The sequence below is a fragment of the Staurois parvus genome, unplaced genomic scaffold, assembly GCF_062004578.1.
Source record: "Staurois parvus isolate SC_StPar_1 unplaced genomic scaffold, SC_StPar_1.0 ptg000175l, whole genome shotgun sequence".
NCBI lineage: Eukaryota > Metazoa > Chordata > Amphibia > Anura > Ranidae > Staurois > Staurois parvus.
In genome coordinates, this window is record NW_028317971.1 from 7,330,400 (window position 1) to 7,459,538 (window position 129,139).

At 40.5% G+C, this 129,139-nt stretch overlaps 1 protein-coding gene across 5 annotated transcripts; it reads left to right on the forward strand.

Annotated features, from left to right (window-relative positions):
- Positions 1–13,896: 13,896 nt before the first annotated feature.
- On the forward strand, positions 13,897–113,488 carry TASOR2 (transcription activation suppressor family member 2). Of its 5 annotated transcripts, none has more exons than XM_089676889.1 (25): positions 13,897–13,995; positions 25,375–25,435; positions 37,609–37,726; positions 38,323–38,342; positions 38,431–38,530; positions 40,442–40,542; positions 41,654–41,757; positions 58,452–58,524; positions 58,605–58,679; positions 63,192–63,926; positions 66,728–66,925; positions 67,765–68,716; positions 71,375–71,732; positions 77,566–77,835; positions 82,251–83,030; positions 87,494–87,799; positions 89,705–89,770; positions 92,081–92,368; positions 93,816–96,362; positions 100,389–100,514; positions 103,328–103,481; positions 103,857–103,962; positions 105,312–105,493; positions 110,517–110,631; positions 112,503–113,488. In XM_089676889.1, exons 3-25 carry the CDS (start codon positions 37,701–37,703, stop codon positions 112,507–112,509), a joined length of 7,689 nt encoding a protein of 2,562 aa, XP_089533015.1. In that variant the 5' UTR covers positions 13,897–13,995; positions 25,375–25,435; positions 37,609–37,700; the 3' UTR covers positions 112,510–113,488. The 5 variants fall into 5 exon arrangements, with proteins under 5 accessions (XP_089533015.1, XP_089533017.1, XP_089533018.1 ...); XM_089676891.1 differs by having other exon boundaries at positions 66,728–66,907; XM_089676892.1 differs by lacking the exon at positions 89,705–89,770.
- Positions 113,489–129,139: the final 15,651 nt, after the last annotated feature.

Here is a 129,139-nt window from a genome sequence, read left to right on the forward strand (position 1 = left end):
TATACATGGATATTACATGCTAGGGCGGAACAGGTACATCGACGACATTTTGAATTTTTTGGTCCGGTAGTAGTCAACTTCTCATTGATTTCATCAATAGGAAATAAATAAATATAATTTATCATTTTACAGTAAGTCATAGTAATACCGAGCTACCTTCCCTTGATCTTTTCATCAGTAAGGATAGGTATGGTAAAATCAGTATGACACTTTTTGGAGAAGAGACAGCAGGAAACTCTACACTACATGCTGATAAATCACGCCCAAAACACCTGATTAATAACTTTACAGTAGGCTTGTATTTGTGCATCAAACACAACTGTACTGACAAAGCTAAGTTTGGGCTAGAGGTGGGGAAGTTACAGGCCCGACTCTTTGAAAAAAGCTTAAAGAGTGCATACAATGGGCTAAAAATAGCTCCACGCTCTCTTACTATATCAAGATGAACAGGTCAGTGACAATAAAAGCACCCATGTGCATGTGCCCTGGAGTGCTTGCCACCAGCACCATCTTCCCAATGTGGAGTCAGGGACTAGGTGGCTTCACATTGTTGGAAAATCACCTGGCCCACAGTATATCCAGACCTCCTGCCCCACTGTAAAAGGGGGGACAAGTGGGCCACAGACAGAATGTCAGGCAGGCAACATTAAATCCCACAGTGCTCAGCACATCACCGGAACCCCATATGGGATGCAAAAAAGAAAGAAGTGAAAAGGGAAAAAAAAACTTCCCCAATGTCCCAACTCCTCTACACCCATAAATGGGCCCTGGAGTTGGGGACAAGATGTCCATCTCCCATGAGCCCTAGAAAACACCAAAGCAACCTTCAGAAGACCTGTGTATTTACAATTAAAAAAAACAAAAAAACAATAATAACATACAAGATAACAAAAATTCACAAAATTAAAATATAACATCAGCAATAAACAGCTTACAAAATTTCATAGGAATATAAAATATATCTACATATATATTATATGCTAGGGTTGCACAGGTACATCGACGACAATTTTATTTTTTTGGTCCAGTAATAGTCAACTTTTCATGGAGTTCTATGATTTCATCAATAGGAATAAATATAATTTGTCCTTTACAGTAAATCATAGTAATACCGAGCTACCTTTCCTTGATGTTTTAATCAGGAAGGATAGGGATGGTAAAATCAGTATGACGCTTTTTAGAAAAGAAACAGCTGGAAACTCTATACTACATGCTAATAACTCACACCCAAAACTCCTAATTAATAACATTGCAGTACGCCAGTGTCTGTGCATCAAACAGAACTGTACAGACAAGGTTGCATTTGAGCTAGAGGGGAGGAAGTTACAGGCCTGGCTCTTCGAAAGAGGATATAGTAAAAAAAATAAGCTTAAAGAGCATACAATGGGCTAAAAATAGCTCAGCACTCTCTTACTATATTAAAATGAACAGGTCAATGACAAGAAAAAAAAACCCATTGCATGTGCTCTAAATTGGGGAGAGGGGGTAAGTGCGCTAGCTACTTGGCTCCAGTTTTGCTGATTCAGATGCAGGTGCCTACATGCAGTGAGCTCCACCCTGGAGCACATCAAGGCACCATCTTGCCTAGCCCCCAGCATATCCAGATCTCATTCCTCGCTGAAATAGACCCAGACAAAATGTCAGGTAGGCAACAATAGATTTGATGGTGCTCAACACATCTCTAGGTCCCATGTGGAAACAAAAGAGGAAGAATTGAAGGGGGGACCTCCCCCAATGCCCCACATGCAATCTTCCCACTTCTCTCCACCCAAAAATGGGTTCTGGGGAGGGGGATCAGAGGACCATCCACCATGTGCCCCAAAAAACACCAAATCAACCTTCAAAGGACCTGTGAATGTACAATTAAAAAAAATAAAGAATAATAACATAAGAAAACATAATTCACAAAAGTAAAACTTAGCATTAGCAATAAACAGCTTACAAAATTGCATAGGAATTTAATACATATATATATTATGTGCTAGGGTGGTACAGGTACATTGACGACATTTTGATTTTTTTGGACAAGTAGTAGTAACAGTCAACTTCTCATGGAGTTCAATGATTACATCAGTAGGAATAAATATAATTTGAAAAGAGACAACAGGAAACTCTATACTACATGCTGATAGCTCGCACCCAATACACCTAATTAATAATATTGCAATAGGCCAGTATTTGATCATGAAATGGAATTGTACTGATGAGGCTGAGTTTGATCTAGAGACAACAAAGTTACAGGCCCTGCTCTTAAAAAGAAGATATAGTAAATGAAACTTGAAGGAGAGCATGCCAAAGGGCAAAAAATACCCCCCAACCTATCTTACTATATCAAAATCAACAGGCCAATGACAAGTAAAAACCCTAAGTAATAACAACATATAAAAATCAGGTGGGCCAGTTACAGGCAGTTTTGAAAAAACACTGGCACTTACTAAGTAATGACTTAGTGGTCTCCAAATGTGTAAACATTAAACCTAACTTAAATTTCAGAAAATGTCCTTTGTTAAAAACTAGATTAGTTCAAAGTCAAAAAAGATCAAAATATCTAATGCACTTAGTGGTTTACTACACACCAGTCCAATAGGGGCTTTGGGAGACTTACATGCCCATCAGACCATTACATCCACAGACAATAAGCCTGCTATATGTCCTGTAAGATCGCAGACAGCCACATTGGAAGACAATGCATCTATTGCAGGCCCGGAGTCTTTTTTAGTGACAACCCCCTGTCCAACCAAATAATCAAAAAAAGAAAGTTTGTAGAAGAGGCAGGAGGGGGGAGATAGAGGATGCAAGAGGAAAAGACAAGGTTCGCAAACTGTGAAGATTTTTAATCTATCCACCCATTCCCTCTCCAGCCAGGTAATTTCTCTCCTGAGTCAGGGCTTGAACTTTGCCCCTTCAGCACAACCAAACCCCTTTATGGTATTTAAAGACTTACATAGATTCATAAGGAACCTCGCTATAACACATTATTATAATATTCATTCTCTAAAAGCCAGCCCTACTACAAATCTTACTCTTGATCCCACGGTTGACTCTTGGGCATCATATAGGGAACTAGACAAAACTTGTCTAGCCCACCTTTAAGATCTTTATATAAAGGATGATGAGGATTATCTGCCTCTACTTACACAACACCATCCCACCTCCCCTCCTATACAGCACGCAGCCTTCTGGCAAAAACCTACAGTATATTAAACCCCACCCATGTCAAGGGTCCTTACTTAGAGTTTTTATCAAGTGGTTTATTCAGATATTTTACATGTAAAGTGTAAGAAGACTCCTAATACCTTATACCCACAATCTAACTTTACCACCTTGGAGATATAGGCCCTCAACAGTTTATCTCACAATCATGACTTGATAATCAAATCAGCTAAAAAGGGTGGTGGTACCAATAATGGACCAGAAAAAAACACCCCAGGGTGCCCCATTGTGGCTGCAATGGACAGTGGAGAATGTCACCAGTAATTTAATCTATATAGACCAATCTATTGATCTATATAGACCAATTGCTTCAGCATGTGTCTTAAAGTCTTCCATCTTACATCCATAATGGGACTCATCTTCTAGAGATGCTGAAAATGTATTTATGGGAATCCACATTATTGTGGTAATCGCAGGATGTGACTTCTCTCTACACATCTATACCCCATGATGTTGGGCTTTGTGCTGTTCAGTATCTTCTTGCTGATGATCCATTGCTTAATCCAAAACAAGTTAAGTTCATATTGGAGGCCACCCAATTTTGTTTAAAAAATAATAATTTTGAATTCAAGTTGGGGAGTATTACCTACAGGTAAAAGGCACAGCGATGGGAGCAAATTTTGCCCTCAGTTACGCCAACCTTACTATGGGTTTCTGGGAATCTAAATCCATATGGCAAGGCAATCACATCATCTTTTACTGCATAACATTGATGATATTGTGGTCATCTGGGATGTCTCGGAGTCATTGGTAGAGTCCTTTGTTGCATATTGCAATGCCATGGATTTAGGGTTGTCTTTTATGTCCGTATGCAATGCTGAGGTGCTGGTCTTCCTGGACCTTGAACTGTGCCATGAGGGCAATATTATATATGTTAAGACCTACACCAAGCCTACCTCAGGAAATTCATTCCTGCATTTCCAGAGTTGCCACCATCTGAGATGGGTGAAGAATATACCGAAAAGCCAATTCTGTTGACTAAGAAACAATTGCTCCCATGATGATGATTATGTAGTTCGCAGTGGTCTATTTAAAAAAAATTTGAAAAGGGATATTCTAGGGCTCTTATTGAAGAAGCTTTCTCATTCTATTTGACAGATAGGGAATCAAGGGGGAAAGGGAGTCTTCCGGTCATACTTTGCAACCATTGAGATTCGCTACCCAATTTCACACACAGTCCCCATCTTAGATCCTCGCTCACCATTAAACCCAAAATCTCTTATAGAAGGACCCATTTTATAAAAAGCTGAATAAGTCCTAGTGGAGTTAAGCCCATTTCCCCCAACATGAACCCATCTTTAACTTTTTTGCCATCAAAGGCATGTATCAATGAGATTCTACTGAATGTTTAACCTCTAGTAAGGTGCCAGATACAATGCTGCTAGACCATCTCTAATTAATTTAATCTTTAATTTTTAATTATCTAATTTTTGTCTTATATATTTTGTGACATACACGGATAGCATATATATAAAATTGTATATAATTACCTAATTTTTGTATTCCATTTGTGATTAATTTTATGATCAGGTCCTTATTTCATATTATACAGTATATGTTTTATTTTATTTACAGGGGACCCTTATGGTCTTCTTCTTTAAATTAATTAATTTTAATGAAACTTCATCCTGTAAGTACACATTTATATATTTTATTATTCATCTACATTGTTGTATAGTAAGCAGGAAGCCCTTGTTACATTTGTAATGTTTTAGTACGGCTGCAAGCATAGCTGGGCATTGTAGTCCGCACTAGTTGCCCATCAATACCAACAGTAACATGGCCTCTGACATGGCCTGAGGAAGAAGCACGTTGGTACCGAATGTGTAGCCACGCCCACTGCTCCAGCCTCCGGGAAGTGACATTGCATCCTCTTGCTCTTTGTGCCCATACCGACGAGGACATTCTGGGATCCTCCAGTACAGCCAAGACAGTGGATCTCGGGATATCTGAACAGCGGGACCAGGACTGGATGGTAACAGTGGAGCATTCCATACTTGATGAGCATTTTTTAACAGTCTTATGTGAGTTTCCAATCATGTGTGCATAAACCGTGTGTGTTCAATACTAAACTCAGATGGTGCTGTTTTCATTTCACAATTTGTTTACACAATTTGTGTGTGTACAATTTTTAAATAAACAATAACATTTTAAAAAAAGCACAAAAGTAAAACATCAGCATTAAATAGCTTACAAAATTGCATAGGCATATAATATTCACAACAGAAACAATAGAGCTCCTCATATATGCCATATAAGCGTTAATGTACATGTGTGACGTGCTGGGGTGACACAGGTACATCGATGACATTTTGATATTTGTGACAGTCAGCTTCTCATGGAGTTCTGTGATTGTGATGGGAACAATTATAATTTCTCCTTTACGACAAATTATAGTAATTATGAGCTACCCTTCCTTGAACTTTTATTCAATTACGATAGGGATGGTAAAATCAGTATGACACTTTTTAGAAAAGAGACAGCAGGAAACTTTACTACATGCTGATAATTACACCCAAAACACCTGATTAATAACATTCCAGTAGGTCACTATTTGAGCATCAAAAGGAACTGCACTGATGAGGCTAATTTTGAGCTAGTGTCAACAAAGTTACACACCCTGCTTTTCGAAAGAAGATATAGTAAAATAAACTTAAAGAGAGCATACCAAAGGGCTAAAAACATCCCCCATATGCTCTTACTATATCAAAATCAACAGGTCCATGACAAGAAAAAACTCTTAGTAATAACAACATAAAATATTCAAGTGGGCCAGTTGCGTGCAGTTTTAAAAAAAACACTGGCATTTACTGAGTAATGACTCAATGGTCTCCACATATGTAAATAGTGAACCTAACTTAACTTTCAGAAAATGTCCTTTGCTAAAAAATAGATTAGTTCAAAGTCAAATCACTCAGGACTTCATGTATACGAATCACTTTGGGTACCCATAGATGTGGACATTGTGCTTAGTGTCAATACATATGTGCGTGGACAAGGACATTGTTTTACCTAAAAACCAACACTACAAACCTCAGCATTTCTTCAACTGTCAAACACCTGGTGTTTATTTACTCCGATGCCCTTGTGGGGCTTTCTACTTTGTGTGCATGCACCTACTTGCAGTGCACCTCACTCTTGAGGTCACGTTGGGGCACCATCTTTCCTCCTGGCTGTGGGAGTCCTGTGCCATCGCATAGTGCGTTCCAGTCTGGAGTGCGCGTCACAGGGTGGCGTCACATTTATGGGAAATCACCTAGCTTGTAGCATATCTAACTCTTGCCCCGCCAAAAAAGGGGGGATTGGGAGAACACAGAAAAAATGAGAGGCAGGAAATAATAGATGCCACGGTGCCTAGAACATTACAGATACCCACAGTGTGAGGCAAAATAGGAAGAAATGAAAGGGAGGTGATAAAGAAAAGAAAAAACTCCCCCAGCTCTCCACACACAATCTTCCCTCCCCTTTTTTCCTCATGAATGGGCCCTGCAGTTGGGAACCAGAAGTCCACCCCCATGAGCTCCCTGCCCCCCCCAAAAAAAAAACACATGCAGACCTATACATGTACAATTTTTTAAATAAAAAATAACAAAATATCAATTCACAAAAGTTAAACATAACACCAGCAATAAATTTCTTACAAAGCTGCATAGGGACATAATATTTACAACAGAAACAATAAAATATCTCCGCATATATGCCAAATAAGTGTTGATGCACCTGTGTGACGTGCTGGAATGGTACAGGTATATCGATGACATTTTTATATTTTTTATAGTCAACCTCTCATGGAGTTCTGTGATTTCATCAATAGGAATAAATATAATTTGTCCTTTATGGCAAATTATAGTAATTCTGAGCTACCCTTCCTTTAACTTTTAATCAATTAGGATAGGGACGGTAAAAAAAAAAAAAAAAAAAAAGGATAGGGACGGTAAAATCAGTATGACACTTTTTAGAAAAGAGACAGCAGGAAACTACACCGGAAAGACTAAATGCAATTTCTGGAGATGCATTTATGATCATGTAGTCTATATGCCATTATTAATGGCAATTTGAAATTCCCAGTGGGGAGAAACTTTGTGGTACGTTATAAATACAGTCCAAAAGGTGTCCTGTTTATGGTCTTGGACAGAGTTCATCCAAGAAGCGAAGGAGGGGACTTTATTACGGAGAGTCTTAAAAGGAAAACTGAGTGTATCTTCAGGTTTGGGGGTTATGTCCCCCAAGGCCTGAATGATCAACTCAGTTTTAAACCTTTTCTTTAATTAATTATTTGTTTAATATAGAATTATTTGGAAATGCTGACTGCCTGGCTTTTGAGTTGGCCTTGGGGTTGGCAATGTTGGCGTCTAATGGGAGTAGGTTCTATTGTTTTATTCACTGTGAATTGATGTTTTTTTTGCATGTTACTATTGTTTTTTTAAAAACTGTACATGCACAGATCTTCTGTTGGTGGGTTGCTTCATTTTGGGGGTCACATGGGTGAAGACCTCCGGTCCCCAACACCAGGGCTCATTTATGGGGGTGAGGGGAGGGAAAATTGTAAGTAGGGGGTTGTGGGAGGTTTTCTTCTTTTCCTCTCCTCCCCTTTCATTTTTTCCTCTTGTGATCTGCTGTGTCAACTCATAAATCACCAGGCTCCCGTGTGTAGAGTGTGAGAGCCACACAGGAGCTGCTGGTGTGGGCTAACGTACAGGTACATTAGCCCTCATCAGCACTGCATTCTGTCCACCGTCTATAGACTATGGGTGGACAGGAAGCAGTTAAACACTTGTTTTTTGTTTGTTTTTTTACCCCATTTTTAACATGTTATCTGTAATAAAGAGTGTAAAAGTTTATATATATTTTTCTATATGATTTCCCTATGCAAATTTATTTCAGATCATGGGATGCTGACAAGCTGAACAACCTCATGAGATTTGTTTGGTGGTAGATAGCTCAGACAATTGCCATTTTTTTAGGTAGGAAAATACTTTTTTTTTTTACTTTTTTCATCCTTTGCTGATTGCTTGCAGCATGTTTGTAACCATGTCAAATCTTCATTGATCTTTTTGATGCATTTGCAGAACTCTGGTTAAACTGAATTTCAAATTTACTTATCACTAGTTGTCACCCATATTAGAGTTAGGAGAGATCTTCCAATAGAAACTGTATGAAAGTGCAATTCTCTTCACTTTGTATTGATTTTCTCACAATACTGGTCATGTGTCTGGTAAAGGTAGCAAAGTAGAGTTCGGGGTTATGCAGCCTCTGTATCCCAACTGACAGCAATGGGACTGCCTGCATGGAACACCTGTGCACCCCTGTATGGGTAAACACGGTCCTTCATCGAGGTATTCTTATGTATGCTCCTTGTGAATGAGGCCTAACAGGACACAGACAGCAAAAATAAACTTACAGATTTAACTCTTGCCTCAGTACCCAAAACTTTTGCCTATAGATGCACTTTACATGTACAGTAATGAGGTTTTTATTAACCCAATACAATGCAACCATGTTGAAAAGAAAAAATCTGCATTTCATAACTCTTACGGATGTCCCATAGGACAAAATGTGCTGGGCGGAGATAGCTCACCTGCTGTCAGTTAGGATGTTCTGACAGCATGCCTTGTGAGTTTAGGCAGCTTTACTGTCTGTATCCTAATAGCAAAAATTTATAGCTGTACTTTGTTATTCCCTTTTGTGGATGCTAGGCACCATGGGCAGAACTCAGAGTTTTGCAACAGGGTAGTCTCACTTTCAGTGCTGCAATCTGTGTTTTTTTAACCGCTTCCACGCCACCCTATAGCAGAAATCACATATATATATATTTGTGATTTTGCCGTTCCAGCTATCAATCACTGGGCCCCGGATGCTGATTCCCCACCGACACCTGGCGATAGCTGAGTATCATCAACAGGGGAGAGACCTGTGTATAAACAACACAGGTTTCTCCCGTCATCTCCTGCACACTGCTTTGTATGGCTCTGCATAGCAGAGCCATGCAAAGCAGTGTGCTTACAGTGTAAAGCACACGCACAGCACACAGTTAACCCTTTGATCACCCCACATGTTAACCCCTTCCTGCCCAGTGCCATTAGCACAGTGTCAGTGCTTTTTATTAGCACTGATCACTGTATTGGTGTCACTGGGGATGTCAGTGACACCAAGTCAGTTCCCCCCAGTGTCAGAATGCCTGCCGCAGTCCTGCTATAAGTCACCATTACTAGTAAAAAAAAAATTCCACTATATATATACCGCCATTTGTAAATGCTATATCTTTCACGTAAACCAATTAATTTACACATTTTGGGATTTTTTTTAGCAAAGACATGTAGCAGAATACATTTTGGCCTAAATTTATGACAAAATTTTTTTTTTTTACTGGATATGTTTAATAGCAAAAAATCAAAAATATATTTTTTTTTTTCAAAATTGTCGGTATTTTTTTTTTATAGCCCAAAAAATAAAAAACACAGAAGCGATCAAATACCACCAAAAGAAAGCTCTATTTGTGGGAAAAAAGGGATGTAAATTTCATTTGGGTGCAGCATTGCATGACCACGCAATTGTCAGTTAAAGTAACGCAGCGCGTTACAAAAAATGACCTGGTCAGGAATGGGGGTAAAGCTTCTGGAGGGCAAGTGGTTATTTTTTTTTATTGGCCTCACAAAGCATTGCAACTGTGTTAAGTGGATCACGGGTGAAATGCACAGGCTCCTGCAGACTTTTCCTTTGGCCCCAATCTCTGCAAGGGTACTGACCCTCATTTATGGAGCTGGAGGAAGTATCACTTGTGTCTATTGAAAATGACGAGTCCCTCTGCCATGGTGCCAGGCAATAGGGGATCATGAGGCCCCTGTATTCTTGCCCAAACTCAAAAAAGCCTATGAAAAAGGTACCAGGGGCATCTCATGGGGCCCCCTACTGACCCCGGGCCCTCGGGCACTGCCCGAGTTTCCAAATGGTCAGTCTGCCCCTGGGCGTAACAATGCAAAGCTGCATCAAATTCAAAATCATACAAAAGCCTGTAGAGCGAAACAGCCATTGATTCAGGTAAGTGGAGTCAGTTTTTGGGTGTAACATAATACATGCTATGAAAGGATGCATTAGCCTTTAAAGCTTAACTTTAGGTTTTAGCTCTTTTTAAATAGTTTGTTCAGGCCAAGCTGATCCAAACAATTTTCTCCACTAACACATGGGTCAACTGGGAGCACTAAATAAACTGAATGTAGCAGCAACTACCTTCATTATATAGTACTATGTTCCGGCAGTGGGACGGGAACTTTCTGTCCTTCCCCAAAACAAAATCAAGTCGGAATGAGTGCTGTTCAGCCATTTACAAGAGGCTTTGTACATTATTCCTCTGATTGGCTGAGATGGAGATTGTGACATCATCCACATGACTCCCCAACTTGCCAGAGGAAGCCTTGTTTTCATTTATAAATTACAAAGCCTCCTGTACTTAATTTTGTTTTAAGAGCAGAATGGTAAGTCACCGTTCTGCTGCTGGAATACAGTGCTGTATACTGTATGTAGTATATGCTATATAGAGTTTATCAGGTTCCCTCCTGGCCTATAGCCAGATGGCGGCCTGCAAAACCTCTCGTCCCTCCGGGTGGATGCCATATGGAGTCCTTTCAGGCATGCGCAATTTGCATGCCTGCAGAGCGGCGCAGCGGCGCGATCTGTCACCGGCCATGTACCTCGAACACGTCCGATGACAGATCTGAGTACCGGCCCCTTTAAATTAAATACCAACAAAAGAAATCTCTAGTTGTGTGAAGAAAATGATAAAATTTTAGTTTGGGTACAGTGTTGTATGACCACGCAATTGTCATTCAAAGTGTGAGAGCGCTGAAACCTGAAAAATGGCCTGGGTAGGGAGGGGGTAAAAGTGCCCTGTATGGAAGCGGTTATACAGCGTTCACAGTGACTGCATCCGGTAGTGAAGGAAATAGTTTCTTAGGGCCAAGCTTGGTCCAGATAAACTATTTAAAGTTTAAGTGGAACTAATCCATCCTATCCTTTATAGCCAAGGAAACTGTCATCTTAGCCTCTGCTAAATCTGCAGTTGTCATGGAGCCGTACATGTGATCAGTTATGACACCAGCCATTCGATGACCTGACCATTTGCTTTGACTGTTTTTTTTAAATGGCTATCAGTGGGTTTAGTTCTGCTTTAACGTGTTACTAAACCCACAACAGTAAAATCAGTCTGTATACGCAGTAAAGCATGCTTGTTATACTCACTGTGGAAACCAAGGGGTTAATGCTCTGCATTGCGCAAAAAGGCTGTTTGATCCTTTCTTCTCTGATCCTCCCCTTCTTCCAGTGTCCCCCTCTTATCTCCTGATAAGACATATCCTGTGAGTCACTCTGCATATGCTCAGTTTGGTGTGTATTGCTAGAGAGTTTTGCTTAGGAGAGTGCATGTGATCAGCACAGGGCCAATCAGCACTGTCCAGAGGTCAGGGGCTCTGCATCCTCTTAGAGCAAAATGAAAACTCCTCCTACAAGCTTTAACATGTGCTCTGCTGGACACTGATAGAAGTCACAAGACTGCTCTAACTGCTGATGAGAAAAGGTATTTAGCAGTTTATATTTACTAAAATAACTGTACTTCCGTGTCCTGTGCACTGTGGGAGACCCAATATAGTGAATGTAGGGTCCTGGGTTTAGTAACACTTTAAATTCAATGCACGCCTTGAATGATAACTGTTACAGTTACTAGTGTACTTATGTTAAAGTGGAACTAAACCCACTGATTTAACATTTTCAAAAAACATTTACATTCCTGGCATGTGCTGGGAATGTAACTGTCACATTTGCTTGTGCTCTTAACCAAACTGTCAAACCATCAAATGGCTGGTGTCATAACTGGTCACATATGCAGCATCATGGCAGTTGAGGATCAGAGACCAAGGCTGCTTTCACACTGATCCGTTTTTCCTCCGCTTTTACTTTAAAAAAAATGAAGAACAACACATGACCATGTGATCCTATGGAACTCTTCACACTGATCCGTTGTGGGTTCGTTGCCTATAGTAAAATCCTGCTGGTTGCATTTTTTCTGTGGTAAAACTACCAAAAATACGCATCTCCTCATAGAAAACACTGCAAAAACGCACCCATGTTACGTTTTTGAGTCACATGTCCTGTGTAAAATGCACCGCAAATGTGTTAAAAACTAGGTAAAAACACATATGCATTTTTAGCACAATTTTACTATGGATCATTATAAAAGTAGTCTAAGATGGCAGCTTCTTTGGCTGAAAACAATAGGAGGGTTTAGTTCCGCTTTCACATAGGCACACTACTAACTGTAACAGTTATGATTCAAGGTGTGCCTGGAATATAAAGCAGAACTAAACCCATTGATTTAATGGTTTCACAAAAACCAGTTGCTTGTGTTTTCAACCAAACTGTCATACCATCAAATGGCTGGTGTCATAACTGATCACATGTGCAGCATCGTGGCAGTTGAAGATAGAACAGAGGCAAAGATGGCACCTTCCTTGGCTGAAAAGGATAGGAGGTTGTAGTTCCAATTTTAACACTGATCCATTTTTGTTACGCTTCTGCGTTTAACCCCTTCACGCCGGCACCTCCCGGCCCTTTAAGGGTTTTAGAATCCGGGAGGCAGGGCGGGGTTCAGGGTCATGTGATTGCTGTTACACGCCATCACGGCGGTCACATGATCAGGAAAGGTCCTGATCGAAAGAGATCGGGACCTTTCCGTGAGTACCGGACATGTGTGCTGGGAGTGTTCTTTTTTAATATTATTATTATACAGAATTTAGAATTCAAATGTGCGGCTGCTAGGCATCTAGGCCCAGACGCCGGGAGGCCGTACATTTGCGTTTCAGCTGGCGTGAAGAGGTTAAAAAAAGTGGAAGATAAACGTGTGTCTATGTATTTCTATGTAACTCTATACACTGATCCATTGTGGGCGTTTTTTTAAAAATCCTGCTTATTGCAGATTTGGTGTGGTAAATAAAATGCACAAAAAAACATACCTCCCCATTGAAATCAATAGAAAATGCAGCATCAATAATGTTTCTGGTGCGTTTTTTGAGTCAGATGTCCCGTGCACTGCAATTGCGCTAGCATGTTTTGGTCAGCTGTTAATTTGTTGGGATTAATTCCATTTTAACCAAAACCCAGAGTTATGCTTTAACGTATTGCCAATATTTTGGTATCATCCTGTTTGTGTAATTGAAAACTGTAGACATTCTACACATTGCACACACCAAACATTTGTATTTTCATGGAAAATCTGGCTTTGATCAATATTGGGGCAAGATTTCATGCAAAATCCTCTTCTAGTAATGCCATAGTCCCTATGCTTTAGTTTTCAGGTCCCTAACACCTGTTATTGAACGTATTATAAATACTCCAGCAACAGAAGACCTAAAGACAGCTGTAGGAACAGAAAGCCCCCAGGAATCTAAGAGAGAATCTAAGATTTAGAAGAACTTCAATTTTATTGTTACAACATTTCTAACAGCAAATCAGTGTGTAGAGACAACAGCCGCGCACCGCCACGCTGCAGTCATCCCGCTACTCTACAGGAAGTGACTCCACACCAGTGTGGGCAGAGTCCTTCCAGCACTAGAGCCTCAGTCTCACTCCGTTTCCGGGTCAGCTTTCGCTTTCTCTTTTTGGGTTCCTGTGCAGGAATCACTTCCGGAGCAGATGGCGCCCCTCCCCTTCCCTAGGACTGTGTGGCTGTAGATCGTCAGACATTTTCTGAGTGCTGTGTCTTGTTGTATACGAATCCTGAGGAGAGTCGGGAAGGTGAGCGCGGCCGTGTAGAGGCGCTTCTCTACGGGTTTATCACACCTTTTTATAACAGTCGGGATTGTTCTAGAAGTTTTCACCTCACATTTGTCTGGAAAGGTTATCGGGAGAGGCTGACGTTTCGGGCCCCGGCAGAGGAGAGAAGTGTGTATATGCTGGGGGGGGGGGGGGGGGGCAGGAGGCCGGGGGCCAGTCTGGGAGTAGCCATCTGTGTACAGTGATATCCGCCCCGTGTGTGAGGGGAGGAGGGAGGGATTGTGTAATAGGCAGCGCTGCGCTCAGTCTGCTACGTACGTGTATGCGCGGCTTCCCGTATTCCTGGCAGTAGGAAGTGGTGGGGCGGCCCTTGTTTATATCCGTCCTCTGCATTCACACAGGATGTGCTGCAGGCTCACACAGGCCGTACACAGACAGACACCCCATAGCCCGCCGTTTAGGATCAACACCTCGTCATTGAGATTTCGGTTTCATCAGAATTCTAGTTATTGTTGGTATAATAATCTGTTGTTGTGCTCTGATCTCATTCTATCGATGTTGACGAACACACAAAAAACAAAGATGTTAATCGTGAAAACTGCCCTTTCCCTTCTTAGTCTAGGTTCACACCTAGAAACGCACAGCAGACCATTTCACTTCATTTCCTATGGGACAAGTTCACATCTCCACATTTTCACCCAGTGCGTTTTTTGTTAAGGGGACGGGGACTTTTTTTAAATGCAAAATGTTGCGTTTTTGGTTCTATAGATTTCAATGGAGACACTGCAGAAAAGCATTTAGTGCGTTTTTGGTGTGTTTTTTTTTTATTCTGCCCAGCAACTTGTTGAAAAAAGGGGAAAACACAAAATGTGGCAAAAACGCATCAAAAGCTCATGTGCAAAACCGCAAAAAGGTGTGAGCCTAGCCTGTAGAAACAGATCAAATCAAACTGTATAGGTGTGAGCCTAGCCCGCAGAAATGGATCAAATCAAACTGCATAGGTGTGAGCCTAGCCCGCAGAAATGGATCAAATCAAACTGTATAGGTGTGAGCCTAGCCCGCAGAAATGGATCAACGCAAACTGCATAGGTGTGAGCCTAGCCCGCAGAAACGGATCAAATCAAACTGTATAGGTGTGAGCCTAGCCAGTAGAAACGGATCAAATCAAACTGTATAGGTGTGAGCCTAGCCAGTAGAAACGGATCAAATCAAACTGTATAGGTGTGAGCCTAGCCCGTAGAAACGTATCAAACGCAAACTGTATAGGTGTGAGCCTAGCCTGCAGAAACGGATCAACACAAACTGCATAGGTATGAGCCTAGCCTGCAGAAACGGATGAAATCAAACTGCATAGGTATGAGCCTAGCCTGCAGAAACGGATGAAATCAAACTGTATAGGTGTGAGCCTAGCCCGCAGAAACGGATGAAATCAAACTGTATAGGTGTGAGCCTAGCCCGTAGAAACGGATGAAATCAAACTGTATAGGTGTGAGCCTAGCCCGCAGAAACGGATGAAATCAAACTGTATAGGTGTGAGCCTAGCCCGTAGAAATGGATGAAAGCAAACTGTATAGGTGTGAGCCTAGCCCGTAGAAACGGATCAAATCAAACTGTATAGGTGTGAGCCTAGCCCGTAGAAACGTATCAAACGCAAACTGTATAGGTGTGAGCCTAGCCTGCAGAAACGGATCAACACAAACTGCATAGGTGTGAGCCTAGCCTGCAGAAACGGATGAAATCAAACTGCATAGGTATGAGCCTAGCCCGCAGAAACGGATGAAATCAAACTGTATAGGTGTGAGCCTAGCCCGCAGAAACGGATGAAATCAAACTGCATAGGTTTGAGCCTAGCCCGCAGAAACGGATAAAGGGAAACTACATAGGTTTGAACCTAGCCCGCAGAAACGGATCAAAGGGAAACTACATAGGTGTGAGCCTAGCCCGCAGAAACGGATCAACGCAAACTGCATAGGTGTGAGCCTAGCCCGCAGAAACGGATCAAAGGGAAACTACATAGGTTTGCACCTAGCCCGCAGAAACGGATCAACGCAAACTGCATAGGTGTGGACCTAGCCCGCAGAAACGGATCAAAAGCAAACTGCATAGGTATGAACGTAGCCTGCAGAAACGCGTCACAGGGAAACTGCATAGTTGTAAACCTAGCCTGCAGAAATGCAGCTTTTTGCGTTAAAAAAAAAGTCCCTAACGCTTTCCAAAAAATGCACCGGGTGAAAACGTGGAGATGTGTATCTGTCCCATAGGAAAGTCATGTTGTACGTCTCTACGAACCGCAGCGGAAAATGCATAGGTGTGAACCTAACCAGGGGTGGGCAAACTGCGGCTCTCCAGCTGTTGCAAGACTACAAGTTCCATCATGCCTCTGCAAGTCATAGCTGTAACTGTCAGTTTTGTAATGTTGCAATGCCTCATGGGAAATGTAGTTCCACAACAGCTGGAGAGCCGCAGTTTGCCTACCCCTGACCTAAACTAAGGACTTGTTCACACTACAATTTCGGCATTCCGGATGCGTTTTTGCATACACAATTTTAATGCATTTTTGATGCATTTTCCATGCTTTTTTTTTTTTTTTTTGACAATTGGAAATTATTTTTATTTGGACAATGTGCATTCTTGTGCGTTTATACACGTTTTTATGCGTTCCAGATGAACAGAAAAATTTAGTAGGGTTTTTTTTTTATTGTATTTTTTATTGGAACTGACTGCACTGTTGTGAGCTAGAGCCATTGGATTACATGGCAAACATTGTGCATGCATTATGGATGCAGTTTAAAAATGTACGGGAAAGCATCTGGTGTGAGCCAAGCCCTGAAAAGAAAACAAAATGCATGCAGCTCTTCATTCTTCTTTTTTTTTGAAAATCTTTATTTTTGTATACACAATTTTGATGCATTTTTGATGTGTTCTGACTGTTTTGGTTTGATTTTATTTATTTTTTAACCTTTTGTTTTAAACTGCAATCTTAGCTTCTGTTTGATCTTCAACTGCCATGATGCTGCACATGTGATCAGTTATGACACCAGTCATTTGATGGTATGACAGTTTGGTTTAAAACACAAGCAACTATTTTTTCTGAAAGCATTAATGTAGCAAGCAGGATTAATGCAGCAAGCAGGATTAATGCAGCAAGCAGGATTAATGTAGCAAGCAGGATTAATGTAGCAAGCAGTGGGTTTTATTCTGCTTTAAATTTAAGGCACACCTTGAATGATAACTGTTACAGTTACTAGTGTGCTTATGTTAAAGGGAAACTAAACCCACTGATTTAACATTTTTAAAAAAAAAACAGTTACATGTGGCATGTGCTGGGATTGCTAACTGTCACATTTGCTTGTGCTCTTAACCAAACTATCAAACCATGAAATGGCTGGTGTCATAACTGGTCACATGTGCAGGATTGTGACAGTTGAGGATCAAACAGAGGCTAAGGTTGTTTAACACTGATACATTTTTCTTTTGCATTTAAAACAGGAAGAAAAATACATGACCATGTGATCTTATGGCCTCTTCACACTGATTTGTTGCAGATCCCCTGCCTTTAGTAAAATCCTGCTTTGCTGCATTTTTGGTGTGGTAAAAACACATAAAAAAACCCACCTCCCCATTGAAATGCATTGAAATCGCTGCAAAAACTCACCCATGTTGCATTTTTGATGCTGTTTTTGAGTTACATGTCCTGTATAAAATGCACAATTTTTGCTATGGATCAGTATGAAAGTAGTCTAAGATGGCAGCTTCTTTGGCTGAAAACAATAGGAGGGTTTAGTTCCGCTTTCACCTAAGCACACTAGTAACTGTAACAGTTATGATTCAAGGTGTGCCTTAAATATAAAGGAGAACTAAACCCATTGATTTAATGGTTTCACAAATACCAGTTGCTTGTGTTTTCAACCAAACTGTCATACCATCAAATGGCTGGTGTCTTAACTGATCACATGTGCAGCATTATGGCAGTTGAAGATCAAACAGAGGTGTTTTCATTGCATTTCATTTTTTTTTTCTTTGGATAATTGGAAAATATCTTCATTTGGACAAAGTGCATTTCGGTGCATTTACATGCATTTTGATGAGTCCCAGATAGGAAAAAAAATGCAGCAGGTTGTTCTTTTGTTACTGACTGTACTGGTGTGAGCTAGTGCTATTGGATTACATGGCAAACACTGTGCATGCAGTCTGGGTGTGGTTTAAAATGTACAGGAAAGCATCTGGTGTGAACCAACCCTTATAAGAAAAGAAAAATACATGCAACTCCTCATTCGTCTTTTTTTTTTTTTTTTTTTTTTTTGACACTTGGAAAATCTTTATTTTTGTTTTTGTATACACAATTGATGCATTTTTTTATGTGTTTTTGCATTTTTTTTGGACAGAATGCATTCCAGTGCATTTGCACACAATTTGATGCATCCTAGATAGCAAAAAAAATGCAGCAGTTTGTATTTTTGTTGAAAGCACTGGAACTTACCACACTACTGTGAGCTAGGACTATTGGATTACATGGCAAACGTGTACACAGTCTAGATGAGGTTTAAAAATGCACTGAAAATCATCTGGTGTGAACCAGTTCTAACTTAAAACAAACAAACATCTTTTTTATTTTTATTTTTTTTTATTTCTTTTGATACTCGGAAAATCTTTTCATATGGACAGTGTACTTTCTGGTGCATTTACACATTTTAATGCGTTTCAGATGGCAAAACCTTTTTTTTTTTAGCAGGTTGTACTTTTGTTAAAAGCACTGAAACTGATGAGTATATTTTTGTTTTTGTATACACAATTTGCGATGCATTTTTTGACGTGTTTTCATTGCATTTCCTTTTTTTTTTTTTTGGATAATTGGAAAATATCTTCATTTGGATAATGTGCATTCCGGTGCTTTTATATGCATTTTGATGCATCCCAAATAGAGAACAAAAATGCAGGTTTTACTTTTGTTGAAAGCACTGTAATCGACCACGCTGCTGTGAACTAGGGCCATTGGATTACATGGCAAACGCTGTGCACACAGTTTACAAACACACTGGAAAGCATCTGGTGTGAACCAGGCCTAAGAGAAACAAAAATGCATGCAGTTCTTAATGATGAATTTTAAGCACACAATACAGTTTTATAAAGATAAAAGATTTTGTGGGCAAAATAAAGTCCAGGAAATTGGAAGTGGGTTTTTTTTTTTAAGTTTTTGAACTTTTACACTAGTACGTTAAAAAAAAAAAAAAGCACTCTTTCCCCCAAAAAGGTCTACTGAGACAATCTTGCAGCTTATTTTTGCTGGGGGGGGGGGGGGGGTTTGTGGTCTTAGGAAGGGCTTTTTCTCAACATGTGAGTGTAATGTTGTCCTGCACATGAAATTTGTTTGAGAAAAAAATGTCCATCCTGCTCCTTCAACAATGTTGATAGCTATGGTCAATATAAGGAAATATTAAAAAGCTGTGTTTTTTTTTTTTTTTTTTTAAAGATAAGAACCATACTTAGCTAAATGTCTGGGTTTTTACTAACGTGACCCTTACTATTCTGTTTTTATTCATTATTTACCTATAGGCTCAGTTCACCTTAAAGTTGGTTGCAGGTGAAGCCAGATGGACTGATTCAGCCCCTGACTTGTATGTCTTGGTTACTCCAACACTGGTATCTGCCTGCAATTTTTCCTGGCTTTGGGAGCTTTGGGTGTTTTGGCTTTTCCTGCTGAATTCTGTATAGTAAATAAATAATCCAACATCAAGAGTCGGCATTCCTCATAATGGCCACAGCAGGTGTGCAGACCCAGGAACTCAAGTGCCAACATCACACCAATAGAGTCCCAAAGGGATAGTGGAAATTACCAGGTGATTTTAACTTTCCAGCATCTACCAAAAAAAGGAAAAGTCAGTTTTTGGTGGACTGGTCCTTTTAAATATGTTAAGGTGTGTTTCCACAGCATGATGCATTTTACCTGTAACCTGGGGATATGACACGTGGTCATGGTTGGCCCAGTTACTTGCTATTATGGTGGTAGTGGTGGGGGCAGGGTGTTCAGGCTTAATTGCATATCCCTACAGTATTTTCCCCTTGTGTGATTTGCGATATGACAGCTGCTTTGTAGTCACTTGGGACAGTTCTCTGTGTTTTTTTTATATCTTTCTCAATTTTTTTGTTCTTATGACACGTAGGTGACAGGTCTCTGTGGGCACATAGCAGTCTTATACAGATGACTGACAGCTTGCACAATACTGCCGAACTTGTATAGCATTGATAAACAGATGTTCTGTCTCTACTGAAGGGAAAGAAAGGAAATGCAAATTCATACCTGAGTTGCTTTCATTTTCTAAGCTTTGCCAAAGAACAGCTTGTCATTGGTTGCTGCGGTTCTGATTAAAAGAAATGTGTATGTGTGTATGTACCCCCCTCCAAACTGCATCAAATAGTGTGCGAAGTCTTAAAGGGGCATTACATTCTAGGAGTGCATTAAGTACAGAGTGCAGAGTTGTGGAGGGGTTTATACGCAGAGTTGTCATAGGTTTCTTCTGTTCTGATGAACCACTAGCCTACCGGGCACTTATTCCTCCTTCCTGCCCAGACCAGTTTTCATCTTTCAGCGCTGTCGCGCTTTGAATGACAATCAGGTGGTCATGCAACATTGTACCCATATGAAATTTTTATAATTTTTTTCACACAAATAGAGCTTTCTTTTGGTGGTATTTAATCGCCACTGGGTGTTTTTTATTTTTTGCGCTATAAACAAAAAAGAGCAAAAAATTTGAAAAAAAAAAAGTTTTCTTGTTTCTACTATAAAATTTTGCAAACAGGTAATTTTTCTCCTTCACTGATGTGCATTGACGGGGGGCACTGCTGTGCACAGGTGGTTGGCACTGGTGGGTACTGATCATTAGGACTCCATGCCCTGATGATCACTGTCGATCTGTTTTCTGACAATTGCCGGTTTTCGGCAGTACTTTCCTCACGCTGTGACAGAGGGGCATTAAATACTAGGAGTTCATTACATACAGCGTGCAGAGTTTGGGGGGATGGGGGTTACATGCAGAATTAAGGGGTGTACAACAGAGCAGAGTTCAGTCTTTCCACAACTGCTTACCTCTGCATCCACATCCTACTTTCACCCCTCTTCAGCTCTTCATGCAACACCCTCCCATTGCCCCTGTCGGAAACGTGCGCAACAGAGACTGACGCAGTCCTCCATTTTGTTAAGAATCTCCATGTTTTCCCTCATTTTTCCCCCTTTCCTCTCTGTTAATCCACAGGGACATATGTGTGTTGGAAGGGTCACAGGCTGGCTAGAGCCAACAGAGAGCCCAGAGCTATAAAACACCTCTCTGAGCCGGGGCCTAGCTGTCCAAACAACCTGTACAATTTAACACCTCGTATAAGATAACGGAGCCTTCCCAGCAGTTCAAGGCATTCCAACGAAGCATGAATCAGATAACCACATTTCAAAATCCATTTTTCCCCCTATGTCTCATATTTTGGAATATGAGAGACATACGTAAAAACCAGACATATCGTCAGTTGGCTAAAAGAAGCCGAACAATTTGATGGGTCACTCGCCTTGTTTTGAATACATAGGAAAGCCGAAAAATAGATCTCGTGAACCGTTCAGTGTATAATTTCATAATTCATATTTAATCAATCCTCAGACGTGTCTGCATAATAATCTACCCGCGGGTGGAATGTCACTTGTGCAGATGGAAAGTTATGGGCCAAAATATGAGTTATGAGAGATTTTGGCTCTAGTTGAGGTATCCGCCCAGACCTGCACGCCCTACATTGGGTATTGGTCCTTGCCTTTAGAGACACCCCCTGCTGGGGAACTACAAAATGGGCTGTCAGGCCTAAGAGAGCTAAGTTGAAGACGTCCCCCATTTTAACATCAGTACCACTGGGGAGACCCGTGCCCTTTCGCTCTGAAACTTGGATCTGCTAACCCAGGACTTTGGCAAGTACCTTAACCCTTTCACCTCTCCCTATCTCTTTGCTGTGCTGTTGGTCTCTGCATATTTATATATATATATCTTAGTTACATCTTTTTCTGTAAATATTGTTATTGCACCCATTTGACCTATTAGTAATAAATCTTTCCTTCTGAAAGTGATGAACTGTTTCTATAGCGCTTTATTGCAATTTACGAATTCTTGCCTCTAAAGAGAACGCTACTTTGTTTGTTTAACCCTCTACATAATCGGCCTGCAGTGACTGTATTATGCAGATGATTTTCTAAACCATTATAGTGTTTTAGCTGATATTGCCGAGTTTCCTCTTTCTCTGTACAAAAAGGAGGTGGTGGCAGTGTGAAGGGTTAATTGCGTAATTAACCTGACCCAGTAAAAATTGATTCAGGCTGCTGGTGCATCGATTGAGGTCCAATTAGCTGGAAAATTGTTGTGCAGGGTGCAGCTGAGTGTGGCATTGTTGCGCACGTGACATTGCGGTTTTAGATCGGCTAGTCCTTCGGTCACGAGTTTGGTGAGAAGGTCTGAGGTCTGACGCCACGATCGTGACAGCCCCATCTCCCCCATCCTTAAAAGCTCTACCATCTTCAACATGTCTTACTTTTGTTGCTGTAATAAGCTGAAGCACTCAGCCGGCTCTAGTACCTTCCTGCACACTGTAGGTGCAGGGATAATCATCATTGGGGGTGTCGGCATCCACATTCCACTCTGGGCACTTGCATCTCGCTTGTCCCTATCCTGAACTTGGTGGGAGCCGCTCAGGAGATCAGACTTGTGGGAGCTGTGGAGAGTCTGTCACTTCTAAATCCAGACTTCAGTGTTTACAAGTGATTGTGATGAGTAGGGAACAGAGGGCCTGTGTGTATGTATATATAGTGAACTGTATTGTTGCTGTATTGTCTCCCGTTCTATTGTAAAGCACTGAGCAAACTGTTGGCGCTATATAAATCCTGTATAATCATAATAATTTTCAGGTTGTCAGTAAAGCCTCCAGTATTTCTTCTCTATCTTCTTCCCTTTTCTCTATCTTCTTCCCTTTTCTCTATCTTCTTCCCTTTTCTCTCTCTTCTTCCCTTTTCTCTCTCTTCTTCCCTTTTCTCTCTCTTCTTCTCTTTTCTCTCTCTTCTTCTCTTTTCTCTCTCTTCTTCTCTTTTCTCTCTCTTCTTCTCTTTTCTCTCTATCTTCTCCTTTAAACACACTGTGCTTACTACTGTCAAGCCAGCTGTCTGCTTTTGGGGGCATGTGATTCAGGCAGTTGTAAAAGCCTGCAGTGTTATGTATTGTTGTGCGTAAAAACGTAACGAACTGCAACAAACCTCAATGCAGCACCATGGTGTGGAAATGCACATATTGGTCAGTAAAAGCAAGACTATGTGAATCTAGTCCTCCATTTTCTGCAAATGATGCGAGTTAGACTGTAATGCCGATGCAGACAAGTTGAAACAAGTAGTCAAGTTGCATCTGCCTTTTAACAACCAGAAAAAATAGTTCTGCATTCTTCATATGTGTGAGTGCAAAGATTTATCTTAATCACTGAGCAGTGTATATACAAAGTTGTAAACCGCTATGAAGAAAAAGGCTAGGTTCACACATATGCAGCTCTGCGAGCCACGTTTTGTGTGGACATGGCAGCCCATTCATTTGTGTTTCTTTAGAAAGCAGCCAGAACCTGAGTAGAAAAGCTTGTCCCTTGCTTACTGCTCCCTAAAGCACAACAGCATGCTCTTCACCACCCTGGGGGCATGACTGCACGGCCTAGAAACACACTCGGTATATTAAAGTGGAGCTCCACCCAAAAGGGGAAGTTCCACTTTAAAGACTGGTCGCCCGCTTTCCATTAAGGATTGGCACCTTTGGTGGGGGGAGCGGGTACCCGAATTTGACAGGTACCCGCTCCCACTTCCGCTCTGATTGCCTAGGCAATCATAAGTGGAAGGTGTCCTCCCTCCCGGTAGTCTTTTGGGACATGTGACAGGTCCCAGAAGACTACAGTACTATTCATGAAACGCTATTCGCGCATGCGCAGTGGGTACCCGGCTGTGAAGCCGCAAGCTATCACAGCCAGGTGCCCACACTGAAGATGCCGGCAACCAGGGAGTGAAGACGGCCAGTAAAACAGGCTGCAGGGACACACACCGAGGGACAGGTGGGTGTGTGTTTTTTAAAAGTCAGTAGCTACAGTTTTTGTAGCTGCTGACTTTTATTTTTTGACAGCGTGAGTGGAACTCCGCTTTAAGCTGAATAAATGGACAAATATGAATATTTTCACATGTAAGCCTGCATTCGAACTTTTAAGACTGAATATTCAGATTATTCCATATGCAAGGTTGGGTCATATTCTGGAATACTTCTTAACTTAATGCCTCTATTTCATACTAGTTTGATAGACTTATAAATATTTGCATGTGAACACGCAGTTTATATTTCTGGTCTACCTAGGTACCATAGCCTTCTTACTGCCACCTTGTGTTGATCATGTTTATAGCATTATATTTGGTACATTTCACAAACTTGACAAGGAAGAGCACATGCTGCATATCCCCGTCTATAGAGACAACCCCTTTTTTATGTTTTTCACTCTTGTCATCTGTATGTGTCGTCACGCAGGCTGGGCTCACAGTACTCCAGAATGGAGCAGTGTTCAATGTCATTATGCAAGTATTTTCGCTTTGTGAAAATCTGGGTACTTGCATACCGGTAGTTTTTATTGATAGACAACAGGTCTTACAAACATGTTCAGAATTGCTTTGTGTTGTGCTTTCTCACCTCGGTTGCCTAAATGTAAACTTTTTCTTTCACTTTATAAAAAAAAAAATACATGGAAAGTCAAAATAAAATGTAAAAGGATAAACCGTAAAATGTGGGGAAGCTATAATGAAACAAAACAAAATGACAAAAGGAGTGACATGGTCCAGGCCAGCTTCTTAGATATTTCTGTTTCTAAGGCTCCATACACACCAGTGTTTGTTTTTTTTTTTTTAAAAAGCTCAAAAAATCCTGGATAAACACTCTGGTAATAACACTTTTTGGAAACGTTTAGGAGCATTGGCTTTTTATTAACATTTTTTGTAGAGAAATATAAAGCTAGAAGAAAGCTGTTAGGAGTGTTTTTAGCGTTTTTTTTTTTTTTTTTTTTCTGCTGGAAAAACACTCCAAAAAACAACTATTTTTTTTTTTTTTTCTGCTCCTAGACGCTGAAGCTCAAAAGTTGCTAATAGCCTAAAGTAGTGTGTATGGACACATAGGATAACACTATTTAGCTTCTAGGAGCAGAAAGAAATGCTATTAACGGCTTCAAGGAGCTGCAAAAAATGCTAGTGTGCATGGAGCCTTAATGTCTTCTCTAAAAGAAAATATCAATATAAACTTAGAAACATGCCTAAGGGCTTTTATTGGCGACTAATATCAGTTTGATTAATTGGGAAATATGTGCTCTTTTTTTCAGCCGGTGGAGGTGTCCAGTGAGGTTTTCTATGCAGTCTAGGCATACATCAGTTAATGAAGAGGTAAGTTCTCCAGCAGAGTAATACAAGTAGCAATTTCTACTTCTCCCTGTTTAATATGTTCTGCTAACATAGTCCTCTGTGCTGTTTTCACTTCACTAGCCACTATAGTGGATATAACAAAGTCTACATGCCCCTGTAAAAATGTCAGTTTTTTGAGATGTAACAAAAACAGACCAAGATAAATCACTCCAGATTTGTTTCTGCCTTTTTAATGTGATCTAATATCTGTGCAATTCAATTAAAAACAAACAGAAAACAGCAAAAGCCATGCTCTGCAAAGAGTTTACAAAACATCAAAAGGATCTCATTGTTAAAAGGTATCTGCAAAGAGAAGGTACAAAACAATTCCAAGGCATTGGATATACCATGGAACACAGTGAAGACGGTCATCAACAAGTGGATAAAATATGCCACAACAGTGACATTTCCAAGAACTGAATGTTCCTCCAAAATTGATTTACAAATACAAAACTGCTCTGGGAGGCTACCAGGAGGCCTACAACTAGATTAAAGGATCTACAGTTGTACAACTACTAGTGTGTAGTACATGTGACAACAATCTCCCGTATTTTTCTTATGTCTGGGCTGTGGGGTAGATTTGCAAGATGAAAGCCTTTTCTTACTAAGAAGACATCCAAGTCGAGCTACATTTTGCAAAAACCTACATAGTCTGCCAAAAGTATGTGGGAAAAAGTTTATGGTCTGATGAGACCACAATTGAACATTTTAGCCATAATTCCAAAAAGTATGTTTGGTGCAAAACCAACACCAAGAAATACTATGCCCACAGTAAAGTGTGGTGGCAGCATTATGCCTTGAGGCTATTTTTCTTCAGTTGGATCTGGGGTTTTCTTCAACGTGGAGGGACTTATGAATCGTTCCAAATACAGGGGTGTTGAATGTATATCTCCCGACGCCCGGGACATGTAGTTCTGTGCATCGGGCAGGTAGTTTTTCTTATCCTCTAGCCCTGCTATGGGCAAGCAGCAGTGCTCCCCTGTCATCACCCTCAACACCCCCCCACCCCGCTGTGAGATGCCCACTGTCTCCCAGGCTCTGCTTGCCCATCTGCGGACCCCGGTTCAGCTCACTACCGTCTGCTAGAGGGGAGGGAGGAGACGGACATATCCGCTCTCCTCCCCTTCTTGTCCTGACCCAGAAGTGACATTATAATGTCACTTTCGGGTCCCTGTTCAAAGATTTCCTGGCCATTGAGGCTGGGAAAGAATGTAATACAGTGCAATTTGCACTGCATTACATTCAGGGGAGGCATCCAAGGTGTTTTAGACCCTGGATGTCTCAATAAAGAGAGCTTGTCACCAAAAACATCAACGTTACACCCAAGCACACAACATTTCCCCCCCACTCCCACATATACACGTACAAACGTAAAAGCACACGCTGAGGCGCCTACGCATGAAAACATCAATTGCGATACATGTCACATATTGCCAAGTATGCCAGAATGAGAGCACTAATCTAGTATTAGACCTCCTCTGTAACACTATATTGATGACCTATAAGGGGCTTTAAAAGTGTCGCCTATAGAAAATATGGGGTACTGAAGTTCGTTGCCATTTCACGAGTGTGTGCAACTTTAAGGTTTGTTGTGTTGGGTATCTATTTACTTGGTTCAATCTCTTCTTTTATATTTTAAACCAATGTTTGTGATTTATTGCTTTTTTTGTGCCCTAAAATTAACTTGTATTTTTTACTGTTATTTTGTGGTAATATGCGACATAAAAAATAGGAAATTTTATGTCGCATATTACTCTCTAGGGTGTCTGCTTTCAGAAAATATATAATTCAAATGGATACTGCGCTAGGTGAACCCTTAAAACTTTATGAGCACTATGGAGACCTTCACACCACTGAAAAATGAAAAAATATTAAAAAAAACAAAAACACTATAATAGTTCAACAAAATAAGTGCATACATATGCCCTCTGAAGACCCTCACCCCTCTGAAGGGCGATCAAAATTTGAAAAAAAATTGACTGAATAAACTGAGTGAGTACAGTATTCATAAATATGTGGTCAAATTAACCTAAAATATCATGCATTATCTAAGCCCTATGAAGACATTCACACCTCTCAAGAGTGATCGAGGTCAAATCTCAATGTGCAAACAATTCGCCTCAAATATACATAAAGGTTAGTACAAAAATTTCAAAAGCAAAAAAACAATAACAAAAAGTCCATATAGACCTAAATCATAGTCCATAAGTATGAGAAGAAAATTCCACAATCGATGGTATTATTGTAGACAATGCTGTAAGTGAAAATGTAGATAAACTTTAACTGGTCACCAGAGTGCACACCACCACCAAAGTAACGAATGGAGGCTTACCAGAAATGGAGACCCCTTAATTACAGGGGGTCCCAACCAGCTTTATAATGTAGAGCACTGGCATGCTTCCCATATCACGCCCCAAAACATGGAACTTCCCGGACTCCAACTAGAATGTAAACTCAAAGTGTAGTGCCAGACAAGGTCATGAAAGAAAAAACATCCCTCTCATAGTGCAATACATGTCAATAGATTCTTTATTTGCGCAAATAGGATCCTACTTACAAGCTGTAGAACGATTAAAAGCATTCACATGAACCATATCCAAGATGGCCAACAGCGCAATAACGTCAGAGGGAGGCTCTGCCCGACATGTTTTGTCATCAAAAGACGTTCTCTAACCAATAATAAGCTGTGAGGTTAGTAAAACAGCGATATCGGAACTGATTTTAGGTTAACTCCTTGGCTCCGGCGCCTCCCGGCCCTTCAGGGGTTTCAAAAGCCGGGAGGCGGGGCGGGGTTTTAGTGCCATGTGACCGCCGTGATTCGCTGTCACGGCGGTCACATTATTGGGAAAGGTCCTGATCGAAAGAGGAGATCGGGACTTTTCCGTGAGTACCGGACATGTGTGCTGGGAGCACGCAGGGAGCGCGCTTTCAGCACATGTTTTTCTTAATTGCACGCAAATGTGCGGCCGCTCGGTGTCAAGGCCCAGACACTGGGAGGCCGCACATTTGCATGCGGTCGGTGCCAAGAGGTTAATAGGTTAATCACACCTAGCTGGAGAACTACTCAAATTCTTTTAGTTCATGTTTTTTCTCATCGTTATTGTGAAATTGTGTGAATGCATCAATGGAGTGCATGTTATCTCAACTTGCAAAGCTTGGATTCATTGAATGAGTCTACCAAAAATGAAATTGCAGAATATACAGCCTTACGCTACATAACTAAGCTCCATTTCATGCTGAATAAACTAAATTATTAATGTATCTTAAATAGAAAACTATCTTTAGATGAATTTTTAGTCCAAAAGAATTTTATTAAGATAAATTTGATAAAAAATAAAAAAAAAATCCAATTTAAATTAAAAAAATCCGAGTCAATTATCTAGTTGAGCTCAGAAGGTACAAACACTGATATTGCTGTACTTATTATGGCATGGTGTAGTTGGAGGTACTAAAAAAGCAGCTATTAGACATTCCGGAGCCCTTCCTCAATGTTTGACAGTCCGTTTTGAACACCATCTTTGTAAAGCTGCACAATATATATGATACCGTATGTTGACCAATTATCAAACCCCTCTAACTTTAGATGTTCATGATATTTAAGATTTCATATTAACCACTTGAGCTCCAGAGGATTTACCCCCCTTAATGACCAGGCCTCTTTTTGCTTCTCAGCGCTGCACTAATTCAACTGATAATTGCGCGGTCATGCAATGCTGCACCCAAACGAAATTTACGACCTTTTTTTCACACAAATAGAGCTTTCTTTCGGTGGTATTTGATCATCTGTGCGCTTTTTATTTTTCACGCTATAAACATAAAAATGCCAAAAATGTTGAAGAAAAACAATATTTTTTACTTTCAGCTATAAAAAATATATAGTAAACTCAACGTTGGTTATAAATTTAGGCCAAAATGTATTCTGCTACATGTTTTTGGTAAAAAAAATCACAATGAGTGTATATTGATTGCTTTGCGTGGAAGTTATAGTGTCTACAAACTATGGTATAGATACAACAATTTACACCATTTTTCTGCTATACAGCCCTGTGCTAGTTTAACGGACAATTGTGCGGTCATGCAATACGGTACATAAATGAAATTTACATCCTTTTTTTTCCCCCACAAATTGAGCTTTCTTTTGGTGGTATTTCATCGCCTGTGCGGTTTTTATTTTTTGCGCTATAAAAAAAATGGCTGACAATTTTGAGGGAAAAAAAACAATATTTTGGACTTTTTGCTATAAAACATGTCCAGTAAAAAAAAATGCAAAAATCAAATTTAGTCATAAATTTCTGCCAAACTGCATTCTGCGACATGTGTTTGCTAAAAAAAAAAAAACCGAATACGTGTAAATTAATTGGTTTACGTGAAAGTTATAGCGTTTACAAATGGCGGGAAAGATACTGGGATTTTTAGGGTTTTTTTTATACTAATAATGGCGGCGATCAGCGAATTATGGCGGCGATCAGGGACTTATGGCAGCGACCAGCGACTTATGGCGGGACTGCAGCGGACATTCTGACATTGGGGGGTACTGACTTGGGGTCACTGACATCCCCAAAAACACTAATACAGTGATCAGTGCAAAAAAAAAAAAACTGACACTGTACTAATGGCAATGGGGAGGAAGGGGTTAACTTTATTTTGCAGGGAAGGGTTATAGGAGTGAGGGGAGTGTTTTACTAGGGGGTGGGGGTGTGTACTGGGCAGGACAAGGCTGATCGAGAAAGAGAAACTCTTCTTTCTCGATCAGCTCATCCTCGAGCTGACAGGGAAGTGACAGACAGCACAGCTACTGCAGCTGTGCTCTCTGTCACTGTTTGCCGCTGATCGCCGGAACATAGCCGCTAACGAGCGGCTGTGACCTGGCGACTGACATCTGCGGCGGTGATCCGCAGGACAGATAGGGCGATGGCGCGCCTCGCGCGCCCCCTCTATTTGTTTACAAAACACACGTCTTAAAACATGGTTTTGCCTGTGAGTGCCGCCCTGCCGCCGTATATGTACAGTGGCTGGGCGGCATGTAGTTAATAAGGCTTAGCTAGTATAACAGGAAAACTGCACATTAGTTTTAGCTTTGTTCCAGAGTTTATCAATCCTAGTTTAGTTAGGTAAGTGTTTATGCATCTGGATTCTACCTGCTTCCAAACCGTCAATCCACCTATCCTTAGAAAATACAGAGGATAGAATGAGTCTGCTAGGGTCTGGTCCTTCCGGGATGTTCCAACCCACTAAGTGCTGACGTTGTGAGGCAAGAAAGTATAGGTAAGGATTTGGGACTGCTAGGCCACCAGACTCCTTAGGGTATTGTAAAGTTTCTAGTTTATTTCATGGGGTGTGCTTCTTCCAGATCAAAAAATGAAAGATAGTGTCAGATTTCTTACAGGCATAGAGGAAGCCACAGGGGGACATTGTGCAAAACGTATAAAAATTGTGGTGCCCATATCATTTTATTAAGATTTACACCAGCTTGAGGCTTTAAATTTAGAGAGTAGAGTAAACTTTCATATTTAAAGTGACATAGTTTGAGATATTTGGATGTATAGAAATACATTGATATACAAAAGATTCCACCAGTTTACCTGTCAGTCTTTTACAACTCAATTTGCTCATGATTGGGTCCGTGAAATCCTACGAGGAATTTCTGTATTGCCCAGAGAGATGAAAGCATAGGTCAATAGGGTCTTAAACTAAGTCTGAAATGAGAGAAAAAGGGGTATAGAGGTGAGTTTAACTTCCATATTGCACTCCCCTCCTTCTAAGTGCAGTGGAGCTCTGTTACTGTAATCAGATTTCAAGATCATTTTTTGTGGACACTGCACACGGAGATCCTAATGAATATTGTTTTGTCAGATGGGTTCTATCTTCCATGTATGCTTTATCATGCTTTTACAGTAGATATGTCACTTTGTTGCTGTGCAGTCTAATCGAGGCATTTGAAATTGAATGTAGCGATGTTCTTTAATCCAGATGCCATTTCACATCTTCAGACAAAAAATAAAAATATGCTAAAAATGTATATGAGTTTAAGCTTAAAGGAAACCTGGTGCGGGAAGTGACTTCCATTGCTGGCACCTTTTGAAAATGCTGGTTGCTTAACCATAATGCTTAACGGCTTCAGTAGTTTCTCTTACCTGGAACAAATATACAGATTAGGTGTTCTGACATTGATTGTATTTCTTCCAGGTCAGTGATTCTGAAATGATTGAAGTCAGAGGAATAGCATGACATACAGACATCTGTTATTTTTAGAATGATAGCCACTGTACATTTCTCTGCACAGGTTTCCTTTAAAACAAAACTGCAGACAAACAGCTGAATACGCAATTAAATGCATACATATTTACTAGGTTACCTGCAAAAGATTATTTTTTAAATTGTATTTAGCCAGTTATGGGATGTACACACTTTTGCTACATTACATAGCCAGCAGGTGATAACCATATTTTTTGTTTTAGCTTTGCAGATTTGTGTCATCTCCCTGCCTCCTGTCTGCTCATTGGGCAATGACTTACCATCCTCTTCTGTGTCCACTGAGTAGTTAACAGCGGGGGAAAATAATTATTTAATTCCCTGCAGATCTTGTAAGTTTACCCATGCACAAAGAAATGAAGAGTCTATAATTTTTTCTTAGGTGTATGTTAAATGATAGAGACAGAATATCAACCAAAAATCCAGAAAAAACACACAATACAAATGTTATAAATTGAGTTGCAGTTCAGTGAGTAAAATAACTATTTGATCCCCTACCAACCAACAATAATGACTGGCTATGTGCTCATGTGGTACACAGATTAGCCCTGTTAATTTAAGAAGGTGCTCCTAACGCCAACTCGTTATGTGTATAAAAGACACCTGTCCACAAAAACTTTCTTCCATTCAAACCTCACCATCATGGGCAAATGACCAAAGAGCTGTCAAAGGACATCATGGACAAGATTGTAGACCTGCACAAGGCTGGAATGGGCTACAAGACCCATCAGCAAGAAGCTTGGTGCGAAGGAGACAACTATTGGAGTGATTATTCGCAAATTGAAGAAATACAAAATAACCAATCACCCTCGGTCTGCAGCTCCATGCAAGGTTTCGCCTCATGGGATAAGGATGATCATGAGAAAAGTGAGGGATCAGCCCAGAACTACATAGGAGGAGCTTGTGAATGATCTCAAGGCAGTTGGGACCAGTCACCAAACAAACCATTGGCAACACAATACGCCACCGTGGATTGAAATCCTGTAGCGCCCACAAGGTCTCCCTTCTCAAAAAGACACATGTACAGGCCGTCTGAAGTTTGCTAATGAACACCTAAATGGTTCAGAAAAGGGTTGGGAGAAAGTACTGTGGTCAGATGAGACCAAAATTGAGCTCTTTGGCATTAACCCAACTCGACTTGTTTGGAGGAAGAAAAATGCTGACCTTTAGAACACCATTAGCTTGACTGTATGGCCTTTAGAACACCTCCATACAGTCAAGCATGGAGGTGGAAACATTATGCTTTGGGGCTGTTTCTCTGCTAAAGGTACAGGCTGATTTTTTTTCCTGCATTAAGGGGCCAATGGACAGGGCCATGTATTGAAAAATCTTGGATGAGAACCTTCTTCCCTCACCCAGAACACTGAAGATGGGTCTTGGATGGATCTTCCAGCATGACTACCTAAAACATTCCGCCAAGACAACAAAGGAGTGGCTCAGGAAGAAGCACATTAAGGTCATGGAGTGGCCTAGCCAGTCTCCAGACCTTAATCCCATAGAAAATGTATGGAGGGAGCTGAAACTTCTGGTTGCCAAGTGACAGCCAAGAAAACTTAAGGATTTAGAGAAGATCTGTAAGGAAAAGTGGACAAAAATCTCTCCTGAGATGTGTGCAAACCTGGTAACCAACTACAAGAAACGTCTTACTTCTGCTTGCCAACAAAGGTTTCTCCACCAAGTAATAAGTCATGTTTTTTGCTTGGGGATCAAATACTTATTTTACTCACTGACGTGCAACTCAATTTATAACATTTGTATCATGTTTTTTTTTTCTGTATTGGTTGATATTCTATCTCATTTAAAATACACCTATGAGAAAAATAGACCCAAGGGATAATTATTTTCCCCACTGTAGGTGACTCCAGGAAGCGGAGAAGCTGAACCAGAAAATAGTGCTCTTTCTGGCTTTGCAGTGTTGCAGGAGTTCTTAACCAATTCACTATCAGAGCCATTTTTTTCAGTTTTTGCACACATGTTAAAATGTACATTAGAGAGCCTAAAGAATAGCCACTTATACTTTCTGAAAGCAACGATCCTGAAGAATAAATTGGTGGCAGTTGCAATTTATATTAAATTATATTAGTGCACATGTTTATCAAATGCAGATTTTTAGTAAAAAATATGCAAAATTTTAGTGCACACAGACAAAATATATTACCAGCTTTTTTTGGTACAATATAAAAAATGAGGTTGCGACGAGCTAATTGATAACAAATATTTCAAAACCTTAACATTGCACATCCTTTGCTTTGGGACTCTTGCTCTGCTCCTGGCCCTGCTAGGATCTCAGGGCATCCATGCCACAGGGTACCTGGATGACCACCTGCTAAGATTTCTCAGCTATGGTCTTGTTTTACAACATTCAGAGGACAATTCTGTTCCTTCAGACTTTTGGATAGGCGATCATCTTCAAGAAGTCTGTCCTCCAGCTTTTCCATCATCTGAAGCATTTGGTTTTGAGCTTGGACATGGGTCAGGCCAAAATTTTCCTTCCCCAGGAAAAGATTTCTTGTCTGAGGTCCAACTCTCAGAAAGGGCCATCCCTCAACTTGCTTCTGTATGAGGGTTTTGGGCCTCATGATTACCTTCTTTTGGGTGATTCCCTTTGCCGAGTTCCACTGTTAGAGCTTAGAATCTCGACATTCGGTCCTTTATCTGGATTGCCCACTACTGCTTTCTAGCCAGTCATGCTGGATTTCCAATGTGGCTCTAAAATCCAAGAGTTCCTTCCCTCTCTCTCCCTGGAAATTGGTAGTTGCCAAAGCATGCCTGTAGGGCTGGAGTAGCATCTCCAGCGCCCTGACTTTCCAAGAAACCTGGTCCCCACAGGAGTCAATGCTCCCCGTTAACATTATGAAACTGAGATCCGTAAGACTGACTCTTCTAAATGGTCACACAGGATGAATGCAGTCAGACAGCGACCTTTGGCCTACATAAACCGCCAATGGGGTACCAGAAGTCAGGTAGCCCTGAAGGAAGAGAGCCTGATTCTCTCTTGGGCAGAGAGCCACAGTCTGGCAGTGGAAATGTGGCAAGGAGACTTTCTATGTTACCAGCGCCTGGACTCACAGTAATGGTCCCTGGAAAGCATACTTTGGCTGGTATGAGAGCAGGCATATCGGTGCCCAGAAATATTCTATTCTTCACATCCTAGCTTTCCTCCAGTCTGGCCTGGACCAGTATCTGGCTCTTAGCATAAACTAAAAAACACATGCACCGTGCTTTGAAATCTATCAAAACCAAATCCAATATATTGAGTAATTGGCATTTACAAATAAAAAAACGATTACTGTGAAAAACAATAAAATATTTACAATAAAAAGCTGAATATAAAAACGTGACTATAGTACAACCTCAGTAGTGAAAGTTTGATGCCTTAAGTAAAGTAATTTTGAATATGTATACATTCATCTGTAAAAATACATAAAGGAGTCCAACTTCCCAAAAACCTTCTGAGACAAAACAGTGTTTAAAAGTGCTGTTCTTCACCACTAAGATAAATAAAAGCACAGGCACTTACCTCCTGTGGTGGACCTTTCAGTTTTGAAAAGGTTAAACCAGGCTGGATTCCTTTTTTAACCGCTTCACGCCTACCTGCCTGCAATGTACTGTGGCAGGGCGGCAGCTACAAGCAAAGCAACATACCTGTACGTCGCTCTGGCTGTACTAACACGGGGGTGCCACGCAGCGCTCCTCCCCCTCACGACTGCTGTTTCCAGTGGACACAGCGGAATGAAGATCCCGGTGAACGGGACCCAGTGATCATGTGATCGCTATGCGGTCACATGATCACAATATAAGCAAAGCTGTTATGAATCCATCTCATTCATAACAGCTCTGCTCCTCTTCCTAGTAAGCTGTGATTTGCCCACAGCTGTCACATGGGACCAATCACAGCACCCTGTACCATGTGACCAGCTCCAGCCAATCGCATCACTATCCTGAGCTGTCAAAACTTAACTCTTTGCTGACAGTTCATGAATGAGTTAGGTTCAGGACAATAAGCTTTGCATTGCAGGAGAAAGGATCTTTATTTCTCTTGCAAAGCAAAGTGTTAAAAAAAAATCCCTGTTCTCCCCCAACACACACAGTAGTACAGTGTTACTATGGTAACATTATACTATTCTGATAAAAGTATTTAAAAAAAACACTGAGAATTTTAAAAAAAATCTTTAAGAGTTTTTTTTTGTTTAACTACTTGCCAACCGCTTTCCCGCATCTTGCGGGCGAGCTGCAGCTCTTGGCAAAGGGACGTAATCTTGCGTCACTTCCTATTTTAGGGTGTGAATCGCTGCGTTTCTCACACCACATAGCAATCACACTGCATTCATGCGATCTGCTGCAGTGTCAATTAAACGTTAAAGACGCCCCAAAAGCAGGTTGAAGAACGCAGTGCATCTGCCTGAATTAGATCACATGGGTATGGAGACTCATGCAATCAGATTCCAGTGCGGCAAAAATAAAGGTGTCTTCACCTATTTCATGCGAATTCGGTGTGATTTGAGTGATACAAAATGATGGACCCAAATTGCACTGCACTGAATTGCATGTGATATATACAGGAATGCAGTGTGATTCGTGTGCGAATCACATGCGATGTGACATTGTGAACGAGGGCGGAGGTCTCATCAAGTGGCCATCCAAATAGAAAATTCCTCAGAGTTGGTATTTGCATGGACAGCTGATAGGTATCTTGTTAGTTTATGACTTGTCCTTGCTGCAGGTTTCCTGCAGCTATTGTATTGGCACATCGCTGCAATAACCGGCATTAACTAGGTTGCTCTGTAATACTAATATTGATGAAAATATTTCTTTAGTGATACTGAGGTTTACATTTTGCTATGTACTATTTTTTTGTGACTAACACAGTTTCATAAGCTCATGTACGTAAAATTCAGGTTATGTTTTTCATATTGGTCAGTAACTTTAAAGTGTCACTAAATCCACATAATTTAAAACTATCACTAAATGCTGTATTACTTGCTGTTCATACTCACTGTGGGATTTGTTCTCTGTATTCTACAAAAAACCTGGTTGATCCTGTTCTCTATCTCCACCTTCTGTCCATGTCCTCTATCTCCACCTTCTGTCCATGTCCTCAGTGCAGATGGGGATTTTGCAGAACAGTGTTGGCAGGTTCTGAACATGTTTTCAGTGAGTTTCTATGCTGAGCATTTCCTCTCACTTCCTCGGCAGCCCATGTGACTATAGATTTGCACCTATTTGCGTATACACAGTGATAAATAACAGCCCACTCCCTCCTCCATGCCCACTAGCCAGCTAAACACCATGGGGTGGGATATTTCATCTTGATTGATGGAGGCTTCACCTTCCTGCTATTCTAAGACACAGGCTGGAGGGTTGTGATACAGCCTGTGACTGGCAGAAATCCGCCCATGCCATGTTATTGGCAAAATATGCTAAATATTTGATTTCAAATATATATTTATATGATGTGATTTAAGACCGTTTATTGATATTAATTATTGATTTCTACTCTGATTTTTTTAATTTTGAATATGTGACCAGTAGCAGCAGAGGGCTAGATGCTGCTCTTGCCTATGTTTCCCTGCAGACAGGCTGGGAAAGAGCTGGGTCATGTGACAGATGTATATTCATTAGGAAAAAGTACTTAGATGTGTTTTTGTTTTTTTTGTTTTTTTAATTAAAATAATTGCAGTGCCATCATCCTACATACAGAAAGTGAAGGCATAATGTAAATTAAACCGTGTGTGTTTAGTATCACTTTAATGAATCTTATAGCAGTATTTTCAGGTGCTTATATTTCACTACTAAATTGCAAAGTTCTCAAAATTTACAAATTGTGGCTAAAGTTTGCAGAGTTGTAGTTAGGTATGGCACGTTGGTTGTACTAATAGATTACTGTTTTGTATATCTTTCAGTCTTGAGCGTATGGATAACAATGCCAGTCGTCTACAGCCAAGGCCAAACTTCCATTATATAACTGCCTCCTTTTGAATGACATAGATGTAACATGCCAGTATTACAGGACCCTGATATGTAAGCAATTACTTGCTTCAAATTTCTCTTACACAAGAGATACATTTTAAGTTTTTATAAAGCATAGCAGACAAATACATTATATACAGCATTTGTCTATTTGTTCATGCTCAGTAACCCCTGAAGTCTTGTTCCTAATATCTCTCGTTAGGTCTTGTATTAAAAAACAAAAATGGTAAAAAAAAAAAAGGAGGCGGTGTTGCCTGTAATGAGTAATATCTTAGATCTCAGTTTGTATTTAATGTCAATTAAGAACTAAATTGTTACTTTGGACAAGTTCATTGACTATGGATTTTTCACTTGTAGCAGCAGTTGCAAGTATTCTGCCAGTGCCTACATTGGTGACTAGAAATTAATACCAGGTACAGCCTAATTATTGCATACCACCTCTTAGAAAAGATGGCCCATGCCGATTGGTGTCCAAGCAATTCCTGCATTAATAAATTCTAAGTGATTTGATAGCTGCGTGTGTCTTTTTATGCTAATCTGGCATGTACGTTCTTTTAGTGTATATGCAATGAATTGACTTGTAAGTTTATTATATACATAATTCTGTTATTTTACCATTAGTTATTTTTCTTTTTCGTTTTATACAGGCTCCAGTTGACTAATACAGGTATGGCGTGTGTATATATAGTGTGTGTGCAACAGATATTGTACATTTTGTGTATGTCACTAAAAATATGTATTTTTCCCTTTTAAAGAACTTTATAATGTGTGGAAAGGAGAGTTATATATTCAGGAACATCGTGCTTGCAATATTAAATTCAAGTCATCAAGCTCTTGCAGCATTCCTGTACAGCTGTAAGTACAGATTCCTGGCTTTTTAGAACCCTTGCTACAAATCAAAGTAATGGGCATATATACAGCGGGCTAATGTAAACCCTCTTTAATAATTTTTTTTATCTGTAGCATGTTGCTTTGAATACAAGTGCAAGTGCTATGTCTCCTTTTCCCCAGTGTTCCATGCAGAATGTCTACAGATGATGTTTGGGGAGCATCAGTGGTTTTTAGAGGCATTTTCTGTGCTTCGTTGATGTGCAGGCAGTCACAAAACTACACTTGCCATGGGTGCTGGTGTTGGAGAGAGAAGCAGAAGGTACTGTGGCGGCATAGGGAACATTGGCAGGTTGGCGTTTAATCCATCTGTGTACTTCACATGTGGACTTGACAACACTGCTCACCATTTCAGTGCAGTAGTGTTAGCATTGTCGACTCATGGAAGGAAGTTATAGCTTGTGTTTCTGGCAGGGTCACCAGGTGTCTTTACTAATATTTGTCTGGAACAAAAAATTGCTTTCAGCACACGCTACTATATTTGGAGTCTCGATTTTTGGTCACATATACACTTTAATTTTTAAACCTAAAGAGAAATATGCCTGTGCTGCCCATGGTGAGTACTTAGGATTCAATGATGGTCCTTTTTGAATCTGACTAATGTAGTATTTTTGCTTTGTACACCCAGGGGCTGAAGGCAAAATTGCCCCTAGATCCTATGTGAATTTGCTAATGTTGGCCCTGGCACTGAATTGGCACAAGGCTCATGCTGCGTTAAATGCCTGTGTATTGAGCCAGGAATATTTTCTGAGTTTTCATTTTGGGATAGAGGCTTTCTATTCTATGGCTTTACCCTTCGAAAGCAACAGATGTATCCTTGGCCTGTCTTTATTTTAACTTGCCTGGTTGACGTAGTATGACTTTTGATGTATAATAGCGTTAGTAGAAAATTAAGTTACAGTGGTTACGATTTAATGCCTGTAATTCTGCAGACTAAGTGTTTAATTGTAGCTTCTGTTAGATTATAGAAAATATGTGAAAGGCTGGACAGCAGAAGTTCAGTTTTCACTGGTAAAAACTGTTTAATGTGGTATTAAATGGAACTAAAGGCTTAATACTTTCCAACTGTATTTCACCAGTCTTCGGGCCTATTCATTGGTAGGCAGGGGGTGATGCCACTCCAGCACATGCACAGGAGGCCATCATTTCAGGCAGTAAGCTGAGCTGTGCATTTACAGCCTTGTTTACAGCACTGTAGGAAACAGCAAGCAGGCAGGTAGGGGCATTTTATTGCAGAAGAGACAGTGCATGTCTCATTTGCCATAAAAGCCTGCCTGCTCATCATGTCAGTTCACAAAAACAAAAGTGTAACATATTGCAGCTTACCAGTTTTTAGATGAGTCGACAGCATTCGTTTTCTTTTTTTACGATTTTTTTCTTTTTCACCTGTTGTTTTGGACAGTTAGCCTGTTATTCAAATTCATTTGACACACCAGCCTGTAAAACAAAAGTGGCAGTTAGAGAGTTGATGGTCAAGCCCTTCTATATCTTCTAGTGCATCTAACAACATGTTCACTCATACACATAAAGTAAAACACATTGCCTGATGTTATCTTCTGCAGTTTATATGCTAAAGAACTCTTCTAGGATCTGAACCACTTTAACTTCACGAACAATATAAACGATTATGTTTTGGCTAGACCAGTCAATGGGTATAAGCAGGAAAAATGTCTTACTTTTCACTTCCTGTCTCAGTGACCACTGGAACAGGAAGTGAGGGGAATCTTCTCAAGGTCGATGTAGACAAAATTAAAAACATAAAAGGTACTAATGCTTTCCTGGTGTACTAATTACCTGCTGAGTTTGTCCGTTGTGTAAATTCCTTTGTTTGTGATCACTAATCTGTGTGATTCTTTTTCTTTTCTTCTTTGAACACAGGCCAAACAAGCTAAAAATTAAAGAAGTCATAAGACTGTCTGAACTAAGAAAAGCATTACCACTGCAGATTTTTGACCAGTTCAGTTTTACAGGTCAAGAAGGTAATTATTTTTTGATTGTTAAATCATGAATAAGTACACATACAATGTCTTATATAATTTTATGGCTACATAAGTAATCTTGAAACTCCAGAGTGGTTAAATTGTGATCTGCAATTCCATATTTTGTACCTATTTATTGGCCATGGTTTTGGTCAATTGTCTATCCAATAATGTCTAGTATGCATATAAATACTATATATATATATATATATAAAATTTATTTATTAGATCAATCCATCTAATAGCCTATAACATCGCGCCACATGACTGTGATACTTCAAACAAATTATTATTGGAGCTGCTATTTTTAAACTAATTTAAACAATATGTGAAGCAACAAGATTAGCCGGTTGTACAGCCCCAGTTCCAAAAAAGTTGAACACTGTGTAAAATCTGCATAAAACAGAATGCAATGATTTGCAAATCTCCTAAACCCATTATTTTCTATAAAATAGAAAACATATCAAATGTTTAAAATGTATCAATTTAAGAAAAAAATTAAGTAATTTTGAAATTGACAGAAGCAACGCACCTCAAAAAAGCTGGGGCAGAGCAACAAAAAGCTGGCAAAGTACAACCCCAACAACACTGAGTGATGACAACAAGCAAGAAAGTCCCTTTCCTCTTTAGTCTGGAGGTAGCGTGTTCTCCAAAAAGAATGTGTTAAACTTCGTTTTGTCTGACCCCAGAACAGTTTCCACTGCAGCAGACCGTTTTAAATGAGCTGTTGGCCAAAGAAGATGGCAGCATTTCTGCATCACGTTCAGATATGGCTTTTTTTGCATGATAGAGCTTTATTTTGCATTTTTGGATGGCATGGCAAAGTGTGTTCAGACAGTGATTTTTAGAAGTAGTCCTGAGCCCATGCAGTGATGTCCATTACAGAATCATGCCTAAATGCTTAGTGGCCCCTGCTTAGGCTAACGAGGTCCAATAAATTGGATGTCGCTGACTAGAGAGGGTGCCGGCTTGGGAAAAGTTTGTCCAGATCCAAAGCATGCTGTAGATAAAGGAAGAGATAACCCTGCTGCCACACACCTCACATGGCCTGAAGTAATGTGAAGTTTATGTGTCTTTAGAATATTACTGATCTCATCTGCTTGCATTATAGTTTGTTTCGAAAGTGTCTACTACACGCTCTACACAGTAACCACTTCAAGAACAAATGGATTTGAATTTGAGAAGTTGCAGGAGTGGATGAAAGATCAGGAATTGGTAAGCATAACTGTGCCTAGATTTTAACAAAAAAGCAAAGTTTGTAGAAATGTTTCTTTTTTAGTAACATTGACGTTTCTTGCTCAAGCCTTACATTATATCAACCATTTAGACATTACCCATGTCAGTAAAACCAAACCTCAGTTACAGCCCAATCAAACAGAAAAGGCTAGCAGACTATGGTGCCTTAACTTCATGTTGCCCGCTAACAGTACATCTACTACATGAGGGCAGCAGCTTCAAACTAGGAAACGTATCCATATGTTGCCTAGCACTATCGCAGCCCCTGGGGTGGGCAGCCTCGCAATCTCAGCGGGTCCTAGTAATTGATACCTGGCTGCTGTGAGCATCTGGGGTATCATGATTGCTATGGCCAATCATAGCGATCACATGATTACAATGTAAGCAAACTGTCATAAATGGCTTTCATTCATGAACAGTTTGCTTACTGTTGTGGTCCTGTGATTGGCCCACAGCTATCACATGGTACCTGGAACTCTGTACCATGTTATTAGCTATAGCCAATCGCAACAGTAAGTAAGCTGTTATGAATGGAAAGCCATTCGTGATAGTTAAAACTATTGCTCATAACATTGATCATTACTGTTATAAATTTACGAGGGGCCTTCAGGTCAAACCGGGACTTAAATTTTACAGGTATAAAAAGTGATGCTACTGCGGTGGTACTACACACAGTAGTAAATGGCAAGTGTGTCCTATTATTGATAGGTGGCACACATCGCGGGCCAGTCTAGAGACCGTTAATCAAGATGGCCATCAACAGTGTTAGTACGTGCATGGAACGCGTAGTGATAAAGTTTCTTGTGAACAAAGGTGTAAAACCTGCGGATATCTTCAGAAAATTTCAAGCACAGTACGGTGATGAGACACTTAGCCACAGCAAGACATTTCAATGGTGTAGGTGTTTCAGAGATGGCTGTACGTCTGTCAATGACAATCCCTGCCATGGTGGTTCCCAGCACGTCACAGCAGTCATTCCTGTGAACATTCAGCGTTTGGAATGCATAACCTGTCGTGAAATTGCACAAGAGACTAATCTTTCTGTGGGAACAGTAAACACCATGAACTAAGTGAAGTATGCTGTCCTAAGGTGGTTCAGGCTTACTGACAAATCTTTCTATGCTGAAGCTTTCCAGGCATTGGTTAAATGCTGGGATAAGTGTATCAATGTAGCAGGGGAGTATGTCGAAAAATAAATGCAGTTTCCACTCTTTGAAATTAGTTCTTTAATTATATAAACTCAAAACTCCCAGTTTGACTTGAATGACCCTGGTAACAAAAACAAACAAAACTACCTCTGCCTTGGATGTGCCCAAAATAAAATAACCAGTGTCCAACAGCTATGTTGTTCTAAACTAGTGCCGATATTGTGTATTGTACCATGTGACTTGTGTTTGTGTTCAAAATTGATCAGCGCTGTGGATGTGCTGCAAATAATGCTATACCATTGTGTGTTGTGTGTTATTTTTATATCAAACACATATTCAATCCATATACATTAAACAAAGAAAATATAGACGCAGACACAATAGTGAACTCTTCACTGCATGTGCTTGGAAAATGCTATAGCACGGTGTGAGGTGCATTATTTTTGTCCGTGATATTGTTACATCAGACATATATTCAGTCCATATACATTAACCGCTTCCCCTCCGCCTTATAGCAGAAACACTGCTACAGGGCAGCAGGGGTGTGCTAAATATATATATATATATATATACATACATACATACATACATACATACATACATACATACATACATACATATATAATATATATACATATATACATATACACATATATATATATATATACATATACATACATACAGTTGTGTTCAAAATAATAGCAGTGTGTTGAAAAAAGTGAATAAAGCTCAAAATCCTTCTAATAGCTTTTATTTCCATACACACAAATGCATTGGGAACACTACACATTCTGTTCCAAATCAAAACATGAAGAAAAATATATCAAATTTGTGTTGTTCCTCTAAAAAAAATTGAAGTGAATATTAGACTGTTCAAAAAAAATAGCAGTGTTTGTATTCTTCTTTACAAACTCAAACATTCACTATATAAACTGAAAAATGTTTGAAGATTTTGCTTTCCTTTGAATCACTTAATGAATATTTCGTTGTATAAGCACTGTTTCTGAGAACTGCTGTACATCTGTGTTGCATGGAGTCAACCAACTTCTGGCACCTGTGAACAGGTATTCCAGCCCAGGATGATTGGACTACATTCCACGATTTTTCTCTCTTTCTTGGTTTTGCCTCAGAAACTGCATTTTTGATGTCATTCCACAAGTTTTCTATTGGATTAAGATCCGGGGATTGGGCTGGTCACTCCATAACGTCAATCTTGTTGGTCTGGAACCAAGATGTTACACGTTTACTGGTGTGTTTGGGGTCGTTGTCTTGTTGGAACACCCATTTCAAGGGCATTTCCTCTTCAGCATAAGGCAGCATGACCTCTTCACATATTCTGATGTATTCAAACTGATCCATGATCCCTGGTATGCGATAAATAGGCCCAATATCGTAGTATGAGAAACATCCCCATATCATGATGCTTGCGCAACCATGCTTCACTGTCTTCACAGTCTACTGTGGCTTGAATTCAGTGTTTGGGGGTCGTCTGACAAACTGTTTCCGGCCACTAGACCCAAAAAGAACAATCTTACTTTCATCAGTCCACAAAATGTTGCGCCATTTCTCTTTAGGCCAGTCAATGTGCTCTTTGGCAAATTGTAACCTCTTCAGCATGTCTTTTTTTTCAACAGTGGGACTTTGCGGGGGCTTCTTGCAGATAGCTTGGCTTCACATAGGCGTCTTCTAATTGTAACAGTACTCACAGGTAACTTTAGACCTTCTTTGATCTTCCTGGAGCTGATTGTTGGCCGAGTCCTTGCCATTTTGGCTATTCTTCTATCCATTTGAATGGTAGTTTTGCGCTTTCTTCCATGTCTTTCAGGTTTTGGTTGCCATTTTAAAGCATTTGCGATCATTTTAGCTGAGCAGCCTATCATTTTCTGCACTTCTTTATATGTTTTCCCCTCTCCAATCAACTTTTTAATCAAGGTACGCTGTTCTTCTGAACAATGTCTGGAACAACCCATTTTCCTCAGAAATTCAGAGAGAAATGCACTGTAACCAGCATGTACAACATTTGCTGCCTTCCTTCCTTAAATAAGGGCAATAATTGCCACCTGTTTTTCAAAGAATGAATGACCTCACTAATAGAACTCCACACTGCTATTATTTTGAACATGCCCCTTTCAATTAGTGATTCAATTACACAGAATCAGCAGCATGCATGTCAAGACTGTTGGGTCTGTTGGATTTCTATTACTCTACTACACCTGCTTGTAAATTATTTGCCATGTAGAAATATCATTTCTACCAAAAACAGTGATTGATCAGGTTAGTGATGTCTGACTGCTATTATTTTGAACACAACTGTATACAGTGAAGGAAATAAGTATTTGATCCCCTGCTGATTTTGAATGTTTGCCCACTCACAAAGAAATGATCAGTCTAAAAATCGAATGGTAGGTGTATTGTAACACTGAGAGACAGAGAAGCAACAAGAAATTCAAAAGAAATGCATGTCTAACAAATTATGCACTGATTTGCATGTTCATGAGGGAAATAAGTATTTGATTTCCTATCATTCAGCAGGGTTTCTGGCTACTAGATGTCTTTCATACAGGTAATAAGCTGAGATTAGAAGCAGTCTCTTAAAGAGAGTGCTGCTAATCTCATGTTACTTGTATAAAAGACACCTGTCCACAGGAGAAATCAAACAATCAGATTCTAAACTCTCCACCATGGCAAAGACCAAAGAGCTTTCCAAGGGACAAGATTGTACACCTACACAAGGCTGGACTGGGTTACTAAACTATCGCCAAGCACCTTGGTGAGAAGGTGACAACAGTTGGTGCAATCATTCACAAATAGAAGAAATACAAAACAACTGTCAGTCTCCCTAGGTCTGGTGCACCATGCAAGATCTCACCTCGTGGAGTGTCAATGATTATGAGAACAGTGAAGAATCATCCCAGAACTACACGTGAGGATCTTGTCAATGATCTCCAGGCAGCTGGGACCACAGTCACCAAGAAAACAATTGGTAACAAACTATGCCGACAAGGATTGAAATCCTGCAGTGCCCGCAAGGTCCCTCTGCTCAAGAAAGCACATGTCCAGCCCCGTCTGAAGTTTGCCACTGAACATCTGAATGACTGGTTAAAAGTGTTGTGGTCAGATGAGACTAAAATCGAGCTCTTCGGCATCAAGTCAACTTGCCGTGTTTGGAGGAGGAGGAGGAATGCTGCCTATGACTCCAAGAACACCATCACAACTGTCAAACATGGTGGTGGAAACATTCTGCTTTGAGAGTGTTTTTCTGCTAAGGGGACAGGACAACTGCACCGCATCAAAGGGACGATGGATGGGGCAATGTACCGTCAAATCTTGGGTGAGAACCTTCTTCCCTCAGCCAGGGCATTGAAAATGGGTCGTGGATGGGTGTTCCAGCATGACAATGACCCAAAACACACGGCCAAGGCAACAAAGGAGTGGCTCAAAAAGAAGCACATTAAGGTCCTGGAGTGGCCTAGCCAGTCTCCAGACCTTAATCCGATGGAAAATCTGTGGAGGGAGCTGAAAGTTCGAGTTGCCAAACGTCAGCCACCAAACCTTAATGACTTGGAGAGGATCTGCCAAGAGGTGTCGGCCAAAATCCCTCCTGTACAGACCTGGTGGCCAACTACAGGAAACGTCTGACCTCTGTGATTGCCAACAAGGGATTTGCCACCAAGTACTAAGTCATGTTTTGTGAAGGGGATCAAATACTTATTTCTCTCATGAACATGCAAATCAGTGCATAATTTGTTAGACATGTATTTCTTTTGAATTTTTTGTTGCTATTCTGTCTCTGTGTTACAATACACCTACAATCCGATTTTTAGACTGATAATTTCTTTGTGAGTGGGCAAACATTCAAAATCAGCAGGGGATCAAATACTTATTTCCTTCACAATATATATAATGTGTGTATGTATGTAGCTACCTCTCCGGGTAGGGGGCGCTTGCGCGCCCTACCTGCACTGCCATTTGCAGCCTCGGCCTGTCAATCACCAGGTCCCGGCTGGTGATCGCTGAGTATTACCAGCAAGGGAGAGACTTGTGTATAGACAACACAGATCTCTCCACTGTCAGCTCCTGCACACTGCTTTGTATGACTCTGCATAGCTGAGCCATACAAAGCAGTGTGCTTACAGTGACACACACACACAGTACATAATGTGAAACGGCACACAGTTAACACTTTGATCGCCCCAGATGTTAACCCCTTCCTGCCCATTGTGTACAGTGTCAGTGCTTTTTATTAGCACTGATCACTGTATTTGTGTCCAGGACCGCTGATAAGGGGGTACCCCCGGCCCTACTGTAGGGAGCCCGGCTCCATCAGCTGCAGAGGGGGTCCCGGGCAGCTGACAAGCCCTTCTGCAGCCTCCTGTCATTCTATCACACAGCTGCTCAGTGTTAATGTTAGCTGCGCTCCTGCTTTGTTCCACAGGTTTGACATTTTAAAGTTTTTCTTCTGTTTACATTTGATTGCAACTTTTTTTCTCTCCTCTCCCCCAGACTGCTGATCCCTTTTTGTTCATTGCTACAAACCTCTCTTTCCTTATACAACTTGACCCCCTCCTTCCCCTGTCATCACCGGTTCCCTCTGCAAATCTATATATCACTGCTTAACTCTTTTTATTTAACTATTTACTGAACTAGTTAATGTGTCCCATATCCTATCACCTGCAGCTCAAATCTCGCATTATTATAAAATTCCTAATTGAATCTCACTACTAGTCTTGATTGCTTTCACAATTCCTGGCCAGTCCCATTCCCTTACCTATAATAACCTTTACGACCAGTTCGCACTACACGCGTTTCAGTTTCTTTTTTTCTGCAACAAAATCGCACAGTCAGTTCCCCACAGTGTCAGAATGCCCGCCGCAGTCCCGCTATATCGCAGGTATTCTGTTACATGTCTTTGGTAAAACAAAAATATCAATACATGTATATTAATTGGCTTGTGTAAAAGTTATAGCGTCTACAAACTATGGTGTATATATATTGGAATTTTCATAGCTTTTACTTTCTGACTGCCTCACATTTCTTGAGGTGCTAAAATTCCAGGGCAGTACAAACCCCTCCCTCCAAATGAACCCTTTTTGGAAAGTAGACACCCCAATGATTTTGCAGAGAGGCATGTTGAGTCCATGGCACATTTTATTTTTTGCCACAAATGTTTTGAAAATGACACTTTTTTTTTTTTTTTTTTTTTTTTTTACACAAAGTTGTCACTTTAATGATATATTGTTCATGTATGCCATGGGTATATGTGGGATAACACCCCAAAACACATTCTTCTACTTCTCATGAGTATGGGGATACCACATGTGAGAGACGTTTTGGCAGCCTAGCTACATACAGGCCCCCAAAATCCAAAGACCAGCTCCAGGCTTTCAAAGGGCATATTTCCTCATATCACTTCCCCACTACCTATCACAGTTTCAGAGGCTCTAAAATGCCAGGATAGTACAAACAACACCCCCCCCCCCATGACCTGTTTTTGGAAAGTAGACACCCCAAGGAATTTGATAAGATGCATGTTGAGTGTTTTACAGATTTCATTTTTGTCACAGGGTTTTGAAAAAGAAAAAAAAAATGTTTGTTTTCTTTCTTCTTTTTCCAAAAATATGTGGCAGGAAATGAGATCTTTAAAATACCATACCTCTTAGCAAATATCTTGGAGTGTCTACTTTCCAAAAAAGGGTAATCTGGAGGGGGGGGGCTTCTACTATCCTGGCATTTCAGGGCCAACGTTAGAAGCTTATGCCACACATCACCCATTCTTGAAGACCAAGCCTTTTCTGTCACTTTTTGTTCACATGAATAAACAGGTTTTTTGCTACAAAATTGCTTTGAACCCCCAAACATTATATATTTTTTTTAACGCAAAAGCCCTAGAGAATAAAACGGTGGGTGTTGAAAAATTTTACGTTGCACAGTATTTGTGCAGCAATTTTTCAAACTCAAATGTTTGGGGGAAAATACACTTTTTAGATTTTTAATGCACAAAAACACAATATATTGCCCAATTGTTTGATAAGATATAAAAGATGGTGTTATGCCGAGTAAATAGATACCAAACATGACATGCTTTAAAATTGTGCATGCCGGTGCAATGGCAACAAGGTACTTACATTTTTATTATTGATAGGCGACGCTTTAAATGCCTTTACAGGTCACTAGTTTATATTTACAGAGGAGGTCTAGTTCTAGAATTACTGCCGTTGATACCTCACATGCATGGTAAACCGCTGTTTACATACTGTCATGGGATCAACGCTTGCACACGCAAGGGTGCCCCTTTTTTTTTTTTTCTCGTTATTTTGATATTTTTTTTTAATGTTTTTACACTGTTCCTTTTCTTTTTTTTAAATCAATTTATTGCTATCACAGGGAATGTAAATATTCCCTCTGACTGCAATAGGCATTGACAAGTATTCTTTTTTGAAAAATCTGTGGTCTATTAGAGTCTAGATATCTCCTCTGCCCTTACATCATCTGATCATACCAAGATCGGTGTGATCTGATGCTTTCCCAATTTAAAAATGGCACTGTTTATATCCTGCGAAAGTGAAGTGATGAAATGCTCGTAGCTTCCGATTTCTTAGACTATAGAGGTGATTGGGAGTCATTCTGGTCTCTGATCAGCTCTATAGTCAGCCAGCGGATCTGCCGGCTGTATTCTCGGATTCCCCTGTGGGACAGGAGAGCCCCAGAAAACTGTAGAAGGCAGCGGGGGGGAGGGGATGTCCCTTCCCGCTGCTCGTAAAAACAATTCAGCAGCTAATTGGCCGTAGGATTTCTTTTAAATGAAAGCCGACCGCCAGCTGAAAATAACAATACCAGGATGATGCCTGTAGCTGCAGGCATCCTCCCAGAATAACCACTCAAAGTCCAGTGATGTACCAGTACATTGCTGGTCCATGTTGGGCATATATGTAACCACAGAGAACATGGGCATATGATGAATTGGCTCTGTGGATCAATATGAACGCAATTCATTCTTCTTTGTAATGTCCATGTTGAGGGTTAGGGCCAAAAAAGTTTTAAATTCAGAAACCGTGATAGGTTTCCATGCGAGTGCTGAATTTTGGTGGGCGGAGAGGTATTGTGCGTATAAATTGCCTTGGCCCACAATCAATTAATACAAATCTTCCATGAAAATCAGCGGAAGGGCTAAACGCTAGTGCTGGCAGCAAACGGGGCCGATCCTGCTAACACTGTGTTTTTGGGGACACTATACAAAGGTGGCATTAGTATAGTTCTGTTCATGATCATTATATTGATCTGTACAAACACTATACTAGTAATGGGGGTGATCAGCAACCCCAAGCATGAGTGCAATAGTGTGCGGGCAATCTAATGCAAGCTGACCCTGGCTGAGAGTGGCGCTTACTGACCCTGACGTTATCTGATGTCGCTAGTGGCAGGAATGCAGCGATCAGTGAAAAATTTTATATGCTGACACTGTACTAATGGCACTGGCTGGGTGACGGGGTGATCAAAAGGTTAATAGGGGCGATCAAAGGGTTAAATGTGTTACTCTTACGTGTGTCTGTAAAATGTAGTGCTTTTACTCTGTGCTGTGTTCACTTCTCTTTCCCTGGACCGAACGCACGGCCAGTGGGTGGTGCAGATGCTTTCATACCCCAAAACAAGAAGTGACGCAAGATTGTCACTTTGCCAAGAGCTGCTGCTCACCTGCAAAATGTGGGTAAGCGGTTGGCAAGTAGTCAAAAAAACACCAAAACCCCTTAAATGTCTCAATATGGTATATTTTATTTTTTAATTTTGTTTTAATACTTTTTATCAGAATAGTACAATGTTACCATAGTAACCTTGTACTACTGTGTGTATTGGGGGGGGATCGGGGTTTTTTGTTTTTTTTTTACACTTTGCTTTGCCGGAGAAATAAAGATAATTTCTTCTGCAATGCAAAGCTTGCTGTCATGAATCTAACTCATTCATGAACTGTCATCAATGAGTTAGGTTTTTGACAGCTCAAGATAGTGATCTGTGATTGACTGGAGCTGGCCACATGGTACAGGGAGCTGTGATTGGCCCCATGTATCATGTGACAGCTGTGGGCCAATCACAGCTCACTAGGAAGTGAAGCAGCGCTGTTATGAATGAGATTGATTCATAACAGCTTTGCTTACATTGTGATCATGTGATCACACAGCGATCACATGTTCACCGGGATCTTCATTCTGCTGTGTCCGCGCTTGTGTTAGTATAGCCAGAGCGACATACGGGTACGTCGCCTCGCTTGTAGCTGCCTCCCGGCCGCAGTACATTGCGGTCAGATGGGAAGTGGTTAAAGAGTAAAGTTCCAGTAAACTGGTACATATAACTGAGTTCATCATCGTATTTACAAATAAATAAAATTCAAATGCAAATTTCATACCTTTCTTACTACCAATCCAGTGATGTCTTCAAAATGTCAGGCTATTCACTAGAGAACACTGGTATACCTTTTTATAAATATGGTTGGACTACTCATCTTCCTGCACCAAGGAGGGGCACTAGTAACGGTTTCAACTGTGGAAGAAGACTGTGCTTGTCTGAGTGAACAGTTTGCCTGCATTGAACTATAGTAACATTGCACTATTCTGGTAAAAGCATTAAAAAAGAAAAAAAGATGCGAGCAGCGGTTCTGGGCAAAGCGACGTACCCTTATGTTTCTATTTCCGGGTGCGCGTATGCCCCCCCCCGCTGCCCCCTATGCCATTCCAGGGAGAGGAGAGAGAACACCACACTGAGTAAAAGCACACTACATTTTACACACACACACATTAGATTAGCACATTTACCCTTTGATCATACTCTCACCCAGCCAGTTCCATTAGTACAGTGTTGGTATATAGAATTTTTCACTGATTACTGTATTACTGCCACTAGCGACATCAGATAGCATCTGGGTCTGTAAACGCACCTCCCATCCAGTCAGCTAGAGTTCGATTTCCCGCACGCTATCGCATTCAGCTATAGGTCGCTGATCACTGCCATTACTAGCATAGTGTTTGTACGGATCAATATATTGATCACGAACAGAACTATACTAGTGTCCCCAAAAGCGCAGTATTAGCAGGATCAGCCTCATTCGCTGCCAGCACTAGTGTTTAGCCTGTCTGCTGTTTTCATGGAAGAATTGTATCAATTAGTTGTGGGCCAAAGCAATTTATACACACAACAATACATCGCCGCCCACCCAAATTCAGCTCCTTCCAGAGAATTCACATGGAAACTTTTTGTGGTTTCGGAATTTAAAACTTTTTGTGGTCTAACCCTCAGCATGGGCATTACACAAAAGAATGCATTGAAATCATATTGGTTCACAGACCCGATTCATCGTATGCCCATGTTCTCTGCTGTTACATATATACCCAACAAGGACCGGCAACGTACTGGTGCATCAGTTGACTGTGTGGTTATACTGGGATGATGCCTGCAGCTACAGGCATCATCCTGGTATTGTTTTTTTCAGATGGCAGTCAGCTTTTTTTGTAAAGTAATCCTAGTGGCTAATTAGCCACTGGATCGCTTTTACAAGCAGCGGGAAGGGACACCTCCCTGCTCTCGCCACCTTCCATGGCTTTTTCGGGCTATCCTGTTCCACCGGGGAACCCAAGAATGCAGCCGGCGATTCCGCTGGATGATCATAGAGCTGATTGGAGACCGGAATGGCTCCAATCATTTCTATAGTCTATGAAGCTACGAACATTTCATCATTTCAGTTTTTCTGTATATAAACAGTGCCATTTTAAAATTGGGAAAGCATCTGATCTCACCAATCTTGGTGTGATCAGATGCTTTAAGGGCAGAGAAGAGGTCTAAAGTCTAATAGATTCTAGATTTCTCAGAAAAGAGTACCTGTCACTGTCTATTGCTATCAGAGGATATTTATATTCCCTGTGATAACTATAAAAAGTGATAAAAAGAAATGAAAGGGACAGTGCAAAAAAAAATACAACCCCACCCTCCTTGCTTGCGCGCAAAGGTGGATGCAAGCGTTGTTCCAATGTCGGTATGTTAACAGAGATTTCGCCATGCGTGTGAGGTTTCACCGCAAACATCAGATTTAGGGCAGTAATTACTCTGCATAACCTCCTCCTTTTATATTTTGTCAAACAATTTGGCAATATGTTGTGTTTTTCTTCATTAAAATGGAATTTTTTCCAAAATATTTGCATTTGAAAAATCGCTGCATGGCCTCTGCTTTAAAAAAAAAAATGTTTAAGGGTTCAAAGTAACTTTCTAGCCAATGCTTTATGCAAAGAAAGTGTCAAAAAAGGCTTGATAGGCAGTCAGAAAGTAAAAGCTGCGTAAACTCCAATAATTATAGTATAGTTTGTAGACGCTATAAATTGTACACAAACCAATTAATATATACGTTTGTTTTTATTTTTTTACCAAAGACATGTAGCAGAATATATTTTGGCCTAAATTTATGACTAAATCTGAGTGAGTTTGGATATTTTTTATTACAGAAAGTAGAAAATGTTTTTTTTATTCTACATTTTTGGTCTTTTTTTTTTTTTTTTTTATCACAAAAAATTAAAATACAATTGATCAATTACCACCAAAAGAGAGCTTGATTTGTGTGAAAAAAGGACAGAAATTTCTTTGGGTACAGCATTGCATGAGCGCACAATTACCAGTTTAATTAGCACAGTGCCGAATAGCAAACAATGGCCTGGTCAGGAAGGGGGTAAATCTCCCGGAGGGCAAGTGGTTCACCTTCCAGCCTTGCTAAAAGAAACCCCTTGTTTAGAAGAGTCAGTAGTTGAAAATGAATGAATGAGTCATCAGAGTGAGCCATTTACATTATGCTTAGCTGTGTGGCTTCCTCTGAAAAGCAATCTGCATTCACGTTGCTTTACAGAGGCATTTAACAGGTGGCAAGGATGTAATATGACGTCTCCCTGCTTCCTTTTTTTCAACCCCATAAATGCCGCAACAATGCGCTGCAGGCTGTTTACGGTGTGTCCCTATTCGCTTGAATTCGTCCCGAGCTGTAATTTTTGTCAAGGCACAAAGCAAAGAATCTTGACCTCAGTATGTGAGTTGCAAAGATAGCTTAAAGGGAGGCATTTGGGGGAGCTAAAACACTGCTCACCTGTGTCTAAACAAGCCTTCTTTCTACCACAAAGCCAGCTGCTTCTGTTTTCTGTTTTTTGGGGTTTTCTTTTGCCTTTTTAGATAAAGGTTTATATAAATGAATAAAAGCCTACCAATGTAAGCACCCCTGTTAGAGGTAAATGGTTTGTGTCAGCCCTGTAACTGAAATTTCTATGGGATAGCTTGGTTTGTTTGTTAAAGCTGAAAAATAACAGACTTACTTGCAGGATCACTAGGTAAAAATAAAGAAAACTCTTAATAAATTTTTGTTTTTTGGGTTTAAGGCCACATTAAAAAGGAAATTGGTTATGCTGCACACACAATGCTGCGTTCACTTTACAGTATCTCTAAGTTCAAGGCTTTTATCTTGTAGATCTGGACACATGGTCTAATACCCTATTACACCCCGGCCCCACTAGGTTTGACTTGGATTGTGATTTGCATATCGTATGCCAAGTCGCACCCTATTGTCCGTGATTACAGTGTTCAAATCGGTGCAGTTCCGACTTGGTCAGAGACTCACCGATTTCTAAAGTAGTACATGCACTACTTTTTGTGCGATTTGTATAGACATCTGTGTCAGACATCTTGCAAATCAAACCTGAAATCGATATGTCCCCCAACTTTGAAATCGTGCGACTTCACTGTAATTCGCACGATTTCAATGTCTGGCTTGATGTGACCGGGATGTAAAAGAAACCTTCAGTTTATTGGATTTATAAACCTAGTAACGCTGGTTGTGGCTAGTTTGAAGCCAAAACTGACCACAATGAGACTGCCCAACAACCCCCCAACCCCCACTAAGGTAGTCTTCCTCAAAACCAAGACTATAAATTGACACAAATATGATAATTCCCTTTAACAGAAGGCATGTACAACATCCAGCTTGCTGTGTCCTCCATAGTCACCTCACTCCCCGTGGCTCCTCTACTCACTGTTTTAAAATGGTGGGCCGCATTCACTTATACAGGTGAAACTCGAAAAATTAGAATATCATGCAAAAGTTCATTTATTTCAGCAATGCAACTTAAAAGGTGAAACTAATATATGAGATAGACTCATTACATGCAAAGCAAGATAGTTCAAGCCGTGATTTGTCATAATTGTGATGATTATGGCTTACAGCTCATGAAAACCACAAAGCCACAATCTCAGAAAATTAGAATATTACATGCAATCAATAAAACAAGGATTGTACATAGAACAATATTGGACCTCTGAAAAGTATAAGCATGCATATGTACTCAGTACTTGGTTTGGGCCCCTTTTGCAGCAATTACTGCCTCAATGCGGCATGGCATGGAAGCTATCAGCCTGTGGCACTGCTGAGGTGTTATGGAAGACCAGGATGCTTCAATAGCGGCCTTCAGCATTGTTCGGTCTCATGTCTCTCATCTTTCTCTTGGCAATGCCCCATAGATTCTCTATGGGGTTCAGGTCAGGCGAGTTTGCTGGCCAATCAAGCACAGTAATCCCACGGTCATTGAACCAGGTTTTGGTGCTTTTGGCAGTGTGGGCAGGTGCCAAGTCCTGCTGGAAAACGAAGTCAGCATCCCCATAAAGTTCGTCTGCGGAAGGAAGCATGAAATCCTCCAAAATCTCCTGGTAGACGGCTGCATTGACCCTGGACTTAATGAAGCACAGTGGACCAACACCAGCAGAAGACATGGCTCCCCAAATCAACACAGACTGTGGAAACTTCATACTGGACTTCAAGCATCTTGCAGTGTGTGCCTCTCCATTCTTCTTCCATACTCTGGGTCCTTGCTTTTCAAATGAGATGCAAAAGTTGCTCTCATCAGCAAAGAGGACTTTGGACCACTGAGCAACAGACCAGGTCTGTTTTTCTTTAGCCCAGGTAAGACGCTTCTGATGTTTTGTTGTTCAGGAGTGGCTTGACAAGAGGAATACATTTGAAGCCCATGTCCAGGATCTGTCTGTGTTTGGTGGCTCTTGATGCACTGACTCCAGCTTCAGTCCACTCCTTGTGAAAGTCCCCAACACTTTTGAATGGCCTTTTCCTGACAATCCTCTCCAGGCTGCGGTCATCCCTGCTGCTTGTGCACCTTTTTCTTCCACACTTTTCCCTTCCACATAACTTTCCGTTAATGTGCTTTGATGTAGCACTTTGGGAACATCCAACTTCTTTTGCAATTACCTTTTTGAGGCTTTCCCTCCTTATGGAGGGTGTCAATGATGGTTTTCTGCACAACTGTCAGGTCAGCAGTCTTTCCCATGATTGTGATTCCTACTGAACCAGACTGAGAGACCATTTAAAGGCTCAGGAACCCTTTGCAGGTGTTATGGCTTAATTAGCTGATTAGAGTGGGACACTTTGAGCCGTGAATATTGCACCTTTTCACAATATTCTAATTTTCTGAGATTGTGGATTTGGGGTTTTCATGAGCTGTAAGCCATAATCATCACAATTATGACAAATCACGGCTTGAACTATCTTGCTTTGCATGTAATGAGTCTATCTCATATATTAGTTTCACCTTTTAAGTTGCATTATTGAAATAAACAAACTTTTGCACGATATTCTAATTTTTCGAGTTTCACCTGTAAATATTGTGACAATGTCTGCACTAGCACTGCTGCATAAAAGCTTCACTACAAGCCAAACCTTTTATGTTATGAGGTCCAAGACCTTTCTGAACCAGAGAGTAACTGAGCCCAACAGCACCTATCATGAAATATCATCTCTGGCCAATCAAGCTGCATCCAAAATACCAATAGATGTGAACGCACAGTAAAAGACTTACCTGTAGTCCTTCTGGATTTTTCAGCAGTTCTTTACGTAATGAAATGATCATACTGGTATTCAAAGTCCATTTATTGAAGATGTGTAGATATGTGTATGCCTGCTGCTGTTTTCCAAAGGGCTTATTTACTTCCACTTTCAGTTTAGAAAAACTGAGTAAATTCTGTTTTGTTTTGGACACAGGCAGTATTTTATGCTCTTCTGTATGACTCTGATTTCCAGTAATATGCATCGGTAGAATTCTTTGTATGAGTGTGCTTGTGCATGCCTTTTTCTACTTTCTATTTACTGAGAAACCGAAAGTGACTGTCAGTAGTACAGATGCACATGGAGCTTCTTAAAAATCTAGCTGCTTTGAAGGGCAGCTGGCGGAACAGCTTGAGTTCAGTTTTGTTTTCGCACTGTGCTGAGTTGCACCGATTAGATCAGGCACAATTGAAAACATAATTTTCATGCAACCCTGTGTGATTCAATTAGCACTAGTGTGAACCAGTGAAGTTTGCAGGTAAAATGTTTTATATATTACTTAAAAAAATAAAAAATAATAAAAACATATTTTTAAACATTGACTGTACGAAAAAAGGTTTTACATATTTCTTTAGTCCTGGATATTTAGCTATATACATTTAAAAGTAAAGAATGAATTAATTTCTCCAACTACTAAAATAAATAAGAACCTGCAATATTACATGTGACCTTGAAAAACCTAATTTGGGTGTAAGGGTGGCAAGTTCAACTGGTAGTGATAGCTATAACCATGCACAAACAAGGACACCCAGGAAGTGTCCAAGCAGATTCGTCCTGCAATTTTCTTTAGCAGGGCGCAAAGATAGTTTTTCAATTCAGGGGTGCTTTTTACAGCAATTTCATAGCATAAATCAAAGGAAACGTCTGCTTGTCCAAGCCCCTAGCTAAACTCTAACAAGGCCCTAATATGTTCAGTGGAACAAACTGGTTAGACAAGTCAGCCTTTTCACACAGCACTAGTCTCTCACAGCAGATAAGAGAATCCTGAGCACCAGTAAGTCCTCATGCACACGTGCATGGACGTTTTTACAGCTGCTGTTTTTGGCTTTTGACGGTTTTTTTCTACAGCCAGTAAACCCCACAGCATGTTATCCTATGTGTTCATGCACACTTAGACTGTAATGAACATTTTTTGGCTGGAAAAAAAACCCCCAGGACTAGTACGTTTCTTCAAAAAAACGCAAACGCAGGAAAATGCAGCTAAACGCTAAAAGAAAAAGCTGAAAAACTCACTTTTTTTAACGTGACTTTACACAGCTAATGTTACCAGCGTCATCAAAACATCCCGTGTGCATGAGGGCTCAACTTGTATAATACTTCTGGATAGCTGACACTAAAAACGAGAGAAAGAAAATATATATATATACTGTGTACAGATTTGTCCAGTTTCCAATTATAAAGGTAAACCTGCAGCACACCTCTTTGATACCATAGGCTTTTTAGATTGTTTCAGCACTTCATCTAGCTGTGGTTACTACCCCCTGTAAAAAAAAAAAAATGACATATCACAGTACATGCTGTGAAAACTGAATACATCTATGCTGTACAGTATATAATGTAATAGTGATTTGCATTGTCTATTTAGCAATGCTTGTGTAACGTCATGTATTCATTTTTTATAGGCACTAATTAAAGTATTAAATGACCAGAGATTCCTGATTCTGTTGACATCTTCAGCAATTCAGTGCAGCAAAGGTAAATGCTCATAGATATGGACTTTGTTATTCCTTTTTTTTAGTTTTAGGATTAAGGTAAACCATGCTTTCTCTTTTCAGGTCTTGGTGTGAAAGATTCTTTACAGCTTTTTGCCTTATTTTTATTCCCCCAATCAAAATTGTTGGATAATACAGGTAAGTAGGTTATTTTAACTGTATATATTTCCTTTTTAGGTACCTATTTTATGTTTCTTAGTCACGTAAGTAAGTTGTTTTATAACAGATGTTGAATGATGAAAAGACAGCACAGACCAAATTTTATTTTTTTACTTCTCATATTTTGTTGCTCAAGGGAGTATACACTGTTTTTTGCCTTTCAGCAACAGCCCAAAAAATCTGTGCTATTTGTTTTTTTATAATTAATTGATGAGTCATTGTGTAAAACCTTAAGGCTCCATGCATACTTTGTTTCTGCTTCTAGAAGCTAGATAGTGTTATCTTATGTGTCCATGCACACTATTTTAGGCTAGTAGCATTTTTCAAGCTTCAGTGCTTTGTAGCAGAAAAGTTTTTGTAGAGTTTTTGGGAGCGTTTTTCTGGCAGAAAAAAATTGCTAACCGCTCCTAACAGCTTTTTTTTTTCTTTTTTTTTCCCCCCTACATGTACTATAAAAAGGTTAATAAAACTCTAATGCTCCTAAATGCTTCTAAACGCTACTAAAAAAAAACGCTATTACCAGCTTTTTTCCAGTGTTTTCTGAGCTTAAAAAAAGCTGTTGTGCATGGAGCCTTAAACGTATAATTAAACCAAACAAGCATGAATTATTGTGGCTCCAAATAATGTGTTAATATTTTAACCCTCTAAAGGGGTGTTTCCAGCTGCCCCTAAAAAGTGAATGTGACACTTGTAAGTGAATTAGTGATGGATAGGCGCTGCGCTCAAATAGGGTAAGTAGTATAAGGTGTAAGTATGCACCCTATACTCCCCATATAATAACTAAATGATGAGTTTTGTGGATGAATAGCAATAAATCAAACAATACATATACCAAACATAAATGAATTAAGAAATATAAAGTGACTGGATATTCCCAATTTTATAAAATGTTCTTATGCTTCCACCAAGTGCTGCATGAATTCAAATTGTGACAGTCCTTCTTTGACTTCAAAATTTGGTGACATAGAAATCCATGTATCCACACCTGTGCAAAAAGTAAACGAATGGATTACTCACCAGACCTATATGACCCCCATTACAATGGTCGTATATCGCATTGTGTGTTATAAATCTTGAGTTCCTCCCCGTATGATCACCAACACCCGCACTTCCAGGTTGGATAGCCAGAGGGACTGCTGTATAGTTTCCAATAAATTCCCCAAACGATAGTTGTAGGGATTCAAATAAATAATCCTGGCTTTCTATGCCATGATACTCAAAAAAAATCCACAACAGTAATAATGATCTAAGTGTAGTATTTAATATGCCAAGAGTAGGAATAATCAGGAAAGACCTAGAACAGCTGAACTTTATTTGGAGTTAATCAGAGGCACTTTAAGTAATGGCAGGCGTGTACTGCTTAATTCTGAACACAGCTACATACCCAGTTATAAGAGGGTGTGCACACTTATGCAACCATATTATTTTAGATTTATATGTTTACTCCCCCCCCCATAAAAGATTTCAGTTTGTTTTTAAGTTGAGTTGCACAGTTGATAGGTCACATTAAAGGTGGAAAAAGTTCTGAAATTATTTATCTGTCTCATTTTTTTACATCACGGAAACCTGACATTTTAACCGGGGTGTGTAAAATTTTTATATACACTGTACTTGTACAGTACTATTACATCGCTTGATATTTTACCACCACTAGTCTGACAACCACCTTATGTCAGTATATAGTTTTGTTACTCCATGGTTCAGCATCTCTGTAACATTTTTACCTGCTCAAAACTGTGGGGTTTATTTACTAAAGCTGGTTCTCTCAAAATCTCATGCACTTCTGCATGGAAACCAATCAGCTTTCAGGTTTTATCACCAAAGCACATTTTGTTATGTGAGGAATTTTGTCAAGGGGTTCCTTTTAAACACACTATTTGGGAGCCTAAGGTTAGACTGCATTTGCCTGTCCCACGGTTTCCTCTGCTTTAATGCAGCCTCTACGAATAGGACCCTACCCTCGCATTTTCTTATTGTTAGGAAAAAACATACATTGATGTGGCCCTGAACATAATATAGTGAAGATCTGCTATGTTGCAAGGAACATTTCTACATTTTAATTGCGTCTAAGCAGTCCCCTGAAAATGTGCTTTCTTAATTGTACATTACAGGACACATGATGGTATTCAGAGTTGAATTGTTATGCTGCTTCTTTCAGGAAATTTGAGAATGGGCAACCAAAGCTGAAAAAGAGCCCAGTATAACAACTCATGCCTTTGTTCTTTGCTAGTGTATTTGTGAGATTGATGTCTTCCCTCTGCTCTGAGAGAAGCAAACAATTTTTCATTTTTTCAAGGTTTTCTTCTTGGAAGATTTCCTCAGTTGCTGCAGTGGACCTAGGGCTCACTTTTCAGCTTTCTGGATTGGCTGATTTTCAGCTTAGCCTTGAAGACCAAACCTGGGCTTCTCTGTGAGGTGTGGAGCCTATCTGTAAAGTGCCATTGTGCATTGAACACTGCTTTTAGACAGATGCAGTTCAGGTGGGGGGGCTGTGATTCACACTTTGGTGGAATCCTGCCCCTGAGGTACTTTGCCTGCCTGGAGGGTGAACACTGTGTGAATTCCTTAAAGTCTGCTCATGTTGCCTTCTGCGTGGTGGGGACCACACCAACAGTGGTGGGTCAGGACCATTTGGCCTTTATTTGGGAGCCAAGGTGCATACCTATCCTTCTGCTCTAAGGGCTTCCAATTCATCTTGCTACCACTGTTGCAGCACGCCACTAACCCTTTCAGGGGTAGCTCCCTCCTCTGTATTATCCAGGGAGCAATTTAATGCCAGTATGTCTGAGTTTATTGGAAAATTTCAGCCATGATAGCTGACGGAACATAAGGGCACAAGAGCGTGTTTTTACTCCCTCGCCACCAGTTTGGGAAGAAATCCTGGACTCTCGCTGTGCAAGGGGAAGCTTTTCCCCAAGCTCCAAATGTTGGATCATATTCTAGCGTGGGTGGAACTTAACATACCAGCCCTATCTGCCTTGCGCATTCCAGGAATGGAAAATGAGCAGGAAAACTTCTTCAGTATCTGGGCTCCAAAGAATGGTCTCCGCACCAATAGGTTTTCAAGATCTTTGCTGCAGATTTGGGACACCAGACATGGATCGCTTAGCTTCCAGGCTAAAGGTTTGTTTCCAGGCCCACGGATCCCCTGGCCCTCAAGGTGGATGCGTTATCCACGGTCAGATCTCGGCCTTGGCAATTCTCTTTCAGAGACCACTTGCTTGTCATGCCTTAGTGAAAGTCTGCATACTGCTCACAGTGTTCCCCTGTGACATTGTGGGATGTCAGCCTGGTTCTGCTCACTGTCCAGCCATTTAAGCCTAATGGGGATATTACCTTGCCTACTCTCACTCACAAGGTTGCCTTTCTTGTTGCCATCATCTTGGCACAACAGGTTTCTGAGTAAGAGGCCTTAAAAAAAAAATAAAAAAACCTTTCTTACTACATAGAGACAAGGTTGTTTTTAAACCAAAAATCTTTTTATCCCCAAGGTGGCTTCTCCCTTCCACATTGTTCTGCCTTTTCTGTGTCCTACTCCTGGCCATCCCAAGGAGGTGTACCTCCACTGCCTGGAGTCTCTGTCTGAGTGTACTTCTTGGCTACAGATTTTTTAAACTGACTTTCTCTGTCATTACTGAGCTATAACTCTGAATTCCATCCTATATCACGTAGGAAAAAATCCAACTTTTTTGTCTTAAATTTTTTCTAGTCATTGAGGGTGCATAAGCACCCATGTGCCTATAGCTTTATATTTGCATTGTGAGATCCTCTAAGGTACTGCTTACTGTGAATGTTAGTCTAACAAGATTTGGAGGGAGAATTGATGTCATTACTGAACTGCTTGCTGGAGAGGAAAAATCAAAATGTGATCCAAAATAATATATACCCAGTTGCTGTATTACACTACCCCCTAAAGTGTAAAAAAAAAAAAGATTGTCAAGTTAACCCTAAATACAGTGGTTTACTTAAAGTGGTTCTAAAGGCTCAAGGTTTTTTACGTTCATGTATTCTATGCTTGAAGGTAAAACACCTGTGTGCGGCGGCCCCCCTGTCTGGGGACTCTTCTTCCTCATTGGCTGAGACAGCAGTGGGAGCCCATTGGTGCCAGATGCTGTCAATCACAGACAGTTAAACTTTGAGGTTAGAGTGGGGGGGGCGGGGCCAAGCCTTGGCTCTATGTGACATATCGACGCATAAAGCAGCAGCTTGGGGACGAGCACGTAATGGTGCCCCCAGGGTGAGCAGCTTTCCCTGGGGGCTTTGCTTGAGGGAGAGTAGCCAGGAGCACCGACGGAGACCTGAAAAGAGGATTGGGACTGCTCTGTGCAAAAGCACTGCACAGAGCAGGCAAGTATAACATGTTTGTTATTTTAAAAAATAAAACTGACGCTAAAGCTTATGGGGGTTTTTTTTTTCGGTTTGCTTTTTTTTTTTTTTCTTCTTTACATACAGTATTTTTACATGGTTTAATCTCATATATTTCTTCTATAGGAAGAGAAGATTTGAGTTACAAGTTTGTAAAGGAAGCTATCTCGTTTAAAATAACTGAATTACTTCCTGGCCTTCAATATGCAATTCTAGAATCAAGACAGATGCAAAAAGGTGAAGACCTTTTTCCTGATACTTTGGTGGAACAGCATTTCAAACATTTTGCCAGTCTTCGAAGGAAAAATGTCAGTGTCGGGGAGCTAAAAGAGACCAGTAACACTTCAAGCCTTTTTTCTGGTCATGGAAAAGACATTGCTGATAAATGTAACCAGTTGTTTTTTGCTCGCCTGCAGTCTTACTTTTCATCACCAGTAAATTTCAGTGTTCCCGTGATAAAAATGTCAAGTCTTTTAAAGGAAGATATCCCATTGCCTAGTGACTCTGAAAAAGGTGGCAAAAACATAATCGGAAAGGACTCTGTTGCCTTAGAATCTAAAATACCGTTTTTCGCAGCAAATAACATTAAAAGTGATAGTTCAAATGGAAACAATGTATTGAATGAAAACAAAAAGCAGCCTACCAAGAAGAGGACCTTCAAGAAAGGTGGAAGACGAGGAAGCAGGAAAGGAAAAAGGAAACCTACACACCAAACTGCTTTGTCTTCTGGTGCTACGAGTGAGAACCAGGTCTCAAACAAAAAGAGAAAGCTAATTGGTGGAGAGCAGGAACAAGCTGTCTCTTCAAACAGAACCACAGTAAAACTTGCAAGTGCTCCTTGTACACACAATAGAAAGAGAGGTTTGTAAATTTTATGGTTTTTGGTACCAGTCTTTTTCTGTGTTTCTATAGTGCAGTTTGCCCTGCAGATTTGATATGAGAACTGTTAAACTGAGAAGGGAAAGGGAAGGGAAAGACATTAGTAAAACATACGTTCCTTCCAAATCAAAGGTTTGTCAGCTGGCGAGAACTGTACATGTAGCATTTCTCACAAGAAAAAAAGAACAATCTTTGTACCTTCAAGTCTGGTTAGAATTTACCATGTTAGCTTCTGAGTCTGACCTCATATTGTCTCAGAAGGGCCCTATCTTGGAAGCAGAACTAAACCCTTCTATCCTTTTACAGCTGAAGCTGGTACCATCCTAGCCCCTATTTAGATCTATAATTGCCATGGTGTGTCATGTGATCGGCTATGGCAACATCCATTTGGAAATTTGGTTGAGAGGTAACGGGCACACTGGTAACTGTGATAGTTATCACCAGATGCATACCTTGAATGTAACTTGGTAAACTGTATTATCCTGCTTTATTTCTGTTTTAAGCCATCCTCACCCAAGATGTCTTTCTCTTGTGCACAAGGTCATTCACAAGTTCAGCCATAGCTGGTTAAATTATTCTACTCTATATCACCTGGGCTGGATAATTTTATATTTCTATACTATATCTCCTGCTTAGCTATAACACTTACAAAGCTTCTGCTTTTCTGTTCTATCACCTGGTAATGGAGAGCGCAACCACTAATTTAGTGGCAATTGACACTAGTTATAATTTTAATAATAGGTTTGCTTTAATTACCTTACTGACCACTACACCATTTTATGTCTCCTTTTTTTGTAGAGTAAGGGAGGGTTATAACCCCTATCAGATTTTTTTTTTTTTCACCATCTGTGTCCCATTGCAAAGATTTTCCTTCACTTCCTGTCCCATAGCCAAACAGGAAGTGAGAGGAAATCCCTCCAAATCAAGGGAATTCCTTGGAGACCCCTAGGTCACCAGAAAGAGTATCCCCATTGGACGATTTCCCCTCTATTACTTTTCTGGGGACAACCTAAAATTTTGGATTTTCTATTACTTTCACTTTCAATGATAATAGTAAACAGGACAAATAGAGAGGGTGAATCTCCCTAATTGGGACTACAATAAAACCTGACAGGTGTTCTAATCCATCTACATCTATCCAAAACTAAAACAAATGTTGCCTTTTAGTTATACTTTAAACTTTTTAATAATGGCCATATACAAATTCTACTAAAAGACTAATTTTTTTTAAAGGCTCAGCAATAGTATTTTTATTTTGTCAGTACTGCACACCTAATGTACAGATTTTTATCATATTACTGCTAATTAACCTGTAAGTGCTCTTAAAATCAGCTGAACATAATTAGCTCTTTATCCCAAGTCTTCCCAACTTTCCAAAAATTATTCTTGTTTAAATCTCATACAAATTGTTCAGTAACTCCTGCCCCCACCTCCATCACTAGTTATTGGGAAGATTTGGATTTTCTTCAAATGTTCAAAGAACACTTGATGAACACAAATATTATTGTAGGCACAAAGCTTAACTCTAATAACAAATAAAATGGGGATACCTATTCAAAATTATTTACTAAGTTGTGAGAAAATTCAGTGCATAACATTAGTTATATGCAATGGTGTGTATCCCATTACCTGCAGATGGCTGCTTCTGGTAAAAATCTTCTGTTCATAGCCTTTGAATAGTGCCCTGAGTGGTTGTCTTTCAGCATTATGAAAGTTAACAGCAGCCGCTGCTACAGAGGAATATTGCGCACCCCTGCCCACCCCTTTCTGTTCTTTCAGCCATTTATATTGCTTGTATTACTGAACTCCCACAATGCATTGGGGGTTATTTAGTAAAACTGGAGTGTGCGAAATCTGGAGCAGCTCTGCATAGACACCATTCAGCATCCAGGTTTTATTGTCAAAGCTAAAGTTAGAAGCTGATTGGCTACCATGCACAGCTGCACCAGATTCTGAGTGCAACAGTTTTAGTAAATCTTCCCCATTTCATTCTGTGAATAGAAGAGAGGCAGTTAAATGACAAGATCTCTGATGGAGAGGGCAGAAGGGGGTGGGTGAGTAGCACAACTTTTCTCAGTAGCAGGGACTGCTGTTAAACTTTACAGCACTCAAAGATAGCCTCCTATGGCAGTGTTTTGGTGCCTGTGAAGGTAGGCACTGCAAGGAAGATTTTTATCCAAAGCTGGTGTCTGTGGGTAATGGGCTACACACCATATACATAACTAATGTGTTTGGTACTGTAACTGACACCCCCCCCCCCACAAACCCCCCCCCTAAATATCAGCTTTAAATATTAGTGAATCTTTCATATTTCCAGAAATAGACTGTGAGTGGCCGACCTAACTGGGACTGTTGCACAATGAAAGTCAGTAGACTATAAATGTAAACCTATTCTATGCTTTTGTGAAAGAATGGTTGTTGTATCGTCTGAGAATTTTTTTAAGACGTTATAATTCAGTGCACTCATTGCACTAATGGTACTACAGGATTTTTTTTTTTTTAATAAAAAAGTGGTTATATTTACATGCCCTCTGCAACAATATTGCACAGAAAGTTTGACTTCCTCTTCTAATGGCTGTTCCTGCCTGCGCTGTCAGCTCCTCTCCCCTATGATGCCGCTTAAGCCCTCATGTTTAAGATTTTAATGTGCACAGATGCAATCTCATTGTATGATGCTAGGGTAGCAACACATTTTTTGCACTAATCATATCACTTTGAGAAGGCTATCTTTCTGCTGTTGGCCTTTTTGTTTTATTACTATTAATTATACATTTGCTTGTTAGGCGCTGAAGTGTTGACTGCTGAATTTGTGATTGATGAAAAAGTCAGTGAAACAGAAACTACAGCTACAAACAAAAGGAATAAAGAACAAAACACCGTTATTAAAAATAAAACGATCACTGGGAAATCAAGAAAAATGGCTTCAACAGACCCCCAGTTAATGCGTGACAGACCTCCAAAACGTAAGGCCTCTGATCCAGGTAAAAGATTAGATGTACCACTGATACAATTGTGTAAATTCATAGTGCACTGCAGTAAGTAAAAAAAAATTACATGAAAGGGCCGTTAAATCTAATTAAAAGAGGGGGGGGGGGGGAAAAACAAATTCTGAAAGTATGAACACTTGATCTACATCAAAACAGCACTACACTGAATCGGAGCACAACAAACCAAGAATGCTATCTAATTATTTTTTTATAATTAAAGAAAACTCACCCATCCATGTCTTCATGCTTTATTTTGCTGAGAAATCACAGTAAAAACAGTCCCTAGCATTTCTGGCTGTGACCACCTTTAGTAAGGGCAGATGATTCATGTATTCATGATTAATGTATCATTTACTCCCTGGAATGTCCTTAGTGCAGGCAGGATGGTGTGCTTAGCTTAGAAAACTCCTCCTTGAAGACTCCTGGGATGTGTGACATCATTTGCCTAGGCCTGGAAACCAGGAAGTAACTAAAGAAATGAAAAAAAAAAAACTACAAGAAAAATGATATAACTTCCTATCTATCTGCTATTGCTAGCGGCATAAGGATAAAAAATAGTAAATTTTGATTGAGAGAGCGAAGTTCCACTTTAAGTAAATGACCTTTATGGTCTCTAAAAGTACATTCCTAAACTTCGTAGTCATCAGTCATGTAACTTTTACCAGTGGCAGCGAGGAGCACTGTTTTTTCAGCTGTACTTTTTACATCTGTTTTTTTGTTGTTATGCATTTAAGTCTTTTTATACATTAGTACTAAAAGTACAATATATCTTTCCATTGTGCTCATTATTCTTTGTTCTTTACTGTTTGCTTTTTTTCCCAATAACTTTGTAGGTAACAGGAAAAAATCACCTGAAGTTAAAGCCAAATCAGAAATTACTAGAAAACCAGTGATAAAACACAAAGAACAGTCTGGGAAGCAATATAGAAGGGCAGTGGAATCCATTAACACTATTCCTTTTGAACCCGTTGGCTCATTCAGCAAGACCAGCATGGACCACAGTTTGACCACTAAACAATCAGCTCACCCAGCACCAGTTCCTGAGAATGATATAATGGAGAAGCGGATAAGCATGTATGAATCTCATGCTCTAAATCTTCTGGCTGACTTGGCTTTAAATTCACTTTCTTCCTCAAGTATTTCATATATAAATGCTGAGAGTGAGCCGGGCGCACAGGAGAATGTTCCCAGCAGTGATGGCGGAAATGCTGTAGAATACCCACAAAAAGACAGCAGCCCACTATTACAATCTAGCACTGCCTTTGAGGAGCCTGTTCATGCACCTGAATGTGTAAAAAGTCCATCTAAGGCTGGGAGTGATGCCAGTCAAGTGAACAATACAGCACAGCAGCGTACAGAGAACAGTGAAAAACAAACCTCCCACAAAATGCTTATTGCAGCTGCTAAGGCAAAAGCACGAAATAATGCAACAAGTAAGATTTGCTTGGAGCATTCTTATTCCCAGCTTCCAATAGATGATGCCCCAGATAAATCAACAAAGGACCTAAATGAAAAGCCGCCCCAGAGTGTTTCAGAGCCAACAGTGACAAGCCCTGACATTGAAGTGGTATTGGACCAGTCATCAGACTCGCTCTTTCCAAGGGATTTTCTGCTTTTGACCAGTGATAATGGGTGCCCTCCCTTGAATACAGAGCCCCGGGAGGTGTCAAAGTTCCAGGACAACTTTTTGATTACATTCAAATGGGAAGCAAAGTATGATTTTGACTTGGATAGCAAGTTTACCAGTGATCCTTTAGAAAAAACAATAAATCGAGCTCTACATGGGTAAGTAACATAAAAGCTAACTTCATGCATCTGTAATACCCACAAAAAAAGACCATACAAGCTATAGATTATTATGCAAAAGCAGGAACAAGTCATTTGGCAGGTGTTAGACACTTTTATGATAAACACCTGTATTATGTATAGTTGTTCTATAGCAAATGTGAAAAACATCTGAAGCATACTCGACAGCTATAGAAAAAATTAACCTGCATCCTGTGTTAAAAATGAAATGGTGATTCAAATAACAGTTGACATGCTGAAACATAACTGCTAAATATAATACACTTGCTGTGATGACCAAAGAAATGTGTGTGACATCTGTTGCTGAGCGTAACGTGCTAAGCTATTTGGTCACAACAGGGGAAACGTCCAATCAGGTAAATGTATTAAAGTATCTATGCTGTAAAACTAGACAATGCTATCTAAACATTCTGATTGAAAAAAAATGTAAACAATCAGAACTAACAGTTTCAGAAATAAAGACACCTAAAGATCAAACTTGAACCTATTCTCCTACCAAGCCTCCTTAGTGGTCACTGACAAGTATGGACTTGTGGAATGAAGTGTGGCCAACCTCCAAGACATATGAAAATATCATACTTTATAAAATGAATTGGTGGGGGGGCATCCATGCTTTATATCTCTGCAGAAAAAAATATGGTGTCATTTGCCACCACTTTAGATGTTGGCTCTTAAGTTTAGATCTGCTTTAGAAAAAGTATACGATGTTGTCTGATTGGTTGGCTACGCTTTCATCCTTTTTTGTTTTTTTTTGTTTTTTCTCCACCTACTGTATAGGCAGCATATGTTTGTGTGCATCTGTGTTTTCTTTGCCTGCAGCGAGTGATAACCATTCACACCAAAGATAAAAGAATAATTCACCAGTATAATTCAATTCATACAAAACATGCAAAAAAATGGCAGTTGACTAGTGCAAAACCGCCTGGGATGTGGTTAATCAAATCCTATGCGGAGTAATATTACTACAAATATAAATGTGATACTGTATTTATTCGATCACTTAGATCATGAAAAAGGTTGACATTGACAGTGTGAACATGTTGCAATCACATAAAATCAAAGAATTAAAATAAAGAACCGTTCGACGTCTTCAAAAACGGCTGTATAGACAAAAAATGACCAATATGAGGCAATGGAGTGTCCTTTCTGTATTCATATGCAGTGAAGTTCCATATATAGTAGCCTAGTAGAATCGTTTCCTTCTTCAAATGTTCCTTCACAAACACCACAGTAAAAATGAATGATCTAGGAATTAAATAATGGATAATGATGAATACAAAGGAAACAGGATGATAATCTTGACATCAGCCTAATAGGATGCACATATTCAGATTGAGTATACAGTATATCTCTCTTTACCGTCTCAATGACTGTGCCATACTGTGTGCATAGTGGGTATGGACCTTCATGGATAGCCAACATAGGTGGAAATGAATCCACAGTAAGAAGTGACTGTAAAAGTGAATAAATATTAAATAATGAGAAGTAAATACCAATGGTGCTAAAGTGCCATGAGATAAGTTAATGTGAATTACCATGAGGAAGTTCAGAAAAAATTCTCTTCACTGTAGCTGTGAAAAAACATTGGTGTATTGGTAAAGGAGTATCAGTCCAGAGTGGTTAATATGGATATTTAAATAAAGGGCATTCAAACATCAATGGTTTCTTTAATGAAAGCCCCTCTAGGTGATCCCAAAATGACTCTTTTTTTGCAGAGTTGGTGCGGTTCCTATAAGAATGCGTGCGACAAATGTCCCATATCGCTAGTTGTGTAAGGTATATAGTATATACCTAGTAAGCCCACAAATTCCCCTCAGTCTGGGGCTTCAAGCAAACATATAGATATATAGGGTATAACTCCCGTTTGTAAATAATTGCAGTCTAGAGTGACTCAGCTTAACACACTATTACTTGCCACCGGTGGAAGTGAGTACAGCCACTTGAATCACCAACAAATCTCCTCAGAGTGGTTGCCTTGTTATTTTCTATATAGCTTCATGCTTATCCAAGATGGAGCTACAACGCTTGCTTCTTTCTCCTCGTGGATACCGCAGCCTATGAAGACGCTGAGCGTGATGATGTAATTACGTTGATGCATTTCGTCCGCCAATCATCGCAGACTTCGTCAGAACAGAATTCTTTGATTTTATGTGATTGCAACATGTTCACTCTGTCAACGTCAACCTTTTTCATGATCTAAGAAGTGATCGAATAAATACAATATTGCACTTACATTTGTAGTAATATTACTCCGCATAAGATTTGATAAACCACTTCCCAGGCAGTTTTGCACTAGTCAACTGCCAATTGTTTGCGTGTTCTAGTATTTTTAGGTTTATAATCCACACTTTTATACAAGTGAGTTGGAGATACTATTAAGATACGATTATTGTACCAGTTTGGATGGCACTTTTTCTTTTCTGACATAATTCAATTCATAACCTGCCTTACAAATAGTAAATATTAAATTCTTAATATGAATGCTAATTACCAGCAGCTTTTGTAATGTATTTTTTTTGTTTTTTGCTTTAAATGCTTTGATTAAATTGAACGTTGTAAAATGTATTAAGTGGGAAGCTTTTGTTATAATTTAATATATGGTCCTCATTTTCTTGTCACTTATTTTCCCCTTTCTAGGCCGTGGAACCCCAACTTGAAGGAGAAGGTGGAGGATGTGAAAATTATTTTGCACATGTGGTTAGCTCTCTTTTATAGTAAACCAAGCCAGCAGCTGACCAGCAGCTCTCGGAAAGTTGTAGAACATAGTAACCCAGCAAAATACGTCTCCATCAACACTGTGCATGACCCTCTTTGTGAGATTGCAGAGACTGATGCTGCTGATGCAGAGAATAGCGATGAAAGTAACCTGAGGAATTCCCCCCATATTCAGCCCCAAATCATGTCAAGTGTTTCCCCAGTGTGGCATGAAATGAAGGAAAATCACAGTAGCAATCAACCTGTGGATTTAAGCGTTGCTTCCAGAATACAGACAAAGGTAAGGATTTATTACCTTCAAATATGCATTAAATGATATGCATGCATTTCTATTTCTGGCTTGTTAACTCTGCTTATCAGTCTAGAAAAAGTCTTTGTTGAATTATTTAAAACTGGATTCAAGTACTTTTATTATATTTACAGTTTGAGGTCTAGGTAAGGGCTGAGTGTTTGCAGTGTTTAATATCAAAAGCCATGGCACATATTTATCAGTGTATGGAAATCTGTCGCTGTGTGTGAGCAGGGCAAAACCTATCTAGTCTTCCACAAAGGTGTAGGGGAAGGCAGCACAGATCTGTAACATTTTCAGACCGGTCTAGACTGAACTACAATGTATGTTTATGGGTGGGCGAATGCAAATGGACGTACATCCATTTACAACCACTTAAATCTGATCCTGTTTATGTCTGTGGTAAACAGAGAAGGTTTGTGTCCTTCTTCTTTTTTTTTTTTTTTTTTTTTTACTTTTGTTTTTGTTCATACTTTTGTCCATCTAACTTTTTTTCTTCAATAACAAAAAAATGGACAGGTGAATAATGGATATGCACTCATATGATCTATACTCAACTGAAAATGGATGTACACGTATATGTTAAAGGATTCAGCTTTCATACATTTTTCAAAGACAGAACAGATGATGACCTTGTGGAAGGTCCTTTTTTCTTTTTTTTTTTTTTTTCCCCCCTTCACCCTCCCCCGATTTCCAAACAAGACATAATCAAAGAACTACTGTATATAGCAGATAGCTTCCATAAAGGATGATAGAATATACCAGGCCTCACCTGACACTCCTTGCAAAATTGAAATTGTCTTAATGGCAATAAATAGGCAGTGAGAAGAACATATTGTAGCAATATGTGGTTGAAATTGCTATATCCTACTTTGATAAATGTGCACTATGTGCTATTGTGCTGGCTAATGTCATGTGCCTTGGTTGTGTCTTGTGCCTTCGCTCTTAAAGCCTACTTTTAATAAAAACAAGATTTTTTTTAAAAGTAAAAAAAAAAAAAAATTAGGATGGAAGATTTCAACTAAATATGCAGCCAGCATCACAAGGGGCACATCACATTTACTGTGAGTAATGTCCTTGGTTCTGCTGAATTAATTTTTTTATTAAATGCTGCAGTAATCTTCCACTGCCACAGTGGTTAATAGTGCTGACTATGCCCACCCTTTCAACCCACCTTATCTGTTCATAGAAGCTGTACTTAGGGCCGCTGCTCCCACTAGGCAAACTAGGCAGCCGCCTAGGGCGCACTGCCACCTAGAAGCGTCTGGACGCAGCACTGGCCGTCACTCTGTGTGGGACACTGCCATGTCATGATTGTTCCTTCAGCTGAGGGCAAAGGGCGGCATAGGGGAGGAAGAAAGGACAGAGGAAGATGCCAGGTGTCTGGAGTCAGTGTAGCAGCTGAGCTGCCTCTCCTTCCAGTGTTCCTCTCAGACTCAGTCCTTTACTGCAAGCCGGCTGGCGGCTGCTGATCACTGTGGAGTTCGAGCCTTTCTCTTCCCATTCATCAGCAGAGGTGGAGCTGTGCCTGCAGAAAAAGGTAATGTCTGACTGTGATATCTTGTGTCTATGTGAGTGTGACATGGCTGGACATCCATCCATCACATGTGCAGTGTATTAGTGAGCGATGACATCATCACGATCCCATAGCCTGCTGATCTGTGTCAGTGTCACTGTTGGTGTGGTGGTGTGTTGTGCCGGACCTGTCACTGTGTGGGATTGTTCAGGTGTGTGTGTGCGCGCGCGCACGCCTGGGGAATTCCAGCCTGGCATTATCCTCCACTCACTGCAACTGTCACCCTGCTACTGTCAGCCACAGATACAGTCCTTCCGTGACACTGGTTTTGTCTTTAGTATTGGTGCTGGTGGCATCTTATAGCACTTATTTTTGCAAATTAAAAGAAACTTAGCAGTTTTGTTTTAATTTTTTTAATTTGGGGGGGGGGGGGGGGGAGGGCACAAGTAGTTGGTTGTGTTCTATAGCTTCCATAAATGAAATGTCTTTGAATTGAGGAGGATGACTTCATTTACCCGTCTGCCCTCCATTCAGAGATCAATATTCATTCATAGAAGCTATAGTGCATCTTCTGTGACTGGAGGAGCTGAGCAGAAAGCACAGGCATAGTTGGGCTCAAGGGATTGAAGATTTCAACTAAATCTGCAGCTAGCAGCACAAGGGACATATTACACTGACTGGATGTAATCTCACTTGTGCTGTTTTTTGTTTGCTTTTTTTTTTTTACTAGACCTAGGCTTTAAGAGCGTTTGCATGCTATCTGTAACATGGTGCTATGTGTAGATAAAGATGCTTCACTAATGGAGAGCAATCAGTGATTGAAAGCTTGATAACCTCTGCTATGCTTTGCAGATTCATAAATGAGCAAATATCACAGCATGTTTTTTGATTACATATAACAGATGAAATTAGCACTCTGTCATGGGTTAGCTGTTAAGTGCCATATTCTAAAGATCTACATTAATTATTTAACTTTATTATTTAATACAGGCATTTTATATAATGCCCTCAGGCCTGGTTCACATTAGTGCAGACTCTGTGGCCTGCATTCATTTGAATGGTCTGCAGTGCCCGCGTTGCATACAAGAGAAAGGTGCATGCACCTTTTCAAAAAACTCATCCACAGGGAAACCACATGGTCTTTTTGGCCATGCGGCTCCTGCACCTGCAATCGTGCTGAGGGCTGAGATGCTTGAGGTGTTGTTCAGAATGAATGGCAGCCCCATGTGTCTTGTAAGAGCAGCGCGATTCGGCTGTGGATGGATGCGAGTGCGGGAATCGATGCAATACCCACAACCAGACCGCACAGTGCGGGCTAATGTGAACCTCAATGCGGTCAGTCCTGGCTAGGATTCTGTAGACCGCGGTTCCTAAGTGTTAACCAATGAGTCACTGTGCTGTTTCACTTTGGCAGATCATCAGTATTAAATTTAATGTCCATTTTAATATTAGAAAAGCATGTTACGTCATAGCATGATTTAATCATATATTGCACATTGTGTTGCAGTCACATGGGTACCGAAGTAGGCATTTGTCATGTATTGTGTCCTGCCTCCAACTGCTGGATATGAAAATGTGCACTGAGCAGACAAGATCCACACAACCCTATCCCATTAATTTCATTGATCAATGACTGCACAGGCTGAATGGAGTCATATAGATAATGTATTCTTCCAGGGAGGGGTTAGCATCAAACTACTGAAATTTTACCTTTTGAGTGGATATTTCTGAATCATCCAACAGTTTCGTTTATAAAATAAAAGAAGGCCATTCCACTTATCCTGCTGGATTTTTCACAGCGGAATGGAATCTAAACGAGATCTGACTACTGTTGTAAAGGGCTCAATTAAAGGCTAGAGTCCAAAAAGACTTAAAGTATAATGCACTTGTGAAATCTCCAGATTTAATCATATGCGCTACATCTCTGCAATCCATGCACTTTTCCATATTTTGTCCCTTTCAAAAATGCTGCAAGTACAGAAAAAATATCAGTTAATCTTGCTACTATTCCAGTGAGCTCCTAACTTGCTGAAGTTGGCATGCAATACGGTCTCTGAAATCCCAAGCAGTATTGTCATCCTTGCCTGAGTTCTTACTCATTCATCTACAGCTAATGGAGGTTAGGGGGGTGCACTGCAGTCGTTATAAAATCCACCTGTGTTCATCCAGTATCTGAGTAACCTCGTTGGGCAGACATAGGCTTCGTTCACACAGGAGTACAGTACGATTTGCCCATGCAGGGCTATGTTTTCCTACTTGGGGAATCATAGGCGCTCTCTGCATCCTTATAGTGGAAGCCACATTGATTTCTATTGTGAGACATGTTGGCTGCACGTACAACAGGCACTGTTCCAATATGTGTGGGTGCAGATCTGTGTCCCCAAATGCACACAAGGTAAGTTCGGGAACAAGGATCCCTATGTACCTGCACCCACACGGATATCACATTGAAGCAGCTACTGAAGGAAGGGGTTTCCCTTAGCGAGTCCTCATTTACTGTGGGTCTTTCACTTCTTGCAGACCCTTCACCTCTTAAGCCCTCTGGACCTGCTAAAAAAAAAAAGCTTCTTTGCATTAAAAGTTGCTCCCACCCCTTGTCAAAATGGGGGAAGGGACATTTATTAACATTTGCTCCACATTAGGCAGAGACATCTCAACCTTTTAATCAATCTGTCCTTTGGAGAGGTACACAAAATAATTTTTATTGCTGACCTGCTTCACAGAGCAAGCTGCTTTTCTTTACCTCGCAGTACAATCACAAAGGGTAATCCTTTCCTTCTATCTTAAGGAGGATTTCATGGACTTTCAGAGTCCTGAATAGTCAGCAATGCATGTCTCATCATGCTTCTGAACAACTGTTCTATTTACTGCAGTAACCAGTCTTGTGACTGGACTCCTCTAAACTTGTCCCTAAATCTACAGCAGCTGAGACTACAGCCTACTCTTCTATTGACATACTACAACTTTTCACATGAGAGATTGTTTTAACTTTAATAGCATCCACAGTGTAATGAGGTTGTACTCCCCTTCCTTCCATACTTGAGTGTAGTTTTTACATTGCCGGACTCACCACATCTTTTTGTGCTGATTTCATTAGACACTCAATCAGATCCTAGCCTTCAGGTATTAGGATGCTTTGGAGACCTTTTTCTTAAAAAAAAATTGCCTGAGCTATATCTCTGACCATAGGCCCAAAAAATTCCCCCTCCCTTCTTGAACTTCTCCCTCAACCTTTTGCAGCTCACAATATCTGGGTCTTATCCTCATATCATTATACAACATATATTTTCATTTCAGCACAACCTTTTGTTTGACATACATCTTATTCATGAACAGGCTGCCTTTGATTCCTTGAGAACTTCCCTCAGTTCTACTGGCAGACTCTTTTGTGAAAGCCCATGGTACCTCCTTTTTTTATACTTGTTTCCCTTAACATGCACTCTGTAGATACCTTGGTGTTTGTATTTCCATCTCACCAAACATAATCGGTTATGTGACTCTCACCTAGTGACCTCCCAGCATCTCTAGTCTCATGATATTCACCAGTTAGGGTAACCAACTTAAAGGTTCACCTTTCTGCTGTCATCTGTTTCTGGTCTGTTGACCCCTCTTTTTTTCCTGTGAGCCTGTTGTTGCAATTTTGGCTTTTTGGCACCCATTCCTTGAATTTTTATTTTTTTTCCCTATGGTCTAAGAATCAGCTCCTGTGTCCAGTATTTTGTGGTTACGATAATAGGAATTTTGGCATACCTATAAATCTCACATATTGGAATACAGTACAGGACAGGGATCCCTCCACTCTTTTTCTCTTTGATCCTCTTACTGCTTGCTAAAAAAACCCAAAAAAACTAGAAACTCCCAGAATGTTGGGTACACCCAAGTCTGTTCCCAGCAAGCTTTTGACAGGGTCCAGTCACCTGAAGATAGCAGCATATAACCCATGCTCTAAGAATCAACTTCTGTGTGCTGTACTGTACTCCAAGTGGAATGTGGAATTTATGGGTTTGTCAAAATTCCTTTTTCCCAGTAGGGGGAACCACCGCTGGTGCGTTACTTTATAGTATGTGCCACTCAGAGACATATCATCCAATAAATTGAAATGGAAAAAGCCTTGGATAGTATTTCCTCTTAAATTGTGGATATTTTTAAAAGTTGCTACTGTACCCAGATTACTTTGCTTTATGTAATATGATTTTAATTGTTTTTAAGGTGATCACCTTACACTTAATTTTTGCATTAGTTTTTGGAGAGGATAAGTTAAGACTTTTCAACTCCCCACCAAAACATCTGCATAATGTTTCATTACAGGATTATAATATAAAATTGTCAAGTGAGATCTTCCAAATGTATAACCAGAGCAGTTTGAGTGCACTTTACACAAATAGCCTTCAAACAACTGTGATGTGCAAAATGACATCAGCAAGCAAAGTTACTCCACCTCCTACAAATTACACGAATATGATATTTTCTTCCAATGTACCAACTGTGTGCTATACCGATGACAACAAGCAGTTTAACACTGAACTAACTGCTAAATCTGAAACATGTGTGGCTATTGGTGGTGGTTCTTCTGGAAAGGTAAATTGTCCATGTGTGTCTGGTATTTGGGTTATTAGAAAACATTTGTCTCACAAAGTTTTTATGGTCTGCCAAATTGTTTACATTTGTACATGCACAGTATTAAGTCTTCTAAGGTATTCCCAGAAGGTCACATTTTCTTTACCTTCCTGTTTAACTTAAACGGGCTTTACGCTGCTCAAATTTTGATTAATTCCTGCTGGCTCAGCTGAAATTCGAAAACAGTGTATGGCCCTGCCGATACCACTCAGTTCAACAGAAGTCAAATGTTCAATCGGCTCTTGTCAAAGGAGCTTGTTGGGAAAATTGTTGGCCAAGTAGCATCTGAGCAATCAACTGCAGGCACAGTTTAGGTATTCTGACAGCCAGCAGTGCTAGATGTCAGAATACAATAACCCGGCAGGGGAATCTATTCATCTATGCTGTTAACGACATACGTTGGGGCTGCAATTCAGTATTTCCTCTTTTAACATACAAAGGGGTTGATTTACTAAACTTGAAGAGTGCATAATCTGGTGCAACTCTGCATAAAAAACAATCCGCTTTGTTTTTTTTTTAGTTTGAAACTGATTGGCTACCATGCATAGCTGCAACAAATTTTGCCCTCTCCTGTTTTAGTAAATAAACCCCAACGTGTCTGGCTGGGACACTGATCAACTAGGTTCAGTAAGGTTTGTTTTACTGACCTGTAACAAACATTTTGTCTGTAAAGTCAGACATCCTTTTTTTTTTTTTTTTTTTTTTTTTTTTTTTCTTTGTTTCAGGTTAGAGACACACAGTATACAAGGAAGAGGGTCAGCATGATAGTCAGGAAATTAGCATTTGCAGAATTAGATGTAGCAATGTTAGTCTCCCATTTTCCTTTAACCTCTTTCAGACAGCTGTATGCATATACGTGGCCTCACGGAAGTGGGTCTTTATATGTGGAGCTGCTTAAACGTTCAGCTGTGTTTATGCTGAGATTGCACTACACAGAGCACTCCCAGCACAAAGACCCAGCTCTCGTGGATAGCCCCGCACTAATGATTAGGATCCAGGAGGCCCAGTTCCTGGTCACCTTCTCACTCTAAGAGCCTCTGATTGGCTGTCAGTGATCAGTCACTGTATAAGCCCGCTTTTGTGTTGTTTTTTTCTTCTTAAATGGAGGAAGATTGAAGGGAAAAATATAAAAAAAAAAAGCACAATGTGTGTTAAAAAAACAAAAACAAAAACGTTGAGTTTAGAGTTAGGGTTAAGGTAGGGTCCAAGGTCTGGGTCAAGGTCAGTGTATTTTAGGTAGCGGCACTATTAATTCTGGGCTCTATTAGTTTCTGGGTTCTATCGCTGCAATTTATTTTGGGATGTCCTTTGGTGGTATGTTTTAATAACAAGAAAAATATAGCTAAATATTTACATTTTTTTTTACTATATTGTTCCTATTTTTCTTTGATAATAAAAAGTCATGAGATATCCATTACTATTTACCACTAAATAAAAGCCCAAATTCTTCTGAAAAAACAAGGTATGATTCAGCTGGATACACTAAGTAGTTGCCATAATATGTATAGTTTTACAAACACATATCAAGTTGCAAAACAGCAGGGGAACATTATTCTAAGTTTCATTTGCAAGTAGGCACCGCCTTGCTGTCACTGAATGCCCTGGTCTTACACTAAAGATCACAAACCACTCTGATTTGGTTCCCAGTCTAGTAATCCATATGATGAGTGAACAGTGACTACATGGTTTTGTTAAAGCCTAAGTTTACTTTAAATTAATAAAAAAATCAGCACAAGGGACATTACTTTCCTTCACTGAGATGTGTCCCTTGTGCTGCTGTGCCCCCTTTTCACTGAAGTATTCCTCCTCCAATGCCCTCTCTCATTGATTAATAGTACTAGGGGCTGTGACTGCATCTTATTAAGAGTGCCTGACTGTGGCCACCCTTTCCACCCAGCTCCTGTATTCATAGCCATTACTATAACTTCTATGAATAGAGGAGGTGGACCTTTCAATCCCCCTCCCCTCCCCCCTCCCCCTTCATCCAGAAATTGCTTTTCATTCATAGAAGCTGTAGTAACGGCTTGTATGAATGCAGGAGCTGGACAGAAAGGATGGGCATAATATGACACTCTTGCTGAGTCTATCACAGTTCCTTAGTTCTATTAATTTCCACCACAGTGGGGATGGGGGGCATCGGAGGAGGATGGTTTTGATGAAAGGAGGACACAGCAGCACAAAGGACACTTCTCACTGAAGGCAAGTAAAATTTCTTGTTCTGATTTTTAAAAAGAAACTGTTTCAGGTAAACTTAGGTTTATCCCCCTCGACACCAGTGTATTGCAGAGGTAGGATTGGAGGAGGAGGAAGATTTAAGCTAAAGGAGGACACACAAGGGACACCTCTCACTGAAGGTAAGTAATGTCCCTTGTGCTAAATTATTATTATTTTTTTGGGGGGGGGGGGGGGGGGGGGTTGGTAAACTTTTAGTGCTTGTCATGGGATTTCATGGATAAGTATTACTATTGTCTTACCTAGTTTTCCTGATTTCAGTAAAGCCTAAAATGTATTTCCCAAGATGGTGAGTAGTGGCAGAAATTGACACGTTTATTTGGTATATTAGAAAAATATAAATTATTCCTAAAGAGACCTGTGTGCCCTTTAAAGTAGACCTTCAGTAATTAAAATCACTTTCTTCCTTCGGACTCCTCCCCCTTCATCTTTGATAATTGGAGATTATTAACAAACTAAAAAAATCCCAGCGCCAATCAAAGAAAGTGTACTATTATGCAGCTGTGCACCAGTGAAAACCACCAATAATAAATAACACAAAAAACAGCGCAAAAATTAAATACATAAAAATAATCACAAATAAATAAATGTCTGTGCAAAAATATATATATAATATTTCAAACATAAGTCCTTATTTTCCCAAAAGGATTTTCAAAACAATGTTTCAAAATGTGCTTCCACCTAATCGCCACGTGAAGAATAATATTGACCGCACTCACCAGATGGAGGTGAGTAATAAGCCTCATAGGATATAAGGGATCCTATAACCCCTCAGGAGGAACTCAAATCGCCTTCACCCTGCTTAGATACAGCAATCGACTCCACTCTACTTCTCCATGGAATCCTCAATAATGTGCAAGGAAAGAAAGGCTACATAGTGTAATACTGCCACTCAATACCATATAAATCCATAGAATAAGGACACTCACATTTTTCAATAAAATAACAGGCCTTGTTTAATAGCCTCAAAGGCTTCAAAGGAACAAGTTTCCAAATTGTAAATATAGGGATCTCACGCTTTAAGGATCACTGTAGAGGATGACCAGCTTTCCACCTCAAAAATGGATACTTTAACAGCAAAAGTCGGCGTGCGTTCCAAATAACGGAAGTGACGTAGGCCAAGAAGACAGCAGACCAGAAGTGCATCAATGCATTTCGCCCCACCCACAGGGCGTTTTCAAGACCCTTCTTCTGGTCTGCTGTCTTCTTGGCCTACGTCACTTCCGTTATTTGAGTTCCTCCTGAGGGGCTATAGGATCCCTTATATCCTATGAGGCTTATTACTCACCTCCATCTGGTGAGTGCGGTCAATATTATTCTTCACGTGGTGATTAGGTGGAAGCACATTTTGAAACATTGTTTTGAAAATCCTTTTGGGAAAATAAGGACTTATGTTTGAAATATTATATATATATTTTTGCACAGACATTTATTTATTTGTAATTGGAGATTATTACCTTGTTTTTTAAAAGCTTTCTGACCTTTTTAGTGCTGAACCACAGCACTTCCATCTTTCCTGACTAGACGAGAAAGATGTTGCAGCCCCCACTGCCTCCTTGGATATCTATATAACACATCCCAGGGGGCAGTTTCCCCACACATGTGCTCCACAGATTTCCCCACATGCGCAGATATGTTGCAGGTCTTTGGGACCCAGCAGAGTCCTTCTGCGCATGATGGTATTTCCCATAGACATTGCAGGTAGCAAAGTACCAGCATGTGTATTCACGTGCAGGAAACCCCCTGCATGTGCACAGATGTGCCACAGGTCTCTGCTAGGTCCCAAAGACCAGGAAGAGACCTTTTGGCATATCTGCTTATGCTACAGATATTCAAAGATGGTCATGTGTGAGAGGAGGACAAGGACCAAATTATAATGTGGTAGAAAAGTATACTAAATTTTGTTGATACTCTTGGTGCTAAAATTCTTCTTTTGTGAGTCTTAGATCCTGCCTCCAAAGAGCACATCATCTAAGGTACACTCACTCTGTTGCAAACATGTTCTTTTATTTTTATTATGCAGACTACTTGTACAGTGCAGTACAAAATATGAGACGCTAATGTGTGGAGAACATGCTCTCAGACTCCCTATAATACTGGTACACATTATGTTACTGTAACCCCTTTCTTATCTCTAATTCTAGGTGAACCCTAAAGAAAGTGAGCACAAATATTCTAAGCGTTTCTCTGGTGAAGAAGAAAAACAGATGTCAAGTGACTCAGAAAAACGTTTTAGTATGTTGCATGAAGATTCATGTTCAACAGCTTGTAAAAATGCTGAAAGTGTTGAAAACTGTATGTCTGTCTCACCTGGACCTGTGAGCCATACACAAGCAGAATCATTCTCATTAACTGATGGCAGGTTACCCCTGACTGGTGATGGGAACCTTCAAACTACAACCAGAAGTGAGGTCCTACCTCATGAGCATGTTACAAGTAGCACCGTTGATACAGAGGTTTCAACCTCCAATGCCTTAAACATGAACAGTACTTCAGATGTCTTCCATAAGGACGATGGACATTCTGACCATTCAGTCACAAAGGAAGATTTTCTCAAGAAGAGAAGTCCTTTGGTTCCCTGGATCCGAAATATAAAGGCAAACACTGAGCAGCATGAATCTATATTAGTGTCCGTTGATGACAGAGATTTACTGGAAGCCAAGCTTCAGGGTGTTAGTATGGACTCGGCTGTGGGGCAGAGTAATGAAGACAAAGAACTGAATGAATCTAATGTTCACTTAGTCTTTACAAGTAGTAAATGTAGTAAGTTAGGGATATGTGAGGAAAACTATCACAATAATAATTTGAAATCTTCATGTTTTCGGGAAAACCAAACAAATGTTAAAGTATGCAACAATGAGGACCTGTCACCTTTGAAAAGCTTGAAGTATGGCTCCAATACTGCTGCTTTGGAGGATGGAAAGGTAATTGTTTGTTGAAATATGGATATGTGGTTTAGATATTCATTAGTGTTTATTTTTTGCCTTTGTCTCAAACATGGCAGCTGCACATTAACACTCATATAGTCCACAAAACATAGCATCTATCAGCAGCCAGGGGAAAGAATGTGGTAAGATATTTGCAGAGGGTAGCGTTTGTGGACATATAATGTAAAAGAGTGAGTGGTGCTTAACTGTACATGCTTACAGGGAGGAAAGGGGGTAGTTGGGTTGTGCAATTGATTTGGATTGCTAAAGTCTGAGTTCATCAGCTGTGGTGAGGTAAACGATAATTGTGTAAAATAGGCACGTCAGAATGAAATGTATCAGAAAAACATTAGGCAAAGTCTGTGCTTACTTTTTGAGTGTACAGTTGCAAGAAAAAGTATGTGAACCCCTTGGGATTACGTGGAGTTTTGCATGAATTGGGCATAAAATGTGCTCTGAACGTCATCTAAGTCACAACAATAGAAGAACACAGTCTGCTGAACATAATACTACACAAACATTAGATGTTGCCATGGTTTAATTGCACATAACATGTAAACCTTCACAGTGCAGGGAGGAAAAAGTATGTGAACCTTTGGACTTAATAACTGGTTGACCCTCCTTTGGCAGCAATAACCTCAACCAAACGTTTCCTGTAGTTGCAGATCAGACCTGCACAACGATCTGGAGTCATTTTGGACCACTCCTCTTCACAAAACTGTTTCAGTGTAGCAATATTCTTGGGATGTCTGGTGTGAATCGCTCTCTTAAGGTCATGCCACAGCATTTCAATCGGGTTGAGGTCAGGACTCTGACTGGGCCACTCCAGAAGGCGTATTCTGTGCTGTTGCAGCCATTGTTTTGTTGAATTACTTGTATGCTTTGGGTCATTGTCCTGTTGCATCACCCATCCTCTGCGGAGCTTCAGTTGGCGGACAGATGGTCGTACGTTTTCCTGCAAAATGTCTTGATAAACTCTGGAATTCATTTTCCCATCAATGACAACAATGCGTCCAGGCCTTGAGGCAGCAAAGCAGCCCCAAACCATGATGCTCCCTCCGCCATGTTTTACAGTGGGGATGACGTTTTGATGTTGGTGTGCTGTGCCTTTTTTTCTCCACACATAGTGTTGTGTGTTCTTCCCAAACAACTCAATCTTGGTTTCATCTGTCCACAGTATATTTTGCCAGTAGTGCTGTGGAACATCCAGTTGCTCTATTGCAAACTTCAAACGTGCTGCAATATTCTTTTTGGACAGCAATGGCTTCCTCCGTGGTGTCCTCCCATGTACTCCATTCTTGTTTAATGTTTTCCTTATTGTAGATGTGTCAACAAAAATGTTAGCATGTGCCAGAGATTTCTGTAGGTCTTTAGCTGACACTCTGGGATTCTTCTTTACCTCATGGAGCATTCTACGCTGTGCTCTTGCAGTCATTTTTACAGGATGACCACGCCTAGGGAGAGTAGCAACAGTGCTAAACTTTCTCCATTTGTGGACAGTCTGTCTTACCGTGGACACATGAACATCAAGGCTTTTGGAGATACTTTTGTAACCCTTTCCAGCTTCATGCAAATCAACAATTCTTGATCGTAGGTCTTCTGAGAGCTCTTTTTCTGCGAGGCATGGTTCACATCAGACAGTGCTTCTTGAAACCAGTAAACCCAAAACAGGTGTGTGTTTTTTAAGGACAGGACAGCTGTCAGCAACACATCCAATATCATCACACTGATTGGAGTCAAGGTTGGCTCACTCCTGGCTCCAATTAGCTCTGGGAGAAGTCATTAAGCTAGGGCCTCACATACTTTTTCCTCCCTGCACTGTGAATGTTTACATGTTATGTGCAATTCAACCATGGCAACATCTAATGTTTGTGTAGTATTATGTTCAACAGACTGTGTTCTTCTATTGTTGTGACTTAGATGACGTTCAGAGCACATTTTATGCCCAATTCATGCAAAACTCCACGTAATCCCAAGGGGTTCACATACTTTTTCTTGCAATTGTATCACTCAAATGGTTAAATCTATATGTGATGTTTTTGTTAAATACCACTTATAGAAATCTGCATAACAGTAAAACCATATAAATGTGATAGGAAAGCCATCTGAAAACATTGTTACTATAATATCTTGAAAGCTGTTCAAACACATTGGCTAGGAGAAGAATCACCTATACAGTCATCTTGATAACCTAAGAACAGTAAATCTATACTGGGGTACACACTAAGAAAATCGGAAAACGATTGTCCGAGTTTCCATGAAGGTGCGTGATCGAGAAATGGTACTCACATGTATGATAATTTTTGAAAGACAAAGGCAAACCTTTTTTTTTGTGTAGGATTTCTTTGTTGCCACCTTCTTCTGGGTAATTGTTTGCTTCTGATCATGCACATTTTTCTATTCGATTTACTTCCAGACAATTACTGAACACATTGAGTGAAAATCAGATGTTCACATACGATAAAAATTTTCTATCTTGCTCCTTCGTTTCTTTCTCGTCTGGAAAGTGAATCAGCTGTTGAAAGCACTATACTAACATTTAGATAATCGACCAATCATTACACATACAAAACCTGTCTTCCGATTTTCTTGTAATGTGTACCCAGTTTTAGCCATATGGGACATGGCAACTATTGTTTATAAACTGTCCTAATGGGGAGCGTACCACCAGTAGTTGTTGACTGACCTTCACATATATCCAGCTTTAATAATTGCTGTGGGGGAAGCAGTGAGAGCCACTGAATATGTATGCCAAGCAAGCTGTACAGACACTAGCAAATGACAGAGTGAAAAATACATCTATTAAAAGTCTGCTGGCCTGTCATAGTCATCAGCACAGCACGGTGACTGGTGAATAGAAATAATATTGGATTTGTAGTAGGTTTTTTCTTTACTTATGGACAGTCTCAAAATTAAATTAAATCTGCAGTATGTGGGCAGGGAGTCTCACAATTCCCCACTTCCTCCTTTTAAAAGATTCCTTGTGGAAGTGGGAGACAGAATTTAGGGGGGCTTAGTAAAATAGTTTGTATATGCTATTTACTTCCCTGTTCTGCCTCTATCCCCACAAAGAGGATAGGACATCTTGAGTATTAGAACGTGTACTGTAAATAGTAGGGATTACTTGTTTTCCCTCTGAGTTGTGCTATCCTTTGAGTTGGTTTGAAAATTAACCAAAAAAAGAGACACATTTTTTATAGAATTAAAGAACAACTTCATCCTTAGTAATATTGTCCTTTCATTAATTTGTAGCTTAATACCTGAAGCTCAAAAAGGTACCTGAGCTACCTTTGAAGCAGAGTAGAACATTTTGGTCCATTGACTTATAAATAAAAATGTTTCTTTAGTGTGTTCTTCAGGCACTCCAATAAGTCTATGGGGCTAAAAACATGCATTCCTTCCCCATAAAAAGGTCCTGTAGAATCCTCCTAAAAAAAAACAAAAAACCCTCAGAATTGCCTACATATGCTACACTCAAATGGGAATGAGGACATAGTTGGCATGTTCTAGGTACAGGTTCACTTTAACGGTCACCCTGTTCCAGTGATTTTGCCTCCGACAAGACCCCTGTCCTAATGGCCTAATATATTCTTGCGAGTAAGCTGTACTCATTGTTGCCTCCATCTGTCCTTTGGAGTACGCCTTGCCCATAGGAATGAATAGGGCTATGGCATGCATGTGTGGCATATGAAGAGGAGCTGATCTGGACCTTGTCAGCGCTAACCGAATTGGTGAGTAACAATAATATGATTCTGGGGGAAGGAACAATTGTATTAAATGTGCAGTTGTCCTTTAAGTGGCCCATTTCACAGCCATCATCTGAAATGTCTTGCCTTGGAAGCCAAAAAATGGTTTACTGTTTATGTATTTTTTTAAATACACATGTAGTTGGGAGCAAGCATATGTTTCTTAGATACATGTGCATACGTTGCTTCCTACTTATTAGATAGATCTCTGTCAGCCCAGCAGACTTTTGCAAAATTAAAAACTATGCATTTTCCCCATTCTTTGAACATCTGCATTGGGCGTTCCTCCAGGATTTCTTCAGGGCCTGCTGCAGAGAAACAACACAACACAATGAGGGTTTTTTTTTTTTTTATTCTTCAACCAGTGGGTTGAATGAGAAATAAAATCACAGATCCCTGCATCAACATGAGATTTTGATGCAGGGATCTTTCCTGCTGTGCCTTTGTATTCTGACAGGGGGATAATTGACTGCAAGCACTGTTTTTTCAACCTAAGCTTCTCATTCGACTGCCTTCTGTCGAACAGACAGCTGTACATAGGTACCAAAATTCAGTTGGTCCCTGCTGAACCAGCCGATTTTCAGTACATGTATATCCAGGTTTACAATGGAAATGGTGTATGTGAACGGATATTTGATTTCTCCCATTAAGATTATTTGTGTTTTTAGCTTTTTTAGTAATTTTCTCCTCTGTCTACATTTTATTTTATCACAGGCTCTAGGTTCTGGAATTTTCCTCAAGTTGGTGCACAGTGAAAAATCTAGTATGCAAAGTGAAAGTCAAGACCAAGCCAAAAGTAATATTGATTTGCTGGCAGAGAACATTAAAGCAGTGGATTCTGCGAATGGCATTGAGCATAATGATGGCAAAGCTGATATGAACCTCACAGCTAATAGCGTTAAAGAAACTGCAACAAGTTCTTTCACAAATGAAATAATAGGAAAAAGATCAGAGCAATCTTCAGATGAGCTGGAAGGATGTCAAAACGAGTCTTTGCCTGCTAAAAAAGACACCCATGAGGCAAGTGCCACTTTTAAGAGAAACGTGTTAATAATTTCTATAAATCATTGAATTTGAGTTTGAGCAGCAGTGTCATGAAAAGTATTCGCTTGCCTATTTTTGGGCAGTGCTGTAAGATGTTAACCCCTTGCCATTGAACCTTTAAGGAGTTGTTAACGCCAGCATCCAGAGGCGGGCTTCTCAGTCATGTGATTGGGCTTTACAAAGATCACATGATTGGGAGCCTGTACTTGGCAGTGACTAGAAGCTTTTGGAGATTGCTCAGTCACTTTGCTGAGAGCGTTCCCAGCACAAAAACATACTGCATATGTGGCGCAATGGACGAAAACACACCTCTGTGACGTCACATGTGTGTGCACTTAGCAGGAACATGTTAACAAGATTTGGTAATGGTGAACCCCTTGGCGCCGGCGGCTCCCGGCCCTTTAAGGGTTTCAGAAGCTGGGAGGCGGGGCAGTGTTTTAAGATCATGTGACCGCCATGATTTGCCGTCCAGGCGGTCACATGATTGGGAAAGGTCATGATCGAAAGAGGAGATCAGGACCTTTCCGTGAGTACTGGACATGTGTGCTGGGAGCGCACAGGGCACGCTCTCTCAGCACATATGTTTTCCTTAATTATTATTTCAGATACTTATATAGCGCCGTCAATTTACGCAGCGCTTTACATATATATTGTACATTCACATCAGTCCCTAACCCTTAAGGGGTGTACAATCTAAGGTCCCTAACTTACATTCTTACATTTCATGCAAATGAGCGGCCGCTCGGCGTCAAGGCCCAGACATTTGCGTGCGGTCGGCACCAAGAGGTTAAGAGCTGTTAAGTTTTTTCTTTTGTCACCTATAACCCTTGGGGAGTTTTTCCCTTCACTTCTGTACTGTAGACCAGAAAAAAGTGGGAGAAATCTTTCCAGTGTGAGGGAAATGCCCTTGTAGACAGACAGAAGTCACTGGAATATGTGTCACCATTGGAAAATTTCCCCTTTATTATTGTTTGGGTGAAAACTGAAAATTCTTTTTTCTTCATCCTCTAAACCTGTGACAGTGGTCACACCAACAGATTGAGAGAAATCAACCTAATGGTTACATAGAAAATATAACTCTGCCAGGATTTGTAATGCATCATTACAAAAACAAAATAAAAGTTAGATACACTTTAGTGTGACATTTTAAGGTGTATTGACTTTAGGAGAACTTCCTGTAAGAATGAAAAAATAATTTGATCTTTATTTTTGGAAGCAAGAACATGTGACATAGGGGAATTTCCTTCCCTATAGAGGAATGTGAATGAATATCAAAAATCTCTCAATGGGAATGCTCAGTTCCCTTGGAATAGGGTCAGCAGGGTTTCCTGTGCAAAAGTCCCCTGTGAGTGTATTACTTTATGTATGCATCTTTGAGATGCTTGAATGATATATGAATTTTCCCTTTTAGAATCAATAGTGATAGCGCTATGGCTAAACTAACCACTTGAAGGTACTTGTTAACCTCCCTATACCATGGAGAGAATGTAGTAATGAGACTACAGGAGAACTAAGCACAGGCTGGAGAGGGCGTAGTGTTTTAAGGCTATAGCAAAGCAAATCATAGACAGGAGAGTGCAGTTCATTTTTGTGAGCATGATAAGCCTGTCTTCAGGGCATTCTGTTGGTGTACTGCTGAAGAGCATTCCATAAACTTGTATTATTGGCTCTACTTGCACTCCTAGTTTATCTGCTAGCAAAGATGAGCAGAGAACTGGTGCCAGTTGATAGTGATCAGGGCAGGTTTCTAACCAGCTTCCTATAACCACACTCCATATACAAGTTCAGCTGAAAATGGCCGTATCAAGCCCTTACCATCCCATGTGCACATAAAGATAGAAAGCCTTCTGCTTCTAATGCAGCTTATCTCCATTATTACAGGTTCCAGAAATATGGACAGATTGTTCTAGCTATAGTCAGGAGAATGAACATTCGTATGTTAGCAAGGTAATTCTTATTATGTCTTGTACCTTGTACCTTTTTGCCTATAAAACACATAGTGATCCCATACATATTTTATATGCTAGGTGATTTGTAGCTGTATTTTTTTCAAGTGGATAGATTTTTATTGAGGTTTGGCATGGTTTACAGACACCCACCCACACACACCCTTCCACCCACACACACCCTTCCACCCACACACTCTTCCACATACCCACAAACACACACACACCCACACACACAAGGACAATGTACTTTACAGTCTAGGTTACATTTTAAAAGATTAGGGTAAAGCACTGTTCAGATTATTGTGGCAATATAGTTTTAACCCCTTCCCGCCGCTGTCTCCCAGCCGTTTAAGAAGTTCTAAATGCCGGGAGGCGGGTATTACGAACATGTGATCTCTGTGATTGGCAGTCGCATGAACGAAAGGCTCCTGATTGCAAGTACATATTGGGAGCTTTCCGGTACCCCATGGTTACTGTGCTGGGAGGGCTCAGGGAGCACGCTCTGTCAGGAAAATCTTTACATAAGGTCACATATATGCGGCTTCTCACCGTAAGCCCACCTGCCGAGAGGCCACACATATGCATACCTCTGGCTGGAACTGGTTAAAAAAGTAGTCCTGTGATCAGGTCAGTCAGAGCTAATCCTGGCATCTCTTGGGGGAGCAACAGCAGTCTACTTCTGCTCAATGAGTTTGTGGGCCAAATACACTCCTTTTGTATAGGTATCTGAATGATGGGTGGGATTAATTCCTCTTCCATCATGCCAAACAAGCATAGTTTGTGGTCTAATGGAATGGTAGTAAGATGCACTTTGTTTATAGTGGTTAACACATCTGACCAATATCTATGACGTTTTGGGCATCTCCAGAGCATATGAATAAGATTTCCCAGAGACTGTCCCCACCTTGTACAGGTTGCCTCTGCTCTACACCCATATTAACACAACCTCTGTGGGGTATGGTATGTTCTGTGTAGGATAAACAATTGAGTTAGCTTTGAGAGGTTGACAGGGACACCATAGGGAATGCTTCCAGTATATAGGTCCACTGCTCCTCCTTCAGTTCATCTAGGTCTCTCTTCCATCTCTGTTTACACGGAAGAACTTTGTTAGAGTCAAAAGCTGCGGGGAGGGGGAATGCATTGATCCTGGAAATCCAACCCATTATAGATGTGGCCTGGGCCACCACATCAACAGGTGAGCTACCACAATTTTGGGATGGGTAGATCTGAATTGTGCACAGAGCCATACCTGAAGGTGTTGAAAGAATACATAATGGGGAAGGGAGAACTCTATTCTGAGATCTTGAAATTATTTTGTTGAAGAGCCTTTATATTATTGTGTGTGTAGTGATGCTTTGCACTGTCCAAATACTGACATTTGCCGACTCTTGGAGTTCTGGGAGATTACAGGTGTCCAAATAGGATTGAAAGTCATAAAGCACTCATATTTAAATACGTAGTGCACCGTTCACAATTTAGACACAAGGAGTATAGTTGAGCATTTGGGGTTGGTAATAAAAGAATTGCCCACTAGGGATTCTGTGACTGTAGTGCAAGTTGTACAGGTTAACAGTATGAACCATGTGGGATTGACTCGTACTGATATGGCACAGTTCAGCGGATATTGCATCTGTGCAGCTAGTTGATCAGGGATACAGTGGTGCTTGTCCACCCATATCTTTGGGCCATTGAAATGATCTATCCTGGCCTGTCCCTTTTTACATACAAGGTCTCTAAACAAGGAATGAACTTTCTTAATTTAGGAGCCTGATATCCGTACATGAGAACTGTGAAATACATTTAAGAATTGCAGCATGCAAATCATCTTAATTAGATTACAATGGCCCACGGCTGAAATCAGAAGTTGGTACCACATATTCTATTTCTCCCCAAACTTGTCTAGCAATGGAATTAGAGGTCTTAGATGCTTTTGTTTCAAGCATTATATTCACCCCTAGGTATTTAAATTTGCCAATGTGTATCAGTGAGCCTAATATCTGCTACTATATATGATGTTCAGCTTCTGTCAAACAGTCTAGAGTAACTTGTTCGGACAAGGTCATACTGGTACTGCAGCTGATTAAAAAGAAAATTCCAGCTTTTCATCTTCTGTCCAGTGGGGATGGCCATACACTGATTAAAATTTTGATCTGCCTGTTGCCAGCGAAAGACACTTTCTTTTGGCTAGGTCAGTTCACTTTAAGACTGGTTCATCCAGCTGTATTCACAAAAATAACTTGTTAATTATGATAACAAAAGCTCCTTAATACTTTTGCTATTTATGTTTTTTCTTCTGTCTTGATTATAGATTGCCTCATTTGGGAACATGGAGAAGCTTGAATTAAGCCCAAGCTCCAGTGAGATTTCAGATGTCGAGGATATGAATGCAGATACTGCAGGCAAATCTGACCCAGTATCGCCAGAGAAGACTCATGAGAAATTGTCACATACTAATACAAAACCTGATCTGGTAGATATGTCTGCAGATGCCCCTGTGGCTGTATTCCATCAGGATGATGTTGGAAGCGCTGAAGATGATAGGTTTCAAGTAAACCGGAACACAGTATCCATACAAATTACACATCATAGCCCTGACGTAAGTATATTTTGGGAAAACAAAAAAATATTATGCTGGTTTTAGAGATCTATTTTTTTTTTTTTTTTATGTCTTGGTCTATGTGGGATAGTGAAAAGGTTGATCAAAATGTTTTTTCTAACATTCCTGTTGACAGAAGTTGATCGTTAGATCAACTTCTGACAAGCAGGAGTGGCCACACATGTATCAATATTCAGCTGGTCCCTGCTGAACTTGCCGAATTTTGATTCAGCTATGGCCAGCTTTAGGTGACTTTAGCTGGTAGAAATTGGCCATCAAGCAGGGGTCCACCACTTTGTTACTCTTGATTTATTTGGAATTCTAAAGTATGCAGTGTGTCATACATTCCTTCACAGTCAACAAATCCAGACAGCATTATGAAAACAGGAGAGCAAGGGAAACAAAGTACAATTAAACTTGCTTATACGCCTATAAATTAGCATGTGGCAGTAAATTCTACTAGACCAAATTAAACATTGTTGGAATGGTTACATTAATAAGGAATAAAGCGGGTAAAAAACGAATTGAACACGTCACCATTTATTTGTTTTGGTTTCTTTGTATGTATGGATTGCATGGGTTGTTATCGACGTGGTGAAAATTTAATGTCAATAACGCCTTTAGAAATATATTTACCTAGAAAAATGGCGACGTGTTCAATACTTATTTTACCCGCTGTATGTGCTCAGCTTTGAGTAGTAAAGATAACATGCTAAACAAGGAACAATAGCTGGCAAGGCATGTACCCATCCTCAAAGTTAAGCTGACTGACAGATGCAGTGCATAAACATTAAACATTTTTGCTCACTTTTTCACAAAGAAATTTTCCTAGAAGTTTGAAAATCACTTTGCAAAATCCAGCACAAAAGCTGGCTATCACATATTTTTATCCAGTTGTGTATTCTGGGCCTTCTATACACATAAAAAAAAAAATCGTCCCCAATCCTGCTCGCAGTTCCCAACTGTCAAAGCGAGAGCCAAGACTTGCTATAAAAAAAAGGAGAAATGGACTGGGCTGCTTGAAGGAGAATGCATTAAGGTAAAAAAATAGATATTAGTACTATTTTAAGTAATGACAAAATTATTGCTGAATCAGCAGGCCCAGGTATGAGAGCAGGCCTGGTCAAACAGCATAAATATTGAAATAAGTTGCCTTATCTGACTACAGAATGCGTGTATTCCAAAACAAGGAAATGGAAATGTGCTGTATCAATTGCATTCATCCTAAATTATTCAGTCTTGCTCATTGTTATAGGCTACAATTCTTTTTTTTTTTTTTTTCCTCTAAATAACCCAGACATTGTTTAATACACAATATAGCTGTGTGCTTATGAGATGATATTTTAATATTTATTTTTATTTCAATGCTTTTGGTAGACAGTGCACCTGGTGGTCCTTGCCTTTCTATCCTATAAATATGTCTTTTTTTTTTTTTTTTTGTTTCTAGATGAATGAAACTGAAAACACAAAGGAGAACCTAACAGGTCAAAGTCCTTCTCAACCCAGTGACCTTGGTGCAGATAGAATCGACAACCTTACTGCAGTATCTGCAAACTTTCAGGCAAAAGGCACAGAAGCAGTTGACTACAATTTTTTACAGCCTAAAGAAGTGGAAAATATCTCTGAAATAGATAAGAGAGAAAATCCTCCTGGTAACACGCAGACACTCCGTGACCAGGAAATTAGGCCTCTTATTAGTGTAGAAATATCGGAGGAAGATGCAAACACAAATTTTGGAGAGAAATCCTTATTGCATGGTTCAAAATCCAGTAAGGTTGTGGATTCAGAGAGCCTAGGAGAAAAGTCCTCATTGCTTGGCTATGATTCCAGTAAGGCTGTTGATTTAGAAAGCCCAGCACAAAAATCCTCATTGCTTGACTTGGAATCCTGTAAGGCTGCTGATTTAGAATGCATTTCTGTGTTTGAGAAGCTCAGCTTAAAAGCTATCGAGGAAATATATACAACTCCAATTTCCACACTTGCCAGAAAACAAGAATTACAGATCCATAATAGAGAGAACCTTTTTGCTGAAAAAGAAACCATGGACAATAATCCATCTGTAGATTTGTTGAACATGCAAACTGATCTACGTGACTCTCCTGTGCAGATTATGGAAGATCACATGGTACCTAATAAGATGGAAGCAGGAAATAGCTGTGAGATGCTCCAAGCACCAAATTCAGAGGCAGTGAACGAAGATACTCCTGCATTTACTGTAGTTGAGAAATCAAAGTCTTATGAATTCATACAAGATACGGGTGGTGCCACAAATCGGCTAGTGAGCAGTTGTGTTGATAAAGATGTAGATCAGCTCTTCGTTGAATCACAGAGTGACCCTACATCAGATGATATAAATGTGAGCCTTTCTGCTTATCAGCCTAAAAAAAGCACTAAAGACCAGACCCAAAGTATGCGAAATACAATTCGTAAGGAAATTTTATTCAAATTAAAACGTATATGCCAAGGTTCAGGAATTGGCCAACATGCCAGCTCTAATTCTGAAGATGAGATATTTATTGTCCATGAAAAACCTGGTACATCACACACAGGGGAGCAAACAAAGCAGACCGATACTAACAAAATGGATTTGTCAGAACATGAAATAAATTCTGAAAGCCTTGCACAAACCAACAGTAAAATTCAGGAGAACCAAACTCCACAATCGGAAATTCTGGAAGAGAATATGGTTCAGGAAACAGCAAATAGTCCTTCTATAATTTCGATTGAACCTGTTATTTGTCAGGAAGCAGAGCAGTCAGTTTCTCAAGATAAAAACATATCCCCACTTCGTGATGATTTCACTGATAACATAGATCAGGATTCTGGTCAGAACCAGTCTGAAATATGTTGCATATTAAATACTGGTAGTATAAGTAAAGAGCAGTATGATCGCTGGTCAGAAACCTCAGACGATGACATTGAATTTGTACGAGCTTATAAAGAACCTTTAATAAGTACATATTTACAGAAGGAGGGTTCTGAATTCCCCAGTTCTCCACCGGAAGAGCTTACATCCCACCCTGAACCGAGCTATTCAAGAAAAGAAAAACATTCTAAAAGGCGTTCTGGTCTCACTACATCACCACGGGAGGCAGGTGACTATGTATCATCAAGATACCACAGAGACACTGATTATTCTAGCTCTAGACGTCACAGCAGCTTTATCATAACTAGAAAGTTAAGAGATGCTGGAAGAACCTGGCCCACAGTCCACAAAGAAAGCATCTATCCTGGCAGATCTGACCTTGATAGCTTATTTACTAATAGAAGAATGGTCTCAAGTGACCTCACCCAAAACACCCTTGACATGGAGCATTTGCGTTTTATGTGTAAATTAAAGGAGGTTTTAAGGAAATCATCCACAGATGTACATATTTTTGAGCCTCCCATCCAAACAATGTTTGATTCAAGGAGAATTCCAGGCTGCCCGCGGTTCAGAAAGAAGTGTATAAACCCTCTTCTTATCACAGTCCATTGTACACATCGCAGGAGAGACTATAGAGGGCATGAGGGCTTGTTCCCAAGCAGTTCTTATAGCCAAGCTTATGATGATGAGCTAAGGGACAAGCCTGCATATTATTCTAGGACTCCTAAAAAAATAAGAACACCTAGATATTCTTCCCCTTATCATTTTAACCGGTTGAGGCATGAGAGCACATTGGAGAAACCAAACAGCGATATCTCCGTGATTATTAGGGAGTGCACTCAGTCCAATCACCTAAAGCTGAGCCGTGTTGGCTTGGGTAGCACTGCTGTAGAGAGGACTTCAGCTTGTTTGGCACCAGAAGAGAGTGACAGACAAATAAGACAGACATTTGACCCCGCGTCCACCAAATCACAGACTGTTGGGAATATTATTTCTGATCTCTGCACTAACCTACGCACAAGATTACACGGTGTAGCAAGAGAGTCTACGCAAAAGAACTGTTACTTTTATCTTGGCAAGACTAGTGTTGATCAGGATGATGATGATGAATTCTTCTCATTAACAAAGGTAATACTCAAGTTGCTTTGATTAACCTTTCATTAAAACACTTGCTGTACACTAACTAGGCATTAAATATGGATTGTACTACATAGGAAATATATAGTTGTTTTAAGGGGCTTTTTATTTTCTAAAGCTAGAAACACTTTGCAGCGGGACATACCAGTTGCTATAGTGTGGGGTATTGAGTCTTCGTTCACACCATATGTGCCGAAAATCTGATGGAAACTGACGCTCAGATTTCACTTGCAGAGACATCAGTTTTCATGCGCGCTTCAGTGAGTTTTATACTTGTTGCAGATTCCTGCGCAGAAAAAAATCTACACGTGATACCAGTGTTGTGAACAGGGCACATAGAAAACAAATGATTTTGTTGTTCCCTTGCAGAATGCATGCAGAAAAACTGATGTATCTGTGCACCATGGTGTGACAGCATATCAAAAGCCAAAACATATTGTTCTGCTTTGTATAGCGTAGGCAATGGTTAAACTCCTGTCATTTCTTTTTGTTTTGTTTTGTTTTTGGGGGGGGGGGGGTTGTGGCCATTAGTGTTCTATTTGAGGGATTTCCCTGCACTTCCTGTCCAAGTACATGCTGGAAATGAGGGGAAAGCTCTACAAAGTGAGGTAAATCCCCGTTAGACAGTTGTCTCCCCATTGGAAGGTTACTCTTTATTTCTGTTCTGTTGACAACTAAAAACTTTTGGATTTTCCCTCACCTTCACTCCTCTGACAAATCGCATTGGGACAAATAGAGAAAGTGAATCTCTCTAGTGCTGAGACAGTGGTAAAAAGGTGACTGATTCTAACCCTCATCACTGTTCACAGCTTAAAAGGGTTAGTTAAAGTGTTACTAAATCCACAACAGTAATATCAGTCTGTATATGCAGTAAAGCATGCTTGCTATACTCACTGTGGAACCTAAGGGGTTAATCCTTTTTATTGTGTAAAAAGGCTGTTTGATCCTTTCTTCTCTGTTCCTCCCCTTTTTCAAGCGATCATCATTTATCTCCAGACTGAACAGTAGGCATTCACATGCTCAGTTTGGTATATATTGCTAGAATGTTTTTTTTTTTCTTGGGAGAGTGCATGTGATCAGCACAGGAGCAGTCAGCACTGTCCAGACAGGTCAGGGGATTTCCATCTTCCTAGAGCAGAAAGAAAACTCCTACAAGCTTTAGCTAGTGCTCAGCTGGACACTGATAGAAGTCACAAGACTGCTATATACTGCTGATGAGAAAAGGTATTTAGCGGTTTATATTTGCTAAAATAATTGCATTTCCATGTTCTGTGTACTGTGGGAGACCAGATATAGTAGATGCAGGGTCCTGGGTTTAGTAACACTTTAACCTCTTATGGCCCTTTTGCAAAAATATGCCCCTATGACGGGTACCAAAGAGAGCTAGTAAAGCAATGCTGGAGTTGGCAAGGGCCCTGAAATGTTGCACCCTATATGAATTTTCTTTGGGTTCTGTTATGGGTGTTTCATTCAGAAATGATTATTTTTGTTGTGTTTTCTCAGTTGTATATGTCCCTGCACCCTCATATCTTACTGGTTCATGTGATTTATACACATGTAGGTGCTCTTGTGTATATACAGAAAATACTATCTGTAATATATTTATTTATTACAGGTACTTTTATAGCATTGTCAATTTTCACAGCGCTCTACATATATATATTGTACATTCACAGCAGTCTCTAACCCTCAAGGGGTGCACAATCTACAATACAGTCCCTAACTTACATTTATACATGCACTTTCTGGGGCCAATTTAGACAGGATCCAATTTGCCTACTAGCATGTCTCTTGAGTGTGGGAGGAAACCGCACTACCCGGAGGAAGGCCACGCAGGCACAAGGTGAACCTGCAAACTCTAGGCAGCTGGTGCTGTGGTTTGTCCTAAACGTCCATCTTTTAGCCATGCACAGTAGATCTTTCATAAACCTCATTCTAGTGCACACAGGGAGGTCTCTATCTGTAGCCAAAACTTTTTTTTTGGAGAGTGTGGGAAGATTTAGAACGCCTGTCAGGTTTTACTGCTGCCCAAGGTTCAGTTAGAAAGAGTTCCCCTTACCTTTTTACCAGACAGGGAAAAATTCTTCAACAGCAGCACAGACCGAAGTAGTTATTATTATTTTTACATTAAAGTGGTTGTAAACACCCAGTGAAGTAGCGGACCTCAGGTGATACCTGTTTATCTGCAACCCACTCTTCTCATCCTCTGTTTAAAGTGCTGAATTTACACAGGATCTCTCAGCTCTGAAAAGCTGAGAGTGGAGAGCTGAAGTTACACTCTGCAGAGATCAGTGAGGAGACCTCTGAGCCCTGATTGGAGGGAAGAGGCACATTCCCCTTCACACAGGAAAAGAGCTGAGGCTGTCAGTCTGCTGGAGGTTTCTCCCCTGTCACCATTTTTCTCTTGGTGTCAGGAAAACTTATCAGAAGTGACTTATGCTGATAGCATAGGAACAAAGCGGCAGACAGAAATGACATTTAGTGCTCTTAGTTGAGACAAGTACACATTATAGAGGATATTCTTTGTTTGTATTTCATGTCTTCGGTTTACAACCACTTAAAGTTTAGTAGGGAAATGCATGACCCCTCTTAGCTTTTTACTGTTGTCTGTTTTCCTGCCACAGATTTCCCTTGACTTATCTAGTAAGCCCCTAAAACAGAGGAAGAATCTTTCCAATCGAACAACAGATAGCCATAAAGCCTGACAGTGATTCTAAGCCTTCCCCACTGTATTCCTCCTCCCCCCAAAAAAGTTCTGCTTTACCCTTATAAATTCCTTTTTATGGTACGTCTAATGCACATACCACCTGAATCAAGAATGTGGTAGGTAGAGAGTCATACCAGGTATTGTCCACCTCAGGTCATTTAAAACTGAGTTATATACATTTTTTATTGCTTATTTTCTATGATGAAAATGTGTTGTTTCACAGCTCTCCTTACTTGCCTTGGCAGATGCTTTCATACTGTTGTGAATGTTATAGCACAGTAGTATTGAATTAAAATTCATGGAGGTCCGATTAGTAAAAGTTTCTTCCAGTAGAATCACTTGTTTGTCCAATGGATCCTTCACATCACAGCCCCCTCTCCTCTTATATCACAATCTCATTCTTACATCAGTGTCCTCAGTCCACCCCGCATAGCACAATCTCCCCTTCATTCACAGACGTGTCCCCAACCCCCTACACTACAGTAATGTCTTCCTCTGCCCCGCTTCACAACACACACACACACTCTCACTCTCTCTCCCCCCCCCCCCTTTGCAACCCCCCTCCCCAAAGTAGTTCTCTCTGCCCCTTCAATAACCCCCCCCCCACATACAGTAGTTTACTCTACCCCTTTAAATTCCCCCTTCTTTTCCCCACACTAGAGCTCTCCCTAGTTCACATCAAGCATCCCCCACTCCCCTATCCTTCAGAGCCAGGCCCTCTGCCCCCCTACACAGAGCAGGAGGCAGGAAAGCGCAAGAAGCACCATAGCACTGGATGGAGGATGGAAGCAAGAACTGCTGACGTTAACTTTGAATATTAACAAGTTGGTGATTGGTTGCTGGGACCCTGAGCATTTGGTCCTGGTGCAGGAGGAGGGCACAGGTGCAGTGGTCAGCCCCACTGCTGGCAGCCTGTAAAAGTCTGAGAGTCAGACAGCTGCTGCGTCTGGGCGGTGCACTTATGGTACCTATGATTAAGTATGCGCCCAGGGATGAATGTCCTGAACACAGACTGCTTGCATTCTGGGCATTCGTCCCTGGGCGCATACTGCTCTAAGTGTAAGTACTGCTAAGTGCACAATCTAGCCACAGCAGCGGTTAGCTTCTCATGGTTTGACAGGCGACGGGGCTGGACAGTGGACCGCATGCTCTTAAACGCCAGAGCCTCATGCATCGGGGCTAAATACCAGGTGTGCTTGGGGCCATAAATTAGATATTAACAAGGCATTCAGTGTGCAAGAGGCCTATCATTTTGTAAAAACAATAATGTAATCACGGACCATAACAGGTTTTCATTGCTTCTTTTACAGTCGTTACTAATAAAAGATGGCTACACTCCGATTGAACCACAGGACTTCTGTGAGAATGAGCAAGAAAAACCTAATAAACTTCTGGTTATTCTAAGGAATGAAAATGTATCTTCACAGATTCACAAGGTAGACTTTTAAACATTACATTTGTTTTCCATCCTTTTTTTTTTTTTTAACAATTTGTTCATTCAAAATGTTGTTTTTTCTTTATGAAATGGAGGTAAGAAGTGATGTGCTGTTGCTTTCTTAGAGTTTTGCTTGTGCTGTTTTTTTGTTTGTCAACTTAAAACTCTGCTAGTAGACTTGCAAAAAAAACAATGTGTTGTAGCTTTGTGTTGGTAGATGATTAGCAGTTTGTACCCTCTCATTTTTATCCTTTAGTAATGCGAGAAGCCTGTGAAAAAAAATCTGCTTTTACAAACTGTGCATAAATGGCTAATGATTCATATACACTGTACTGAACAATGTATTAACAGGTCAAACCAGTTTGTCTTGAGTTGTAATATTTTGACACATGCAAGAAAAGCTTGGCAAAAATAACCATGAACATCTTTGTACACTGCTCAAAAAAATTTAAGGAACACTTTTTAATCAGAGTATAACATCAAGTCAATTAAACTCCTGGGATATTGGTCTGGTCCATTAAGTAGCAGAGGGGGTTGTTAATCATTTTCAGCTGCTTTGGTGTTAATTAAATTAATAACAGGTGCACTAGATGGACAACAATGAGACTACCCCCAAAACAGGTATGGTTTTACATGTGAAGGCCACTGACATTTTTTTCCTTACTCATCTTTTCTGCCTGTTTTTCACTAGTCTTGCATTTGGCTAGGGCCAGTGTCACTACTGGTAGCATGAAGAAGGTTTGCTGTGTCTCCCAGCACAGTCTGAAGAGCATGGAGGAGATTCCAGGAGACAGTCAGTTACTCTAGGAGAGCTGGACAGGGCCATAGAAGGTCCATTAACCCATCAGCAGGACCGGTATCTGATCCTTTGTGCAAAGAGGAACAGGAAGAGCACTGCCAGAGCCCTTCAAAATGACCTCCAGCAGGCCACTGGTGTGAATGTCTCTGACCAATCAGAAACCGACTTCTAGAGGGTGGCCTGAGAGCTTGACATCCTCTAGTGGGCCCTGTGCTCACTGCCTGGCACCATAGAGCTTGATTGGCATTTGTCATTGAACACCAGAATTGGCAGGTCCGCCAATGACACCCTGTGCTTTTCACAGATGAGAGCAGGTTCACTCTGAGCACATGTGACAGACGTGAAAGGGTCTGGAGAAGCCATGGAGAACGATATACTGCCTGTAACATGTTCTACATGACCTTTTGGTGGTGGGTCATTGATGGTCTAGGGAGGCATATCCATGGAGGGACGCACAGACCTCTACATGCTAGACAATGGCACCCTGACTGCTATTAGGTATCAGGATGAAATCCTTGCACCCATTGTCAGACCCTACGCTGGTGCAGTGGGTCCTGGGTACCTGCTGGTGCACAACAATGCCCGGCCTCATGTGGTGAGAGTATGCAGGCAGTTCCTGGAGGATGAAGGCATTGATACCATTGAATGGTCCCCACACTCTCCTGACCTAAATCCAATAGAACACCTCTGGGATATCATGTTTCCATCCATCCCACGCTGCCAGGTTGCACCTCAGACCTGTCCAGGGGCTTAGTGAAGCCCTGGTCCAGATCTGGGAAGAAATACCCCAGGACACCATCCGTGGTCTCATTAGGAGCATTCCCCAACATTGTCAGGCATGCATACAACCACTTGGGGGGCCATACAAACTACTGAGCACCATTTTGAGTTGTTGCAATGAAATTTCAGCAAAATGGACTAGCCTGTTGCATAATTTTTTCACTTTGATTTTTGGGGTGTCTTTGATGGAAATTAAAACTATCAACCAACAGAGGACTGAATTCAAATCATTATAGATATCCAGCATGATTTTTTCCCCCATTGAGATCTGATATGTTTTCAAAGGGTTCCTTTAATTTTTTTGAGCAGTGTATATCAGGCATTGTTAAAATGTAAATATAAGACAAGAAAAAGTGGGGGTGCACCAGTCTTGTGTATTATCACAAGTACCATTTATTAGTAGAAACAAATTTCCATATACTCACAAAAGGTGAAAAGCTTCAGACACAAGGAAACAATCCAGTGCAGATTCTTAACTTCGTCAGCGAGTAACATTTCACTCATGCCCTTCCTCCTGCCCTTTCACCACAAGGATTCGCTACAGAGTGGTCTGCACCTGGTTTTCTGCATTCTCTCTGTGGAAACTCTTATCCTATTCTACACCCTACTCTGTGAATACTACTCGGGGGAGTACCCTCACACGTAGCATAGCTACGCTTTGGGACATTTGTAGCGTGTTTGCCACGTCGCAGAACACGCATCTTCTAGCTGTATTTGGTGTGCCATTATTAATGGCGCAGCAAACATGATGCGTGTTTTTCAGTGCGTTTCTGAAACGTACAGCAAAACACGCGTTTCCTGTGCACTTTGCTGAAAATGGAAAGTAGGAATGTGGCCTTGCAGGTAAGTCGAAATCCTTTTCTTTTTTTTCTTATTTTAGACTTGTTTAGCTATTCTGAAGACAAGTAACTGCACACAAATAATATTTTGGCAACAACTGTATGACTGGTAGGTCTAAAAAAAAAACAAATCTCATAAACAATTGGTTATCCTTTTAGTATAAGGAATTGCACTGCGATTTATATTTGTATCTCAGCTGACCTTACCATAATGTTCAGTCCTTCACTAAGCCACCCACAACTGAACTGTGTATGTGGGTTGGGTTAAAAAAAAAAGATAAACCTTATGGTGACAGGATCATGTCCTTTTGAATTAGTATTAGTATATACATAAATCTTAAATTGTTGAGGTGTATTAAATGAATGATGTTTGATTTGTGTGTATTGTTTCTCTAGATTCCATGCTTGCTGCAGCTGAGGCTTCTCCCAAACGTTAAGTTTGCTGGTGTGGACGCTCCAGAAGATCTGTCAGAATCGATGTACCAGGAGCTTCTTCAAACTGGTGGATTTGTTGTTTCTGATAGAGCTGTACTGGAAAATATAACCATAGGTTAGCATTTATCAATTCTGTTTATATTTTTTTTTTTTGTATCTTTTGTGCTGTATTTTTGTTGACTGACTGTCCACTACTATTAATGCAGTTAATGAGATGAGAGGGTAATCAGCTACCCACCCTGAATAAAAGTGTGAAATGCCAAGCCATCAGTTGCAGGGAATGCCACTTAATGGTCAAAGAATATTTGATTGGTTTGCCCCAGCGGAGGTACCCCATACTCTGTGTCCCAACTCTGCAAGCAGTACTACCCATCACTTTACATTACTGTATTGCATAACTGCTGATTTTGAGAATATATAGCATATAGTATGTTCTGCCAAATGAATTAACAGCAAATGTTTTGTTTTTCATTGATTTATCTCTGTGTAGGTAAGCTAAAAGAAGTTCTGACAATACTGGAGAAGATGAGTCGAACTTCAGCTTGGAAATGGCTCATTCATTATGGGGAGTACAGGAAACTTAAGGAAGATAAAAGGTATCCTTATGTTTAACCTTTTTGCTGCCAGAGCTTGTATACATGTTAAAATGCACATTTTAGGCCTTAAGATTAGCTAATACCCCCAAACAGTCTGTATTTTCTGAAAGTAGTCACCATGGATAATAAAGTAGTGGTGATAGTTCAAATTTTTAGTTCAAAGCTTTCTTTGATTGGATGAGGTGGAGTTTTTGATGTCACCAGACCATATCTTTCTTGTGTAATCAGAGAACACTTTGCATTGATTGAGAAATTGCAGTGTTCTGGATGACGCCAGTGCCAAGTGAGCAACCTCCTGTGTTCATTAGGCAGCAGGACAGCTGCTTGGCATGAGACGCAAGACGTCAGCAACAGTAGATGTAGTAGCAGTGCCAGCTACAGTGATTGCCAGCTCCCACAGGTATGGATACAGGTAAATGCTTCCATTGGTGCAAGCTGGAAAAAATATCTGTCTGGAATTCAGATCTAAAATTGCTTGGACCCTTGGCAGCAAATGGTATACATTATTGCCTATTGGCAACTCTATAAAAGTACTACAGGTCATCAGTTAAAAGTTAACAATAATGTCCCTCTGGTGTGTGCAGCGATATGTATTGTGGAACACCATTTTTATATGTAGGCACCCCTGACACCTGCATTTATGGTACTGTGGGGGGAGGGATGTTAAGCGCTTGGGAGCAACTTAAATTTTCATTGCTGCTGGTATTTTGTGCGATGGGTTGCACAGATCATGCTCCGTTAGCTTCTACCCAGGCCACAGCAGCCAGTAAAGTTGACATCCAAAACCGAAGGTAAAGTAATAGTCGCTGCATCACTTCCATATGAAAGCTGACAGCTTGTAATGTTTAATTGCAATTTGAGTCCTAGCACTGGATTTCATTTTTGTTCCAGTCTATTGGTAATTTTAATGTAGGAAGACAGAAGATGCAAATGGTAATTCACCAATCAAAATGTGTGTGTAAACAATTGTAAAAGACTGATGAACTTACTGAATGACTGTATGGAAGCATAAATTATATACGTGGTTAAAAAAATATTCAATCCAGTGAAGATACTGGTAGTGCACAAAAAAAAAAACTAGATATTTTAAGTAAAAGATAAGAACGTTCCCTTTCAAAGCTCCCTTCGTACTGGTGGGGAGGAGCTCCACCTGTAATAGAATTGTTGCTAGCAGTGTTTTGACATGTACCTGTCTGTACAGCTTGGCAGCAGTTTTTTTTTTTCTAATTATTGTTATTACTATTGTTCTTATTATTATTACTCAGGATTTATATAGCGCCAACAGTTACATTTTTTTCCCTTTTTATTGCAATGACTGAACTGTGTGTGTATGTCATTTCTCACAACAGAGCAGAGTCTGCATCTCGGATTAAGATTCCTTTGCTTCAGTCTTACCAGCAATCAAACATCATTGAAATCCTGCCTTATCATCGGTGTGACTCAAGGTCTAAAGACCTCTCGAGTGATCTCGAATGTCTGTTGAGCCTCCAGAGTCAGCATATCCGTTCAAGACTTGCAGTCTGTTTGACAGGTATTATTGCTAGGCTTTAAATGTAATACTGTAATGTAATATTTGCCAAGCTTCCATTTTAAAGTGTCAAAATTGTTTAGTAAAATGCTTGATGCAGCATGATCAAACCCTGAAGCTTACTAATAGGTAAGCTAAATTTGAAGAATTATCATTAAAATACACAAAGGAGCATAGCCTTTCTGTAAAGCGCCCTTGGATTTCAGCTTTTCAGCAATATCTTAGTAGACCCTGGTAGCCTTCTGTTTTTTGCTGGTTATCCATAGCTTAGTGTTCTGGGAACACCTTATCCCAAGACTCTTTATCATAGACCCTCTGCAGGTTAATTATGCATGCATCTGAACTCTTAATGATTTTGTCAATCCTTAACCACTTCCCGTCCAGCGACGTAATGGTACTTTGCTGGACTTTTGGTGGTTATACGAGTGATGCCTGCCGCTGCACTGGGACTGTATTTTTTAGAGCCGGTGGTCGGCTCTCTTGTAATATCATTCAAAGCGGCTTTCCACCCACTGTATTACTATAACGAGCAGCGGGAGGGGACATTCCGCCTCTCTCTCAGGCTCTCCTGTCCCATCGGGAGCCTCGAGAGACCAGCCGGCACATGCTGGCTAGCTGAACGAAGCCGTAATCGGCTTTGATCGGCTCTCCGTTAAAGCATTCAGAAACACTGATCTGAAGTGCAGAGAAGGGATTTGGGTCCTTATGGACCCCAGATCTTTCCCTAAAGTTTATCTGTCACATGCATATTGCTGTCAACAGGATGTTTACATTTCTTGTGACAGCAATAACCGTGATCAAAAAATAATTACAGTGTAAAAATAAAAAAAATATATTAAAGCACCCCATGCGCTCGCTCAAATATAAAGTGGTAACCTGTAAAGGCTTTTAAAGCTTCGCCTATGGATAGTAAAATTTACATTGTCACCATTGTATGGCATGCGCAATTTTAAAGCCTGATATGTTTGGTATCTATTTACTTGGTGTAACATCATCTTTTGTATTTTACAAAAAAAGGTTTATGTTTGTGGTGTTTTTTTTTTTGTGTTTTTTCGTTTTTAGAAATAAAATTCAAAAAAGCTTATTTTTTCCCATAAAATGCATTTGAAAAACCACTCCACAAATACCATGTGACATAAAAAATTTCAAACCCCACCAATTTATGCTCTAGGGCCTCTGCTTTAAAAATATATATATAATGTTTGGAGGTTCTAAGTAATTTTTTTTTGCAAACCCCCCCCCCCCCCCCCAAATAAACAAAGTGTTACATGTGAACAAAAAGTCTGAAAGTAGTTATTCTATCACTATTTCAGCCAACAGAAAAAGCATTACACACCAAAATATGTAGCAAGGAGATCTAGGGAATGGAGGTTGCACAGTTCACCCATGGTTTTCACCCTGAAAGCCTATATGTGTTTACATGAAAAACAACCCTCCCAGAAAGACACAATATTTCACTGTACGATGAAAAACTTAAATTCGAAAGAGAGCCAGCCATGTGAACCACACATCACGCTGAAAAAATATAATGAAACAAAATGTGCAGCACTTCAATACAGAAATTAATAACTGATGAACAAGTGTCACATTATGTACAACCAATTATGATTCAACTGTATATACATAAATAAAAAGCATATATGTGCAGTGCTTTTCCCCAAACCAGGTCCAGTTTGTGTTATATTTTTATGTGAATCAACTACAACAAAGTCCCAAACCCATTCTTTCAGTAAATTGCAATATGTTCTTTCTTCTTCAAAAGGAAACCTCCACTTTCCAACAAGTAGCCACACCTCCACTCAGGTATAATTACTAAACGTTTACCCTCATTTATTGATCTCTTACCCACTGAGGGTAAGCATTAAGTTATTATACATGAATGGAGGTGGTCAATGGTTGGAAGGTGGAGGTTTCCTTTTCAGACATCAGTGAATGAGGGTAAGCGTTTCGTTATTACACACCAGTGGAGGTGGTCATGTGTTGGAAGGTGCAGGTTTCCTTTTAAAGAAGAGAGGCTCAAATATTGCAATTTACTGCAATAATGGGTTTAGGACTTTGTTGTGGTTGATTCACATAAAAATGTAACACTAACTGGACTTAGTTTGGGACTTTAGTTGATTTGTATAAATATAACACAAAAGTGGATTTAATGGTTGCACATATTTGCCTTTTATTTTTATTTATGTATACTTAGTTGGATCATAATTGGTTTACATGATTTGACATGTATTCACCAGAGTGGTTAATTTCTGTACTGGAGCACTGCTCATTTTGTCTTCACCATATACCTTTGAATATTTATCCTTTGTTACCTCACTATTATCCACCAAAGTCCTATACTCACTATTCCACTCTCCTCCTGATACTGAAAACTCTCCCAGCCAGTCCTCCACTCTTTCTGTTTTGATGAATATTAAATGGCCTCTTCATAGGATTGAATTAGATGGGGTTTTTTTTTTTCTCCTAGTTAATTTTAGGTATACAGGAATTCAGAACCTGTGAGGTTATAATGCTACATACAGGAGGATGGGATTCCAGCAAACAAAACTGTGGACCAGTCCAAGATATCCCCTCCTTCTCCCAGCTTGTCTTAGTTTTACTAGTGCTGTAGGAGGATGGATCTCTTTTCTCTGCTGACCTTTTTGCTAGCTACCCTTTTTTCTTCAAGTCCAGATACCTGATATATTGTTGCTTAACTATCTGTATTGGCCTTTCATCAGCCTGATTTTAGAGTGCTGTTGCAAGGCTATGTGACCTTCATGCACTGGCCTCTGCATTGTAGAACTTTAGACCTGTGTGTACTGGTAAATGTTAGCTGTGGATCTCTTTCTGGACCAGAGCCATGGCATTGCTTTAGTGTGACCCTGACGCTAAAAACATATTTTAGAAGTAGGCTGTGCAGGCCAGAGCACCAGGAGCTACCTAGTTACTAGCACCGCTGGGCATTATTCGTCTATCCCACTTTCCATCAGTCTTATCACGGAAGGGATTAAGGCTGCGAAGTCCACTTGGTCTGCATGCCCTTCAAGGGCTCTCTTTGGAACTTCTCTAAATGTCCTCATCAAGGATGTCACCAGTGGCAGCAATACCCATATTTCTCAGCAAAGGAAACCTAGGTTTCAGTCTGGGCAGACAGATTCCGCAATGGAGGCCAGGAAAAGTCTTTTTTGTTGCTCTTAGGCCTCCGCTTCACAAGGCAAATGTAAATCTGGCACCCAGTCCACCTGCAGATCCTGGACTTTCATGTCCCCCAAACCATCACATAAATTTCCTTCAGCATAAGAGCGAACACCCACATGTATGTCTGTTAGTCTTTGTGGGCACTTGGACAACCTGCATCTCAGATTCTTGGGTGCGGGAGGTGGTTTCCAAGGGCTTCAAGTTAGAGTTTAGCTCCCAGCCCCCACCCTGGTTCATTGCATCCAACCTGCCTGTGTCACTGTGAATATTAGCAGATCTGCATACAGCCCTTCTGGGTATTTGGCTAGAGCAGGGCATCATTGCCTTAGTCCCTGTGGTAAAATTGTTCTAGGGGTTCTACTCCAACCTGTTCACTGTTCCAAATCTTAAGAATGTATTTGTCCCTTCTTTGAATTTCAGGGCCCTAAATGTCTTCATTCAGGCTTAGAAATTCTGTATTGAATCCACCAGATCTGTTATAGCCTTCTTTCATCCAGGTCTCTATGGACATCAAGGCCATTCAGCACGGAGTTGCCACCTGTGCTAGCCTTAACCACCTCCGGCCCACCATATAGTAATATGACGGACGCTGACAGCTCGAGAGGAGAGCCGGTAATCGGCATTCCGCAGAGGGGACATGTACACTGATCATCACCCATCAATGCCAATCAGTGCCGCCTAACAGGGCCAGTCAGTGCCATATTTCAGTGATGCCTGTCAATGCCCATCAGTGCCTCCTCATCAGTGTCCATCAGTGCAGCCTATCAGTGCCCATCACTGCAGCCTCATTAGCGCACATCAGTGAAGGAGAAAAATCACTTATTTACAAAATTTTATAACAAAAACTAAGAAAAAACGTTTTGTTTTTTTTCAAAATTTTCAGTGGTTTTTGGTTTAAGAAAAAATAACCCAGTGGTGATTAAATACCACCAAAATAAAGCTCTATCTGTCACAAAAAAATGATAAAAATTTCATATGGGTACAGTGTTGCATGACTACGCAATTGTCGTTCAAAGTGCAACAGTGCTGAAAGCTGGAAATTGGCCTGGGCAGGAAGGGGGTATAAGTGCCCTGTAGGCTAATGGCTAATGTACTCTCAGGACATCCCTATTATCCGTTGTGCAGACAACCTCCTACTAAGGGAGCCTTTTTGGTGAACATTGTCCTGACCATCCTTACAATGCAGAGCTTCAACTGGGCCCTGAACCTTCAGAAGTCGGTGCTGAAACCAACTCTTTGATTGGAATGTCTGGGTCTAATTCTAGACATGGCTGAAGCCAGATAGAAGAAAAGTCAAACACTCTGTTCTGAGATTTGCACTTTTCAATCCAGGAGTGCCACAGGACTGAAGAGGGATACAGGTCCTATTCCTTTCTTCTCTTGGTGTTTCTTTTACCAAAAACCAAGGCATGTTGGAAGCAGAAAGGAATATCCTGGGCTGGTCCACAGTTTTACAAGTATCCAATCCTAGGTTGCATTAATTGAACAAAAGTCTCTGCATTCCTGTTTCCCTCAATGGACTCCAAGAAATTAATTTTCATGGGAAGTACAAAAATCACATTTTTCTACACATGCAGAAAAAGTGAAAGGAGACATTTGCATCGCCCCTGCCCAGCTCCCACTGAGCCTTATAGTGAGGATCTCACAAAAGCATAGACTGGTGTAAATATTTCAATGTACATAGCCTAGCCACAGAATAATTTGTCATTTTTTTGATGCAGCCATTGTATGTGGCTGGTAAGTAATGGACCTGTGAAAAGAAATAGAACGAAAATGAAAGGTGTTAGAATGTGTTTGATTTGGATTGCTAACAGCATTAATACAGCATTGTCCTTTCTACATGCAGTAATGCCATGCACAGAAGCTGAGGAGTTTGAAAAGAATGGAATTCTTGTGTATGATGTCGACACTTTCATCAGAAGAATCCAGAAAGTAGACATACAGCTTCAGCCTTCTTTTTGGTGAGTATAGATTAGATTACAAAAATATGCTGTAACTACTGTATGCATCAGTTCTGGTGGATTGTAAAGCGAGGGTTCAACCCCAACAATAAGTTTGTAGTAAGGCAGTGTTCAAAATTAAAATATTTAACCAGCACTGCACAATGTGGACATTGAATGTACCAGATGAATAGTGTAACATGCTAGCATTTAATGCATATGGGTTACAGCCAGTGAGAAATCACATTTTGTAAAGACGTAATGAAATCTCTCTCATGTGATGTGTGATTGCAGAACAATGTAGTGTGCATAGTTTATTTTCTTGCAGTTAAAATGCATTTTTAGCAGACCGTCCCATTGACCACAGTTAATATTGAAAATATGCACATTCCTGACCTTTCAGAAATAGTCAGCCAGTTTTATATACACAACTGGCTATATAACGAATCTACAGGTTTCCACACATGCTTCACACATCTTTATGAGCTCTTTAAGAGGCTGTCGGCCATTACTGTAGAGGGCATTGTAATTGGAAGTGATGGAGTGGTGAACCTTGATATTGCTAGTAAGTATCAGAATGTAAATATTGGAGCACCTGACATTCTGTTTAGATACATTTTAGTAGACACCTAAATAAACCATAGTATTTTAGCAATAAACTGACGGGTGATCTATAAGGCCTTGGGTGTATCTGTGGTGTACAGTATGTTCCTGTCTACAAAAATGTGCATTTAGCTTGGGGACTCCAGAGAGATGCCGAGGGAGACTTTTCAAAGATGAATTGACAGTCGTTAACTGATGGGTGGAAACTTGTGTCTGTAAGGTTCCTCAATCTTTCTAGAAATGTTTACAAACATGAAAAAGGCGAACATATACAACTGGTCTCATACTGATGGTTTATTATATGCAGCAAGGAGGTTTATTATGCACTGCATCCCACAGTAACCTTGGTAACGGCTGCAAACATTATGCGATGCACCCCTTCCTGTAAAAACAGAAGGCTTTGACAAATACAGAAGAAAGAAAATAGAATCCAGTTTTCATTGTCAGTCAAGGTCTCCTGTTGGTAGAGGGAGATGTGCCATTACAGAGGTAGGCATAGCACATGGAAAACCAAGAGGAAGAGTGTTGCACAGAACTATGATGCTTATTAGAGCTCCAGTAACATAAGTCACATGACCTCTGATGTTTCATTTGTATTGGTGCTTGGACTGACAGTGGTGGGTGGGTGCACTGGAAACCCTTTTTATACTTACATATGTAAACAATCCAAATACAGCCAGAATTATAAATAGATAAAAGGACAGTAGTCATTACAAGAGTCTTTCAATGACTATACTACTTTTCCTGATATTGTATGTGAAATAATATTTATGGCTTGGATTAAGACGGGAATAGCAATAATTCAAAATAGCCATGGCATTATTTATAGATATACATATTATATATTTTATAATATAAAAATAAACTTGCTATTCCTTTTCATTTGCACCTGCTGTACTTTATTGTGGTTGTTTTCTGTAGTTTGTTTTTATATACAGGTATTATTTTAATGTTGCTTTTATGTCACTCTCATGTATATGCAATTATAAATGGGGCTCTGTTATGTGCAGCACATTGGCTAACCATCACTAGGCATGAAATGTGTCAGTGGATGTGTAACAGTCGTGTTGTTGGGTGCTGCCATGAAAACTTAGAGTATTGGAATGTTGTGCAGTAGCTTCATTGATTTGATCTTGGTACACAGTCTGCAAATATCCTTCCATGTAACAATGGCACTTGGTTTGTATTGTTATGTGCACAATATAGTGTATAAACTCTTACTCATTATTCTCTGTACAATACATGAATGTATGCTTGTTAGTTCAGTTTACATTTTTTTTATTTTTCAGGTCGTGATGCATTGGGGGGATTATTGGGAATACACATAGGAATACAAGACTTTTTTTATCAGTATAATTTTTGTACATAAATATAGAAGCAAGGAAAACAGAAATGCACTTGATCATCTGCTTCAGCGGAAAGAGGAAACTGTTTGAGACGGTGGAGTCCACTCCTAGGACCTGTGCAGTAAAGTTTGCTTATTTTACATGTGAATGTTTGTTTTTTCTGCTCACGTTTCATTTTAATTCAGTGTACAAAAGTGTTTGAAAGAAGCACTGCTGCCAATTACATTCCAGTTGTCACTTTTTCCATAGGAAAGGAAGAATGTGGGGTTGGTTAGTATGGTAAGCAAATCACCTTTCAGACCATTTCATGGATGGCATTTTCTGTTTCCTGACACTGAGAATCTGGCACTTTGTTCTCATTTCTTCCGTATTTCAAAACCGAACAGTCCATCTTGGCCACTGCTGAAAAGCAGCAATACTTATATATTTTTTTTTTTTAACGTTTTTTTTTTTTAATATGTAAATTAAGTGTTTAGATGAATCCTGATAGCAAAATCTTTTGCAGGAAGCTATTTATACATAGTCAAAATATTTCTTTATGTACATCGCAATTTAAATATCTATATTTTTGTTTTTTTTTGTATGTTCTGTAAATTATTATATGCACAACATTAAGATATTCTGGCTTAAAGCTGATAGTATGTTATAAATCAAACCTTGTACAATATTATGTATTGGTATATTTATCCTAATCTTATTTTGTTTCCTACCAGTAAGTTGCAGTGTGTTTAAGTAGATGTTGTAAATAAGTGCACAGGGAAGGATTATTTCTGATACTTTTTTCTATAAAACCTGTACAGTGAATGCAATAGAATTACTTTACTGACCTGTTTGGAAGTCTTTGTAAACAATTTTATAAATAAAGCTTGCTGAGATAAATGTTGAAAGGCGAAGCTTACGCATTCATTAAAATTTTAGAGTGTTTTTAACAGCTGGAGTGTGTGTCATTCTCTTAACACTCAATTCTCCTTTTATTGAAATTATATAATAAAAGGGCTAAAGGAGAGACCAACATTTTGAATGGGAGTTGCAAGTGAGGCCGATTTTGTTATCGCTTATTTTTATGTTTAGATTCTTTTAACTATCCACTTTAAAAAAAAAATTAAAAAAAGCAACAGATACAAGCAAAATGATTTTTTTCAGCTGGAGGATGCTGCAAGATAAAGGAGCCACCCAGAAACAGGAGACCTGGGGCAGCAGCTTAAACTGGAACATAGGCAAGGATTAAAAAAAAAAATAAAGAAGCTGTATACTCAGTAAGTGAATAAATCAGCTGCTGAATGTGCTTTAAAAAGCCTATTATTTATTTATTTCAGTCACTTATATAGCGCCATCAATTTACGCAGCGCTTTACATATATATTGTACATTCACATCAGTCCCTAACCCTCAAGGAGTGTACAATCTAAGGTCCCTAACTAACATTCATACATACACATACTAGGGCCAATTTAGACAGGATCGAATTCACCTACCAGCATGTCTTTGGAGTATGGGAGGAAACTGGAGTACCCGGAGGAAACCCACGCAGGCACAGGGAGAACATGCAAACTCCAGGCAGGTGGTGCTGTGGTTGGGATTTGAACCAACGACCCTAGTACTGCCAGGTGGAAGTGCTAACCATTTAGCCACTGTGCTGCCCATAAAAGCTAATAATAGCAAGTGGTGTTCAATAGCCACAACATACACATAAACATACAAAACCGAGTCAAACAATAAAGATGTCCGGACATCATTTAACTGTGTGCATGTATCCCCTGCACGTTGCACCCGCACGCGTATATGACTAAAAATCGCACTACAGGGCGTACATGTACACAAACCCCGGGGCCCATATGCCATCGATGGTTCAAATATTGGTGGTACAGCTGATGAGACTTAGTATCTAGATAATACTCCGAGACAGTAGGAGACCGACCCTAGATCACCAACAGTGTCCACAATAGTGAAGACTACAAGAGTCAAAAAAAAAAGTGGTATCATACAAATAAATAGCAAGCATAGAATACGGTGAGTTATCCCAATCCATCTAGATCAAGGATGGTGCTCACTATGTGGACATAAGTGCAGTCACCTTGATAACATCAACTTGTCCAATATAAGGTGATTCGGCCAACAAAGGAGACAGATTGCCCATTCAGTACAACATTAGATATTGAGGGTAAGGTGAGTGTAAGTACTTCACCAATATAGGTGTAAGGAGCACAATACCTCTGCCTCAATATACATCCGGTGTTGAAGCAGGACCAGTGGTTGTATAAATGTTATTAGGCTCACCATTAGTGCAGATACAGCACAATGCCTCCACCTCAATATCCATCCAATGATAGATCAGGGCTAGTAACTATGTGTGATTAGGCACACTCTTAATGCAGGTGCAGCCAGGGAGCTGTAACAGTCATCCTTCACCTGATCAGGGCTATACAGGTCTATGCAGGTGTGTGCGTAGTTGCCGTCACTGTCCCATGGCTGATCCAATCAGTAAGTACACCATCTTACCAGTCCAACTGTCTCCGTATTGAGGGCTCATGTGATCCAGATCTGCTAATAGAGTGTAAGGCTTTCAAGGCCGTAGTTGGCAGGTCATCTCTCCCTCTGCATGTACTATCGCCATCGCGACTCGGCTTGGGGGCTTAGAGATGTGATGTCACCTGGCGCCTTGTTACATCAACGAGTTTCGCGTACATACAAGCGTAGCTTCATCAGGACTCCTGACGAGTCACACCAAAATGCTTGTCAATCTAGACATGCTCACTCTGCTGTGCGCAAAAGCCCTTTGAATACTAAGGGATCTGCAAAGTCTGAAAAGACGTTCCCTACTCATGAACAAATAGAACCAGCAATTCATGAGGATTGAGGTAATCCTGAAAAGATTTTCACTTCTCTGAGCATCATTGCTGTGTTCTATCCAGTGAAAAAGAATTCGCCAAGTAGTGGACCCTGTCATCACAGTCTTCAAGGATCAGTTCACCTTTGAAATATGTTACATGTTCCAACCTTCCCTCTGACATAGGGAGACTTCTCCCTGTACTATCTGCCAGATTTGAAAACAGCGGGGCCATGTGGGGTTCTGTGAATGAATGCCTACAAGTCCCGGCAGCCTTAGCAGCTGTCATCTTGTAGTTTTCAATGAACTACCACAGCGCTGTGGAGCACCGTGGTAGTTCATTGAAGCTTCCTGTCAGAATATCTGCTTGACCATATATCCTGTACGGCAAGCAGATATTCTGACAGGTCTGCAGGAGACCTGCATGGCATCCGCGATCTACTGGTCGCTGGTGCATTGTTTTATTGGCTCCTTTGGACAAAAATAACAAATGCACATTTTTTTGTAGGTAAAAAAATTTGCCATTTGTTATTTTTGTCCAAAAGGGGAACTTATCCTTTAAGTAAACATCTTACTGTCCCTGTAATAGATGTTCTTTCATTTAGGATTTTGCAGACCTAATGTTTGAGATGCTCTTAAGGGGTCACTTTGCTCTTGCAGGTCAAATCCTGTAACTGGCTATTGCTGCAATATCTGTTTGTCTTAGTCCAATTAGCTGAGGTTTGACAATGGACAATCAACAGGACCAAGTTCTTGAGGAACACTTACCAGCATTGCTTTCTGTCCTACTTTTCTGTGTTGGTCCCTTAGAAAAACTCATGACACAAATTTCCAGATTGGCTCGGGTTTCTGTCCATATGTGTGGAATCTTGTAGCTAAAAGCATAGACAGCTGAAGATGCCTGTAAAAGATCACTCGTCCATATGTCTTTTAGGCCCCTATCACACGTGATCCAATCTGGTGGGGTTTTTTTTATACTAGTATAGGTGTGATCAGCAACTTATAGCGGGACTGCAGTGGTCATTTTGACACTGGGTTGTAATTGCCACTGACATCCCCAGTGACATTAATACAAGTGATCAGTGCTAATAAAAAGCACTGACCCTGTATGAATGACACTAGGCAGGAAGGGGTTAACATCTGAGGTGATCAAAGGGTTAACTATCTTTCTGCTGTGCAATGTAAAACCCACACAAAGCAGAACATCTCCCAAGTAAAACAGCACACCAAGAGATACAAAGCAGCATGTCCATGCTGACAAAAAAAGAGACTTGTGTTGTTTACACGCAGGTCTCTCCCGTCAGCTTTGCCGACAATCCCCGAGTGCTGGCCGGGACATGGTGAATGACATCCCCAGCTGCCAATAGCGGCACACTGGTCTTATTCAGAGGGACATACGTCCATTATTTCTTGTCTACAATATGCCATCACATCTGTAACACCAGCATTCTCAATGGAAGTACACATCAAAGAGGATGGGCTCTATGAAATGTTTATCAAGCATGCTACCTTCTTGCTTTGTGGCCACTTTTCACCTTTGTCAACATGTTACAGTTGTATTAAAAATAATAGCAATGTGTTTAACTGCTTCCCGACTGCCCTACAGCAGATATACTGCTACAGGCCTCAGGGCTGCGCAAAATCATGTATATATACACATGATTTTGTGTTTCTGGGTAAGGGGGGCGCACACACAAGCTACCATTCGCAGCCGCGGCTGTCAATCACCGGATTCCAGCCGGTGATTACTGAGCATCTCCGACGAGGAGGACTGCTTTGTTTACTAACAGTCCTCCTCCCTGTCAGCTGGGGCACACTGCTCTGGATGGCTGTACACAACACAGCCATCCAGAGCACTGTGATTACAGTGAAGCCCACACACACCACCCCCTAGTAAAACACTCCCTGCACACAATTTACCCTTTGATTGCCCCTCATATTAACCCCTTTCTGCCCAGTGCTAATAGTACAGTGTCAGTGCTTTTTTTTTTTTTTTATTGCACTGATCGCTGTATTGGTGTCACTGGGGATCTCAGTGACACCAAGTCAGAATGCCCGCCGCAGTCCCACTGATCGCCACCATTACTAGTAAAGAAAAAAAAAAATTCCAGTATAATATATACCTCCATTTGTAAACATAACTTTCACGCAAACCAATAAATGTACATGTACTGGGATTTTTTTTTTTTTTTTAGCAAAGACGTAACAGAATACACTGGTTTAAATTTATTTATTTTTTTACTGGATATGTTTTATAGGAAAAAGTCAAAATTGTCAATCTTTTTTGTTTATAGCACAAAAAATAAAACCCGCACAGGTGATCAAATACCACTGAAAGAAAGCTCTATTTGTAGGGAAAAAAAATGACATTCATTTCATTTGGGTGCAGTGTTGCATAACCACGCAATTGCCAGTTAAAGTAACGCAGCACCATATTGCCAAAAATGGCCTGGTCAGGAAGGGGGGCAAATCCTCAGGAGGGTAAGTGGTTCACCACTTGAAGACCAGGCCTTTTCTGACACTTTTTTTTACAAATAAAAATCTGTATTTTTTTTCTACAAAAAGTTCCTCAACCCATCAGCAGGACAGGTATACCCTTCTTTCAAGGAGGAATAGGATGAGCACTGCCAGAGCCCTACAAAATGACCTCCAGCAGGCCACTGCTGTTAATGTCTCTGACCAAACAATCAGAAACAGACTTCATGAGGGTTGCCTGAGGGCCTGACGTCCTCTAGTGGGCCCTGAGCTCACTGCCCGGCACCATAGAGCTTGATTGGCATTTGCCATTGAACACCGGAATTGGCAGGTCTGCCACTGGCGCCCTGTGCTTTTCACAGATGACAACAGGTTCACCCTGAGCACATGACAGACGTGAAAGGGTCTGGAGAAGCCGTGGAAAATGTTATGCTGCCTGTAACATCACTCAGCACCGTTTTGGTGGTGGGTCAGTGATGGTCTGGAGAGGCATATCCATAGGACGCACAGACTTCTACAGGCTAGAAAATGGCACCCTAACTGCCGTTAGGTATCGGGATGAAAGCCTTGGACACATTGTCAGACCCTACGCTGGTGCAGTGGGTCCTGGGTTCCTCCTGGTGCACGACAATGCCCAGCCTCATGTGGCGAGAGTATGCAGGCAGTTCCTGGAGGATGGAGAAGTTGATACCTTTGAATGCCCCTCCACACACGCCTGACCTAAATCCAATAGAATACCTCTGGGATATCATGTTTTGGTCCACCTGATGATGCCAGGTTGCACCTTAGACTGTCCAGGAGCTCAGTGATGCCTTGGTCCAGATCTGGGAGGAAATGCCCCAGGTCACCATCCATTGTCTCATTAGGAGCATGCATACAAGCATTTGGGGGCCATACAAACTACCATTTTAACCACTTGCCTACCGGGCACTTAAACCCCCTTCCTGCCCAGGCCAATTTCCATCTTTCAGCACTGTCACACTTTGAATGACAATTGCGCGGTTATGCAACACTGTACCCATATGAAATTTTTATCATTTTGTTGTGACAGATAGAGCTTTATTTTAGTGGTAATTAATCACCTCTGGGTTTTTTATTTTTTCTTAAGCTAAAAACCACTGAAAATTTTTTTTAAAAAATGTTTTTCTTAGTTTTTGTTATAAAAGTTTGTAAATAAGTGATTTTTCTCCTTCACTGATGTGCGCTAATGAGGCTGTAGTGATGGGCACTGGTAGGTGGCACTGATGGGCATTGACAGGCATCACTGATGGGCACTGAAAGGCAGCACTGACTGGCACTGATAGGCGGCACTGACTGGCACTGTTAGGCAGCACTGACAGGCACTGATAGGCAGCACTGATGCACACTGATAGGTGGCACTGATTGGCAGTACTGATAGGTGGCACCTGACTGGCATTGATAGGTGACACTGAAAGGCAGCTCAGATGGGCACTGATATGTGGCATTGATGGGCACTGAAATGTGGCACTGATGGGCATTGGCAGATGGCATGGATGAGCACTTACAGTTGGCACTGACAGGTGGCACTGCTGGGGCTACACAGATCATCTGTGCACATGTCCCCTTCGAGGAATGTCGATTACTGGCTCTCCTCTCAAACTGTCAGTGTGACAGCTCGTGAGGAGAGAAATGCCGATAACCGGCACTTCCCTGTTTACATGCGATCAGCTGTGATTGGACACAGCTGATCACATGACTGAGCTGACATCTTCGGCTCTTTCCGTTGATCGGTGATCCGCTGTGTCCGAGGGAAGTGGATCAGCTGATCATATGACCGAGCTGACATCTTCGGCTCTTTCCGTTGATCGGTGATCCGCTGTGTCCGAGTGAAGGGATCGCCGCGCTGCACGCTCCGGTAGTCGCACATGCGGCTCCCAGAATGACATCATATGACATATGACGTCCTCCCAGAATGAGAGAACCGCCTTGCACCCGTCATTGTACTGTATGGCGGGCGGGAGGCGGTTAAGCTGCTGCAATGAAATTTCAGCAAAATGGATTAGCCTGCTACGTCATTTTTTTCATGGTGTCTTTGAATTCAGTTCTCTGTAGGTTGAAAATTGTAATTTCCATCAAACTATGGTCCATCCTTACGTTCATAACACATAACCCAGTCCATATCAGTATAGATCTCCAGCATGATATTTTTCCCCATTGAGATCTGATGTGTATTCAAAGTGTTCCTTTAATTTTTTTGAGCAGTGTATTATTTTATTCAATCCTACTTACAGTCCCAAAGCAAAATGAGGGCATCCTCTAAAACTGGGTTTAAAGCTTCTGAAAACATTTTGTGTACCAAAATTCTGATTGGAATATATACAAGATGTCCATCTACATATCCTCCTCTACTCTCCACACTGATTTCCAAAGCTCTCCCTGCAACCCTCCCACTATCTGAAGTGCCCGGGTCTAATCTTGGACAAAGCCCAAACCAGAATATTCCTTCTCCATAAAAAGATCTCTCAGATCCAAAATGCATTCCCTTCAAAAATTCCCTTCTGCATGAGGGTTCTGGGCCTAATCGTAGCCTTCATATGAAGACTCGATCCTCTGCCTCATTTCACTCCAGGGAACTTTAAACTTAACATTCTCACACCATGCAACAAACAGATCCACTCTCGGGACTATCCTATGGGTACAGTTGTGTTCAGAACAATAGCAGTCAGACATCACTAACCTGATCAATCACTGTTTTTGGTAGAAATTATATTTCTACATGGCAAATAATTTACTAGCAGGTGTAGTAGAGTAATAGAAATCCAACAGACCCAACAGTCATGACATGCATTCTGTTGATTCTGTGTAATTGAATCACTAATTGAAAGGAGAATGTTCAAAATAATAGCAGTGTGGAGTTCTATTAGTGAGTTCTATTAGTGAGGGAAAAACAGGTGGCAATTATTGCCCTTATTTAAGGAAGGAAGGCAGCAAATGTTGTACATGCTGGTTACAGTGCATTTCTCTCTGAAATTCTGAGGAAAATGGGTCGTTCCAGACATTGTTCAGAAGAACAGCGTACCTTGATTAAAACGTTGATTGGAGAGGAGAAAACATATAAAGAAGTGCAGAAAATGATAGGCTGCTCAGCTAAAATGATCGCAAATGCTTTAAAATGGCAACCAAAGCCAACAATCAGCTCCAGGAAGATCAAAGAAGGTCTAAAGTTCCCTGTGAGTACTGTTACAATTAGAAGACCCCTATGTGAAGCCAAGCTATCTGCAAGAAGCCCCCGCAAAGTCCCACTGTTGAAAAAAAGACGTGCTGAAGAGGTTACAATTTGCAAAAGAGCACATTGACTGGCCTAAAGAGAAATGGTGCAACATTTTGTGGACTGATGAAAGTAAGATTGTTGTTTTTGGGTCTAGTGGCCGGAGACAGTTTGTCAGACGACCCCCAAACACTGAATTCAAGCCACAGTACACTGTGAAGACAGTGAAGCATGGTTGTGCAAGCATCATGATATGGGGATGTTTCTCATACTACGGTGTTGGGCCTATTTATCGCATACCAGGGATCATGGATCAGTTTGAATACATCAGAATACTTGAAGAGGTCATGCTGCCTTATGCTGAAGAGGAAATGCCCTTGAAACAGTGCTTATACAACTAAATATTAAGTGATTCAAAGGAAAGCAAAATCTTCAAATATTTTTTAGTTTATATAGTGAATGTTTGAGTTTGTAAAGAAGAATACAAACACTGCTATTTTTTTGAACAGTCTAATATTCACTTTTCTTCAGTTTTTTTTAGAGGAACAACACAAATTTGATATATTTCTCTTCATGTTTTGATTTGGAATAGAATGTGTAGTGTTCCCAATGCATTTGTGTGTATGGAAATAAAAGCTATTAGAAGGATTTTGAGCTTTATTCACTGCTATTATTTTGAACACAACTGTATATCCAGCCAGATAATACTCTACTTGGCAAGCTGGACCTTCAACCCTACGCTGGAGTCAAGACAGTCATTCCTTCTCATGCCCTTGACGTTTTTGACAATAGAAACCATCTTTCTGAGTCAAGAAACACCATCAACATTCTGGAATGGAGAGTCATCAAATTAACTCTACAGCACTGAATCACCCCCCTTCTGCAGGATCACCTAGTCAGGGTACAGTCAGGCAATGCCACAGCAGTGGCTTACGTAAGCCATTCAGGAGGCACCAAAAGTCAAGCTGCCATGACAGAAACAAAACTGATCCTCTCCTGGGAACAAATTCACATTCCGAATTGCTCTGCCATCACATGCCTAGTGTGGACAATTGGCCTGCGGTCTTCTCAACACATAGACCCAGGGGAATGATCTTCCAAAAGCTTTGTGCAGTTTGTAGTAAATCTGGAGGCCAGGATGTCCACATATTGCTCCCCCTACCATTGACAGACTTGTAGCCAGGACATAGAATTCTCTAGCCTTCACAGTAGATGCCTTGGGGCTTTCTTGGACTCCATTCATTTCCTCTGGTAAAGATTCTATGCATTTCCTCTGGTAAAGATTCTCCATCAACTGCTGCGCAAGATAGAGGAAGAAAAGGTTCTAGTGATTCTTATTGCATTGAATTGGCCCAGAAAGATGTGGTACACAAACATACTCAGACTACTGGCAGCTGAGCCCTGGCCTCTTCCAAACAGGCCAGATTTACTGGTGAAAGGACCAATTTTCCCACTCTGCTTATCATTCTCCAGCTTTAATAGCAGTTTAAACTCAAGTCCTAAAGGGTAAAGGTATATCAGATTCAGTCATTGCCACCTTGTTTAGAGCAAAAAAAAATATAACTTGCCGCAAGATCCACCACTGTACATGCCTACTTTGCCTGGAGTGAGGACATTTGCAGTATTTCCAGAAACCTCCTTTCACAGTTCTTGAAGTTATACTAAAGCTTTTCAAAAATATTAAAAGGCGCCTGCTACTGTGTGAAATCACTCCAAGTGCAAAAAAAAGAAAAAGGAGTACATAGGCGCTTACAGAATGAGCATCAATATTCACACCAATTTGAGAAATATAATTTCGCCCCCATATAAAGTCCAATGCACTACCGTGCATATAATCTTCCGTGCTTCTATTTTCAAACCTTGTAACACTGCCACAATTCCACACCACAGTGAGAAGTGCACATTTACCGACACTCCTGTGACCTCTATTTGAGTCAAGGTCCAAAAAACATGGTGGGTTGTATATTTTCCCCTAAAATACGTATTGACCATCTAATTCACTTCCTCCATAGCCTTTCTTGCTGGAACACCCTCCAAAAATTAACCACACCAAACTAAAAAGGGGGGGGGGGGGGAGGCTATGGTGTAGTATTTTTATTCATATAAAAGGCATTCAAGTTAAAAATATTGCACTCACATACGTTTGTGCCCAAGATCAGCACCAATGTAAACAACCTATATTGAATCGTGATCCCTCCGAGGATCAGCATGCGTTCCACCTACCAGAAAGGAATGGGCCAGACATGATGTCACCGGATATTTGCTATCTGCGTCTTCAGGATGCGTCCTTCTTAGTCTTAGTAGGTATTATAGGGCTTTTACTATGTAAATTTGGCAGCCTTTGCACTTCATTACCAGAGGTTCCTCTCTCTTGCTAGTCACATAATCCTTACTGCTCACTTCTGACCTCATACCAGCCACAGGAACTTGTTTAGTACCTGGACTGTTGCAATTTCTTCATACTGGACCCGCTGAACACCTTCAGTCTGTATGAATTCCGTGAGTACCCTGCAGGGAAGGTTTAACTATGGCAAATTAAAGGCATTTGGGAGCAGAAGCACATGGGACAGACAGCAAGGATTCCACTGAGGAAACTCCAAGTACCGCTTAGGTTGATAGTGTAAGACCTTGCTCTGGAACAAAGGGACAGCTGACAAGCCCCCTGATTCAGGTTTCCTCACTGATGCTCAACAAGCAGCCTATCTGACTAAAGCAGATTTCTCTGCCACTTTAATCTATTCCAAAGGCTATCATCACTTACAGAATCAAGGGGTGCTGACAGCCATAAACTCTTCTGCCTCTCCTCCACGTTTTCACTGCATTACAACCTGAACTGCCTGGTGCACTTTCAGTTGCATAAGGTAAGGGGAAGCTAACATTCTAGTAGAAGCTGCTGAAGATCTTTCACTGCCAAAAGTTCATGCGGACTTGTTAATTGAGACAGTGTATACTAGTCTTTGGCTAAACACACCTAGTATTGCACCCCCACCTGTTTCTATTGGCACAAAAAAAAAAAAAAGGTTATGCCTTGAAAGCATATATCTATTCTTGATCAAGCAGATTGGGCCTTCTACAATGATTAGCCCAACCTGAGAGGTTATTCGCTCCTCCGAAAAATTTTGATGCCTTAAGTCATTAGAAATGGACTGTTCCTACTGGGGACAAGGGCATTCTTGCACTAAATACTGTTTCTTAGCATATTATTCCCTCCTTTAAGGACTCAACTGCTAGGGAGTTGAGGCTTTTTTTTGAAGTCCTCATTGAATCCCCTGGATGGTCCAGTCATGCAGTGAGCGGTTGTCACTTTGTCAGTTGTCCAGACTAGCAAACTGGAATAGAGAATGCAATAGTGAACTTTTTCCTGATATACAGTAGAGTCACTTGCTAGTGACTGTGTACAATTTTGGCTGACCATGTGCACCCTATGATGCAGACATTGTTTCCCAATGACAGTGCCATTTACCAAGGCCATAATACTCCAATTCACACAGCTGGTGTTTTCAAATCGTGGTTTGAGGAGCATGCAGACGAAGTCTCATACCTTCCCTGGGCGCTGCAGTCACCGGACCTCAATATCATAAAGTCACTATGGTCAATTTTGGAGAACAAGGTTCACGCTAATTTTACACCTCTAGCATTTCTGAGGACTGGAGCAATTTTTGCATGAAGAATGGTATCAGATTCCATTAGCCACCATGCAAGACTTATATTTGTCAATTCTCAAGAGAATTCAGGCAGTTTTGGATGCCAAAAGGTGGTCAAACACCATATTAGGTAAAAATTTTGTTTTTACCTGGTGTTTCCATAAATTTTGTCCAACCACTGTAGACCATCCAATTTTTTCTACAAAATTACAGCTCTTGCTTTTGACTGTACTGTTCTTTGTAGATGCTATGGAGACTTTTACATTGAAGGTTTGCCTCCACCCTTTGAGATGAAAGCACATCTACTGACATTTCCTCCAGGTACAGAGACACCGCAGACTTTTATTTGATCCTGTCTTCAGAGAATTATGCAAAAAAAATATTGCTGTCCTCTGTTCCTACTTGCTGTTTCACTAAAAGACAGTTGCCCTACAGCTTTACAGTCACAAGTGGTTATCATCTCTGTTCCTTTAAATGAAACATTTAGGGACTTTACAAATCCTACACAATACCCCTGGTTAGCTTAAGGATGCATACCATATCATGCACTTAAAACATCTGAACTAGCTGCTGCAGTAGGTAGGCTCCTGCAAGGTCTCCTACAGGCCTGCCGCTACACTGATCAGCCATAACATTATGACCACACACCATGACCTGTCAAGGCATGGGCACCACTAGACCTCTGAAGGTATGCTGTGACATTTGGCACCAACCCATAAGTAGCAGATCCATTAAGACCTGTACGTTTTGAGGTGGGGCCTCCATGGATTGGAGCTGTTTGGACCTGTTTGGATTGGATCTGTTTTTCCAGCACATCCCAGAGATGTTGATGGATTGCGATCTGGAGAATTTGGAGGCCAATTCAATACCTAAAATGTGCTGTGTTCCTCAAACCATTCTTGAAGTCATCATACAGAGGCACCTTCTTCCATCTCTCCAAAGGTCCAGTTCTAATACTCACGTGCCTATTTGTAGGCGCGTTTGGATGCGAACAGGGATCAGCAGCTACGCAGCCCCATACACAACAAACTGCGAAGCACTGTGTGTTCTGGCACCTTTCAGAACCAGCATTACCTTTTTCAGCAAATTTGAGCTGCACCAGCTCTTCTATTGAATCATACTACACGAGACAGCCTTCACTTTATATGTGCAGCAACAAGCCTTGGCCACCCATGACCCCATCAACAGTTGTTTTTTTTTTCCTTGGACCACTTTTGGTAGGTCCTGACCCCTGCAGACTGCAGCATCCCACAAGAACGGGGAGTCCCTCTGATCCAGTCATCTAGCCATTACAATTTAGCCCTGGTCAAGGTCCCTTAAATCTTTACGTTTGCCCATCTTGTTTTTGCTTTCAGTACATCAACTTCAGGGACAACATGTTCACTTTCTGTCTAATATATCCCACCACTTTCAGATTCCATTGTAATGAAATAATCAATGCTATTCACATTGCCTGCCACTGGTCATGTTATGGCTGATTGGTGCATGTCTACTGCGATAGGCTTCTGCAAACTATAAACCTGCTCACTATATCTCTCGTGCAAGAGATTTTCTACATTTAATAGCAAACACTGAGGGTCTATTCACACCACCCCACTGCGGTACAATGCATTGGCTGGTGTATGGTGCAATGAGGCAGGAAACCAGCAGTGCTAATTGCGACGCATCCCACAGTTCCTAAGGGTTCATTCATACTTGAAAGTGCACAAGATTAGCAATTAGCTGCAGCAGCCCCATTAAAAGCAATGGGAGGTTGCTAGCTATTGCAGTTAACCGTGCCCAATCACATGTAATCGCTCATGCAGTGATCATATGTGAGTGATCAGCCCAAAACGAAGATTGCCTGCATCTAGTGCTGATGTGAGTAGGCACAATTAGCTGCAAGAGCCAGCAACCTCCTATTGCTTTCAATAGAGCTACCTCTCACACCTAATTAACGGAACCCCCTCTGGAGTTCTAACAGCTAACCATGGAGTGTATGTATTTCCAAGTGTGAATGCACCCCAATTCTCTGGAACATATGCCCAAATTCTGATTCTCACACTTCTCCCTTTCAGTTGACCTCACAATCTTTTCAGGCTCCTCCCCCAACCCAACTGTCTGAAGTACCTGGGACTAATACATTCTGCTGCAGCAGGACATACAGTCAGGTCCATAAATATTGGGACATGGACACAATTCTAACATTTTTGGCTCTATACACCACCACAATGGATTTGAAATGAAACGAACAAGATGTGCTTTAACTGCAGACGGTCAGCTTTAATTTGAGGGTATTTACATCCAAATAAGGTGAACGGTGTAGGAATTACAACAGTTTGCATATGTGCCTCCCACTTGTTAAAGGACCAAAAGTAATGGGACAATTGGTTTCTCAGCTGTTCCATGGCCAGGTGTGTGTTATTCCCTCATTATCCCAATTACAATGAGCAGATAAAAGGTCCAGAGTTCATTTCAAGTGTGCTATTTGCATTTGGAGTCTGTTGCTGTCAACTCTCAAGATGAGATCCAAAGAGCTGTCACTATCAGTGAAGCAAGCCATCATTAGGCTGAAAAAACAAAACAAACCCATCAGAGAGATAGCAAAAACATTAAAACAACTGTTTGGAACATTCTTAAAAAGAAGGAAAGCACCGGTGAGCTCAGCAACACCAGAAGACCACGGAAAACAACTGTGGTGGATGAGCGAAGAATTCTTTCTCTGGTGAAGAAAACACCCTTCACAACAGTTGGCCAGATCAAGAACACTCTCCAGGAGGTAGGTGTATGTGTGTCAAAGTCACCAATCAGGAGAAGACTTCACCAGAGTGAATACAGAGGGTTCACCACAAGATGGAAACCATTGGTGAGCCTCAAAAACAGGAAGGCCAGATCAGAGTTTGCCAAACGACATCTAAAAAAGCCTTCACAGTTCTGGAACAACATCCTATGGACAGATGAGACAAAGATCAACTTGTACCAGAGTGATGGGAAGAGAAGAGTATGGAGAAGAAAAGGAACTGCTCATGATCCTAAGCATACCACCTCATCAGTGAAGCATGGTGGTGGTAGTGTCATGGCGTGGGCATGTATGGCTGCCAATGGAACTGGTTCTCTTGTATTTATTGATGATGTGACTGCTGACAAAAGCAGCAGGATGAATTCTGAAGTGTTTCGGGAATATTATCTGCTCATATTCAGCCAAATGCTTCAGAACTCATTGGACGCCGCTTCACAGTGCAGATGGACAATGACCCAAAGCATACTGCAAAAGCAACCAAGGAGTTTTTTAAGGGAAAGAAGTGGAATGTTATGCAATGGCCAAGTCAATCACCTGACCTGAATCCGATTGAGCATGCATTTCACTTGCTGAAGACAAAACTGAAGGGAAAATGCCCCAGGAACAAGCAGGAACTGAAGACAGTTGCAGTAGAGGCCTGGCAGAGCATCACCAGGGATGAAACCCAGCGTCTGGTGATGTCTATGCGTTCCAGACTTCAGACTGTAATTGACTGCAAAGGATTTGCAACCAAGTATTAAAAAGTGAAAGTTTGATTTAGGATTATTATTCTGTCCCATTACTTTTGGTCCCTTAGCAAGTGGGAGGCACATATGCAAACTGTTGTAATTCCTACACTGTTCACCTGATTTGGATGTAAATACCCTCAAATTAAAGCTGACAGTCTGCAGTTAAAGCACATCTTGTTCATTTCATTTCAAATCCATTGTGGTGGTGTATAGAGCCAAAAATGTTAGAATTGTGTCCATGTCCCAATATTTATGGACCTGACTCTATCTGTCTATATCAGGCTCCATGGTGCTTATCCTCTTCCTAACACCTTGGCTCTTATACTTTCTTGTGCACTCCCCTTTTACAAGAAGTTGGTCTTCCATGTCACCCCGTGAGCCTCAGTGGCCTTCTTTGAGTGCTCTTGCCAACAAAGCACACTCTGCTTGTGATTAAGAAGGGTTAGCACCTTTAAAAGGTCACTTGTACAAATGGAGCCTTTTCTCTATTGCCCCTGGCAGCCTTAGCTCCCCCTTATTTCTTCACGGGAGCCCCCTCCTTTCCTTACATGAGAACCAAAAGTATCCTATAAGCTGGTTCCTCTTGCTTCCCTGGAGCACTACTCCCCTTCTGTGGGACTATCATTCTCCCTTCCTATGTCCAACGTGAAGGCATACCAAACATAAATTTAAGGGGTAGTTTCAGGCCTGTCATCTATGGGCACCTGCCATATCTTCCTCCTCTATTCTTTCCACGCTTGATGGTCACTTTATGGATGGACTTACTCCTCTTGCATTTTGCTGGGTGCACATTTTAACTTTTTTTTTTTTTCTTTTACGGCTTCTGCCCTCAGGAAATAAGACACTCCAGCCCCCTAAGCTGTCCAGGTTCTTGGGCATTTTACAGCATCTAGGACCAG

Bases quoted from the DNA above. Each gene is read 5' to 3' on its own strand.
- TASOR2 (XM_089676889.1), top strand. From the start codon at position 37,701: ATGCCAGTATTACAGGACCCTGATAT. The intron at 41,758-58,451 runs GTAAGCATAACT...CATTTTTTATAG, and splicing joins GGATGAAAGATCAGGAATTG to GCACTAATTAAAGTATTAAA. The intron at 58,680-63,191 runs GTAAGTAGGTTA...TTTCTTCTATAG, and splicing joins AAAATTGTTGGATAATACAG to GAAGAGAAGATTTGAGTTAC.